Raw genomic sequence first — 135,406 nt, forward strand, 5'->3', positions numbered from 1 at the left:
GTAAGATTTGGTGCTGCATGATTAATATAGTTGCAGACCCTCTTCCCTCTCATTCCTACCAACATCATGGGTTGAGCATGTCCAGACTAAACAACTTCCCATGTTGGCTGCCTTTATATAAACTGCACCTAAATGTTGATATACTTGCTTTTCTGGGGGGGATAACATGTTCCAATGCTGAAGAGCAGGACACAAAGCCAGGAAATCCTGTTTGGATTTCAAAAGAAAAGAAAGAAACTTTAGTATATAGGAGAACAAAAACCTAAACCATTAAACATGAAGACTCACCTGAAGAAAACCTTAAACAACATGTTGAACAAGACAAAACAGAAGCAACACAACTCAGATAAAACTGGTCAAAAACAGCAATCTAGTGACTGCTGTTGAGAGAAGATTTGTGCTGTAACTCATCTGAGGCTGCAGCTGACTTTATATTGGTGCTCTACCTGCTCTAATTACACTCATAAACCTCACCTGGGACCCAGTCAGATCGTGCTGCATTCAATTCAGCTCTGAAAATGAACACTTCTGACATTTAAAAAGGTTTGTTGCAACATGTGAGGAATGAACATGGGATGTTTTACAGAAGGTGAATTACGCTTGGTCAGATACGGTGTTAAACATCTGGACCAAAGTCCTGCAGATCACTGTGGGCCCCTAATCTCTGGCTGGGGAGTGTGAGGGGAGTGACAGAGATTTGGTCTGAAGGACTCCAGCTTATAACCTCGGTTCTAATACGTCACAAAGTCGTCACAGCCATGAAATTGGGGTCCAACACATGACTTGTCCACTTCACTAGTGGGAGCTGCTAGTTGGGTTTCAAGGGGAAAAAACTGAGCTCAGCGTGACATAAGACTGGAGTCTTAGTAAGTTAACCTGCTGAGTTCTGGAAATAACTCTAAAATAATGTTGACTCCTTGGCAGGAATAAGGAGCTCTGCAGCTCTCTCATCCAGAGGATCTAGAAGCATGGATGTGTTTGGAACATAGCAGAGGGTGTATTCTTCCTAAAGTCACGCTAACTGCCTTCTGCGCACTCTGAGATGTTTAAAGCTCAGATTAATATCTGAGCTGAGATGTAGAAACGTGAGACAACATGATGCAGAGCTGCTCTTTTATTAAGTGATATGGAGGAGATCTTAGATTTATTTCAGATGAACTTGATTAAACAGGACATAACGGAGGTTAAATGTTTAAAGCACCTTGTGCCATCATTTTGTTCATATCTGGAAGTGTTTCTCAAATTTGTCTTGATGATTTCTGTGGATTTCCATCATTCCTCCTGAAAACTTGTTGCCTTGTGAGAACAACCAAAGACTCCCACAGACTCCCTGTGACACAGCAAACTTCCAACATGGGAAATGTGACATTTGAGCACTTTATAGTCTGTAGGCGACTGTTTTCTGTTCTTTGTACTGTGGAGGCTTTAGCAGCCATCAGTGAGGTGGAACTGTACTGAAAATACACTGAAGTTAAAGTTACATTTTTAACTCATTTAAAAGGGAAAATGTGTCTATTTGAATAATGCTCTTTTTTAATATGGGTCTAAGTTTCTGAGAAAGTCTTTTTTACTGTAAAATGTTGACTGTCACACCTGAACTTCATATTTATTTATGAAAATGAGAATATTTATATCCCCAGGTTGTTTTAATTCTGAAAACTAACATTTGTTACAGTAGTTCACATCATCTGTCCTCATAATTACTTTCATAAAATCCAACAAAGACCAGACTTTATCATGTTCATATTTAAACTGCAACCTGCAGGTTAACAATGTGAGTGACTTAAAGTGTGGAAACAAGTCCACAGAAGTTTTTCTTTTAATTATGTCAGTATATGTCGACTATGTGCAAGTAGTCCCCACAGGCAGTGTCCTTGCTGTAGGGACGACCAGGTAAGACATCTGATTCTCACATATAGAGGGAACATTTGATGTTGCATTATGCCCAGTATTAATCAGACATGTTTGTTCATGTTCCAGACAGGATAGTGAATGCTTTTGTGCACAGTCCACTGTGTGGTTGTACAGCTCACGACTTAACTGAATATATTCCAACACCTGGCTCGTCTTCTTGCATCCAAATGTAGAACAAAACAGATGTTTGATCTGTAAAATCTGATGTAATGAACAGAATCCATTAGAGTTGTTGGATTTATTCATTTATTCTAACCCTCCCCGGGCTCTGGGGAGGATTCATCCCTCCATCAGACCTGTTGCCACTGATTTTCAGTCCACTTCTTGTCATTTGGCACAGCTCAGCCTTTTCTCTCCTCCTTAAGAACGGCTTCTTGACAGCCACCCTTCCATGAAGACCATTTCTGATGAGGCTTCTTTGAACAGCTGAAAGTCCAGATGCATCTCAGGGAATCACCTGGTTTCTGCAAAAATGCTATTTCATGCACGGCAAACTGTTATTTTATAGATGCAACCAAAGAAATGGGAACATACCCGAATTTTAGCTTGAGCAGCTACTGATGATGCAGCCCTTTTGGCCACCTGGTACCTGCTTCAGGTCAACCTCCTGAACAACCCAACACAAAAGGCCTTTTTCTTCTGCTTTAATTTTTCCCTACATGCTAATATTCACAAGCAGGTCCTATGCTACTGTCCTGATAGGCAATGATGACCTTCTGGCCACACCTCTGCTATTGAGGCCGAGAGGCTCCTTTCAGTTTCCATGACCCAACCTCAATGGTAATGTATTTAATAAAAATAGTCAGCTTTGTGTTTAACATGTCACGGACAGGGTCCTCAACTCGATGTTTGCCCCCCACCACCTGATCCAACTTACGTCCAGGTAGTGAGTAAGTGACAATATTGAGCCTATAAATTTTGTTCCCAAGTCACTTAAAGTAGCTGCCACATCTATTGATTTGTGTAGCACAAGCTTCATTACAAGTATTCAAAGGACAAGACCTTTGCAGCCACAGAAGATAGTTATGAAGCCATCCTCAGCCATGGACTTGCAGAAACTACTGTCCAGGTTTCACATGGCCCCAGCATCTGATGGGTCTGCCCTTACCCGGAGCTGTAGGGTGAGGATTGCTACAGAGTGTAAAGGTTTCCCCCTCAGCACAATATGCAGCAGTGGAATCTTCTGATAGAGCTCAAGGCCACACCTTTACCCACTGCTGTCAGAGAGCTGCAGTTGGCTTTTCAGCCAGTTTTAGTTGGTAATACATTCCAAGTTGAAGCCGTCAAGACCTTCACAAGCTCACCTTTGATCAGATACTGTCCTTAAGTTAATGCCAACACCTTATTTATAGGATTAAGTCATGTCAACCTGTCAGGCCCTCAACTATCCCCTCCAACCCACAACTGGATGACCCAGAGACAGCTAGGAGCCATTTGATGGAGCAACAAGGTATTCAAGTTAAAGCCATTTATTCAAGCGGCAGCAGCAGCGATGCCTCTAGAATATGCAGATCTGCAAGACAAAGAAAGTCAGTCACCTACCAGCAGCTACAGAGAGCACACATGCAGAGTACAATGAGCCTCACCAGAAAGATCCTCAGAAGCCGCTCTGAACTTGAACCTTGTGCTGAGATGTTTTGCCGTGGTCTGGCTCAGATTCTGTTGGGCTGTAGCGGAACTGGCTGAACAGCACACGCTTCTGGTTGTAGCGGGACCGAGATTTGTAAGCGTAGACTTGATCCTCGTCGGTCACAGGAGTGAAGACTGGCTCGTCCTCGCCGCTGGTGTCAGATGAAAGGCTCCAGCTCCCATCTTCAAACTGGTAATTGCTGCCAGGAGCTCCAGACTGACCTCCCTGAGCGCCATGCTGCTGTGCTGCAGAACCACTGGTTCCAGCTGCTTTCTGATACGTTGGCTTAGATAGAGCTTGTCCATAAACTGAATACATGGGTGAGGAAACGGAAAATAAAGATCAGCCTTCCATTTACACACACCCCCCCCGAGTCAATTTAAACTGCTTTTAGTTGCAGAGCTTTGATTGGGATCAGCTTACCGCTTTGTGCAGGAATGCAGGTGATGCTTCCAATCAGCACACAAGAAATCCACAAAACCCTGCAGAAACAGGGACATCTCATATGAAGTTCTGAGTACATTTAGAGACCAGTGGGGTCCAACCCCCACCTCCCCTTAACATGCCCACTCCTGTTGAGCTTAACTGCATATTCATAGTGTAATGCTGCGACCAAATGAGGTTCTGCTTGCCTCAGACATTTAAGGCAGCAGAGGTTCAGTGCCACCACTTAGAAGCACTGGAACAGACTAGAAGTTACTCACCTCATTCTGGTGCAATATAATTAAAGCTTGCCTGGGACCTGCTGCTGCCAAACTGCACTAACACAAAGTTCAGAGCCCTGTGACACTAACCTGAAGCTGCAGGAGCTGCTTTCATATGATCCTCAGTGCAGAGGGAACTGATTGCTCAGCAGTAACAGCTGCTGCTGAAAGCTGCAAGGCTGCAGTTAACTGGCAACAATGGACTAACATATGGAGCATCTCAGTGTTATGTCAATAAATAGATAATAATCAGGAACTCTTGTGAGTATTATGTATTTTATTTACATATATAAATATTAAATTATAAAAATAAATGATCAAATATTCTGAACTGCTGATATTCGTGATAATAATAACAATAACAATGGTAGCTGCTCTCAATACGTGAAATCTCTCTCATAGATCATTATTAGTAGGCTAATTGATAAATAAACATCCTGCTGCTGAATATGTGTTTAAAAAATAAATAAATCAGAAGGAAACCTGCAGAAGAAAGTCTTCTAACAGCTGTCTCTCTGTGTTTATTGGCATACAGCACGGTTAGTGAGATCCAGATCCATGTGGGCACTCAGGACGGATTTAAATAGCGACTCTGAATGGAGGGTAAACCCGCACTGAAGGCCCAGTGAGCCAAAGCACGGCCGCCACTGAAAAATATATTTGAAACCTGTCAATATGCTAACTTTGCGTGTTTACCTCTATAACTGATGTTCTATGTAAAACAGAGCACATGGTCAATTAGCTTTTTAAAAATCTTTATTTTAAAGAAAACGATCAAAACAAGAGTTTTTCTGGAAGATTTAAATAAGTTCTGAATATGCATTGAAGAGAGGTTACATTTGAGTCTATTTTCTTTGTAAAAAACTTAAAACAAAAACCTGAAGTCTGCACACTGAGGAAAACTGGTTTTGAGGATATTTATGAAATTTCCTCCTAATAACCAACTTGGGTCGGTGTCCCCAGTGGAACATTTTATTTGTAGTCTGCAGGTTTCATGTTTTCAGCTGGAGATGGATGCTTTTTGTTCTGTATGTTACATATTTTTATCTTGATCAGGACATTCAGAACGCTTGCATGCACAGGTAAGTCCAGCTTCAGTTCCAGGTGTACTCGTCCATTTAACTGGACCACCATGTTGTCCCAGCGTACATGCACGGGATAGACTGTGTAGGAAACCTTCATGACATTCTGCTGCCTCTAACTTTCTCTGTGGGACATCACGCTGCATGTAAGTGCAGCTGAAATCGCTGCCAACATGTTGTCTTTAAGTCATCTGAAGGGGGATTTTCTCACATGAGGCTGCGGTTACAAAATCCGGATTTTATTAGAGCAGAGCGACAGTCTGGACATGCTTTAAGTGACCACGAGTTGACACCTAGTCTTAATGGGCTGATTTTCAGTTTAGCCGTCTGACAGAAGAAACAGAAAAATATGTGGATGAGAGCAGCTTTATTGGGAATTTGGCTGGAAATATACACTCATTCTTTCCTGTTTTTACTAAAAGATGCAGAAATGTTAAACTCTGTAACATGTGTTCAGTGCACCAACCCATGCCAACTCAGTTAGCATACATACAGTTATAGGAATAGTTTACTGAATGTCCCATCTTGTAGACAGCCTCAGTGTTGCATTTCCAGTCCAGTCTGCTGTCCAGGTGAACCCTCAGGTATCTGTAATCCTCAACCACCTCTTCACCGAGGATGGAGACGCTGTTCAGCTGACTGCTGCTCCTCCTAAAATCCACAATCAGCTCTTTTGTTTGTATTCAGATGAGGTGATAGTTTATTTTCCTATAGATGGGATAGTTTCATGTAGATGTGCTGAGGTGTGACAGGGAAGCTGTTGGTACATGGAGGATGTGAGGTCTGTAGCAGGAGGCAGCAGCATGCTGAGTTTGTCTGAACTCTTCCATCTGTCTGATCCCACATTATCCCAAAGCCTGTGAGCTTTTCCATTCCTGACCACACATCCCTCACACTGTTCTGCTGCAGATAGTTTCCCACCGACTTGCTCTCTTCCTTTTTTCTTCAGACTCCTGCTTAACTCCCTGTTTCCCTCCATGAAGGCCTTCTTCTTTATGCTCAGTGGCTGCAACACAAGTTCACATCAACCAGGCGTTTGTTCAGAAAACAGCGTCACAGCTTTGGACTCAGGAAGTGTTTCAGATGTCAGCTGTCACTCATACACACTCTCATATGGACCGAGCCTATCAGCGCCCGAGCTCACAATGGAGCTCGGCCAATCACCGTGACGATATACTAGCTTATCAGCGCCCGAGCTCACAATGGAGCTCGGCCAATCACCGTGACGATATACTAGCTTATCAGCGCCCGAGCTCACAATGGAGCTCGGCCAATCACCGTGACGATATACTAGCTTATCAGCGCCCGTGCTCACAATGGAGCTCGGCCAATCAAGGTGAAGCCCTAACTTGGAGTTGACCTCCCCTCCCCTCCCGCTCCCCCTCCTCCAACAAAACCAACAAAAAAACAAATTAAAGATTTTGTTATCATTAGGTTAGAGGATTATAAAATTTAGCCGTTATAGAAGAGGGATTTTTCATTGAACCGTTGTCTCTGCCGACTTAAACAGTCTTACAGTAAGTATCAAGTTATATTGTTTCTTATATATCCTTCCATTCAAACAAACGTTGTATTAATATAGCTAAACAGCTACCTTTTAATTTAAAATGTCAATAGACAGATAGATAGATAGATAGATAAGTAATTGACTGTAATTATTGTTGGTATAGAAATATTATTGATATTGATTTTTTTTTTTTAATGCTTTCATGTCCTTGCAGCTGGTGGATGTGAGCTACACCACCCTGGTTAAGTGGCATAATCATAATCAAAGGGTGAAAAGACATTTCTTTTCTCATGTTTCTATGCATGAAATCTGCACGCTATCTTTTAACTTATCTAGACTCTTGCTTGTCTTTAAATTCATTTAAATGATTTTATTTGTTTCTCTTTATATTCTTTGTATTTGTAATGCTTCTTGCACTCCCTGCTGCAATGCTTTTATTTTATGTAAAGCACTTTGAACTGTTTGTACATGAAATGTGCCATATAAATAAATTTGATTTGATTTTGATTTGATGAAAAGGCAGGAAACGGCTGTGGTGCAACAAGGGCTGAAACTTCCTAGCCGGTTTTCTGTAGCTGCGGACCCACTTCTCCCCGCCAATATATGTCCCCATTATGCCATACCACATTCAGAACCAACACATATGTACAGTTTACCACCTAACACTGTGGGACAAGCCGAATTAAAAAGAAAGCTAAAATTTACAGATGATACAAATCCACCAGGACAGTGGCAGCTTCTCCCTGCTCCACCCAAAAGGCCTCAGGTGACAATTGCTTCAGTGGCCTCACAGGTTCGTGTTATCCCCACTACTCTACAGACATAGAGTTTTTGGACGTTCTCTGCCACTCCTCCACATGCTCCTGCTCTGGCTCCTGTTTTGGTCCCTCCTCTGGCTCCTGCTCTGGCTCCTGTTTTGGTCCCTCCTCTGGCTCCTGCTCTGGCTCCTGTTTTGGTCCCTCCTCTGGCTCCTGCTCTGGCTCCTGTTTTGGTTCCTCCTCTGGCTCCTGCTCTGGCTCCTGTTTTGGTTCCTCCTCTGGCTCCTCCTCTGGCTCCTGCTCTGGCTCCTGTTTTGGTCCCTCCTCTGGCTCCTGCTCTGGCTCCTGTTTTGGTTCCTCCTCTGGCTCCTCCTCTGGCTCCTGCTCTGGCTCCTGTTTTGGTCCCTCCTCTGGCTCCTGCTCTGGCTCCTGCTCTGGCTCCTGCTCTGGCTCCTGTTTTGGTCCCTCCTCTGGCTCCTGCTCTGGCTCCTGTTTTGGTTCCTCCTCTGTCCCCTGCTCCTGCTCCCATAGCAGGCTCCACTAATAGAGCACCCCGAAAACTGACCCGCAAAGTTTTGCACAACACGTGCAAAAAATGCGGGCAGTTCAGAATTGCTGCAACAGGACACAACCAATATAGAGGGCAAATTTACTGTCCCTCTGGTGAAACTCTAACTAAAGAGCAGTGGCTGGAAGAAATTAAAAAGAAGCCACAAGTGTGTACTCATTTATACTGTTTTAACATTTACAAACTTTTTTAAATTGTATATAGTTACTGCTGTTTCAGACCTCTCAATCTTTTAATTTATTTCACAGAGGGTTATTTTTTTTAGTGATGATACTACATGTGTTTTATATACTACAATCTAACTTTAAAATGTATAAATTTGTGGAGTAAATGCTAAGATTGTTCACAGTTTTTAGTTTTTTTAGGTTAAAAAATTGTTTAATTCACTGTTTTTGTTGTTGACAAATAAATATTTGGTTCTTTAAAAACAGATAAGGTCTATGATCTTTCACTGTGAATAAATATGAGCTGCTATTGATTCTGAAATATTAGTAATAATTTTATGCATAAACTAGGAACAATTTATCACTCACTTCACTCAGAAAATGCTTTAGGAAATATACATACTTTATATACTTTATACATACTTTAAAACAATACTATAGTTTGAGCCGTTTCATTAAAACATAATATGCGACTGGTGGGATCGAACTCGCGACTCTGGGATCAGCCGCTTTCTTCTTCCTCTTTCTTTCCCCCTCCCTTCTCCCCCCTTCTTCCCCCTTCTCTCCTTTCTTCCCCCCCCTTAACAGACTATTGTTGCCCAGCTTTGGCGCAGTTGGTAGAGCATCAGACTTTTAATCTGAGGGTCCTGGGTTCAAGTCCCTGTTCAGGTGTAGTAAATATAATCTCCCACTTAACCTGTACTTCCCTCTATGCCTGCACTCTGTTTCTACTCTGACAGAGCCTGGCTGATGCTTTTCCTTCTATGTAGCTTATTGTTAGCTTTGCTGTTAGCTGCATCGTTATATCCTCATTTGTAACTTATATAAACTGTAGAATAATTCTATATAAACTATAGAAATCACCTTAAATACACCAGCTGCAGAGTGTTGATCACATTCACTGAAACTACAACAGGTTAAGAGCATTTATCATGAATAGTTCTGCTTTATATCAGGGCTTCTTTTCACTTAGATTTCACTATTTGGACAATCTGTAATGAATGAACACCCAGAACAGAAGACAAGACATTACAGAGATAAATCAACGTTGGTGCAGTTTAAACAACAAGGGCATTGTTTGCTTCATGTAAGTGGCAATAAAACAAAACACTTCATCAGAAAAATCAGAAATATATTTTGTAAAGGCCTCAAGAGACATAGATGTTGGAGGAAGTTGCGTAAACTGTGATGATGTCACAAGTTCAGTCGCAGTGGTGCTTCCAGCTTCTCTGGAGTTTGGTGTGTTCCACATAAGGAGCAGTATTCTTTAGTATTTCAGCTTTAGACTGACAACATTTGTTGCTCAGTTTTCCTCTGAGCCACAGAGATGCTCAGCTTTCATTGTGTCCAATAACTGCAGCTTCTAAAGTGGATTTCATAGCCCTGCTGCATCTCTGACAGTTATCAGATCATTTGGGTGGAAACACAGACATCACAACCCTCTGAATCTGCTTTCAGTCCCACTTGAACAGTCTCTCACAGTTTCAGACACAAAATGTGTCTTTTAGTTTTAATCTCAGCTGATATCTCCAACAACTGTAGAGGGACTCATATCATTTCACAAGCTGGTGTGATAAACTTACAGAAACACCTGTTATGGTAAATTCGATGTCTGCTAACCTTTTGTGTCTTAGATGACACCTTGTTGTAAATCCAATATCTGCAGACCATTCGTCTTTTGATTAACACATAGACAATAATCATTTAAATGACCATTGTCTCCGGATTCTGCATCTCCCCAAAGTGCGAGACTTTCCCCCAGGGGGGGTGTGGCAAGGAGACAGTTTGAATAATACACACCTGAAAGAACAAAGCCCCTTCCTCCTGTATAAATGCTTTTGATTCCCCTTGTTCTGGTTCTTTTCTCACCATGAACGCTGACTGGTGAGGACTGACCTCTTTTGCAGAAGAAAATAAACACGTGGCCGGCCGGCAGAAACATTGAAAGTCTCTATTTCACTTCTCATCAGATGCAATAGGAAGGTAAGCAAAATCTTAATAGGGAGTTAAGACAAAATTTCCACGACAGTTTTGGCGTTGTCTCGGCAGGACTCACGCGCAATCGTTCGGGGCAAGACACGGGAAGCGATTGGCCGTCCTGGATTATATAATTCAGCCTCCGAACGTCTGTTTAGTTTTTAAGACGGGAGGGCTAACCGTGTAGTGTCCTAAATCGTTGCCGCTGAGATTGCATGAATATAGTTCAGCGAAAAACCATCTGGTGAGTACTGAAATATGGACTTCTAAATTATTATTTCAAATTTGGGTTTTAGCATTTCCATTTCTCATGATCTTAGCAGGTGGCAAAGTTTTTTACTGCTTGTGAACTTAAGAAAAACGAAGCAGAAGGGTGCATGTGTTTGTAAGCAGAAGGGTGAATGTGTTTGTTTGTAGTTTTTTGCTGCTTGTAAACTTTAAGAAAAACGAAGCAGGCGGGTCAGTCGTACGACGCTTCCTATTTGGAATGGGGGGCAGGGTCCCCGTTGAGGGAGCGCGGCCTCCGGGGAGGGCCACTTGTTGACGTTATGAGAAAGAAATGTGGGGGAAAAAGGTTAAAATATCTAAATGTTTGGGTTCCCAATAGGAGGTCCCTTAGTTTAAAAGACATATCAAAGTTAGAAGAAAAACTGAAGAAAAGGGAACGGGAAATAATAAGACAGAACAAAATTCAAAGAGATTGTTTACAAAGGTGGAGGGCAGAGACACGAGGTGAGAGATATACACAGATAAGATACAGATTCCATTTACATGCGAAGGAGTTGAAACCAATGGCGGCTGGATTCTAATCTCAACGCACCAACTCCTTCACACACCTCGTCTACCACACCCTGAACATGACTTTTGCTATCCAATGGAAATTGCAAACTTTAACATGCTTCTGAGTTTTGTTTCAGCCAAGAAAAGCAAACGACTTTAAGACACCAGAGGACCTGGAATGCATTCCTTATGTGCCACCTGAGGAATCATATGAGGAAGGCTGGTTAAAGGAGAGGTTTGACAAACTCGCATTGAAACACATTTATTGGACACAACATAAATGTGCTGCACTAGTCTCATTCAGGCCCACACATCCCACTAGAAGAACACACATCAGATAGTTGGGAAGATTTAAGCCCCGTTATGAAATCATGTAAGCGTGCAGCCGAGTAGCAAGAAAATCTGATCAATCTGGTTTATGTTTCTCACCTACACTGCAGTGGTACAAGACAAAAAAAAAAAAAAAAGAGAAAAAGTGATATCTATGTGCACACCCAAAGGAAAATCCAGCTGGTAACTAAAAGCACTTCTAAAAAACCTTTGTTGTTTGTCCAAAGAAGACACTGTACTCAAACAGCCTACTGTCGGTAAGTATGATGTTCTTCAAAGTTTGTGAAATTGTTGTCATTACTCCAAAATCAGACTTTAAACTTTGTAATTCAGTTAAACAAGAAGTCATCGATTCTTTGAGTCTCTTAAGACAGCAGGAGGCGTGTTGTTCAGGGGCTGCAAACAGCACACGAGGCCATACATTCACACGTCTGTTTCAAGAATACTGTGAAAGCCAATGAAGCGCTCAGACAGTCTTGAATCCTTTGTTTTCTCCCCAGACACTACTTCGTTACAATATGCTGATGACCTAAAGATTCGCATCCCACTTTGCAGGTCTATTCTGATGTAACTCTCCTGGTCCCACATGCTGTGTCCAGAATTTCTCTTGAACAAAAGACTTCCCAGCTCTTCACAGCATGATGGCTACAATACAACACAATGCTTTTAGATAATCTGATGACAAACCGATTTTTCCATCATGACAGAAATTTCAGGTTGCAAATGCCATGCTCACACTAACAACTCAGATCCGGTCTCTCTCTAGGAAATGCAGGCGCGAATGCCGCTGGCTGCAAACAGAGCGACACTCCAACACACTGATCCTTTATTTGTATAAATTCCTGTTACTATTCCCAACTTTCTTACAGCGATACAGTCCTTTGCCACACCACAGGAAAAGACGGTGTGGAGACATTGCAGTGCCACACAAAAGGAAGCTGTGTGGTGGGGACCTGACAATAAACCGTGCTGCCTAAACATTTCTTTCCTCACTTTGCATAACTGACACATGGGTTGAACCATGTGTCAAAAGGGGGGAATAATGCTATAACCCAACACTCTTTTCACTAAAGGATTTTCAGATTTTCTTCAAGTTTTGTCAATCATGAATGGAACACCTGATGATAGATTTAATAATTGCTTAGTAATAGATCGACGTGTGGTCGAACTGAATTAAAGTATTCCCAGCAAAATACCAAAAAGGCTCTGCTAACAGAGATTATTCCCAGCTCACTTTGTCAATTCTGCAATAACCCAAATTAATACATTTCTTGCTATTTAACCTCAAACAACATTGTGTATAACACCCTGCCAGAAAATGACACTCTAAAATCAAATTAGCGTAGTGTTGTGAGGAAACAGGACTGCCATGGACAAAAGCCTATTGTCCTTATGCATATTAGAATAAAGAAAACATCTAACATACACATAAGACCTTTTGCAATTCTTTTACACACGGAGTTTGTAACCAGGCCACTCCATTCCACTCACACAAGGAAATATGTTACAATATTGCAAAACTTAATCTGTCTCTCTGTGTCAGCAGGTAAAATCACCATCAGCTTCCACTTCACGCCATGACTTCCAGCCTGACGACTGAGTGGGGGTGGAGGGCCTGAGAAGGAAACACCGGCATTCCAAATGGTAACGAGATCCAATCCAGGGCCTTCTGATGATGCATACCGCTGTGACGATGGCAGAGAACGACGCGGGTTCACGCCAACCACTGAAGGAAGATCCCCGAGCCAACGGAGGAGCCAAGCTGCCAACCGGAACGACAAGGAGGAACACACGCCGAGGAGGAACAACACGAGGACGAATGGTGCAAGGACGCACAGACGCCAAGGAAGATGGATGACATCAGGAACGAACGGTGCAAGGACGCACAGACGCCAGAGAGGACGACGCAAGGAATCAACTCAATAAACGCCAACTAGACGTGTTTCAACAAACTACACCATGGCACGCATTGGTGTGGAATTAAATATCCAAGCTCGGATATGTACAAACAACTCAGTTATAGTCAATGGGCCACCCGACCCACATGGCTCCCAAATTTAACATGCTGTTAGATTTTAAGACGGTCAAGCGGACCTCTGGAACTGAAGACAACCATTCTGATGAATAGGAGAACATTACCAAAATCATCAAACATATGCAAGATGCCATTCAACCCCCACCAGTAGTGAATGACTTTCTAGGCTAAAATCTTAGAGCCAAGGATGGCCAGCACGGTTTTTAATAATTAATTTTCATTTTGCTCTGCATCTTAATTCCATGCGTGTTAAAATGGCTGTTTGATGTGCTCATAATCAAATCAAATCAAATCAAGCTTTATTTATATAGCACCTTTCATACTAAAGAAAAAAGCAACACAAAGTGCTTTACATAATAAAATCAGTAATAAAATCAATTCAATTCATAAACTCACACACAACATCACACCGACAACCACACTGCACACATACTACCCCCCCACCACCCCCAACATGAGCAACATCAACAACAATTAACAATTAACATTAAAATCAACATTAAAAGCAACATTAAAATCTGGCTTGACGCTGAAGCGAGGAAACGGTATCTTGGAGATCTGTCCACACCGGGAGCCAGCCCACCAATGACCACAGAGGCCACCACCACGGGGAACCGCCCGGATCAGGGCAGGCCGGCATCCACACCACAGCCAGGGCTGCAGTGCAGGATCCCCCAGCCACCCCGAACCAGGGCGGTCCCCACAGTAATGACCCCACAGACCGAGCGGGCATAGTCCCCGGTGTGGAAGATCCCCGTGAGGAAAAACACTGGATAAATAAGTATATAGTAAAATAATTTAACAAAAAATAATAATATATAAAAATAACAAATAAATAAATAAATGAAATAAAATTCAGCTGTAAGCTAAACTAAAAAGGTAGGTCTTGAGCCTCTTTTTAAAAACTTCAACAGTCTCTGCAGCCCTGAGGTTCTCTGGCAGACGAGGTCCATAATAGTGGAACGACCTCTCACCATAAGTTTTTGTTCGAACCTTAGAAACAACTAAAAGGCCGGTACCAGAGGACCTCAGGGTCCGCGAGGGCTCATAATTTAAAAGCAGATCAGATAGATAAGAAGGCCCAAGACCATTAAGACATTTATAAACAACTAAAAGAACCTTAAAATCAACCCTGAAACGCACGGGGAGCCAATGCAACGATTTTAAAACTGGTGTAATGTGTTCCCGCCCTCTGGTCTTGGTCAGCACACGTGCAGCTGAATTCTGTATTAATTGTAGGTAATGAATACTTTTTTTGGGAAGACCAGAGAGCAGGGCATTACAATAATCTATTCTACTAGAAATAAAAGCATGCATCAGCACCTCCGTGCTGGCAAGAGAGAGAAATGGGCGGACTCTGGTAATATTTTTAAGATGATAAAATCCTGTCTTTGTTACATTTCTAATATGTTGGATAAAATCCAGCTCAGAGTCAAAAAGAACACCCAGATTTTTTACATGTTGAGAAGATTTTAAATTTTGTAGTTTGGGTAAAATTATCTCTCTCTTGTCTTCAGGACCAATAATTAAAACTTCAGTCTTGCCCTGGTTGAGCTGTAAGAAATTCTCTGCCGTCCATGACTTTATATCTAAAATACAGTTTAAAAGAACGTTAACTGGTTCTAGGTCATCAGGAGACACGGCGATGTAAAGCTGTGTATCATCAGCATAGCTGTGAAAACTAATGCCATGTCTCCTGACGACATCCCCAAGTGGCAACATGTACAGATTAAAAAGCAATGGGCCTAAAATTGATCCTTGGGGAACCCCACACTTGATTTTATGGATTCTTGAGGAGCATGTATCCATACTTATAAAAAACTGTCGATCCGTGAGATAGGAATAAAACCATTTAAGAACAGTGCCAGAGACACCCACCAGGCTTCTAAGTCTGTTTAATAAAATGTGCTGATCTACTGTATCAAAAGCTGCACTAAGATCCAGCAGCACCAGGACTGAAAGCTTCTGTGAGTCCATGTTACACCTGAGATCATTTACAATCTTTAAAAGGGCTGTCTCTGTACTGTGGTTCTTCCTAAAACCAGACTGATGTTTCTCAAAAATATTGTGTTTGTTTAAAAACTCATTTAATTGGATAAAAACAACTTTTTCTATAATTTTACTTAAAAACGGTAAGTTGGATACAGGTCGGTAATTATCAAGAATCTTGTGATCTAAATTGCTCTTCTTCAGAAGGGGCCTCACCACTGCAGTTTTACAGGCAGATGGGAAAACACCCGTCTGAAAGGGCAATTTACAATATTTAAAAGCTCACACTCGAAGAAACCATAAAATGTCTTTAAAAGAGATGTGGGAATGGGATCTAAAAGGCAGGTTGTTGGGTTTTGTTGGGAGAAAACTCGACCAAGCATCTTGGCATCAACCAGGACAAAACTATCCAGTGTTTCCTCGGGTAAAAACAATTCTTCAGAAATGTTAAAATCAACATTTTGTTGAGATAAAAGGCTGGATCTAATAGCATTGATCTTACTTCTGAAGTGGTCTGCAAAGTCCTCACATGCAGTGTCTGATGCTGGGATGGAGGACTTGTTAAAATCTGTGTTTATTAAAAGATCGAATGTTTTGAAAAGGAATTTAGGATTATTTTTGTTCTGTGTAATAAGATTTGAAAAATGGAGGGTTCTTGCCTGTTTTACTGCACTATTGTAATTTTTTTGTTGTTCCTGAAAAATCTGTAAGTGAATGGTTAATTTTGTTTTCCTCCATTTTCTTTCCGCTCTCCTGCAGTTCCTTTTCATTTGTTTGATTCTCTCATTTCTCCACGGTGGTATGGTTTTAACTTTTACGGATTTTGTTTTAAGTGGAGCTGCAGCACCAATGGCTGACTTCAGTTTGCTGTTAAAATAATCAACAATAAAATCACACGATGCAGGTAAAAACTGTGCAGGGGTATGATGTAAAATGTCAATAAAATCTGCAGCCACTTCAGAAGTAATACACCGCTTCCTCACGGTTCTCACCGGGGCCTCCTGTTGGATAAAACTGGTGACATTAAAAAACACACAGTAGTGGTCTGACACAGCGAGGTCATCAACAGAGGACACACCAGTGGACAGGCCATAGGTTATGACCAAATCTAGGGTGTGTCCTCTGTTGTGAGTAGGCTGTGTGACGTGTTGTTTAAAATCCATGCTGTTCAATAGGTTTAAAAACTCATTTGCATAAAAATCACAACTGTTGTCAATATGCAAGTTAAAATCACCAGTTATTAAAATTTTGCTGTATTTTGAGTGTATAAATGTTAAAAAGTCAGAAAACTCATGAATAAAACAGGAAGGAGGCTTAGGTGGTCTGTAGACTGTGACACAGAAGACAGATGGGTTGCTGAAAACAAAGGAATGATGCTCAAAAGAAGAATAATTATTTAAAAGAACTGTCTTTGTTAAAACTGAGCTTCGAGTTTTAACTTAACTTGTTAAGTTACTTGATTTACTACTCCACGTATGTTCATGTGTATGCCAATAAGGCCGACCAAAATTCAACCTCTGTTCACATTCCTGACACCAAATCAGAGTCTGATGATAACATTTTGTAAATGTTTATTTTTATTTTTTATTTTCTTTGTTTGGCTTTATGTTGGTTTGGTTTGGTTTGTTTGTTTGTTTTTATATTCCCATTATTACTTTTTCTCTTGTAGACAACCGCCAGGATGATATATTTTTCAATCTGTGTGAATTAGTGATAATCAGATACTTAAGTTATAACTATTTTTTTATTTTTGTTTCCTCTTTCATTTTTTTTAATCCTTTTCTATTTTTAATTGTTTTTATCGTCTTCCCTTATTTTTTTTTTTTAAGGTTGTTTTGCTTTCTGTTAGTGATTGGTTAATACCAATTGAAAGAAGTGATTGATTTTAATTTTTGTTCCCTTTCATTTTTTTTAATTCTTTTTATTTTTTATTTTTAAGGTTGTTTTCTATCAAATGATTAATTTAATCACAAGAGGGGAGTGTTATGGTAAATTCGATGTTCATTTTTTTTAATTCTTTTTTTTTTTTCTTTAAGGTTGTTTTGTTTTCTATTAGTGATTAGGTCTACTCAATTGAAAGAAAGTGGTTGATTTCTAATTTTTATCTTTTTAAAATTCTATTTCAATATTGTTTTCCTTTAGTTTTACATTATTTCATTTTATTCTTTTTTTATTTTTTTTATGGTTGTCTCCTATTAGTGATTAATTAATAATCAAAAGGGACAAGTGTTATGGTAAATTCGATGTCTGCTAACCTTTTGTCTCTTAGATGACACCTTGTTGTAAATCCAATATTTGCAGACCATTTGTCTTTTGATTAACACATAGACAATAATCATTTAAATGACCATTGTCTCCGGATTCTGCATCTCCCTAAAGTGCGAGACTTTCCCCCAGGGGGTGTGGCAAGGAGACAGTTGAAGAAATACACACCTGAAAGAACAAAGCCCCTTCCTCCTGTATAAATGCTTTTGATTCCCTTTGTGCTGGGTCTTTCTTCACCATGAACGCTGACTGGTGAGGACTGATCTCTTTTGCAGAAGAAAATAAACACGTGGCCGGCCGGCAGAAACATTGAAAGTCTCTATTTCACTTCTCATCAGATGCAATAGGAAGGTAAGCAAAATCTTAATAGGGAGTTAAGACAAAATTTCCACGACAATGGCAACAAGTGAAGTATCTCAGCGCTGTTCTCGGTATGACAGAACTCTCGCAGGAATACGTCAGACAGAGCCGTGATTTCCGGTTGTAATTTGTATTTATAGCCTCATAGGTTGGACTCACACTCGACATGAGAAGGTTCAACATGCTTCGTCATATTCTCTGGATCAGCCCAAAACAATGTGTGTGTGTTGAATCTGTCCTTGCTTTCCCAGGCTTTCCCAATTGTTTTGTCTTTCTACTCCTTGATCACTTTAGGTCATCATGGAAAAGTACTGAGACTTATTTCATTCATAATGTCTAAGAACAAAGCCAATTTTTACAATTTGATGAAACAAAAAAGAGGGCAGATGTGTTGTTGATCACATGAACTTCTGCACAGATTGATCTCTGGAGACACAGCTCCTTCCTCTGACTCATTTTGAAAGAGTGACCATTTCTAACAAACAAACAAAAAAGCTTTTTCTTTATCGTCATAACTTAGGTCTGTCTCAGGAGTTGAATTCCTTCATGAAAATGATGATTTGTAACCGTTGAATGTCAAAGATGAACATACATGTATGTCGTTGTCGTGGCCGAGAGGTTAAGGCGATGGATTTGAAATCCATTGGGGTCTCCCCGCGTAGGTTGAAATCCTGCCAACAACGATAACATTATTGACTCAGGGTTGCGAAAAGTTAACCTGGAAAGAAGCACAAGTTCCTTAGACCATTTGATTAAACAAAAAAAAGGCCAGATCACATGTTGATCACATGAACTCCTGCACAGATTGAGCTCTGAAGACACAGCTTCTTCCTCTGACCCATTTTGAAAGATTGACCATTTCTAACAAACAAACAAAAAAGCTTTTTCTTGATCGCCATAACTTAGGTCTGTCTCAGGAGTTGAAGTCCTTCATGAAGATGATGATTTGTAACCGTTGAATGTCAAAGATGAACATACATGTATGTCGTTGTCGTGGCCGAGAGGTTAAGGCGATGGATTTGAAATCCATTGCGGTCTCCCCGCGTAGGTTCGAGTCCTGCCGACAACGACAACATTATTGACTCAGGGTTGCTTAAAGTTAACCTGGAAAGAAGCACAAGTTCCTTGGACCATTTGATTAAACAAAAAAAAGGCCAGATCACATGTTGATCACATGAACTCCTGCACAGATTGATCTCTGAAGACACAGCTTCTTCCTCTGACCCATTTTGAAAGATTGACCATTTCTAACAAACAAACAAAAAAGCTTTTTCTTGATCGCCATAACTTAGGTCTGTCTCAGGAGTTGAAGTCCTTCATGAAGATGATGATTTGTAACCGTTGAATGTCAAAGATGAACATACATGTATGTCGTTGTCGTGGCCGAGAGGTTAAGGCGATGGATTAGAAATCCATTGGGGTCTCCCCGCGTAGGTTCAAATCCTGCCGACAACGATAACATTATTGACTCAGGGTTGCTTAAAGTTAACCTGGAAAGAAGCACAAGTTCCTTGGACCATTTGATTAAACAAAAAAAAAGGCCAGATCACATGTTGATCACATGAACTCTTGCACAGATTGATCTCTGAAGACACAGCTTCTTCCTCTGACCCATTTTGAAAGATTGACCATTTCTAACAAACAAACAAATAAGCTTTTTCTTGATCGCCATAACTTAGGTCTGTCTAAGGAGTTGAAGTCCTTCATGAAGATGATGATTTGTAACCGTTGAATGTCAAAGATGAACATACATGTATGTCGTTGTCGTGGCCGAGAGGTTAAGGCGATGGATTTGAAATCCATTGGGGTCTCCCCGCGTAGGTTCGAGTCCTGCCGACAACGATAACATTATTGACTCAGGGTTGCTTAAAGTTAACCTGGAAAGAAGCACAAGTTCCTTGGACCATTTGATTAAACAAAAAAAAGGCCAGATCACATGTTGATCACATGAACTCCTGCACAGATTGATCTCTGAAGACACAGCTTCTTCCTCTGACCCATTTTGAAAGATTGACCATTTCTAACAAACAAACAAAAAAGCTTTTTCTTGATCGCCATAACTTAGGTCTGTCTCAGGAGTTGAAGTCCTTCATGAAGATGATGATTTGTAACCGTTGAATGTCAAATTAGAACATACATGTATGTCGTTGTCGTGGCCGAGAGGTTAAGGCGATGGATTTGAAATCCATTGGGGTCTCCCCGCGTAGGTTCGAGTCCTGCCGACAACGATAACATTATTGACTCAGGGTTGCTTAAAGTTAACCTGGAAAGAAGCACAAGTTCCTTGGACCATTTGATTAAACAAAAAAAAGGCCAGATCACATGTTGATCACATGAACTCCTGCACAGATTGATCTCTGAAGACACAGCTTCTTCCTCTGACCCATTTTGAAAGATTGACCATTTCTAACAAACAAACAAAAAAGCTTTTTCTTGATCGCCATAACTTAGGTCTGTCTCAGGAGTTGAAGTCCTTCATGAAGATGATGATTTGTAACCGTTGAATGTCAAAGATGAACATACATGGATGTCGTTGTTGTGGCCGAGAGGTTAAGGCGATGGATTTGAAATCCATTGGAGTCTCCCCGCGTAGGTTCGAGTCCTGCAGACAACGATAACATTATTGACTCAGGGTTGCTTAAAGTTAACCTGGAAAGAAGCACAAGTTCCTTGGACCATTTGATTAAACAAAAAAAAGGCCAGATCACATGTTGATCACATGAACTCCTGCACAGATTGATCTCTGAAGACACAGCTTCTTCCTCTGACCCATTTTGAAAGATTGACCATTTCTAACAAACAAACAAAAAAGCTTTTTCTTGATCGCCATAACTTAGGTCTGTCTCAGGAGTTGAAGTCCTTCATGAAGATGATGATTTGTAACCGTTGAATGTCAAAGATGAACATACATGTATGTCGTTGTCGTGGCCGAGAGGTTAAGGCGATGGATTAGAAATCCATTGGGGTCTCCCCGCGTAGGTTCAAATCCTGCCGACAACGATAACATTATTGACTCAGGGTTGCTTAAAGTTAACCTGGAAAGAAGCACAAGTTCCTTGGACCATTTGATTAAACAAAAAAAAAGGCCAGATCACATGTTGATCACATGAACTCTTGCACAGATTGATCTCTGAAGACACAGCTTCTTCCTCTGACCCATTTTGAAAGATTGACCATTTCTAACAAACAAACAAATAAGCTTTTTCTTGATCGCCATAACTTAGGTCTGTCTCAGGAGTTGAAGTCCTTCATGAAGATGATGATTTGTAACCGTTGAATGTCAAAGATGAACATACATGTATGTCGTTGTCGTGGCCGAGAGGTTAAGGCGATGGATTTGAAATCCATTGGGGTCTCCCCGCGTAGGTTCGAGTCCTGCCGACAACGATAACATTATTGACTCAGGGTTGCTTAAAGTTAACCTGGAAAGAAGCACAAGTTCCTTGGACCATTTGATTAAACAAAAAAAAGGCCAGATCACATGTTGATCACATGAACTCCTGCACAGATTGATCTCTGAAGACACAGCTTCTTCCTCTGACCCATTTTGAAAGATTGACCATTTCTAACAAACAAACAAAAAAGCTTTTTCTTGATCGCCATAACTTAGGTCTGTCTCAGGAGTTGAAGTCCTTCATGAAGATGATGATTTGTAACCGTTGAATGTCAAATTAGAACATACATGTATGTCGTTGTCGTGGCCGAGAGGTTAAGGCGATGGATTTGAAATCCATTGGGGTCTCCCCGCGTAGGTTCGAGTCCTGCCGACAACGATAACATTATTGACTCAGGGTTGCTTAAAGTTAACCTGGAAAGAAGCACAAGTTCCTTGGACCATTTGATTAAACAAAAAAAAGGCCAGATCACATGTTGATCACATGAACTCCTGCACAGATTGATCTCTGAAGACACAGCTTCTTCCTCTGACCCATTTTGAAAGATTGACCATTTCTAACAAACAAACAAATAAGCTTTTTCTTGATCGCCATAACTTAGGTCTGTCTCAGGAGTTGAAGTCCTTCATGAAGATGATGATTTGTAACCGTTGAATGTCAAAGATGAACATACATGTATGTCGTTGTCGTGGCCGAGAGGTTAAGGCGATGGATTAGAAATCCATTGGGGTCTCCCCGCGTAGGTTCGAGTCCTGCCGACAACGATAACATTATTGACTCAGGGTTGCTTAAAGTTAACCTGGAAAGAAGCACAAGTTCCTTGGACCATTTGATTAAACAAAAAAAAGGCCAGATCACATGTTGATCACATGAACTCCTGCACAGATTGATCTCTGAAGACACAGCTTCTTCCTCTGACCCATTTTGAAAGATTGACCATTTCTAACAAACAAACAAAAAAGCTTTTTCTTGATCGCCATAACTTAGGTCTGTCTCAGGAGTTGAAGTCCTTCATGAAGATGATGATTTGTAACCGTTGAATGTCAAAGATGAACATACATGTATGTCGTTGTCGTGGCCGAGAGGTTAAGGCGATGGATTAGAAATCCATTGGGGTCTCCCCGCGTAGGTTCAAATCCTGCCGACAACGATAACATTATTGACTCAGGGTTGCTTAAAGTTAACCTGGAAAGAAGCACAAGTTCCTTGGACCATTTGATTAAACAAAAAAAAGGCCAGATCACATGTTGATCACATGAACTCTTGCACAGATTGATCTCTGAAGACACAGCTTCTTCCTCTGACCCATTTTGAAAGATTGACCATTTCTAACAAACAAACAAATAAGCTTTTTCTTGATCGCCATAACTTAGGTCTGTCTCAGGAGTTGAAGTCCTTCATGAAGATGATGATTTGTAACCGTTGAATGTCAAATTAGAACATACATGTATGTCGTTGTCGTGGCCGAGAGGTTAAGGCAATGGATTTGAAATCCATTGGGGTCTCCCCGCGTAGGTTCGAGTCCTGCCGACAACGATAACATTATTGACTCAGGGTTGCTTAAAGTTAACCTGGAAAGAAGCACAAGTTCCTTGGACCATTTGATTAAACAAAAAAAAGGCCAGATCACATGTTGATCACATGAACTCCTGCACAGATTGATCTCTGAAGACACAGCTTCTTCCTCTGACCCATTTTGAAAGATTGACCATTTCTAACAAACAAACAAAAAAGCTTTTTCTTGATCGCCATAACTTAGGTCTGTCTCAGGAGTTGAAGTCCTTCATGAAGATGATGATTTGTAACCGTTGAATGTCAAATTAGAACATACATGTATGTCGTTGTCGTGGCCGAGAGGTTAAGGCGATGGATTTGAAATCCATTGGGGTCTCCCAGCGTAGGTTCGAGTCCTGCCGACAACGATAACATTATTGACTCAGGGTTGCTTAAAGTTAACCTGGAAAGAAGCACAAGTTCCTTGGACCATTTGATTAAACAAAAAAAAGGCCAGATCACATGTTGATCACATGAACTCCTGCACAGATTGATCTCTGAAGACACAGCTTCTTCCTCTGACCCATTTTGAAAGATTGACCATTTCTAACAAACAAACAAAAAAGCTTTTTCTTGATCGCCATAACTTAGGTCTGTCTCAGGAGTTGAAGTCCTTCATGAAGATGATGATTTGTAACCGTTGAATGTCAAAGATGAACATACATGTATGTCGTTGTTGTGGCCGAGAGGTTAAGGCGATGGATTTGAAATCCATTGGAATCTCCCCGCGTAGGTTCAAGTCCTGCAGTCAACGATAACATTATTGACTCAGGGTTGCTTAAAGTTAACCTGGAAAGAAGCACAAGTTCCTTGGACCATTTGATTAAACAAAAAAAAGGCCAGATCACATGTTGATCACATGAACTCCTGCACAGATTGATCTCTGAAGACACAGCTTCTTCCTCTAACCCATTTTGAAAGATTGACCATTTCTAACAAACAAACAAAAAAGCTTTTTCTTGATCGCCATAACTTAGGTCTGTCTCAGGAGTTGAAGTCCTTCATGAAGATGATGATTTGTAACCGTTGAATGTCAAATTAGAACATACATGTATGTCGTTGTCGTGGCCGAGAGGTTAAGGCGATGGATTAGAAATCCATTGGGGTCTCCCCGCGTAGGTTGAAATCCTGCCAACAACGATAACATTATTGACTCAGGGTTAATTAAAGTTAACCTGGAAAGAAGCACAAGTTCCTTGGACCATTTGATTAAACAAAAAAAAGGCCAGATCACATGTTGATCACATGAACTCTTGCACAGATTGATCTCTGAAGACACAGCTCCTTCCTCTGACCCATTGTGAAAGATTGACCATTTCTAACAAACAAACAAAAAAGCTTTTTCTTGATCGCCATAACTTAGGTCTGTCTCAGGAGTTGAAGTCCTTCATGAAGATGATGATTTGTAACCGTTGAATGTCAAAGATGAACATACATGTATGTCGTTGTCGTGGCTGAGAGGTTAAGGCGATGGATTTGAAATCCATTGGAGTCTCCCCGCGTAGGTTCGAGTCCTGCCAACAACGATAACATTATTGACTCAGGGTTGCTTAAAGTTAACCTGGAAAGAAGCACAAGTTCCTTGGACCATTTGATTAAACAAAAAAAAGGCCAGATCACATGTTGATCACATGAACTCCTGCACAGATTGATTTCTGAAGACACAGCTCCTTCCTCTGACCCATTTTGAAAGATTGACCATTTCTAACAAACAAACAAATAAGCTTTTTCTTGATCGCCATAACTTAGGTCTGTCTCAGGAGTTGAAGTCCTTCATGAAAATGATGAGTTGTAACCGTTGAACGTCAAAGGTGAACACAAGTGTATGTCGTTGTCGTGGCCGAGAGGTTAAGGCGATGGATTTGAAATCCATTGGGGTCTCCCCGCGTAGGTTCGAATCCTGCTGACAACGATAACATTATTGACTCAGGGTTGCTTAAAGTTAACCTGGAAAGAAGCACAAGTTCCTTGGACCATTTGATTAAACAAAAAAAAGGCCAGATCACATGTTGATCACATGAACTCTTGCACAGATTGATCTCTGAAGACACAGCTTCTTCCTCTGACCCATTTTGAAACATTGACCATTTCTAACAAACAAACAAAAAAGCTTTTTCTTGATCGCCATAACTTAGGTCTGTCTCAGGAGTTGAAGTCCTTCATGAAGATGATGATTTGTAACCGTTGAATGTCAAAGATGAACATAAATGTATGTCGTTGTCGTGGCCGAGAGGTTAAGGCGATGGATTTGAAATCCATTGGGGTCTCCCAGCGTAGGTTCGAGTCCTGCCGACAACGATAACATTATTGACTCAGGGTTGCTTAAAGTTAACCTGGAAAGAAGCACAAGTTCCTTGGACCATTTGATTAAACAAAAAAAAGGCCAGATCACATGTTGATCACATGAACTCCTGCACAGATTGATCTCTGAAGACACAGCTTCTTCCTCTGACCCATTTTGAAAGATTGACCATTTCTAACAAACAAACAAAAAAGCTTTTTCTTGATCGCCATAACTTAGGTCTGTCTCAGGAGTTGAAGTCCTTCATGAAGATGATGATTTGTAACCGTTGAATGTCAAAGATGAACATACATGTATGTCGTTGTTGTGGCCGAGAGGCTAAGGCGATGGATTTGAAATCCATTGGAGTCTCCCCGCGTAGGTTCGAGTCCTGCAGACAACGATAACATTATTGACTCAGGGTTGCTTAAAGTTAACCTGGAAAGAAGCACAAGTTCCTTGGACCATTTGATTAAACAAAAAAAAGGCCAGATCACATGTTGATCACATGAACTCCTGCACAGATTGATCTCTGAAGACACAGCTTCTTCCTCTGACCCATTTTGAAAGATTGACCATTTCTAACAAACAAACAAATAAGCTTTTTCTTGATCGCCATAACTTAGGTCTGTCTCAGGAGTTGAAGTCCTTCATGAAGATGATGATTTGTAACCGTTGAATGTCAAAGATGAACATACATGTATGTCGTTGTCGTGGCCGAGAGGTTAAGGCGATGGATTAGAAATCCATTGGGGTCTCCCCGCGTAGGTTCGAGTCCTGCCGACAACGATAACATTATTGACTCAGGGTTGCTTAAAGTTAACCTGGAAAGAAGCACAAGTTCCTTGGACCATTTGATTAAACAAAAAAAAGGCCAGATCACATGTTGATCACATGAACTCCTGCACAGATTGATCTCTGAAGACACAGCTTCTTCCTCTGACCCATTTTGAAAGATTGACCATTTCTAACAAACAAACAAATAAGCTTTTTCTTGATCGCCATAACTTAGGTCTGTCTCAGGAGTTGAAGTCCTTCATGAAGATGATGATTTGTAACCGTTGAATGTCAAAGATGAACATACATGTATGTCGTTGTCGTGGCCGAGAGGTTAAGGCGATGGATTAGAAATCCATTGGGGTCTCCCCGCGTAGGTTCGAGTCCTGCCGACAACGATAACATTATTGACTCAGGGTTGCTTAAAGTTAACCTGGAAAGAAGCACAAGTTCCTTGGACCATTTGATTAAACAAAAAAAAGGCCAGATCACATGTTGATCACATGAACTCCTGCACAGATTGATCTCTGAAGACACAGCTTCTTCCTCTAACCCATTTTGAAAGATTGACCATTTCTAACAAACAAACAAAAAAGCTTTTTCTTGATCGCCATAACTTAGGTCTGTCTCAGGAGTTGAAGTCCTTCATGAAGATGATGATTTGTAACCGTTGAATGTCAAAGATGAACATACATGTATGTCGTTGTCGTGGCCGAGAGGTTAAGGCGATGGATTAGAAATCCATTGGGGTCTCCCCGCGTAGGTTGAAATCCTGCCAACAACGATAACATTATTGACTCAGGGTTGCTTAAAGTTAACCTGGAAAGAAGCACAAGTTCCTTGGACCATTTGATTAAACAAAAAAAAGGCCAGATCACATGTTGATCACATGAACTCTTGCACAGATTGATCTCTGAAGACACAGCTCCTTCCTCTGACCCATTGTGAAAGATTGACCATTTCTAACAAACAAACAAAAAAGCTTTTTCTTGATCGCCATAACTTAGGTCTGTCTCAGGAGTTGAAGTCCTTCATGAAGATGATGATTTGTAACCGTTGAATGTCAAAGATGAACATACATGTATGTCGTTGTTGTGGCCGAGAGGCTAAGGCGATGGATTTGAAATCCATTGGAGTCTCCCCGCGTAGGTTCGAGTCCTGCAGACAACGATAACATTATTGACTCAGGGTTGCTTAAAGTTAACCTGGAAAGAAGCACAAGTTCCTTGGACCATTTGATTAAACAAAAAAAAAGGCCAGATCACATGTTGATCACATGAACTCCTGCACAGATTGATCTCTGAAGACACAGCTTCTTCCTCTGACCCATTTTGAAAGATTGACCATTTCTAACAAACAAACAAAAAAGCTTTTTCTTGATCGCCATAGCTTAGGTCTGTCTCAGGAGTTGAAGTCCTTCATGAAGATGATGATTTGTAACCGTTGAATGTCAAATTAGAACATACATGTATGTCGTTGTCGTGGCCGAGAGGTTAAGGCGATGGATTTGAAATCCATTGGGGTCTCCCCGCGTAGGTTCGAGTCCTGCCGACAACGATAACATTATTGACTCAGGGTTGCTTAAAGTTAACCTGGAAAGAAGCACAAGTTCCTTGGACCATTTGATTAAACAAAAAAAAGGCCAGATCACATGTTGATCACATGAACTCCTGCACAGATTGATCTCTGAAGACACAGCTTCTTCCTCTGACCCATTTTGAAAGATTGACCATTTCTAACAAACAAACAAATAAGCTTTTTCTTGATCGCCATAACTTAGGTCTGTCTCAGGAGTTGAAGTCCTTCATGAAGATGATGATTTGTAACCGTTGAATGTCAAAGATGAACATACATGTATGTCGTTGTCGTGGCCGAGAGGTTAAGGCGATGGATTAGAAATCCATTGGGGTCTCCCCGCGTCGGTTCAAATCCTGCCGACAACGATAACATTATTGACTCAGGGTTGCTTAAAGTTAACCTGGAAAGAAGCACAAGTTCCTTGGACCATTTGATTAAACAAAAAAAAGGCCAGATCACATGTTGATCACATGAACTCTTGCACAGATTGATCTCTGAAGACACAGCTTCTTCCTCTGACCCATTTTGAAAGATTGACCATTTCTAACAAACAAACAAATAAGCTTTTTCTTGATCGCCATAACTTAGGTCTGTCTCAGGAGTTGAAGTCCTTCATGAAGATGATGATTTGTAACCGTTGAATGTCAAAGATGAACATACATGTATGTCGTTGTCGTGGCCGAGAGGTTAAGGCGATGGATTTGAAATCCATTGCGGTCTCCCCGCGTAGGTTCGAGTCCTGCCGACAACGACAACATTATTGACTCAGGGTTGCTTAAAGTTAACCTGGAAAGAAGCACAAGTTCCTTGGACCATTTGATTAAACAAAAAAAAGGCCAGATCACATGTTGATCACATGAACTCCTGCACAGATTGATCTCTGAAGACACAGCTTCTTCCTCTGACCCATTTTGAAAGATTGACCATTTCTAACAAACAAACAAAAAAGCTTTTTCTTGATCGCCATAACTTAGGTCTGTCTCAGGAGTTGAAGTCCTTCATGAAGATGATGATTTGTAACCGTTGAATGTCAAAGATGAACATACATGTATGTCGTTGTCGTGGCCGAGAGGTTAAGGCGATGGATTAGAAATCCATTGGGGTCTCCCCGCGTAGGTTCAAATCCTGCCGACAACGATAACATTATTGACTCAGGGTTGCTTAAAGTTAACCTGGAAAGAAGCACAAGTTCCTTGGACCATTTGATTAAACAAAAAAAAAGGCCAGATCACATGTTGATCACATGAACTCTTGCACAGATTGATCTCTGAAGACACAGCTTCTTCCTCTGACCCATTTTGAAAGATTGACCATTTCTAACAAACAAACAAATAAGCTTTTTCTTGATCGCCATAACTTAGGTCTGTCTCAGGAGTTGAAGTCCTTCATGAAGATGATGATTTGTAACCGTTGAATGTCAAAGATGAACATACATGTATGTCGTTGTCGTGGCCGAGAGGTTAAGGCGATGGATTTGAAATCCATTGGGGTCTCCCCGCGTAGGTTCGAGTCCTGCCGACAACGATAACATTATTGACTCAGGGTTGCTTAAAGTTAACCTGGAAAGAAGCACAAGTTCCTTGGACCATTTGATTAAACAAAAAAAAGGCCAGATCACATGTTGATCACATGAACTCCTGCACAGATTGATCTCTGAAGACACAGCTTCTTCCTCTGACCCATTTTGAAAGATTGACCATTTCTAACAAACAAACAAAAAAGCTTTTTCTTGATCGCCATAACTTAGGTCTGTCTCAGGAGTTGAAGTCCTTCATGAAGATGATGATTTGTAACCGTTGAATGTCAAATTAGAACATACATGTATGTCGTTGTCGTGGCCGAGAGGTTAAGGCGATGGATTTGAAATCCATTGGGGTCTCCCCGCGTAGGTTCGAGTCCTGCCGACAACGATAACATTATTGACTCAGGGTTGCTTAAAGTTAACCTGGAAAGAAGCACAAGTTCCTTGGACCATTTGATTAAACAAAAAAAAGGCCAGATCACATGTTGATCACATGAACTCCTGCACAGATTGATCTCTGAAGACACAGCTTCTTCCTCTGACCCATTTTGAAAGATTGACCATTTCTAACAAACAAACAAAAAAGCTTTTTCTTGATCGCCATAACTTAGGTCTGTCTCAGGAGTTGAAGTCCTTCATGAAGATGATGATTTGTAACCGTTGAATGTCAAAGATGAACATACATGGATGTCGTTGTTGTGGCCGAGAGGTTAAGGCGATGGATTTGAAATCCATTGGAGTCTCCCCGCGTAGGTTCGAGTCCTGCAGACAACGATAACATTATTGACTCAGGGTTGCTTAAAGTTAACCTGGAAAGAAGCACAAGTTCCTTGGACCATTTGATTAAACAAAAAAAAGGCCAGATCACATGTTGATCACATGAACTCCTGCACAGATTGATCTCTGAAGACACAGCTTCTTCCTCTGACCCATTTTGAAAGATTGACCATTTCTAACAAACAAACAAAAAAGCTTTTTCTTGATCGCCATAACTTAGGTCTGTCTCAGGAGTTGAAGTCCTTCATGAAGATGATGATTTGTAACCGTTGAATGTCAAAGATGAACATACATGTATGTCGTTGTCGTGGCCGAGAGGTTAAGGCGATGGATTAGAAATCCATTGGGGTCTCCCCGCGTAGGTTCAAATCCTGCCGACAACGATAACATTATTGACTCAGGGTTGCTTAAAGTTAACCTGGAAAGAAGCACAAGTTCCTTGGACCATTTGATTAAACAAAAAAAAAGGCCAGATCACATGTTGATCACATGAACTCTTGCACAGATTGATCTCTGAAGACACAGCTTCTTCCTCTGACCCATTTTGAAAGATTGACCATTTCTAACAAACAAACAAATAAGCTTTTTCTTGATCGCCATAACTTAGGTCTGTCTCAGGAGTTGAAGTCCTTCATGAAGATGATGATTTGTAACCGTTGAATGTCAAAGATGAACATACATGTATGTCGTTGTCGTGGCCGAGAGGTTAAGGCGATGGATTTGAAATCCATTGGGGTCTCCCCGCGTAGGTTCGAGTCCTGCCGACAACGATAACATTATTGACTCAGGGTTGCTTAAAGTTAACCTGGAAAGAAGCACAAGTTCCTTGGACCATTTGATTAAACAAAAAAAAGGCCAGATCACATGTTGATCACATGAACTCCTGCACAGATTGATCTCTGAAGACACAGCTTCTTCCTCTGACCCATTTTGAAAGATTGACCATTTCTAACAAACAAACAAAAAAGCTTTTTCTTGATCGCCATAACTTAGGTCTGTCTCAGGAGTTGAAGTCCTTCATGAAGATGATGATTTGTAACCGTTGAATGTCAAATTAGAACATACATGTATGTCGTTGTCGTGGCCGAGAGGTTAAGGCGATGGATTTGAAATCCATTGGGGTCTCCCCGCGTAGGTTCGAGTCCTGCCGACAACGATAACATTATTGACTCAGGGTTGCTTAAAGTTAACCTGGAAAGAAGCACAAGTTCCTTGGACCATTTGATTAAACAAAAAAAAGGCCAGATCACATGTTGATCACATGAACTCCTGCACAGATTGATCTCTGAAGACACAGCTTCTTCCTCTGACCCATTTTGAAAGATTGACCATTTCTAACAAACAAACAAATAAGCTTTTTCTTGATCGCCATAACTTAGGTCTGTCTCAGGAGTTGAAGTCCTTCATGAAGATGATGATTTGTAACCGTTGAATGTCAAAGATGAACATACATGTATGTCGTTGTCGTGGCCGAGAGGTTAAGGCGATGGATTAGAAATCCATTGGGGTCTCCCCGCGTAGGTTCGAGTCCTGCCGACAACGATAACATTATTGACTCAGGGTTGCTTAAAGTTAACCTGGAAAGAAGCACAAGTTCCTTGGACCATTTGATTAAACAAAAAAAAGGCCAGATCACATGTTGATCACATGAACTCCTGCACAGATTGATCTCTGAAGACACAGCTTCTTCCTCTGACCCATTTTGAAAGATTGACCATTTCTAACAAACAAACAAAAAAGCTTTTTCTTGATCGCCATAACTTAGGTCTGTCTCAGGAGTTGAAGTCCTTCATGAAGATGATGATTTGTAACCGTTGAATGTCAAAGATGAACATACATGTATGTCGTTGTCGTGGCCGAGAGGTTAAGGCGATGGATTAGAAATCCATTGGGGTCTCCCCGCGTAGGTTCAAATCCTGCCGACAACGATAACATTATTGACTCAGGGTTGCTTAAAGTTAACCTGGAAAGAAGCACAAGTTCCTTGGACCATTTGATTAAACAAAAAAAAGGCCAGATCACATGTTGATCACATGAACTCTTGCACAGATTGATCTCTGAAGACACAGCTTCTTCCTCTGACCCATTTTGAAAGATTGACCATTTCTAACAAACAAACAAATAAGCTTTTTCTTGATCGCCATAACTTAGGTCTGTCTCAGGAGTTGAAGTCCTTCATGAAGATGATGATTTGTAACCGTTGAATGTCAAATTAGAACATACATGTATGTCGTTGTCGTGGCCGAGAGGTTAAGGCAATGGATTTGAAATCCATTGGGGTCTCCCCGCGTAGGTTCGAGTCCTGCCGACAACGATAACATTATTGACTCAGGGTTGCTTAAAGTTAACCTGGAAAGAAGCACAAGTTCCTTGGACCATTTGATTAAACAAAAAAAAGGCCAGATCACATGTTGATCACATGAACTCTTGCACAGATTGATCTCTGAAGACACAGCTTCTTCCTCTGACCCATTTTGAAAGATTGACCATTTCTAACAAACAAACAAAAAAGCTTTTTCTTGATCGCCATAACTTAGGTCTGTCTCAGGAGTTGAAGTCCTTCATGAAGATGATGATTTGTAACCGTTGAATGTCAAATTAGAACATACATGTATGTCGTTGTCGTGGCCGAGAGGTTAAGGCGATGGATTTGAAATCCATTGGGGTCTCCCAGCGTAGGTTCGAGTCCTGCCGACAACGATAACATTATTGACTCAGGGTTGCTTAAAGTTAACCTGGAAAGAAGCACAAGTTCCTTGGACCATTTGATTAAACAAAAAAAAGGCCAGATCACATGTTGATCACATGAACTCCTGCACAGATTGATCTCTGAAGACACAACTTCTTCCTCTGACCCATTTTGAAAGATTGACCATTTCTAACAAACAAACAAAAAAGCTTTTTCTTGATCGCCATAACTTAGGTCTGTCTCAGGAGTTGAAGTCCTTCATGAAGATGATGATTTGTAACCGTTGAATGTCAAAGATGAACATACATGTATGTCGTTGTTGTGGCCGAGAGGTTAAGGCGATGGATTTGAAATCCATTGGAATCTCCCCGCGTAGGTTCAAGTCCTGCAGTCAACGATAACATTATTGACTCAGGGTTGCTTAAAGTTAACCTGGAAAGAAGCACAAGTTCCTTGGACCATTTGATTAAACAAAAAAAAGGCCAGATCACATGTTGATCACATGAACTCCTGCACAGATTGATCTCTGAAGACACAGCTTCTTCCTCTAACCCATTTTGAAAGATTGACCATTTCTAACAAACAAACAAAAAAGCTTTTTCTTGATCGCCATAACTTAGGTCTGTCTCAGGAGTTGAAGTCCTTCATGAAGATGATGATTTGTAACCGTTGAATGTCAAAGATGAACATACATGTATGTCGTTGTCGTGGCCGAGAGGTTAAGGCGATGGATTAGAAATCCATTGGGGTCTCCCCGCGTAGGTTGAAATCCTGCCAACAACGATAACATTATTGACTCAGGGTTAATTAAAGTTAACCTGGAAAGAAGCACAAGTTCCTTGGACCATTTGATTAAACAAAAAAAAGGCCAGATCACATGTTGATCACATGAACTCTTGCACAGATTGATCTCTGAAGACACAGCTCCTTCCTCTGACCCATTGTGAAAGATTGACCATTTCTAACAAACAAACAAAAAAGCTTTTTCTTGATCGCCATAACTTAGGTCTGTCTCAGGAGTTGAAGTCCTTCATGAAGATGATGATTTGTAACCGTTGAATGTCAAAGATGAACATACATGTATGTCGTTGTTGTGGCTGAGAGGTTAAGGCGATGGATTTGAAATCCATTGGAGTCTCCCCGCGTAGGTTCGAGTCCTGCCAACAACGATAACATTATTGACTCAGGGTTGCTTAAAGTTAACCTGGAAAGAAGCACAAGTTCCTTGGACCATTTGATTAAACAAAAAAAAGGCCAGATCACATGTTGATCACATGAACTCCTGCACAGATTGATTTCTGAAGACACAGCTCCTTCCTCTGACCCATTTTGAAAGATTGACCATTTCTAACAAACAAACAAATAAGCTTTTTCTTGATCGCCATAACTTAGGTCTGTCTCAGGAGTTGAAGTCCTTCATGAAAATGATGAGTTGTAACCGTTGAACGTCAAAGGTGAACACAAGTGTATGTCGTTGTCGTGGCCGAGAGGTTAAGGCGATGGATTTGAAATCCATTGGGGTCTCCCCGCGTAGGTTCGAATCCTGCTGACAACGATAACATTATTGACTCAGGGTTGCTTAAAGTTAACCTGGAAAGAAGCACAAGTTCCTTGGACCATTTGATTAAACAAAAAAAAGGCCAGATCACATGTTGATCACATGAACTCTTGCACAGATTGATCTCTGAAGACACAGCTTCTTCCTCTGACCCATTTTGAAACATTGACCATTTCTAACAAACAAACAAAAAAGCTTTTTCTTGATCGCCATAACTTAGGTCTGTCTCAGGAGTTGAAGTCCTTCATGAAGATGATGATTTGTAACCGTTGAATGTCAAAGATGAACATAAATGTATGTCGTTGTCGTGGCCGAGAGGTTAAGGCGATGGATTTGAAATCCATTGGGGTCTCCCAGCGTAGGTTCGAGTCCTGCTGACAACGATAACATTATTGACTCAGGGTTGCTTAAAGTTAACCTGGAAAGAAGCACAAGTTCCTTGGACCATTTGATTAAACAAAAAAAAGGCCAGATCACATGTTGATCACATGAACTCCTGCACAGATTGATCTCTGAAGACACAGCTTCTTCCTCTGACCCATTTTGAAAGATTGACCATTTCTAACAAACAAACAAAAAAGCTTTTTCTTGATCGCCATAACTTAGGTCTGTCTCAGGAGTTGAAGTCCTTCATGAAGATGATGATTTGTAACCGTTGAATGTCAAAGATGAACATACATGTATGTCGTTGTTGTGGCCGAGAGGCTAAGGCGATGGATTTGAAATCCATTGGAGTCTCCCCGCGTAGGTTCGAGTCCTGCAGACAACGATAACATTATTGACTCAGGGTTGCTTAAAGTTAACCTGGAAAGAAGCACAAGTTCCTTGGACCATTTGATTAAACAAAAAAAAGGCCAGATCACATGTTGATCACATGAACTCCTGCACAGATTGATCTCTGAAGACACAGCTTCTTCCTCTGACCCATTTTGAAAGATTGACCATTTCTAACAAACAAACAAATAAGCTTTTTCTTGATCGCCATAACTTAGGTCTGTCTCAGGAGTTGAAGTCCTTCATGAAGATGATGATTTGTAACCGTTGAATGTCAAAGATGAACATACATGTATGTCGTTGTCGTGGCCGAGAGGTTAAGGCGATGGATTAGAAATCCATTGGGGTCTCCCCGCGTAGGTTCGAGTCCTGCCGACAACGATAACATTATTGACTCAGGGTTGCTTAAAGTTAACCTGGAAAGAAGCACAAGTTCCTTGGACCATTTGATTAAACAAAAAAAAGGCCAGATCACATGTTGATCACATGAACTCCTGCACAGATTGATCTCTGAAGACACAGCTTCTTCCTCTGACCCATTTTGAAAGATTGACCATTTCTAACAAACAAACAAATAAGCTTTTTCTTGATCGCCATAACTTAGGTCTGTCTCAGGAGTTGAAGTCCTTCATGAAGATGATGATTTGTAACCGTTGAATGTCAAAGATGAACATACATGTATGTCGTTGTCGTGGCCGAGAGGTTAAGGCGATGGATTAGAAATCCATTGGGGTCTCCCCGCGTAGGTTCGAGTCCTGCCGACAACGATAACATTATTGACTCAGGGTTGCTTAAAGTTAACCTGGAAAGAAGCACAAGTTCCTTGGACCATTTGATTAAACAAAAAAAAGGCCAGATCACATGTTGATCACATGAACTCCTGCACAGATTGATCTCTGAAGACACAGCTTCTTCCTCTAACCCATTTTGAAAGATTGACCATTTCTAACAAACAAACAAAAAAGCTTTTTCTTGATCGCCATAACTTAGGTCTGTCTCAGGAGTTGAAGTCCTTCATGAAGATGATGATTTGTAACCGTTGAATGTCAAAGATGAACATACATGTATGTCGTTGTCGTGGCCGAGAGGTTAAGGCGATGGATTAGAAATCCATTGGGGTCTCCCCGCGTAGGTTGAAATCCTGCCAACAACGATAACATTATTGACTCAGGGTTGCTTAAAGTTAACCTGGAAAGAAGCACAAGTTCCTTGGACCATTTGATTAAACAAAAAAAAGGCCAGATCACATGTTGATCACATGAACTCTTGCACAGATTGATCTCTGAAGACACAGCTCCTTCCTCTGACCCATTGTGAAAGATTGACCATTTCTAACAAACAAACAAAAAAGCTTTTTCTTGATCGCCATAACTTAGGTCTGTCTCAGGAGTTGAAGTCCTTCATGAAGATGATGATTTGTAACCGTTGAATGTCAAAGATGAACATACATGTATGTCGTTGTTGTGGCCGAGAGGCTAAGGCGATGGATTTGAAATCCATTGGAGTCTCCCCGCGTAGGTTCGAGTCCTGCAGACAACGATAACATTATTGACTCAGGGTTGCTTAAAGTTAACCTGGAAAGAAGCACAAGTTCCTTGGACCATTTGATTAAACAAAAAAAAGGCCAGATCACATGTTGATCACATGAACTCCTGCACAGATTGATCTCTGAAGACACAGCTTCTTCCTCTGACCCATTTTGAAAGATTGACCATTTCTAACAAACAAACAAAAAAGCTTTTTCTTGATCGCCATAGCTTAGGTCTGTCTCAGGAGTTGAAGTCCTTCATGAAGATGATGATTTGTAACCGTTGAATGTCAAATTAGAACATACATGTATGTCGTTGTCGTGGCCGAGAGGTTAAGGCGATGGATTTGAAATCCATTGGGGTCTCCCCGCGTAGGTTCGAGTCCTGCCGACAACGATAACATTATTGACTCAGGGTTGCTTAAAGTTAACCTGGAAAGAAGCACAAGTTCCTTGGACCATTTGATTAAACAAAAAAAAGGCCAGATCACATGTTGATCACATGAACTCCTGCACAGATTGATCTCTGAAGACACAGCTTCTTCCTCTGACCCATTTTGAAAGATTGACCATTTCTAACAAACAAACAAATAAGCTTTTTCTTGATCGCCATAACTTAGGTCTGTCTCAGGAGTTGAAGTCCTTCATGAAGATGATGATTTGTAACCGTTGAATGTCAAAGATGAACATACATGTATGTCGTTGTCGTGGCCGAGAGGTTAAGGCGATGGATTAGAAATCCATTGGGGTCTCCCCGCGTCGGTTCAAATCCTGCCGACAACGATAACATTATTGACTCAGGGTTGCTTAAAGTTAACCTGGAAAGAAGCACAAGTTCCTTGGACCATTTGATTAAACAAAAAAAAGGCCAGATCACATGTTGATCACATGAACTCTTGCACAGATTGATCTCTGAAGACACAGCTTCTTCCTCTGACCCATTTTGAAAGATTGACCATTTCTAACAAACAAACAAATAAGCTTTTTCTTGATCGCCATAACTTAGGTCTGTCTCAGGAGTTGAAGTCCTTCATGAAGATGATGATTTGTAACCGTTGAATGTCAAAGATGAACATACATGTATGTCGTTGTCGTGGCCGAGAGGTTAAGGCGATGGATTTGAAATCCATTGGGGTCTCCCCGCGTAGGTTCGAGTCCTGCCGACAACGATAACATTATTGACTCAGGGTTGCTTAAAGTTAACCTGGAAAGAAGCACAAGTTCCTTGGACCATTTGATTAAACAAAAAAAAGGCCAGATCACATGTTGATCACATGAACTCCTGCACAGATTGATCTCTGAAGACACAGCTTCTTCCTCTGACCCATTTTGAAAGATTGACCATTTCTAACAAACAAACAAAAAAGCTTTTTCTTGATCGCCATAACTTAGGTCTGTCTCAGGAGTTGAAGTCCTTCATGAAGATGATGATTTGTAACCGTTGAATGTCAAAGATGAACATACATGTATGTCGTTGTTGTGGCCGAGAGGTTAAGGCGATGGATTTGAAATCCATTGGAGTCTCCCCGCGTAGGTTCGAGTCCTGCAGACAACGATAACATTATTGACTCAGGGTTGCTTAAAGTTAACCTGGAAAGAAGCACAAGTTCCTTGGACCATTTGATTAAACAAAAAAAAGGCCAGATCACATGTTGATCACATGAACTCCTGCACAGATTGATCTCTGAAGACACAGCTTCTTCCTCTGACCCATTTTGAAAGATTGACCATTTCTAACAAACAAACAAAAAAGCTTTTTCTTGATCGCCATAACTTAGGTCTGTCTCAGGAGTTGAAGTCCTTCATGAAGATGATGATTTGTAACCGTTGAATGTCAAATTAGAACATACATGTATGTCGTTGTCGTGGCCGAGAGGTTAAGGCGATGGATTTGAAATCCATTGGGGTCTCCCCGCGTAGGTTTGAGTCCTGCCGACAACGATAACATTATTGACTCAGGGTTGCTTAAAGTTAACCTGGAAAGAAGCACAAGTTCCTTGGACCATTTGATTAAACAAAAAAAAGGCCAGATCACATGTTGATCACATGAACTCTTGCACAGATTGATCTCTGAAGACACAGCTTCTTCCTCTGACCCATTTTGAAAGATTGACCATTTCTAACAAACAAACAAAAAAGCTTTTTCTTGATCGCCATAACTTAGGTCTGTCTCAGGAGTTGAAGTCCTTCATGAAGATGATGATTTGTAACCGTTGAATGTCAAAGATGAACATACATGTATGTCGTTGTTGTGGCCGAGAGGTTAAGGCGATGGATTTGAAATCCATTGGAGTCTCCCCGCGTAGGTTCAAGTCCTGCAGTCAACGATAACATTATTGACTCAGGGTTGCTTAAAGTTAACCTGGAAAGAAGCACAAGTTCCTTGGACCATTTGATTAAACAAAAAAAAGGCCAGATCACATGTTGATCACATGAACTCCTGCACAGATTGATCTCTGAAGACACAGCTTCTTCCTCTAACCCATTTTGAAAGATTGACCATTTCTAACAAACAAACAAAAAAGCTTTTTCTTGATCGCCATAACTTAGGTCTGTCTCAGGAGTTGAAGTCCTTCATGAAGATGATGATTTGTAACTGTTGAATGTCAAAGAGGAACATACATGTATGTCGTTGTCGTGGCCGAGAGGTTAAGGCGATGGATTAGAAATCCATTGGGGTCTCCCCGCGTAGGTTGAAATCCTGCCAACAACGATAACATTATTGACTCAGGGTTGCTTAAAGTTAACCTGGAAAGAAGCACAAGTTCCTTGGACCATTTGATTAAACAAAAAAAAGGCCAGATCACATGTTGATCACATGAACTCTTGCACAGATTGATCTCTGAAGACACAGCTCCTTCCTCTGACCCATTGTGAAAGATTGACCATTTCTAACAAACAAACAAAAAAGCTTTTTCTTGATCGCCATAACTTAGGTCTGTCTCAGGAGTTGAAGTCCTTCATGAAGATGATGATTTGTAACCGTTGAATGTCAAAGATGAACATACATGTATGTCGTTGTTGTGGCCGAGAGGTTAAGGCGATGGATTTGAAATCCATTGGAGTCTCCCCGCGTAGGTTCGAGTCCTGCAGTCAACGATAACATTATTGACTCAGGGTTGCTTAAAGTTAACCTGGAAAGAAGCACAAGTTCCTTGGACCATTTGATTAAACAAAAAAAAGGCCAGATCACATGTTGATCACATGAACTCCTGCACAGATTGATCTCTGAAGACACAGCTTCTTCCTCTAACCCATTTTGAAAGATTGACCATTTCTAACAAACAAACAAAAAAGCTTTTTCTTGATCGCCATAACTTAGGTCTGTCTCAGGAGTTGAAGTCCTTCATGAAGATGATGATTTGTAACTGTTGAATGTCAAAGATGAACATACATGTATGTCGTTGTCGTGGCCGAGAGGTTAAGGCGATGGATTAGAAATCCATTGGGGTCTCCCCGCGTAGGTTGAAATCCTGCCAACAACGATAACATTATTGACTCAGGGTTGCTTAAAGTTAACCTGGAAAGAAGCACAAGTTCCTTGGACCATTTGATTAAACAAAAAAAAGGCCAGATCACATGTTGATCACATGAACTCTTGCACAGATTGATCTCTGAAGACACAGCTCCTTCCTCTGACCCATTGTGAAAGATTGACCATTTCTAATAAACAAACAAAAAAGCTTTTTCTTGATCGCCATAACTTAGGTCTGTCTCAGGAGTTGAAGTCCTTCATGAAGATGATGATTTGTAACCGTTGAATGTCAAAGATGAACATACATGTATGTCGTTGTCGTGGCCGAGAGGTTAAGGCGATGGATTAGAAATCCATTGGGGTCTCCCCGCGTAGATTGAAATCCTGCCAACAACGATAACATTATTGACTCAGGGTTGCTTAAAGTTAACCTGGAAAGAAGCACAAGTTCCTTGGACCATTTGATTAAACAAAAAAAAGGCCAGATCACATGTTGATCACATGAACTCTTGCACAGATTGATCTCTGAAGACACAGCTTCTTCCTCTGACCCATTTTGAAACATTGACCATTTCTAACAAACAAACAAAAAAGCTTTTTCTTGATCGCCATAACTTAGGTCTGTCTCAGGAGTTGAAGTCCTTCATCAATATGATGATTTGTAACCGTTGAATGTCAAAGATGAACATAAATGTATGTCGTTGTCGTGGCCGAGAGGTTAAGGCGATGGATTTGAAATCCATTGGGGTCTCCCCGCGTAGGTTCGAGTCCTGCCGACAATGATAACATTATTGACTCAGGGTTGCTTAAAGTTAACCTGGAAAGAAGCACAAGTTCCTTGGACCATTTGATTAAACAAAAAAAAGGCCAGATCACATGTTGATCACATGAACTCTTGCACAGATTGATCTCTGAAGACACAGCTTCTTCCTCTGACCCATTTTGAAAGATTGACCATTTCTAACAAACAAACAAAAAAGCTTTTTCTTGATCGCCATAACTTAGGTCTGTCTCAGGAGTTGAAGTCCTTCATGAAGATGATGATTTGTAACCGTTGAATGTCAAAGATGAACATACATGTATGTCGTTGTTGTGGCCGAGAGGTTAAGGCGATGGATTTGAAATCCATTGGAGTCTCCCCGCGTAGGTTCGAGTCCTGCAGTCAACGATAACATTATTGACTCAGGGTTGCTTAAAGTTAACCTGGAAAGAAGCACAAGTTCCTTGGACCATTTGATTAAACAAAAAAAAGGCCAGATCACATGTTGATCACATGAACTCCTGCACAGATTGATCTCTGAAGACACAGCTTCTTCCTCTAACCCATTTTGAAAGATTGACCATTTCTAACAAACAAACAAAAAAGCTTTTTCTTGATCGCCATAACTTAGGTCTGTCTCAGGAGTTGAAGTCCTTCATGAAGATGATGATTTGTAACCGTTGAATGTCAAAGATGAACATACATGTATGTCGTTGTCGTGGCCGAGAGGTTAAGGCGATGGATTAGAAATCCATTGGGGTCTCCCCGCGTAGGTTGAAATCCTGCCAACAACGATAACATTATTGACTCAGGGTTGCTTAAAGTTAACCTGGAAAGAAGCACAAGTTCCTTGGACCATTTGATTAAACAAAAAAAAGGCCAGATCACATGTTGATCACATGAACTCTTGCACAGATTGATCTCTGAAGACACAGCTCCTTCCTCTGACCCATTGTGAAAGATTGACCATTTCTAACAAACAAACAAAAAAGCTTTTTCTTGATCGCCATAACTTAGGTCTGTCTCAGGAGTTGAAGTCCTTCATGAAGATGATGATTTGTAACCGTTGAATGTCAAAGATGAACATACATGTATGTCGTTGTCGTGGCTGAGAGGTTAAGGCGATGGATTTGAAATCCATTGGAGTCTCCCCGCGTAGGTTCGAGTCCTGCCGACAACGATAACATTATTGACTCAGGGTTGCTTAAAGTTAACCTGGAAAGAAGCACAAGTTCCTTGGACCATTTGATTAAACAAAAAAAAGGCCAGATCACATGTTGATCACATGAACTCTTGCACAGATTGATCTCTGAAGACACAGCTTCTTCCTCTGACCCATTTTGAAACATTGACCATTTCTAACAAACAAACAAAAAAGCTTTTTCTTGATCGCCATAACTTAGGTCTGTCTCAGGAGTTGAAGTCCTTCATGAAGATGATGATTTGTAACCGTTGAATGTCAAAGATGAACATAAATGTATGTCGTTGTCGTGGCCGAGAGGTTAAGGCGATGGATTTGAAATCCATTGGGGTCTCCCCGCGTAGGTTCGAGTCCTGCCGACAACGATAACATTATTGACTCAGGGTTGCTTAAAGTTAACCTGGAAAGAAGCACAAGTTCCTTGGACCATTTGATTAAACAAAAAAAAGGCCAGATCACATGTTGATCACATGAACTCCTGCACAGATTGATCTCTGAAGACACAGCTTCTTCCTCTGACCCATTTTGAAAGATTGACCATTTCTAACAAACAAACAAAAAAGCTTTTTCTTGATCGCCATAACTTAGGTCTGTCTCAGGAGTTGAAGTCCTTCATGAAGATGATGATTTGTAACCGTTGAATGTCAAAGATGAACATACATGTATGTCGTTGTCGTGGCCGAGAGGTTAAGGCGATGGATTAGAAATCCATTGGGGTCTCCCCGCGTAGGTTGAAATCCTGCCAACAACGATAACATTATTGACTCAGGGTTGCTTAAAGTTAACCTGGAAAGAAGCACAAGTTCCTTGGACCATTTGATTAAACAAAAAAAAGGCCAGATCACATGTTGATCACATGAACTCTTGCACAGATTGATCTCTGAAGACACAGCTCCTTCCTCTGACCCATTGTGAAAGATTGACCATTTCTAACAAACAAACAAAAAAGCTTTTTCTTGATCGCCATAACTTAGGTCTGTCTCAGGAGTTGAAGTCCTTCATGAAGATGATGATTTGTAACCGTTGAATGTCAAAGATGAACATACATGTATGTCGTTGTCGTGGCTGAGAGGTTAAGGCGATGGATTTGAAATCCATTGGAGTCTCCCCGCGTAGGTTCGAGTCCTGCCGACAACGATAACATTATTGACTCAGGGTTGCTTAAAGTTAACCTGGAAAGAAGCACAAGTTCCTTGGACCATTTGATTAAACAAAAAAAAGGCCAGATCACATGTTGATCACATGAACTCCTGCACAGATTGATTTCTGAAGACACAGCTCCTTCCTCTGACCCATTTTGAAAGATTGACCATTTCTAACAAACAAACAAATAAGCTTTTTCTTGATCGCCATAACTTAGGTCTGTCTCAGGAGTTGAAGTCCTTCATGAAAATGATGAGTTGTAACCGTTGAACGTCAAAGGTGAACACAAGTGTATGTCGTTGTCGTGGCCGAGAGGTTAAGGCGATGGATTTGAAATCCATTGGGGTCTCCCCGCGTAGGTTCGAATCCTGCTGACAACGATAACATTATTGACTCAGGGTTGCTTAAAGTTAACCTGGAAAGAAGCACAAGTTCCTTGGACCATTTGATTAAACAAAAAAAAGGCCAGATCACATGTTGATCACATGAACTCTTGCACAGATTGATCTCTGAAGACACAGCTTCTTCCTCTGACCCATTTTGAAACATTGACCATTTCTAACAAACAAACAAAAAAGCTTTTTCTTGATCGCCATAACTTAGGTCTGTCTCAGGAGTTGAAGTCCTTCATGAAGATGATGATTTGTAACCGTTGAATGTCAAAGATGAACATACATGTATGTCGTTGTCGTGGCCGAGAGGTTAAGGCGATGGATTTGAAATCCATTGGGGTCTCCCCGCGTAGGTTCGAGTCCTGCCGACAACGATAACATTATTGACTCAGGGTTGCTTAAAGTTAACCTGGAAAGAAGCACAAGTTCCTTGGACCATTTGATTAAACAAAAAAAAGGCCAGATCACATGTTGATCACATGAACTCCTGCACAGATTGATCTCTGAAGACACAGCTTCTTCCTCTGACCCATTTTGAAAGATTGACCATTTCTAACAAACAAACAAAAAAGCTTTTTCTTGATCGCCATAACTTAGGTCTGTCTCAGGAGTTGAAGTCCTTCATGAAGATGATGATTTGTAACCGTTGAATGTCAAAGATGAACATACATGTATGTCGTTGTCGTGGCCGAGAGGTTAAGGCGATGGATTAGAAATCCATTGGGGTCTCCCCGCGTAGGTTGAAATCCTGCCAACAACGATAACATTATTGACTCAGGGTTGCTTAAAGTTAACCTGGAAAGAAGCACAAGTTCCTTGGACCATTTGATTAAACAAAAAAAAGGCCAGATCACATGTTGATCACATGAACTCTTGCACAGATTGATCTCTGAAGACACAGCTTCTTCCTCTGACCCATTTTGAAACATTGACCATTTCTAACAAACAAACAAAAAAGCTTTTTCTTGATCGCCATAACTTAGGTCTGTCTCAGGAGTTGAAGTCCTTCATGAAGATGATGATTTGTAACCGTTGAATGTCAAAGATGAACATAAATGTATGTCGTTGTCGTGGCCGAGAGGTTAAGGCGATGGATTTGAAATCCATTGGGGTCTCCCCGCGTAGGTTCGAGTCCTGCCGACAACGATAACATTATTGACTCAGGGTTGCTTAAAGTTAACCTGGAAAGAAGCACAAGTTCCTTGGACCATTTGATTAAACAAAAAAAAGGCCAGATCACATGTTGATCACATGAACTCCTGCACAGATTGATCTCTGAAGACACAGCTTCTTCCTCTGACCCATTTTGAAAGATTGACCATTTCTAACAAACAAACAAAAAAGCTTTTTCTTGATCGCCATAACTTAGGTCTGTCTCAGGAGTTGAAGTCCTTCATGAAGATGATGATTTGTAACCGTTGAATGTCAAAGATGAACATACATGTATGTCGTTGTCGTGGCCGAGAGGTTAAGGCGATGGATTAGAAATCCATTGGGGTCTCCCCGCGCAGGTTGATTCCTGCTGACAACGATAACATTATTGACTCAGGGTTGCGAAAAGTTAACCTGGAAAGAAGCACAAGTTCCTTAGACCATTTGATGAAACAAAACAGAGGGCAGACGTGTCGTTGATCACATGAACTTCTGCACAGATTGATCTCTGAAGACACAACTCCTTCCTCTGACCCATTTTGAAAGATTGACCATTTCTAACAAACAAACAAAAAAGCTTTTTCTTGATCGCCATAACTTAGGTCTGTCTCAGGAGTTGAAGTCCTTCATGAAAATGATGATTTGTAACCGTTGAATGTCAAAGATGAACATACATGTATGTCGTTGTCTTGGCCGAGAGGTTAAGGCGATGGATTAGAAATCCATTGGGGTCTCCCCGCGTAGGTTGAAATCCTGCCGACAACGATAACATTATTGACTCAGGGTTGCGAAAAGTTAACCTGGAAAGAAGCACAAGTTCCTTGGACCATTTGATTAAACAAAACAAAGGCCAGATCACATGTTGATCAAATGAACTCTTGCACAGATTGATTTCTGAAGACACAGCTCCTTCCTCTGACCCATTTTGAAAGATTGACCATTTCTAACAAACAAACAAAAAAGCTTTTTCTTGATCGCCATAACTTAGGTCTGTCTCAGGAGTTGAAGTCCTTCATGAAAATGATGATTTGTAACCGTTGAATGTAAAAGGTGAACACGAGTGTATGTCGTTGTCGTGGCCGAGAGGTTAAGGCGATGGATTAGAAATCCATTGGGGTCTCCCCGCGTAGTTTCGAATCCTGCTGACAACGATAACATTATTGACTCAGGGTTGCTTAAAGTTAACCTGGAAAGAACCACAAGTTCCTTGGACCATTTGATTAAACAAAACAAATCCCAAATCACATGTTGATCACATGAACTTCTGCAAAGATTGATCTCTGAATACACAACTCCTTCCTCTTACCCATTTTGAAAGATTGACCATTTCTTACAAACAAACAAAAAAAGGTGATGGATTAGAAATCCATTGGGGTCTCCCCGAGCAGGTTGATTCCTGCTGACAACGATAACATTATTGACTCAGGGTTGCGAAAAGTTAACCTAGAAAGAAGCACAAGTTCCTTAGACCATTTGATGAAACAAAACAGAGGGCAGACGTGTCTTTGATCACATGAACTCTTGCACAGATTGATCTCTGAAGACACAGCTTCTTCCTCTGACCCATTTTGAAAGACTGACCATTTCTAACAAACAAACAAATAAGCTTTTTCTTGATCGCCATAACTTAGGTCTGTCTCAGGAGTTGAAGTCCTTCATGAAAATGATGAGTTGTAACCGTTGAACGTCAAAGGTGAACACAAGTGCATGTCGTTGTCGTGGCCGAGAGGTTAAGGCGATGGATTTGAAATCCATTGGGGTCTCCCCGCGTAGGTTCGAATCCTGCCAACAACGATAACATTATTGACTCAGGGTTGCTTAAAGTTAACCTGGAAAGAAGCACAAGTTCCTTGGACCATTTGATTAAACAAAAAAAAGGCCAGATCACATGTTGATCACATGAACTCTTGCACAGATTGATCTCTGAAGACACAGCTTCTTCCTCTGACCCATTTTGAAACATTGACCATTTCTAACAAACAAACAAAAAAGCTTTTTCTTGATCGCCATAACTTAGGTCTGTCTCAGGAGTTGAAGTCCTTCATGAAGATGATGATTTGTAACCGTTGAATGTCAAAGATGAACATAAATGTATGTCGTTGTCGTGGCCGAGAGGTTAAGGCGATGGATTTGAAATCCATTGGGGTCTCCCCGCGTAGGTTCGAGTCCTGCCGACAACGATAACATTATTGACTCAGGGTTGCTTAAAGTTAACCTGGAAAGAAGCACAAGTTCCTTGGACCATTTGATTAAACAAAAAAAAGGCCAGATCACATGTTGATCACATGAACTCTTGCACAGATTGATCTCTGAAGACACAGCTTCTTCCTCTGACCCATTTTGAAACATTGACCATTTCTAACAAACAAACAAAAAAGCTTTTTCTTGATCGCCATAACTTAGGTCTGTCTCAGGAGTTGAAGTCCTTCATGAAGATGATGATTTGTAACCGTTGAATGTCAAAGATGAACATAAATGTATGTCGTTGTCGTGGCCGAGAGGTTAAGGCGATGGATTTGAAATCCATTGGGGTCTCCCCGCGTAGGTTCGAGTCCTGCCGACAACGATAACATTATTGACTCAGGGTTGCTTAAAGTTAACCTGGAAAGAAGCACAAGTTCCTTGGACCATTTGATTAAACAAAAAAAAGGCCAGATCACATGTTGATCACATGAACTCCTGCACAGATTGATCTCTGAAGACACAACTCCTTCCTCTGACCCATTTTGAAAGATTGACCATTTCTAACAAACAAACAAAAAAGCTTTTTCTTGATCGCCATAACTTAGGTCTGTCTCAGGAGTTGAAGTCCTTCATGAAAATGATGATTTGTAACCGTTGAATGTCAAAGATGAACATACATGTATGTCGTTGTCTTGGCCGAGAGGTTAAGGCGATGGATTAGAAATCCATTGGGGTCTCCCCGCGTAGGTTGAAATCCTGCCGACAACGATAACATTATTGACTCAGGGTTGCGAAAAGTTAACCTGGAAAGAAGCACAAGTTCCTTGGACCATTTGATTAAACAAAACAAAGGCCAGATCACATGTTGATCAAATGAACTCTTGCACAGATTGATTTCTGAAGACACAGCTCCTTCCTCTGACCCATTTTGAAAGATTGACCATTTCTAACAAACAAACAAAAAAGCTTTTTCTTGATCGCCATAACTTAGGTCTGTCTCAGGAGTTGAAGTCCTTCATGAAAATGATGATTTGTAACCGTTGAATGTAAAAGGTGAACACGAGTGTATGTCGTTGTCGTGGCCGAGAGGTTAAGGCGATGGATTAGAAATCCATTGGGGTCTCCCCGCGTAGTTTCGAATCCTGCTGACAACGATAACATTATTGACTCAGGGTTGCTTAAAGTTAACCTGGAAAGAACCACAAGTTCCTTGGACCATTTGATTAAACAAAACAAATCCCAAATCACATGTTGATCACATGAACTTCTGCACAGATTGATCTCTGAAGACACAACTCCTTCCTCTGACCCATTTTGAAAGATTGACCATTTCTAACAAACAAACAAAAAAGCTTTTTCTTGATCGCCATAACTTAGGTCTGTCTCAGGAGTTGAAGTCCTTCATGAAAATGATGATTTGTAACCGTTGAATGTCAAAGATGAACATACATGTATGTCGTTGTCTTGGCCGAGAGGTTAAGGCGATGGATTAGAAATCCATTGGGGTCTCCCCGCGTAGGTTGAAATCCTGCCGACAACGATAACATTATTGACTCAGGGTTGCGAAAAGTTAACCTGGAAAGAAGCACAAGTTCCTTGGACCATTTGATTAAACAAAACAAAGGCCAGATCACATGTTGATCAAATGAACTCTTGCACAGATTGATTTCTGAAGACACAGCTCCTTCCTCTGACCCATTTTGAAAGATTGACCATTTCTAACAAACAAACAAAAAAGCTTTTTCTTGATCGCCATAACTTAGGTCTGTCTCAGGAGTTGAAGTCCTTCATGAAAATGATGATTTGTAACCGTTGAATGTAAAAGGTGAACACGAGTGTATGTCGTTGTCGTGGCCGAGAGGTTAAGGCGATGGATTAGAAATCCATTGGGGTCTCCCCGCGTAGTTTCGAATCCTGCTGACAACGATAACATTATTGACTCAGGGTTGCTTAAAGTTAACCTGGAAAGAACCACAAGTTCCTTGGACCATTTGATTAAACAAAACAAATCCCAAATCACATGTTGATCACATGAACTTCTGCACAGATTGATCTCTGAATACACAACTCCTTCCTCTTACCCATTTTGAAAGATTGACCATTTCTTACAAACAAACAAAAAAAGGTGATGGATTAGAAATCCATTGGGGTCTCCCCGAGCAGGTTGATTCCTGCTGACAACGATAACATTATTGACTCAGGGTTGCGAAAAGTTAACCTAGAAAGAAGCACAAGTTCCTTAGACCATTTGATGAAACAAAACAGAGGGCAGACGTGTCTTTGATCACATGAACTCTTGCACAGATTGATCTCTGAAGACACAGCTTCTTCCTCTGACCCATTTTGAAAGACTGACCATTTCTAACAAACAAACAAATAAGCTTTTTCTTGATCGCCATAACTTAGGTCTGTCTCAGGAGTTGAAGTCCTTCATGAAAATGATGAGTTGTAACCGTTGAACGTCAAAGGTGAACACAAGTGCATGTCGTTGTCGTGGCCGAGAGGTTAAGGCGATGGATTTGAAATCCATTGGGGTCTCCCCGCGTAGGTTCGAATCCTGCCAACAACGATAACATTATTGACTCAGGGTTGCTTAAAGTTAACCTGGAAAGAAGCACAAGTTCCTTGGACCATTTGATTAAACAAAAAAAAGGCCAGATCACATGTTGATCACATGAACTCTTGCACAGATTGATCTCTGAAGACACAGCTTCTTCCTCTGACCCATTTTGAAACATTGACCATTTCTAACAAACAAACAAAAAAGCTTTTTCTTGATCGCCATAACTTAGGTCTGTCTCAGGAGTTGAAGTCCTTCATGAAGATGATGATTTGTAACCGTTGAATGTCAAAGATGAACATAAATGTATGTCGTTGTCGTGGCCGAGAGGTTAAGGCGATGGATTTGAAATCCATTGGGGTCTCCCCGCGTAGGTTCGAGTCCTGCCGACAACGATAACATTATTGACTCAGGGTTGCTTAAAGTTAACCTGGAAAGAAGCACAAGTTCCTTGGACCATTTGATTAAACAAAAAAAAGGCCAGATCACATGTTGATCACATGAACTCTTGCACAGATTGATCTCTGAAGACACAGCTTCTTCCTCTGACCCATTTTGAAACATTGACCATTTCTAACAAACAAACAAAAAAGCTTTTTCTTGATCGCCATAACTTAGGTCTGTCTCAGGAGTTGAAGTCCTTCATGAAGATGATGATTTGTAACCGTTGAATGTCAAAGATGAACATAAATGTATGTCGTTGTCGTGGCCGAGAGGTTAAGGCGATGGATTTGAAATCCATTGGGGTCTCCCCGCGTAGGTTCGAGTCCTGCCGACAACGATAACATTATTGACTCAGGGTTGCTTAAAGTTAACCTGGAAAGAAGCACAAGTTCCTTGGACCATTTGATTAAACAAAAAAAAGGCCAGATCACATGTTGATCACATGAACTCCTGCACAGATTGATCTCTGAAGACACAGCTTCTTCCTCTGACCCATTTTGAAAGATTGACCATTTCTAACAAACAAACAAAAAAGCTTTTTCTTGATCGCCATAACTTAGGTCTGTCTCAGGAGTTGAAGTCCTTCATGAAGATGATGATTTGTAACCGTTGAATGTCAAAGATGAACATACATGTATGTCGTTGTCGTGGCCGAGAGGTTAAGGCGATGGATTAGAAATCCATTGGGGTCTCCCCGCGTAGGTTGAAATCCTGCCAACAACGATAACATTATTGACTCAGGGTTGCTTAAAGTTAACCTGGAAAGAAGCACAAGTTCCTTGGACCATTTGATTAAACAAAAAAAAGGCCAGATCACATGTTGATCACATGAACTCCTGCACAGATTGATTTCTGAAGACACAGCTTCTTCCTCTGACCCATTGTGAAAGATTGACCATTTCTAACAAACAAACAAAAAAGCTTTTTCTTGATCGCCATAACTTAGGTCTGTCTCAGGAGTTGAAGTCCTTCATGAAGATTATGATTTGTAACCGTTGAATGTCAAAGGTGAACACAAGTGTATGTCGTTGTCGTGGCCGAGAGGTTAAGGCGATGGATTAGAAATCCATTGGGGTCTCCCCGCGCAGGTTGATTCCTGCTGACAACGATAACATTATTGACTCAGGGTTGCGAAAAGTTAACCTGGAAAGAAGCACAAGTTCCTTAGACCATTTGATGAAACAAAACAGAGGGCAGACGTGTCGTTGATCACATGAACTTCTGCACAGATTGATCTCTGAAGACACAACTCCTTCCTCTGACCCATTTTGAAAGATTGACCATTTCTAACAAACAAACAAAAAAGCTTTTTCTTGATCGCCATAACTTAGGTCTGTCTCAGGAGTTGAAGTCCTTCATGAAAATGATGATTTGTAACCGTTGAATGTCAAAGATGAACATACATGTATGTCGTTGTCTTGGCCGAGAGGTTAAGGCGATGGATTAGAAATCCATTGGGGTCTCCCCGCGTAGGTTGAAATCCTGCCGACAACGATAACATTATTGACTCAGGGTTGCGAAAAGTTAACCTGGAAAGAAGCACAAGTTCCTTGGACCATTTGATTAAACAAAACAAAGGCCAGATCACATGTTGATCAAATGAACTCTTGCACAGATTGATTTCTGAAGACACAGCTCCTTCCTCTGACCCATTTTGAAAGATTGACCATTTCTAACAAACAAACAAAAAAGCTTTTTCTTGATCGCCATAACTTAGGTCTGTCTCAGGAGTTGAAGTCCTTCATGAAAATGATGATTTGTAACCGTTGAATGTAAAAGGTGAACACGAGTGTATGTCGTTGTCGTGGCCGAGAGGTTAAGGCGATGGATTAGAAATCCATTGGGGTCTCCCCGCGTAGTTTCGAATCCTGCTGACAACGATAACATTATTGACTCAGGGTTGCTTAAAGTTAACCTGGAAAGAACCACAAGTTCCTTGGACCATTTGATTAAACAAAACAAATCCCAAATCACATGTTGATCACATGAACTTCTGCACAGATTGATCTCTGAAGACACAACTCCTTCCTCTGACCCATTTTGAAAGATTGACCATTTCTTACAAACAAACAAAAAAAGGTGATGGATTAGAAATCCATTGGGGTCTCCCCGCGCAGGTTGATTCCTGCTGACAACGATAACATTATTGACTCAGGGTTGCGAAAAGTTAACCTAGAAAGAAGCACAAGTTCCTTAGACCATTTGATGAAACAAAACAGAGGGCAGACGTGTCTTTGATCACATGAACTCTTGCACAGATTGATCTCTGAAGACACAGCTTCTTCCTCTGACCCATTTTGAAAGACTGACCATTTCTAACAAACAAACAAATAAGCTTTTTCTTGATCGCCATAACTTAGGTCTGTCTCAGGAGTTGAAGTCCTTCATGAAAATGATGAGTTGTAACCGTTGAACGTCAAAGGTGAACACAAGTGTATGTCGTTGTCGTGGCCGAGAGGTTAAGGCGATGGATTTGAAATCCATTGGGGTCTCCCCGAGTAGGTTCGAATCCTGCTGACAACGATAACATTATTGACTCAGGGTTGCTTAAAGTTAACCTGGAAAGAAGCACAAGTTCCTTGGACCATTTGATTAAACAAAAAAAAGGCCAGATCACATGTTGATCACATGAACTCTTGCACAGATTGATCTCTGAAGACACAGCTTCTTCCTCTGACCCATTTTGAAACATTGACCATTTCTAACAAACAAACAAAAAAGCTTTTTCTTGATCGCCATAACTTAGGTCTGTCTCAGGAGTTGAAGTCCTTCATGAAGATGATGATTTGTAACCGTTGAATGTCAAAGGTGAACACAAGTGTATGTCGTTGTCGTGGCCGAGAGGTTAAGGCGATGGATTTGAAATCCATTGGGGTCTCCCCGCGTAGGTTCAAATCCTGCCGACAACGATAACTTTACTGACTCAGGGTTGCGAAAAGTTAACCTGGAAAGAAGCACAAGTTCCTTAGACTATTTGATGAAACAAAACAGAGGGCAGATGTGTCGTTGATCACATGAACTCTTGCACAGATTGATTTCTGAAGACACAGCTCCTTCCTCTGACCCATTTTGAAAGATTGACCATTTCTAACAAACAAACAAAAAAGCTTTTTCTTGATCGTGTTAAAATTGGCTTATTTAATAGACATGATCCCAGTAGTTTTCCATAAAAGACATGAGACATGACCTTTACTGAGACTGACCCAGACAGAACAGGGAACCCTGAGATCCAGGTGCGAAAGGCACACACATACATTATTTGGATTACTGAGAGACATTATTTGGGTTAGTACGATTCATATCCAATCACATTTGATCAACACGGGATCCACCGTGGGAAACTAGAAGAGATATATGCAAATTGTAACCGGAAATGAGGGGCTCTGTCTGACGGATTGCTGCGAGAGTTTTGTCATACTGAGACCAGCGCTGAAATACTGCTCTTGTTGCCATACCAATAAACACTTCATTTTCACTTGAATTACTTCGGTCCGTTCTTGAGCCTCCTACTAAAAGAACCGAATCTAATAAATGGTGCCGTGACCCGGATCTGTGCTCTGAGGTGTCTTATGCTCCTCATTATCATGGCTCACTGAGAAGATTTTTTTTCTGTGTTACTTTGTCCCACAAGTGCAGTGGACCGTGTTTGAATTGAAAATTGTAATTCCCCGAAAAAACATTCACAATCTGCGAGAAAACTTGAGGCTCTTGTTAATTCTCTCTCTGCTGTGCGTCTCTGCATTATCCCCGCTGCCTGACATTGCTGTTCTGCCTGTTCCTTACTGATTTTCGCTTGCTTTGCAAAAACTGTCAACATTATAAGCTTAGGCGGAACATTTGCAACGAATCCAAACATCCCCCTATTTTGCATCTCTGTGGCCCAATCCACAAACCTATCTGTTGCTCGTTTTTCCTCACTCATCGACACCTTTTTTTTCCGTCTTTCTAACGTGTCAACCAGCACCGACCCCAGCGAGCCGGATTTGCATTTTTTCCAGTCGTCAATCAATTTTTGTGACATATTCAAAAGTTATACATGTGTTATTCAAAGTAGCCTATATGGAAGACGTAATTGCCCAAATGCTGAAAGTAGTGAAGAAACTTCTACGCAGAACGCTGTGTTCTGTGCGCTCCACCTCTCGGGGTTACCCCACTTTTCAAAGCATCTGTTTATTCCAAAACTTTGGGTCACACCATAAAAATACTGATTTACCCGAACAAAGTGACCCGTATAGCACGCGCAGCCACAGAAAAAAAAATCTTCTCCAGTGAGCCATGATAATGAGGAGCATAAGACACCTCAGAGCACAGATCCGACTGAGAACCTCAGGAGCGAATCGCTTCTAAATGCTCCTCCCCCTTATGCTGAAGCTTGCATGCTATTGGATGCCACACAAAAGCAAATGCCTCAAACAATGCCCGTAGCTGCAGGCGATTTGAGTGACCCTAGTGTAAGGAGCAAAGTAGTAGTAATTAAAAATGGCTTACTGCAAACTGCACCCTTTCCAGGGGACTCGAACAGCCAAGCACAGGCAGCAGAATACCTAAATGTAACAGCGCAAAACAGTACACATTTAACCACCAGTACTATATTAGAATCACCCGCCTCCAGAGATTCAGATGACACATTCGGATCACTGGAGACGCGATCGTACGCAACACCCTCTGCAACACATGTTGATCCATTAGTGCGTGATTTGACAGCTTTGCTGCACAGACAAACACTTGGTGACGGAATGAATCAGACTAACCAATCAGGAAATTACAGCCTCCCCCGCAATCAAAGTAGTGGTAATATTCATGCATGCGCTGACATCCGTCGGGGTCGTCATCAAATGCCATTGATATCAGCACATAATGTAAATGGTCGTATTACTGTCACATACAGTCCATTCTCCCTGCAGGACGCTAAAATGATTAAATCTAATTTGCCGGACATTGATAAGGGCGGGGCTCCGTGGATTAAAGCATTCTTGGAGTCATGTGCTGGATTAACCCCAGCCTTGGGGGATTTCAGACGAGTATTTGCCTCATGTACGTCATTAGGCATGCTCACAGAAATCGAACTACTATGCCACACTGATTCGGCTCAAGACAGTACACCCCTGGAGGACCTAGTGCAGGGGTGGCCAACCCGCGGCTCCCGAGCCGCATGCGGCTCTTTGTCTGGTTTCATGCGGCTCTTACGTTCATACCAATTTTTTTTTTTTTTCCGCTTCGTTTGAGTTCAATACGGCAGCGGTCTCCAACCTTTTTTGCTCCATGGACCGGTTTAATGTCAGACAATATTTTCACGGACCGGCCTTTCAGGTGTGGCGGATAAATACTACAAAATAAAATAATACAACTAACACTAGTGATGGGTCATGTGCACAAGCATCGGCTCTGAGAGCCGGCTCTTTGTAGAGAATCAGAAGAGCTGGCTCGCATCAAGTGAGAGCCGACTCCAAGTTTTTTTCCATTCGCTGCTTAGGTTTCACTTTCAGTGCTCAGTCCCAGCTCTGGTTACACAGAGCTTTGTTATGATTGGCCAGCATGGGACCAGCACGCGGTATTCATGTGAGAATTAAGGAGTTTGGTTCTGGTTTTGGTTCTGTTCTGTGGATTTGTTTGAAATTTTTTGGTTCATTTGTCCAATAAAAAAGTGTAATTGAGGACATTATTAATGTTAGCTTGAGTTTGGTTCTGTTCTGTGGATTTGTTTGAAGTTTATTGTTAATTTGTGCAATAAAAAAGTTTAATTGAAATAAACAAATTTAAAAGTGGTTTTGTCACAGAATAAATGCAAAGAATTAGGCAATTATAAGGTCTCTCATAAAAACATTGAAAGCAAAAGGGTTTTCAACACATAAACCATGATTATTATTTTTTTTGCAAAGTTAAGGTAAAATATAGGCTACAAAAGATCCTAAATAAAGAGCCGAACTTCCCATCACTAACTAACACAGACTCTGTGGTATTTAGTAAATATAATAATAAACTTGAATCCACTGTGTACTTGTGTGTAACTTTATTAGCAGCGTCCTCCTGACGTAACATCCTCTCTGCCTCCTAACGCTCTCTGGTCGCTATGGTAACGCTTAAACATGCCTTCAAAATGCAGCTTTCTTTTTTTTAGTGGTCACAGCCTCTTCTTCCGTCTCCTCACTGGGAAGGAGCTTTCCAAACACGTCTGTTTTTGACTCATTTTGCTCGGTTCATGGGTTTAATATCAGCGTTGATGCGTCACGTGACCGAGACGAGAGCGAGTCAAGAACAGACGGATGGAACGGAGAGAATTCGGTCATTTTTCAAAAATAATGTGGCTCTTTGTGGTAACACAGTTAAAAATGCGGCTCTTAGTCTCTGACCGGTTGGCCACCCCTGACCTAGTGTATTTGTTATGGCCACAGGTACGAGAGAAGTTCCCTGTGCATATCAAATCGGCTGAATTATGTCGAATTCCACCTAATGAAAATGAAAAAGGTACAGCTTACCTATTGCGGGTGAGAGAGTTATGGCATGAGAGAACTGGGGAAGATCCAGCCATCAGTGATGCCATTGACATGTTATTTAGAGGAGCGGTGGAAGCTTCGTTATCTCTCAATATTCAAAATACGTTAAGAAAAGTTGTTGGATTAACAAATTTCACGTATGAATTGTGGTCAGCCCATGTCACTCAATACATTGATAATGAAATCGAAGAACGAGAACAAGAAAAAGCAGAGTTGGTTTCACTTCAGGCACAAGTGGCAAAATCACAGCTTAAAGATATGAGGGACCAGGTAAATCAAAATAAGGCTCAAATTAAACAGATGTCTCAGCAGACTCCTCCTCAGGCTGTACGACCACAATATCCATCTTCTTCGTGTGGGTCATACCAAGGACAGAACAAATCTCAGGTCAAAAATAATAGAAGAGGAACAACCCGACGACGTGCAATTAATAAAAGAAATGACATATGTTATCTCTGTCATCGATATGGCCATTGGGCTGCTGACTGTCGCGAGGCTCCCTACTCAGTGCAATCAGGGGATGGGACGCGACCATATGAGTATAATAACTACCCCCACAATGCTCCTGGGGAGGCAGTTACTTCTCAACAGGGCCCACGACAGGATATTTCATATGGTCTTATAATAGCAAAGAAAATGATCCTTATGTCATGGAAGAGTGTGAACACACCAACAGCTAAGATGTGGCTAGTTAACCTGGAAAGAAGCACAAGTTCATTAGACCATTTGATGAAACAAAACAGAGGGCAGACGTGTCGTTGATCACATGAACTCCTGCACAGATTGATCTCTGAAGACACAGCTCCATCCTCTCACATATTTCGAAGACTGACCATTTCTAACAAACAAAAAATAATCTTTTTCTTGATCGCCATAACTTAGGTCTGTCTCAGGAGTTGAAGTCCTTCATGAAAATGATGATTTGTAACCGTTGAATGTCAAAGATGAACATACATGTATGTCGTTGTCGTGGCCGAGAGGTTAAGGCAATGGATTTGAAATCCATTGGGGTCTCCCCGCGCAGGTTCGAGTCCTGCCGACAACGATAACATTATTGACTCAGGGTTACGAAAAGTTAACCTGGAAAGAACCACAAGTTCTTTGACCATTTGATGAAACAAAACAAAGGCATGATCACATGTTGATCACATGAACTCCTGCACAGATTGATCTCTGAAGACACAGCTTCTTCCTCTGACCCATTTTGAAAGATTGACCATTTCTAACAAACAAACAAAAAAGCTTTTTCTTGATTGCCATAACTTAGGTCTGTGTCAGGAGTTGAATTCCTTCATGAAAATGATGATTTGTAACCGTTGAATGTCAAAGATGAACATACATGTATGTCGTTGTCGTCACCGAGAGGTTAAGGCGATGGATTAGAAATCCATTGGGGTCTCCCCGCGCAGGTTCGAGTCCTGCCGACAATGATAACTTTACTGACTCAGGGTTGCTGAAAGTTAACCTGGAAAGAAGCACAAGTTCCTTAGACCATTTGATGAAATAAAACAGAGGGCAGACGTGTCTTTGATCACATGAACTCCTGCACAGATTGATCTCTGAAGAGACAGCTCCTTCCTCTGACCCATTTTGAAAGACTGACCATTTCTAACAAACAAACAAAAAAGCTTTTTCTTGATCGCCGTAACTTAGGTCTGTCTCAGGAGTTGAAGTCCTTCATGAAAATGATGATTTGTAACCGTTGAATGTCAAAGGTGAACACTAGTGTATGTAGTTGTCGTGGCCGAGAGGTTAAGGCGATGGATTAGAAATCCATTGGGGTCTCCCTGCGCAGGTTCAAATCCTGCCGACAACGATAACTTTACTGACTCAGGGTTGCTGAAAGTTAACCTGGAAAGAAGCACAAGTTCCTTAGACCATTTGATTAAACAAAACATGGGCCAGATTACATTTTGATCACATGAACTCCTGCACAGATTTATCTCTGAAGACACAGCTCCTTCCTCTGACCCATTTTGAAAGATTGACCATTTCTAACAAACAAACAAAAAAGCTTTTTCTTGATCGCCATAACTTAGGTCTGTCTCAGGAGTTGAAGTCCTTCATGAAAATGATGATTTGTAACCGTTGAATGTCAAAGGTGAACGCTAGTGTATGTAGTTGTCGTGGCCGAGAGGTTAAGGCAATGGATTAGAAATCCATTGGGGTCTCCCCGCGTAGGTTTGAGTCCTGCGGACAACGATAACATTATTGACTCAGGGTTGTGAAAAGTTAACCTGGAAAGAAGCACAAGTTCTTTGACCATTTGATGAAACAAAACAGAGGGCAGACGTGTCTTTGATCACATGAACTTCTGCACAGATTGATCTCTGAAGACACAGCTCCTTCCTCTGACCCATTTTGAAAGATTGACCATTTCTAACAAACAAACAAAAAAGCTTTTTCTTGATCGCCATATCTTAGGTCTATCTCAGGAGTTGAAGTCCTTCATGAAAATGATGATTTGTAACCGTTGAATGTCAAAGATGAACATACATGTATGTCGTTGTCGTGGCCGAGAGGTTAAGGCGATGGATTAGAAATCCATTGGGGTCTCCCCGCGTAGGTTCAAATCCTGCCGACAACGATAACATTATTGACTCAGGGTTGCTTAAAGTTAACCTGGAAAGAAGCAGAAGTTTCTTAGCCTGGAAAACCAGCGCCAACTGCTGGACGGCAAAATGTTTTGCCTGCGGGTGGGTCTGGCCTCGATCCACTTGTCATTTTGAAAATACTGCCCTGAATCTGGCAGATGGCAACTAAACCAATCACAACGCAGAGATGTGTTTTGAATCAACGCGGGCGGGCCAGAGGGTTCTGGTGCGGGGTTTTGAGGGAATGACGACAGAGCAGTGCGACGTTGGGCAGTGGAAGCGAACATAGACAAGCGAAAGCACAACAAGAAAGATGGCGGCGGCAATGGAACAGTGCTCGTCTGATTCAGCCTTGGCACACAGCCATTATAACGAACAGCCTTGCCACTCTGTATTAAGCCCCATTGTACCGGCTTTTTGGCTGCAGTTCCACCAGAATTCCACTGGGAGCGTCGGTGGAGACCAGAATGAATGGGGCCCTATGGAGCTAGATGCTACAAATGGTCAGTTTCACCTAAGTCTCCTCAAGAGCGCTCAGATTTGAATGTAGTTTCTGAGAGCTCAACATGGGTTTCAAGTAAAAAATCTACTGAACGAGTACATATATCGCTTTGATTTCTTACTGGTTGGCTTCTTGTTGTCCACAACGCGCTAGCATTGTGCTAATGACGGCTGGTCGACCCGCTATGTATGACGTCATATACACTTCAAATCCTTTTTTTAAGCAAATGAGTGGCTCTAAAAATCTAAAACTCAGCCATGGGTATTTTCTAAACACCCTCTTTCGAAAACAACATTCGAATTACTAGAGAAAAAATTATATCTTGAGATAAGGGCACGAAAGGGCGTATAGCTCCATAGGACTCCATTCATTCTGGTCTCCAAAATTGGGCGCCCCACGTGGAAAGAGGGTGGAACTGCAACCAAAATCGCCTCGTTGGAAACCGGAAATGCACCGTGAGTGGCGTATCTGTCCTATTATAGAATCTGTGCTTGGCATCAGTTTTGGAAGAGTCCCCTCCCACCAAAGCTTTCTGTCGCGCTTACTACGTCACAGTCATTTGCGCTGATTGGTCAGAGCGTTGGCCTATAGGCACAGACGCGGTTTGAAAGACAACGGGTTGTGCTCATCAACAATGTTCCGTTGTATCCATTGATCGGTGCCAGACTAAATTAGACATCCAATCCATTTAGGCTGGTTTATCAGGCTAGAAGTTTCTTAGACCATTTCATGAAACAAAACAGAGGGCAGACGTGTCGTTGATCACATGAACTCTTGCACATATTGATCTCTGAAGACACAGCTCCTTCCTCTGACCCATTTTGAAAGATTGACCATTTCTAACAAACAAACAAAAAAGCTTTTTCTTGATTGCCATAACTTAGGTCTGTGTCAGGAGTTGAATTCCTTCATGAAAATGATGATTTGTAACCGTTGAATGTCAAAGATGAACATACATGTATGTCGTTGTCGTCACCGAGAGGTTAAGGCGATGGATTAGAAATCCATTGGGGTCTCCCCGCGCAGGTTCGAGTCCTGCCGACAACGATAACTTTACTGACTCAGGGTTGCTGAAAGTTAACCTGGAAAGAAGCACAAGTTCCTTAGACCATTTGATGAAATAAAACAGAGGGCAGACGTGTCTTTGATCACATGAACTCCTGCACAGATTGATCTCTGAAGACACAGCTCCTTCCTCTGACCCATTTTGAAAGACTGACCATTTCTAACAAACAAACAAAAAAGCTTTTTCTTGATCGCCGCAACTTAGGTCTGTCTCAGGAGTTGAAGTCCTTCATGAAAATGATGATTTGTAACCGTTGCATGTCAAAGATGAACATACATGTATGTCGTTGTTGTGGCCGAGAGGTTAAGGCGATGGATTTGAAATCCATTGGGGTCTCCCCGCGTAGGTTCAAATCCTCCCGACAAAGACAACATTAGCCGCTTTCGGACTGTAGGAACCTTTGGCAGTTCTAATAACCTTTTAATCCGCGGTGCCGTTTTCTCCCGTGTTCGGACATACAGGAACTCGGAGCTTTCTCCCTTAGTTCCTATAACTATTTAGCTCCTTCTCCGAGGTCGGGTCTTTTCATAGTTCTATAGAACGAATCTAACGGAGGTGTGTGGTGGTCGGTAACTCCGCCCCATGTCATGCTATCACGGCTGAAATGTTTCCTCATATGACACAGACACAACCGGCGGGTGTTCAATAAGTTAAACTTACACTGGTCTCATTTGTCTGCAGCGCTCTGCTCTCCTTTCTTCCTTCATGAAATAAAAAAGTATTGTCTCCTGACTCTCTCTGTGAGCTTTTCCAGCCTCGATATTAGACGGCTGATGTGATTGTCCATGATTAATATCACCATCATGCAGATCATAAACACAGTGGCCTCCCCGCTCTCCATATTAGCTTCTTGGTGGTGTTTTTTTTACTCTCATTACTTTTACCGTTTTGTTTTGTGTTTGAATGTAGCGCTAAACGGCTAACGGCTAACGGCTAACACGTCACTGAAGCAGACGGCTGCGCGCGGCGCATCAGTCCCTATCAGGTCCCGACTCATGTGCGAATGCAGACTGAAACAGTTCCGCTGGAGAAGGATAGTTATCAGAACGAAATTCGAGGAGGGTAGTTCTGATAACTACTTTCTTAGAACGGTCTGTCCGAAAGCGGCTATTATTGACTCAGGGTTGCGAAAAGTTAACCTGGAAAGAAGCACAAGTTCCTTAGACCATTTGATGAAACAAAACAGAGGGCAGACGTGTCTTTGATCACATGAACTCCTGCACAGATTGATTTCTGAAGACACAGCTCCTTCCTCTGACCCATTTTGAAAGATTGACCATTTCTAACAAACAAACAAAAAAGCTTTTTCTTGATCGCCATAACTTAGGTCTGTCTCAGGAGTTGAAGTCCTTCATGAAAATGATGATTTGTAACCGTTGAATGTCAAAGGTGAACGCTAGTGTAAGTAGTTGTCGTGGCCGAGAGGTTAAGGCGATGGATTAGAAATCCATTGGGGTCTCCCCGCGCAGGTTCAAATCCTGCCGACAACGATAACATTATTGACTCAGGGTTGTGAAAAGTTAATCTGGAAAGAAGCACAAGTTCTTTGACCATTTGATGAAACAAAACAGAGGGCAGATCTGTCTTTGATCACATGAACTCCTGCACAGATTGATTTCTGAAGACACAGCTCCTTCCTCTGACCCATTTTGAAAGATTGACCATTTCTAACAAACAAACAAAAAAGCTTTTTCTTGATCGCCATATCTTAGGTCTATCTCAGGAGTTGAATTCCTTCATGAAAATGATGATTTGTAACCGTTGAATGTCAAAGATGAACATACATGTATGTCGTTGTCGTGGCCGAGAGGTTAAGGCGATGGATTAGAAATCCATTGGGGTCTCCCCGCGTAGGTTGGAGTCCTGCGGACAACGATAACATTATTGACTCAGTGTTGCGAAAAGTTAACCTGGAAAGAAGCACAAGTTCCTTAGACCATTTGATGAAACAAAACAGAGGGCAGATCTGTCTTTGATCACATGAACTCCTGCACAGATTGATTTCTGAAGACACAGCTCCTTCCTCTGACCCATTTTGAAAGATTGACCATTTCTAACAAACAAACAAAAAAGCTTTTTCTTGATCGCCATAACTTAGGTCTGTCTCAGGAGTTGAAGTCCTTCATGAAGATGATGTTTTTTAACGGTTGAATGTCAAAGATGAACATACATGTATGTCGTTGTCGTGGCCAAGAGGTTAAGGCGATGGATTACAAATCCATTGGGGTCCCCCCGCGTAGGTTGAAATCCTGCCGACAACGATAACATTATTGACTCAGGGTTGCGAAAAGTTAACCTGGAAAGAAGCACAAGTTCCTTAGACCATTTGATGAAAAAAAACATAGGGCAGATGTGTCTTTGATCACATGAACTCCTGCACAGATTGATCTCTGAAGACACAGCTCCTTCCTCTGACCCATTTTGAAAGATTGACCATTTCTAGCAAACAAACAAATAAGCTTTTTCTTGATTGCCATAACTTAGGTCTGTCTCAGGAGTTGAAGTCCTTCATGAAAATGATGATTTGTAACCGTTGAATGTCAAAGATGAACATACATGTATGTCGTTGTCGTGGCCGAGAGGTTAAGGCGATGGATTTGAAATCCATTGGGGTCTCCCAGCGCAGGTTCGAGTCCTGCGGACAAAGATAACATTATTGACTCAGGGTTGCTTAAAGTTAACCTGGAAAGAAGCACAAGTTCCTTGGACCATTTGATTAATCAAAACAAAGGCATGATCACATGTTGATCACATGAACATCTGCACAGATTGATCTCTGAAGACACAGCTTCTTCCTCTGACCCATTTTGAAAGATTGACCATTTCTAACAAACAAACAAAAAAGCTTTTTCTTGATCGCCATAACTTAGGTCTCTCTCAGGAGTTGAAGTCCTTCATGAAAATGATGATTTGTAACCGTTGTATGTCAAAGATGAACATACATGTATGTCGTTGTCGTGGCCGAGAGGTTAAGGTGATGGATTTGAAATCAATTGGGGTCTCCCTGCGTAGGTTCAAATCCTGCTGACAACGATAACTTTACTGACTCAGGGTTGCTGAAAGTTAACCTGGAAAGAAGCACAAGTTCCTTGGACCATTTGATTAAACAAAACAAAGGCCAGATCACATCTTGATCACATGAACTTCTGCACAGATTGATCTCTGAAGACACAGCTCCTTCCTCTGACCCATTTTGAAAGATTGACCATTTCTAGCAAACAAACAAAAAAGCTTTTTCTTGATCGCCATAACTTAGGTCTGTCTCAGGAGTTGAAGTCCTTCATGAAAATGATGATTTGTAACCGTTGAATGTCAAAGATGAACATACATGTATGTCGTTGTCGTGGCCGAGAGGTTAAGGCGATGGATTAGAAATCCATTGGGGTCTCCCCGCGTAGGTTCGAGTCCTGCCGACAACGATAACATTGACTCACGGTTGCGAAAAGTTAACCTGGAAAGAAGCACAAGTTCTTTGATCATTTGATGAATCAAAACAGAGGGCAGACGTGTCGTTGATCACATGAACTCTTGCACAGATTGATCTCTGAAGACACAGCTTCTTCCTCTGACCCATTTTGAAAGATTGACCATTTCTAACAAACAAACAAAAAAGCTTTTTCTTGATCGCCATAACTTAGGTCTGTCTCAGGAGTTGAAGTCCTTCATGAAGATGATGAGTTGTAACCGTTGAATGTCATAGGTGAACACAAGTGCATGTCGTTGTCGTGGCCGAGAGGTTAAGGCGATGGATTAGAAATCCATTGGGGTCTCCCCGCGTAGGTTGGAGTCCTGCGGACAACGATAACATTATTGACTCAGTGTTGCGAAAAGTTAACCTGGAAAGAAGCACAAGTTCCTTTGATCATTTGATGAAACAAAACAGAGGGCAGACGTGTCGTTGATCACATGAACTTCTGCACAGATTGATCTCTGAAGACACAGCTCCTTCCTCTGACCCATTTTGAAAGATTGACCATTTCTAACAAACAAACAAAAAAGCTTTTTCTTGATCGCCATATCTTAGGTCTATCTCAGGAGTTGAATTCCTTCATGAAAATGATGATTTGTAACCGTTGAATGTCAAAGATGAACATACATGTATGTCGTTGTCGTGGCCGAGAGGTTAAGGCGATGGATTAGAAATCCATTGGGGTCTCCCCGCGTAGGTTGGAGTCCTGCGGACAACGATAACATTATTGACTCAGTGTTGCGAAAAGTTAACCTGGAAAGAAGCACAAGTTCCTTAGACCATTTGATGAAACAAAACAGAGGGCAGATCTGTCTTTGATCACATGAACTCCTGCACAGATTGATTTCTGAAGACACAGCTCCTTCCTCTGACCCATTTTGAAAGATTGACCATTTCTAACAAACAAACAAAAAAGCTTTTTCTTGATCGCCATAACTTAGGTCTGTCTCAGGAGTTGAAGTCCTTCATGAAGATGATGTTTTTTAACGGTTGAATGTCAAAGATGAACATACATGTATGTCGTTGTCGTGGCCAAGAGGTTAAGGCGATGGATTACAAATCCATTGGGGTCCCCCCGCGTAGGTTGAAATCCTGCCGACAACGATAACATTATTGACTCAGGGTTGCGAAAAGTTAACCTGGAAAGAAGCACAAGTTCCTTAGACCATTTGATGAAAAAAAACATAGGGCAGATGTGTCTTTGATCACATGAACTCCTGCACAGATTGATCTCTGAAGACACAGCTCCTTCCTCTGACCCATTTTGAAAGATTGACCATTTCTAGCAAACAAACAAATAAGCTTTTTCTTGATTGCCATAACTTAGGTCTGTCTCAGGAGTTGAAGTCCTTCATGAAAATGATGATTTGTAACCGTTGAATGTCAAAGATGAACATACATGTATGTCGTTGTCGTGGCCGAGAGGTTAAGGCGATGGATTTGAAATCCATTGGGGTCTCCCAGCGCAGGTTCGAGTCCTGCGGACAAAGATAACATTATTGACTCAGGGTTGCTTAAAGTTAACCTGGAAAGAAGCACAAGTTCCTTGGACCATTTGATTAATCAAAACAAAGGCATGATCACATGTTGATCACATGAACATCTGCACAGATTGATCTCTGAAGACACAGCTTCTTCCTCTGACCCATTTTGAAAGATTGACCATTTCTAACAAACAAACAAAAAAGCTTTTTCTTGATCGCCATAACTTAGGTCTCTCTCAGGAGTTGAAGTCCTTCATGAAAATGATGATTTGTAACCGTTGTATGTCAAAGATGAACATACATGTATGTCGTTGTCGTGGCCGAGAGGTTAAGGTGATGGATTTGAAATCAATTGGGGTCTCCCTGCGTAGGTTCAAATCCTGCTGACAACGATAACTTTACTGACTCAGGGTTGCTGAAAGTTAACCTGGAAAGAAGCACAAGTTCCTTGGACCATTTGATTAAACAAAACAAAGGCCAGATCACATCTTGATCACATGAACTTCTGCACAGATTGATCTCTGAAGACACAGCTCCTTCCTCTGACCCATTTTGAAAGATTGACCATTTCTAGCAAACAAACAAAAAAGCTTTTTCTTGATCGCCATAACTTAGGTCTGTCTCAGGAGTTGAAGTCCTTCATGAAAATGATGATTTGTAACCGTTGAATGTCAAAGATGAACATACATGTATGTCGTTGTCGTGGCCGAGAGGTTAAGGCGATGGATTAGAAATCCATTGGGGTCTCCCCGCGTAGGTTCGAGTCCTGCCGACAACGATAACATTGACTCACGGTTGCGAAAAGTTAACCTGGAAAGAAGCACAAGTTCTTTGATCATTTGATGAATCAAAACAGAGGGCAGACGTGTCGTTGATCACATGAACTCTTGCACAGATTGATCTCTGAAGACACAGCTTCTTCCTCTGACCCATTTTGAAAGATTGACCATTTCTAACAAACAAACAAAAAAGCTTTTTCTTGATCGCCATAACTTAGGTCTGTCTCAGGAGTTGAAGTCCTTCATGAAGATGATGAGTTGTAACCGTTGAATGTCATAGGTGAACACAAGTGCATGTCGTTGTCGTGGCCGAGAGGTTAAGGCGATGGATTAGAAATCCATTGGGGTCTCCCCGCGTAGGTTGGAGTCCTGCGGACAACGATAACATTATTGACTCAGTGTTGCGAAAAGTTAACCTGGAAAGAAGCACAAGTTCCTTTGATCATTTGATGAAACAAAACAGAGGGCAGACGTGTCGTTGATCACATGAACTTCTGCACAGATTGATCTCTGAAGACACAGCTCCTTCCTCTGACCCATTTTGAAAGATTGACCATTTCTAACAAACAAACAAAAAAGCTTTTTCTTGATCGCCATATCTTAGGTCTATCTCAGGAGTTGAATTCCTTCATGAAAATGATGATTTGTAACCGTTGAATGTCAAAGATGAACATACATGTATGTCGTTGTCGTGGCCGAGAGGTTAAGGCGATGGATTAGAAATCCATTGGGGTGTCCCAGCGTAGGTTTGAGTCCTGCCGACAACGATAACATTATTGACTCAGGGTTGCGAAAAGTTAACCTGGAAAGAAGCACAAGTTCCTTTGATCATTTGATGAAACAAAACAGAGGGCAGACGTGTCGTTGATCACATGAACTTCTGCACAGATTGATCTCTGAAGACACAGCTCCTTCCTCTGACCCATTTTGAAAGACTGACCATTTCTAACAAACAAACAAAAAAGCTTTTTCTTGATCGCCATATCTTAGGTCTATCTCAGGAGTTGAATTCCTTCATGAAAATGATGATTTGTAACCGTTGAACGTCAAAGATGAACATACATGTATGTCGTTGTCGTGGCCGAGAGGTTAAGGCGATGGATTTGAAATCCATTGGGGTCTCCCCGCGTAGGTTCGAGTCCTGCCGACAACGATAACATTATTGACTCAGGGTTGCGAAAAGTTAACCTGGAAAGAAGCACAAGTTCCTTGGACCATTTGATTAAACAAAACAAAGGCATGATCACATGTTGATCACATGAACTCCTGCACAGATTGATCTCTGAAGAGACAGCTCCTTCCTCTGACCCCTTTTGAAAGATTGACCATTTCTAACAAACAAACAAAAAAGCTTTTTCTTGATCGCCATAACTTAGGTCTCTCTCAGGAGTTGAAGTCCTTCATGAAGATGATGATTTGTAACCGTTGCATGTCAAAGATGAACATACATGTATGTCGTTGTTGTGGCCGAGAGGTTAAGGCGATGGATTTGAAATCCATTGGGGTCTCCCTGCGTAGGTTCAAATCCTCCCGACAAAGACAACATTAGCCGCTTTCGGACTGTAGGAAGCTTTGGCAGTTCTAATAACCTTTTAATCCGCGGTGCCGTTTTCTCCCGTGTTCGGACATACAGGAACTCGGGGCTTTCTCCCTTAGTTCCTATAACTATTTAGCTCCTTCTCCGAGGTCGGGTCTTTTCATAGTTCTATAGAACGAATCTAACTGAGGTGTGTGGTGGTCGGTAACTACGCCCCATGTCATGCTATCACGGCTGAAATGTTTCCTCATATGACACAGACACAACCGGCGGGTGTTCAATAAGTTAAACTTACACTGGTCTCATTTGTCTGCAGCGCTCTGCTCTCCTTTCTTCCTTCATGAAATAAAAAAGTATTGTCTCCTGACTCTCTCTGTGAGCTTTTCCAGCCTCGATATTAGACGGCTGATGTGATTGTCCATGATTAATATCACCATCATGCAGATCATAAACACAGTGGCCTCCCCGCTCTCCATATTAGCTTCTTGGTGGTGTTTTTTTTACTCTCATTACTTTTACCGTTTTGTTTTGTGTTTGAATGTAGCGCTAAACGGCTAACGGCTAACGGCTAACACGTCACTGAAGCAGACGGCTGCGCGCGGCGCATCAGTCCCTATCAGGTCCCGACTCATGTGCGAATGCAGACTGAAACAGTTCCGCTGGAGAAGGATAGTTATCAGAACGAAATTCGAGGAGGGTAGTTCTGATAACTACTTTCTTAGAACGGTCTGTCCGAAAGCGGCTATTATTGACTCAGGGTTGCGAAAAGTTAACCTGGAAAGAAGCACAAGTTCCTTAGACCATTTGATGAAACAAAACAGAGGGCAGACGTGTCGTTGATCACATGAACTTCTGCACAGATTGATTTCTGAAGACACAGCTCCTTCCTCTGACCCATTTTGAAAGATTGACCATTTCTAACAAACAAACAAAAAAGCTTTTTCTTGATCGCCATAACTTAGGTCTGTCTCAGGAGTTGAAGTCCTTCATGAAGATGATGATTTGTAACGGTTGAATGTCAAAGATGAACATACATGTATGTCGTTGTCGTGGCCAAGAGGTTAAGGCGATGGATTAGAAATCCATTGGGGTCTCCCCGCGTAGGTTGAAATCCTGCCGACAACGATAACATTATTGACTCAGGGTTGCGAAAAGTTAACCTGGAAAGAAGCACAAGTTCCTTAGACCATTTGATGAAAAAAAACATAGGGCAGATGTGTCTTTGATCACATGAACTCCTGCACAGATTGATCTCTGAAGACACAGCTCCTTCCTCTGACCCATTTTGAAAGATTGACCATTTCTAGCAAACAAACAAAAAAGCTTTTTCTTTATTGCCATAACTTAGGTCTGTCTCAGGAGTTGAAGTCCTTCATGAAAATGATGATTTGTAACCGTTGAATGTCAAAGATGAACATACATGTATGTCGTTGTCGTGGCCGAGAGGTTAAGGCGATGGATTTGAAATCCATTGGGGTCTCCCAGCGCAGGTTCGAGTCCTGCGGACAAAGATAACATTATTGACTCAGGGTTGCTTAAAGTTAACCTGGAAAGAAGCACAAGTTCCTTGGACCATTTGATTAATCAAAACAAAGGCATGATCACATGTTGATCACATGAACATCTGCACAGATTGATCTCTGAAGACACAGCTCTTTCCTCTGACCCATTTTGAAAGATTGACCATTTCTAACAAACAAACAAAAAAGCTTTTTCTTGATCGCCATAACTTAGGTCTCTCTCAGGAGTTGAAGTCCTTCATGAAAATGATGATTTGTAACCGTTGTATGTCAAAGATGAACATACATGTATGTCGTTGTCGTGGCCGAGAGGTTAAGGTGATGGATTTGAAATCAATTGGGGTCTCCCTGCGTAGGTTCAAATCCTGCTGACAACGATAACTTTACTGACTCAGGGTTGCTGAAAGTTAACCTGGAAAGAAGCACAAGTTCTTTGATCATTTGATGAAACAAAACAGAGGGCAGACGTGTCGTTGATCACATGAACTTCTGCACAGATTGATCTCTGAAGACACAGCTCCTTCCTCTGACCCATTTTGAAAGACTGACCATTTCTAACGAACAAACAAAAAAGCTTTTTCTTGATCGCCATAACTTAGGTCTGTCTCAGGAGTTGAATTCCTTCATGAAAATGATGATTTGTAACCGTTGAACGTCAAAGATGAACATACATGTATGTCGTTGTCGTGGCCGAGAGGTTAAGGCGATGGATTAGAAATCCATTGGGGTCTCCCCGCGTAGGTTGGAGTCCTGCGGACAACGATAACATTATTGACTCAGTGTTGCGAAAAGTTAACCTGGAAAGAAGCACAAGTTCCTTAGACCATTTGATGAAATAAAACAAAGGCCAGACGTGTCTTTGATCACATGAACTCCTGCACAGATTGATCTCTGAAGACACAGCTCCTTCCTCTGACCCCTTTTGAAAGATTGACCATTTCTAACAAACAAACAAAAAAGCTTTTTCTTGATCGCCATAACTTAGGTCTCTCTCAGGAGTTGAAGTCCTTCATGAAGATGATGATTTGTAACCGTTGCATGTCAAAGATGAACATACATGTATGTCGTTGTTGTGGCCGAGAGGTTAAGGCGATGGATTTGAAATCCATTGGGGTCTCCCCGCGTAGGTTCAAATCCTCCCGACAAAGACAACATTAGCCGCTTTCGGACTGTAGGAACCTTTGGCAGTTCTAATAACCTTTTAATCCGCGGTGCCGTTTTCTCCCGTGTTCGGACATACAGGAACTCGGGGCTTTCTCCCTTAGTTCCTATAACTATTTAGCTCCTTCTCCGAGGTCGGGTCTTTTCATAGTTCTATAGAACGAATCTAACTGAGGTGTGTGGTGGTTGGTAACTACGCCCCATGTCATGCTATCACGGCTGAAATGTTTCCTCATATGACACAGACACAACCGGCGGGTGTTCAATAAGTTAAACTTACACTGGTCTCATTTGTCTGCAGCGCTCTGCTCTCCTTTCTTCCTTCATGAAATAAAAAAGTATTGTCTCCTGACTCTCTCTGTGAGCTTTTCCAGCCTCGATATTAGACGGCTGATGTGATTGTCCATGATTAATATCACCATCATGCAGATCATAAACACAGTGGCCTCCCCGCTCTCCATATTAGCTTCTTGGTGGTGTTTTTTTTACTCTCATTACTTTTACCGTTTTGTTTTGTGTTTGAATGTAGCGCTAAACGGCTAACGGCTAACGGCTAACACGTCACTGAAGCAGACGGCTGCGCGCGGCGCATCAGTCCCTATCAGGTCCCGACTCATGTGCGAATGCAGACTGAAACAGTTCCGCTGGAGAAGGATAGTTATCAGAACGAAATTCGAGGAGGGTAGTTCTGATAACTACTTTCTTAGAACTGTCTGTCCGAAAGCGGCTTTTATTGACTCAGGGTTGCGAAAAGTTAACCTGGAAAGAAGCACAAGTTCCTTAGACCATTTGATGAAACAAAACAGAGGGCAGACGTGTCGTTGATCACATGAACTTCTGCACAGATTGATTTCTGAAGACACAGCTCCTTCCTCTGACCCATTTTGAAAGATTGACCATTTCTAACAAACAAACAAAAAAGCTTTTTCTTGATCGCCATAACTTAGGTCTGTCTCAGGAGTTGAAGTCCTTCATGAAGATGATGATTTGTAACGGTTGAATGTCAAAGATGAACATACATGTATGTCGTTGTCGTGGCCAAGAGGTTAAGGTGATGGATTAGAAATCCATTGGGGTCTCCCCGCGTAGGTTGAAATCCTGCCGACAACGATAACATTATTGACTCAGGGTTGCGAAAAGTTAACCTGGAAAGAAGCACAAGTTCCTTAGACTATTTGATGAAACAAAACAGAGTGCAGAGGTGTCGTTGATCACATGAACTCTTGCACAGATTGATCTCTTAAGACACAGCTCAATCCTCTGACCCATTTTGAAAGATTGACCATTTCTAACAAACAAACAAAAAAGCTTTTTCTTGATCGCCATAAATTAGGTCTCTCTCAGGAGTTGAAGTCCTTCATGAAAATGATGATTTGTAACCGTTGAATGTCAAAGATGAACATACATGTATGTCGTTGTCGTGGCCGAGAGGTTAAGGCGATGGATTTGAAATCCATTGGGGTCTCCCAGCGCAGGTTCGAGTCCTGCGGACAAAGATAACATTATTGACTCAGGGTTGCTTAAAGTTAACCTGGAAAGAAGCACAAGTTCCTTGGACCATTTGATTAATCAAAACAAAGGCATGATCACATGTTGATCACATGAACATCTGCACAGATTGATCTCTGAAGACACAGCTCTTTCCTCTGACCCATTTTGAAAGATTGACCATTTCTAACAAACAAACAAAAAAGCTTTTTCTTGATCGCCATAACTTAGGTCTCTCTCAGGAGTTGAAGTCCTTCATGAAAATGATGATTTGTAACCGTTGTATGTCAAAGATGAACATACATGTATGTCGTTGTCGTGGCCGAGAGGTTAAGGTGATGGATTTGAAATCAATTGGGGTCTCCCTGCGTAGGTTCAAATCCTGCTGACAACGATAACTTTACTGACTCAGGGTTGCTGAAAGTTAACCTGGAAAGAAGCACAAGTTCCTTGGACCATTTGATTAAACAAAACAAAGGCCAGATCACATCTTGATCACATGAACTTCTGCACAGATTGATCTCTGAAGACACAACTCCTTCCTCTGACCCATTTTGAAAGATTGACCATTTCTAACAAACAAACAAAAAAGCTTTTTCTTGATCGCCATAACTTAGGTCTGTCTCAGGAGTTGAAGTCCTTCATGAAAATGATGATTTGTAACCGTTGAATGTCAAAGGTGAACACTAGTGTATGTAGTTGTCGTGGCAGAGAGGTTAAGGCGATGGATTAGAAATCCATTGGGGTCTCCCTGTGTAGGTTCAAATCCTGCTGACAACGATAACACTATTGACTCAGGGTTGCGAAAAGTTAACTTCAGACTTTTGCTGCACAACGCCTCTTGGTGTAAAATGCAGTGAAAGTTCCAGAATACCTGGTCTGGGTTAGCCTCTCGTACCTTTTCTCTCAACTTGACGACCACTCCGGCCTTTCTTCCTACCATGGAAGGTGCACCATCCGTAGCCACACTGACAGCGCGACTCCAGTCCACCTCCAGATTGTCAAGGGCCCCGACAGACACGTCGTTAGCTGTAGTCGTGTCTGTCATGGGTACCACGGAAACAAACTCCTCCGTGACATTCAAGGCAGCATCCACTCCGCGAATAAATATCGCCAACTGAGCCGTATCAGTCACATCAGTGCTCTCGTCAAGAGCAATGGAGAACGCGACGAAGGATTTAATCTTTTCTTTAAGTTGGCTATGCAAGTCGCTGGAGAGCTCTTCCACTCTCTCGGTCACTGTAGGTCGGGATAAGCTGATGTTCGCGAGAGCTTGTCGATTTTCTGGACACACTAGCTCGGCTGCCTTTATCATGCACGTCCTCACGAATTCGCCCTCAGAGAAAGGCTTGGAAGCTTTGGCTATCTCCCATGCGATGACATGGCTCGCCTTCACTGCCCATAAACATGAAATAAAATGTTAAGTTAGTATTGAGAATGAGGAGTCACGGTCGGCCATGTTGGCAGGAGACGCTGTTGGTTGCCAGGGGCAACGCCATCAGAACTTAACGGAGGCGCGCCGAGACAGAAATCCCCAATCGAAAACAGCTGCAGTTAACGTAAAAATAAGAATTTGAGAAGATATACAATTAAAACGAACCTTCATATGTCTCTCGGCATTTCGAGAAAGCCGCTTGCTGTTTTTGGAGGGATGAGGCTAGCTCGTTGAGCTTTTGTGTCCTACGTTGCCCTGTGTAGTCGCTTTACTTCTCCTGATGGGTCTCGTAATGTCGTCTGATGTTGTACTCCTTTGGCACAGCCACTTGTTGCGAACAAATTAAACACACTGGTTTACCCCTCACTTCCCAAAAGAAATACTTTTCTTTCCATTTCTCCTGAAAGATTCTACATTCAGAGTCAACCTTCCGCTTTTTAGACAACATCCTTCCTGACTGATGTCGCGCGACTCGTCAGTCAGTACCTTGGACAGTGCACGCGCTGCCGGTCTCTGTTGAAGCGCGTGCACTGGTCTCTGTCCAAGGTACTGAGACCGGCACGAGCGAGGGACAAACTGTTGGATTACGTGGAAATTAATTAAATGAATATTATACTTAAAACCATTAACACTCTGGGGTCTAATGCCCACCGGTGGGCATTTTTGACACATCTCCAAAAACACATCTGTAACTCTGTGAGTTTTTGTCATTCAAACATATAAGTGACACCATTAAAAACCTTGAAACTTCTAGTTTTCAAATATATATATTTTAAAAATAAATTATATAGCTGGCCCTTTTTAAAGAGAGTGAACAGAAATCTTTGGATTTTCTGTAGTCGCAGACTGCAGCAGCTTCCTAGGCCACACCCATCGCTATTCACATGTAAAGTACCAGGTGATTGAGTGGCTATTCACAGGTGAGAACACGCCCCATTCAGCCAGCATGTGGGGGAAGGCAGCAATGTCCTGCCAGTGACAGACAATTATCACATGGAGAGTGACAGGGGCGTGGGGGAAATCAGGGGTGTTACACACCCATCTAATTAGTATTCAACTCTCAGAGACACTACCTGGAGTTACAATTACTTTTTTAGAGTTTGTGTGAAAACAACAAAACATTTCTGACTGCACTTTTTACTTTTATGCAGCCAACACTTTTGTTTACAAGGTTCAACCTTCAAAAGTCTTGGCTAGATTTATTTATAGTGCGTTTTCTTGCACTGTTTGAAGACCTCTAAAACTTGTTTTTTTGTACAGTTGTGTTTCCCCTCAATTTAAATAAAACTTGTTTGTATTACATTCACTTCACTCTCATATTGTTTTTTGTTAGGCTTTTCCGAATACAACCATATGTGTCACTTTTGCATAGATGTTTACAGTTAGTTGAAATACTTGAAAATGTCAAGGTGATGACAACTGCCTCAAAGTCTCTGAAAAGGCCTTAGACACAAGGGGGTTAAGGATCAAAAAACAAAAGTAGATTTAAATTTGTTGATAATAGTATTATTTATTTTAAAAAAAAAAAAAACTTCTCAACCACTGATGTAACCGGGCCGGTTGTGATGTCCATTCGGGCCGGTTCCAGCCCGCGGGCTGTTACCATGGCATCAGTGCCATAGACCAATTCTAACTTGTTTAAAGAGGTAAAATATGTCTCCTTTAATACTCATAAAAGCTGCCATTTTCGCTCAGAAGCTAGGGATTCGCCAAAGTCCGTATCACACCATAGCATCAGAAAATCTTTTCAAAACCTGCAAAAATTGACTTTACATGTCCAGAATAGTAGATGAGGCTCCCCTCCTATCCATAATTATGAATATGTTGATGTTGCTATCATTAACGTGCAGTCATACATCTTCACACAAGGATGAAATAAATAAAGGAGGAGCAGGTAATGTTTCCGCCCAGTTTCGAAATGAGGACCTTTCGCGTGTGAGGCGAACGTGATAACCACTACACTACAGAAACTGAAGCCATGCCTATTCACTAGTGTTCCGGACGCCAAACAATGAGGTAAGTTTTCCCAAATTTTGTTGCCAGCGGAAAGAGTTTGTGGAGTTGCAACAAATTGAGTCAGAAGTGGGATTGTAACACACTCCTCTGGGAGAGCATGGATAAATAGAAGCATCGTAAATGAATATGCAAGAAGAAACCAAAAAAGATTCAACTAGCAACACAGAGGTGTGACGTCACATACCACAGATCCTCTCAGTTGGAATTGATCAATCGTGCAATCTGGTGTCATTTGACAACTGACTAGCCTACTCATCTCATCTTCTTTCCAGAACACAACCATGACAGCACACACCTGAAGGTTCCACCGAGATTTGAACTCGGATCACTGGATTCAGAGTCCAGAGTGCTGACCTTTACACCATGGAACCCCTTCCACAGTCAATTTACGCTCTCAGTCATGCAAATGCTTGACAATGAAATGGTTTTAGCAACGTGTTTCTTTGTCAATTTTTCAGTGATACTCTTACAACTTGTATTCTCAGAATTGGCACGACAGTCAAGCAACACATTCTGTATCTTTGCTGGTCAAAGGTTAGAATCCGCCTGTCAAGCGGAGGAACAGGGTTAGATTCCTTTACCGAAGGTTGCCATTTTCGCTCAGCAGCTAGGGATTCGCCAAAGTCCGTTTCACACCATAGCATGAGAAAATCTTTTGAAAACCTGCACAAATTGACTTTACATGTCAAGAATAGCAGATGAGGCTCCCCTCCTATCCATAATTATGAATATGTTGATGTTGCTATCATTAACGTGCAGTCATACATCTTCACACAAGGATGAAATAAATAAAGGAGGAGCAAGTAATGTTTCCGCCCAGTTTCGAACTGAGGACCTTTCGCGTGTGAGGCGAATGTGATAACCACTACACTACGGAAACTGAAGCCATGCCTATTCACTAGTGTTCTGGAAACCAAAGAATGAGGTAAGTTTTCCCAAATTTTGTTGCTCGCGGAAAGAGTTTGTGGAGTCGCAACAAATTGAGTCAGAAGTGGGATTGCAACACACTCCTCTGGGAGAGCATGGATAAATAGAAGCATCGTAAATGAATATGCAAGAGGAAACCAAAAAAAGATTCAACTAGCAACACAGAGGTGTGACGTCACATACCACAGATCCTCTCAGTTGGAATTGAGCACTCTGGTGTCATTTCACAAGTGACTTGCCTACTCAACTCATCTTCTTTCCAGAACACAACCATGACAGCACACACCTGAAGGTTCCACCGAGATTTGAACTCGTATCACTGGATTCAGAGTCCAGAGTGCTGACCTTTACACCATGGAACCCCTTCCACAGTCAATTTACGCTCTCAGTCATGCAAATGCTTGACAATTCGCTGGTCAAAGGTTAGAATCCGCCTGTGAAGCGGAGGAACAGGGTTTGATTCCTTGGTGGAAGGTTGCCGTGTGATTGCTGCTGCTTGTGCTTTTTTGTTTGTGTGTTTGTTCTCTGCTTGTCTGCTTACAGGTGCTCCTGGTGCCTCTAAGGCTGGATTCCCCACAAAAGCCTTGGATTGTCTTCAGTTTTGCTTTTACAGGTGTAGCAGCTGGTTGTCTGATTTTTCATTGTTTTCTATGTTTGTCTCTTCATATTTCTGTTCCTTTTTTCCCTTCTTTGCTCTCCCTCTCTCTCTGTCCCACGGTCCGGTTCGGCACTATCACACTATCACATCATGTTAAGTATTGTAACAAAAATAAATAAATAAATAAGGAGTTGATAGGCATCAAGGGGAGCTTTACATTCATAAAGCTTCCCTTGGTATAGCAAATGTGTTTGGCATAAACGGTATTCAGATTACAATTCTGCTGCCATAATGCTGGACAGGACAAGGGGTTTAAAAAAAAAAAAAGAAGTGAGTGCTCATCAAACACAGCTCCAAAGCAGTCCCCAGGTCAGAGCCAGCCTTCTTTAGCAGTTTGCTCAGTTTCTTTGAGTCGCTGGCTCTGATGCTGCTGCCACAGCAGATGGTGCTGAAGAAAGATGGCACTCTGCACCACAGACTCATAAGAGATATGCAACAGGTAAACTCCCAGGTGTTCCTCAGCCACCTCTTCTCCTGGGATGGAGACGCTGTTTGGCTTATTGGTGCTCCTCCTAAAATCAGCAGCTGAGGTGATTATTCCCACACCAGGCCACACAGTGGTTGCCCACCTCCCTGCCTCTTGTCCTTCCTTCCCTGGTTACCTGTCAGATTTTATTACTCATTTTAAAAGCTTTGAATAGTTGGACGGTTGCCTCTGTCTATGATCTGTGAACTCCTTACTCCCCTGATTGCTGCTCACACGGCCCACTGTTTAATATAACTGAGCTGTTCATTAGATGGAAATGAATCCCTGCATACTCCTAAAAATCACTTTATTTTGAGGCTTTTTCTTCTAATTAAAACCCCACTTTCATAATTACTCGGGACTCTTTGTAAAATGCAAATAAAACCAGAAAGATATGATCTTAGAACTGTTAAAAAGTTCTATCTAATTAGAAATAGTGCAAGTTCGGTGCCATCTGTTGGTTTCCTTAGCGAGGAAATAGTTTTTGAATTGCTCTGTATGAATGAATTGGATTCATTCTGAATTGAATGAATTGGATTATAATTACAATGAATTGAACTCCAATTGGCCTGAATTGGACTTTATTACTGAAGTGCCCTGAGATGACATTTGTTGTAATTGTAATAGTTTATTTTGGCAACATTTTAAACAAACTCACATTATTCTGTCTTGGGAAACACTGCTGGTGGAAAACATGATAGTGGCTGCTGAAAAACTGGCAGAAGTGGACCTTCCAACGTGACAGTGACAGGAAGTAATCAGCTGAAGTCGTCCAGAGATTAACAGAGAACACAAATCAACATTCTGGAATCCGGACTTCACTTCCATCCAGAATCTGTGGTTGGAACCACAGACCAGAAGAGACAGAACAGAAGCCTTCACAAAGCTGTGATGTCATCACTGTAGTGACATCACAAGCAATGTCATCTCTGATCTTGTTTGACATCACAAAGTTTATACAGGCCAGACATTTTCACTGCTTTTTCACAGTTGGTCAGGAGTTTATCTGAAGAAACACGTCCAGTTTCTGAAGCAGATTTGAAAGTCACAGCAAACGGTTTTCACATCACCTAAAAAACACTTAATTACTATCTTAAATAATCATTTTAACAAGCACTTAGAAACAACGCTTACTGTTTCCTTCCTTAAGAACGGCTTCCTGACAGCCACCCTTCCATGGAGCCCATCTCTGATGAGGCTCGGGCCAACAGCCGATGGATCAGCTGAAGGTCCAGATGCATCTCTCAGCTCCTGTGTCAGGTCTTTGCTGGATTTTTTCCTCTTTCTTAAGGACATCACTTTCAGATATTGTTCATCTTCTGTAGATAGTTTTTTAGGTCTGACACTTCTTCTTTTGTCCTCCACTTGTCCAGTTTCCTCAGATGTTTTAAGGACACACTGCAGAGCAAGACGCTGGAGCAGATTCTGGCAGGCGCTGACGCTCAGAACTGTGACAGCGACACAAAGGAAGCTCATTTAGAAACACCTCCTGGGACGTCTGAGGACAGCCCATCTGCACTTGTTCAAAACGTGGCAAAGAAAGCCCTCAAAGTGTGCCCCGTTAGCTCTAAAGCATTTGATTGTGTCAGAACACTGAACAGACACACACAGTGCCACACGGACGATCGGCCCTATCACTGCATCCACTGCAACAAGCATTTTAAACACATGCACGGCTGAAAAGACACCAGATTTACGCCATTTGCCAGAAGAGGAGCACCCGTTTCTTTTGGAGAAAAGAGTCAAGCGCAGAAGTGAGCGGCACCGACCACCAACAGGGGTCGTCGCTGAAGATACCCGTGTGGTGCTCAAACTGCGGCAAACACTTCCAGTACCCGTCCGCCCTGAAGGAGCACCAGGAGAACCTCGTGGAAATGAGGGACCTCATGAAATGTGACGACTGCGGGAAGGAATTCAAGAGCATGACGATGCTCAACGTGCACCAGAGGATTCACGAGCCGCTGTACTGAGTTCCATTCATCAGCCGCTTCAGTCAGATTGCCAAACACCTTATTGTCCTTTATGAAACACTTAGGTTGATCTGGTGATCAAGGCTTATTCACCATTACATTATTTAGGATGTTCCATGTGCGCTTCATATTATTTTGATTTATTTGTAACATTTTATCATAATGTTGCTTCTTTGCTTGCCTCAACATGTTGGTCAGCCTGTTTTTGTGCATCTCAGCGGTTTTCAGCAACCTCTGTTCTAGTTTTGATGAAGTCTCCATAAAGTTTATTTTTCTTCTTACATGCATTTTTTAATGCCTTTGTTATCCGAGGTTTCTCAGCATAACTATGCTTATGTGAACATAAACCTGTTGGACAGTGTTTATCACAGAGAGATAAATAACAGTTGAAGAATGAATTGTCTGCAGTGTTTACTTCATCTGTATGAAACTCATTCCACTCTTGTTTTAAAGCTCATTTCTGAAGCATTAATTGCTTTAACAGTCCTTACCCTTTCATATCTACGCTTTTCTGTTTTCTTCCTCTGTAGTTGATCATTAAATGTTGCAAATACAGCTAAATGATCACTTACATCACTTATTACCAAACCACTATTTATACCAGTGTCCAAGGAATGTGTAAAAATGTTGTCAGTTAATGTTGCACTATCTGTGGCTCCTCTGCTCGGCTTTGTGATCAGTGGATACAAGCCTCTACCGTATAACGCAGCCAAGAAATCACATGTTTGTTTAGGAGTATGTACCTTTAAGAGGTCCATGTTGAAATCACCACAGATCACAAGTGTTTTATTATCTGCTATAATTGTCTGTTCCAACGCTTCAGTCTTGTGCCTCTTGTTTAAAACTTAATAACAATTGCAGGCTTGGATTTGTTATCCTTTCATGCAAAAGTGCAGCAAGCTGATATCTGTTGATTTTCAAGATGAATGTTCTTACTTGCCTTGAAGTGAACCACTTGTTCATTTACATCCTCCACTCAACCTGATAGCCATTAAATACTGTGTCTTCTGAGCTGGTTTGGTGGTTCAACAACAAAACAAATGTAATGAAGTTTTAAAACTGCAGCGAAAGAGATGGAATAAATGGAGATCTGACACATTACGAACTACAGGACAGTTAGGATTATCTGTTGTTTGCATGGAAATAAAACAGGTTTTAAAGGTGTTGCAGCTAACATTCAGAAACACTTGGTGTAACTCCAGAGCACCAGAGCCTCTGGCCAAAAGAGAAACTAATATAAACTTATTTACTTGAAGAACTTCAGCAGCTCGTAAGGCCCTTTATCTGGAGAGTGGGTGGCTCTGGTCTTATCTGGCTCTTTGCTAGAGGCCTTTTAGGCCAGAGGATGTGAGCTCTTAGGATTACCATGACCTGGATGAGTGAGAATCTTCATCAACATGCTGTGTGTGCTGATGCTAACTGTAAAGATGTGAAGCTCAGACAGGAGAGCTGCTTGTTGTATGAGGACACAGTGTGTGTCTTATATGGAGGTGGAAGCCTGGCTCAAATATAGAAATCATTTCTTTGTATGTTACTGATTTAAATGTGTCCTCTCAGTGGCTGTGAAGTACTGTCAGTAATACTGAGCGGGACTCTGCATTGATGGAGATGTGTCTCCCTCTGGTGGCGAATAGAGGAACTGCATGATGTCAGTTTGATGAAGCATTCAACTAAAGGAGGAAGTGAAAGTCTTCCAGTGGTTCCTGCAGAATCCTGACTCTCTGCATGGTTTCCTGCCATGAAAAAGCTCCGTCTGCAGAAGACGAGCAGAACGGACCCAGCGGGCCTGATGCTGCAGATGTGCTGAACACCACAGATGCAATGGTTGGGACAAAGATGGTTGGAGAGAAGACACAGAGGAGTGAAGGCCAGCTGTAGAAAGAAAAGCACCTCCAGGTCTGCTGTCTGATGCTGATATCAGTGAAAATGGGCTTCTTCTTCTCCTGTCTGATGATGTGCTCAGTAATTTCAGTGATACATCCCTCAGGTTCAGGCTTGGTTGGTCTGGTGAACACCTTTACTTTCTCTCACAGCCTGCTGTGTTTTTCACTGACTGATTCCATCTGAGTTATGAAGGCAAAACAGGAAACTATGAAAAGATGAGAAAAACATCTGGATTGGACTGATGTGTGTGTGTCCCGTTACTTTAGAAAGCCTGAACTTATAAAGGTTCCTATGGTGGCCATGTGTTCTGATAGTGTTGTATGAGTTTTATAAACTCTGAGGTGTCAAACAGAAGCTGTGAACATTACAAGTGTCGCTGCTGCCTCCAGAACCACTTCCGCTACACCGGCTTCAGGAGCCAGTAGGAACTTTGTCCGTCTCTGACGTCATAAGTAATAACCAATGGGAGAGCAGCTGAGCGTTTGGAACAAGCCCCGCCCCCTCGCTGGCTGCTTCTGCCGGGGTGAAGCGCAGAGATAAATCCTCGTTCCCTCTGTTAAAGACACCTTTATGCCCACTGAATACAGTCTGAGGAGAACTCTGAAATGTTCCAGCTAACAGGAAAGTTGTCCACAAGAACAAACACAAGAGGCTCCATGTTTTTAAGTGTATACAGTAGAAAGTTTTCAGCCGTTTGGAGGAGCAGACAGGAGTCCAGCAGCTGAGGAGTGAACCCCAAAAACTGATTCAACACGCCTAAAAAGACAACATATAGAAACTCAAGTGTCCGCTACATTTGGGATGTTTCCTCTGCTGTACTGACACCTTCGCTCTCAGAGAAAAGCCCTCATTCCTCCTTTAGGCTCCCTGGACACCGCAGCTGTTGGTCTGTTTTCTCTGTGTGACTCTGGTGTTTAACATGTTAGTTAAAACATCAAAGCCACACATTAAAGCAATACTATGTAACATTTCTACCTTAAAATAGCAGCTTGAAAAAAATTGTGCGACTAGAATGAGTTTTAATATTACGATTGGCCTGTCTCCTATGCCCTTCGGGGGTCTGAGTTGGAAAAACTGCACTATGTAACTTTGCTGGAGCGGCCCGGTAGCGGCCCGGGAGCTGAGCGGAAGTTCTTTGACTTGCTTTCTGGCACACCTACCGCAAAAACAAATAGACCCCTCTCACGCTCCCAGGTACATTTGATTACTCTTACCTTCTCGGTCTACATAGCTTGCACCTTCTAACTCCTCGCCGGTTCGTCAACAAACGTGAAACGTGAAAGCGAAAGGGTGTTGTATTTACGACAGTGTAACCGTACATTACCTCCAAGCCTGTAGGGGGAGCTCCATAGTGGGCTTTTTGAGAAGTTACATTGTATTGCTTTAACGCGGACACTAAAAGATGGAGGCGGCGGTAGAACAACAGCAACAGGGTTCGGTAAAGTTTGACACATATTGACAGATTCGCACTTGCTGAATAAATACCTCCAAAATAAAGCGTCGTTCCAGATCAAATCACACCTCTCTCCATCAGATAAACATTTGAATCCAAATAAGCTGTCCTTGTATGGCGTGATCTTTGTGCCACCAGGTTGAGCGCGCAGTGACACTGATTTGAGGGCACAGATCTATCTGAAGGAACAATAATTTTAAGCGTGTGCGTATGAATCTCACACACGCTCGCTCATAGGTGCTCGGACACGCGCTCAACTCTGACAAACTGCTCGCTAGAAAGGCTCACTCTGCTCGCGCTCGGCTCTATCTCTCAGCTCGCTCGCGGCTCTGTCTCTGCGCTCGCAACTCTGTTAGTTGTATGTAAATGAGCCACACCACCAGCCAATCACTGCAGAGTCTGCAGACTCAACTGAACTTCTACCATCACCCTAAAGGAATTAAACTAGATGTTATATTTTTTTGTCAAACCAGTAACCATTACAGATTAAACCAATAACACAATTGATCAGTTTAAAGTTTAAAAAACCCACTGTGGGTCAGCTGCTATAGTTCATAACTTACTAGGTAAAAACAACCACTTCAATACTTCAAACATTTAATAATAATTTCCTAAGCTGGTGTAGTTTTATTTTTCTACCGTTTTAGATTTTGATCAAATCAAATTTATTTGTAGCACATTTCATGTACAAAACAATTCTTTACATAAAATAAAAGCATTGCAGCAGGGAGTGGAAGAAACATTAAAAATACATGAAAGAATATAAAGAGAAACAAATAAAAAAAGTTGATGTTAGGTTTCTTTCTCTAAAATATTTGTGACACCCTACAACAGTAATCAGTAGGCTAACTAGCTAGCACCCAACTACACCAGTTTTAACATGATTACTACAATTCTTCCTCCTTATTTTTTTAGTATCCATCACACAAATACCAGTCTGTGAGAACTACCAGTCTGTGATTGGTTCTGCCACATGTGGCTCATTTACATACAACTAACAGAGTTGCGAGCGCAGAGACAGAGCCGCGAGCGAGCAGAGAGATAGAGCCGAGCGCGAGCAGAGTGAGCCGTTTGAGCGAGCAGTTTGTCAGAGTTGAGCGCGTGTCCGAGCACCTATGAGCGAGCGTGTGTGAGAATCATACGCACACGCTTAAAATTATTGTTCCTTCAGATAGATCTGTGCCCTCAAATCAGTGTCACTGCGCGCTCAACCTGGTGGCACAAAGATCACGCCATACAGGAACAGGGAAAGGATGGATGAGATCTTTATGATATGATGGAGGTTGGAGCTTCAACAAGAAGATGAGAAAAGTCTTTATATTTCCACATTTATTTTCTTCACGGAGTTTCTGCATCATGAAACTGACATCATGCAGTTTATCTTTACACCACAAGAGGGCAAAAAAGTCTCCTTCCGTCCCAGTTCCAGCAGATATGAGTTACATTAGAGCTGAATTGAACATGGATCAGTAACATTTATTCAGTCCTGATCATCAGTGTTTGTCCAGTTATGGTAACGAAGACAAACTGGACACATGTGGCACCATTAAAGATGATTTACAGCCCTTAAATGAACTCTCTGTCTCCTCTGTAACTGATGAGTTCAACATGTTGAAGAGCTGTTTGAACCAACTCTGAACTCATTCATTCATTCATTCATTCATTCATTCATATCGTCTCACACTTTGATGGAAACGTGTCCCACAAAGAAAAGTGATCATTCATTTCTTTCGATCTAAAATAATCAGTGTTGGTAATCTGAGGCTCTTTTGTACAAATCTAACATGTTTTTAATCCTATAAATGATGTGATCATGTGACCGGCACTAAATCAGCTGTCTTCAGATCAGAGGTTATCGTTTTATTTGAATAAAATACTTTATAAAGAATCATTTCAGATGTAGAATATCTAAGTTACACAAAGAGCAGAGAGACCTCGATAAAATGACAAACTGACTTTTCAACAAAATCTCTTCTTCTTTAGTGGTGACTCAGAATGTGTCCAAAGCTTTGCTGGACTTTCTTTAAAAAGTGATCCCTCAGCTATATTCCATCAGCTATATTCCACATCTGCTGAATACAGAAAGTTTGGACGTGTCTGTGGCTGCTGCTGCTGTCCCAGCCATGATGTGTCCACACTGGGTGTTGTGTTCAGAAAGAGGCACGCACATGCACATGCACATGCTAAAACAAGGGCACAGATAGAAATGACCTTTGGCCAAATTAAATACAGGTTCGTTGCTTAAAGTTCTCAGGCACCATGGCTGACTTCTGACAGAACCATCTTAAATTAATAGTATACTTCATATTTTATACATTTTGTCTTGTGGACAATTTTCAGGCTCAAGTCTTTTCTTCGTTGAGTCCCTGCAGGTTCTAGTGCCTGAAAGGACTCAGTTTCTCCTGACACAGTGAGGGAGCTGTACAGGGACACATGTTTCCTTTGATCCTTATTGTTGTGACCTTTGAGTTAGAACTTCTTTTCATAATTTAGCATTGACACAGTAGCAGTTTAAGTCAGAGCAAGTGTAAGAAGGCTAAATGGACAGAGATGATTTATAACTTTCCACACGTTAGGTCATGGCACCCCACTGTGAATATAAATGTAAAAAACACATTTCTAACACGTTGCATGAACCGTACAATAATGACAAGTTTGAGTTCAAGTTGTGTTGAATTGTTTAATTATTATTACATGTTTCTCAAGCTGTGGAGAGAAAACAGAATTAAATACCGTTCACAACACGAAATTCTCCTTTATCTGAATTTATACACGTCCCTCTCCAGTTTCAAAATCTCTAGCTTGATCTTTTTTATTTTCAGTTTCTTTTGTTCCATATCTAGTTTGGCGCTCTCTTTATTGGACAAACACATTTCTTCAAAGGCTACTTACCACTGAAATATGTTCCTGTACTTTACCTTCACCTGCTGCCAGGTACGCTTTTGGCTGCTAAGATTGCTCCTGCTGAGATGTAACAGTGAAAAAATAATATGTGGGTCACACACACAGGATAACATGGTCACAAAGTATGATGATGCGTGTCGATTATTGGGTTATTAATAAAGTGAGCAGGGCCAGTGTATTTGTGCTGTACATCTCATACAGAGACAATTCAGCATGCTTTATGTAAACAAATTATAACACCAAGAGGTGAGCATAAATACATGAGGACAGTAAAATAAATGTCTAACAATTAACAATGGTATGAAACTTTCATAACTTATTTAGTTTGTCTGCAGGTGTTAGCCATGCCGTTTCTTCGCTTTATTGGTCGCAGCTGTATTACCATTTCTGGTGATGAACTTTTAAAATCCTCATACAGCTCCACAAGCATTATTTGTTCAGCTGCCGAAAAAATAAAAGCTCTTGTCTTGCTCTCCTTTTCTGCCATCTCTGTTTTTCCACCATCCACTCGTCAGGGCTTCTTACGTTCCTCGTACACTCGCACTTAGCCAGGCTATGTAAGCCTCGCTTGGATTAGCCTCACTGAGATGTAGCTGAGCTGGCTTCATGGAACGACTTGAGGCTTAATTGGGAGATGGTGTCAGTTCAAGCGACGCTTTCCGGCTACAGCCTGGCTTTCTTTAGCTACTTTCTAGGAATACCCCCCTTGAGTGCCTATGAAAGGTGCTTATAAATAAAATGTATTATTATTATTATTAATTCTGATGTGCGATGAGGCAGTTCTCCTGCAAGATTAAGCTCTTTTCCACCAGTACTTACTCACAACCACCTCAATGTGGGTGGGGTCATTATAGCAAGGAGGTCCAAAAGTCCTGTGATGTCAGTCTTATGTGACACAAACTTGACACAAATATTTAGGACATCGAGGCAAAGGTATACCTGCTGCTTGGTCTATGTCTTTGTGTCTAGCAATCCACCTCGTTGACGATCACAGAATACATCAAATCCAACCGTTGCTGTTGCCGGTTCTTGTTAAGGAGTGGCTTTCATGACTCATCCAGTGACATCACTCCCTGGCCAATCAGTGGCCTGCAGTCTGTAGATGTCACATTTTGGGCTCAACTCAACTCGACCCCGACCGAGTAGGTGCTAAAAATGTACCACCTGGTGCCAGGAGGTATTACCTCATGGAAAACCCTAACAGCTGAGTGGGATCCAGTCGAGTGGAGTAGGTAGAGGTTGAAAAGGGAGGAATGTGTTCTGATGTCATTCTATATCTCTGAAAGTTGACTTAGGCTTGTTTTATCTCGTCTTTTTTTTTCGAAAGGCATGTTTTGTAACATGCGATTAGCCCGGCTAGCTCAGTCGGTAGAGCATGAGACTCTTAATCTTAATCTTAAAAGCCACAGGTTCCTCTCTCAGTGACAGTCAGCCAGACTCCACCTGATCTGTACAAAGAAGAGAAGCAAACAGTCGAAATGAGCTACTTTTTTTGTACTTTACGTTCAACAGACACTGAGGGTGGGGGTATTTCTACATGCATTCACTTCTTTTATATTACATTTAGCAGACGCATTTACAAATTAGGATAATTAGGATATGATGACAGACAGTCATCATTGAAAAAAATAAACGTGCATAATCGGCCTCCTACAATGCAATCTATGCAATTTCCAAGTATAGAATTGAGTGTAGGAGCGAGTGAAATTAAAGAATTCCTGATTTCCATGTCTTTTTTTAAAATTTAAAGAAAATTTTTTTTTAATTTTAAAACATTTTTTTTATTTTCCCGGTTTGGAATGTCTCGCGGACCGGTACTGATTTAAGAGATCAGTATTTAACAACTTTGTTGCACAAAGGCTGGGTGGCCTCTCGCGGCCCAGTTTCCCTTTTTAAATAAACATTCCAGTCATTCGTATTGAATGTTGACAACGTGGTTGAACATCAAACATTTAGATGCAAACCTTGAAGACGTAGAACGTTTCAAACTGGATGTTTCAGCTGTTGTTTCGAAGCAAGTTCATCAACAGTTTCAAGTTCTCTGCTCGACTGATGTACTTAGAAGGTTTTGGATCAACATCAAATGAATCCCTGGAGTCAAAAGAACCACCACTTTTATTATGGGTTGTCCAACAGATAATGGTGAGAATATAGAGGGGGATGGCCACTATATAACGCTGTTTTCACGTAGTTGTTAGCTGCTCACTGGTGTGAACTGTGAGCCTGAACGAGTGTGTACAAGTATAGCAGATTTTCAGCTTCCCACATGAGAAGCCTGGACAGAAATGTTTGCTTTGATTTAAAAACCTCTTTACTCCATGACCCTTTCTCTTAGTGCAGAATTAGAACCCCAGAATGTTCTAATTTATTCGCTGAGCCCCCTGTGACATCACACAGAACCCCCCTTAATGTACAGAATACGGAACCCGTGGCAGTCGGATCCTTACCAGACCGGTGCAGAGTAACACCTGTTTCAGTAGTTTGTGAAAGCCTTTAACTAACTTCCACACTGTTGATATACAGCTTGCAGACAGCCATTGCATCTCTCAGTTTTGAATGAAGATGATGCCCTTCAGTGATGATGACATAACGTGAGTACAACCAACTGCTCGATGCTGTAAATTGTCTCTTTGGGTCTTAAAATTCTTTTGGGTCTATCATAAAGGAACATAAACTCGAGAGTGATATTACAGTTCTTAAATGGTGCGCCTATGACTCAGAGTTTACACCTAATAAGTTGGACTCTAGATTCAAAGATTGGATAGCTAAGGGTATAACAGCCTTATGCAGGGTAATGAAAGATGGAAAAATGCTCAGTTTTGAAACGCTTAAAAGGACACATTTAGAAGAAAAACAAGACTTCTATGGATATCTGCAGCTGCGGCACTACGTTGATACGAAGATGAAAAATGTAACAAAGACTGGCACATGTTTGATTGAACTGTTTACAAAAGCCTATAATTCAGAAACTATTGATAGAACTGTTTCATGTTTATATAAGAGTCTGTCGAATTTGAAATCACATTCAACTTCATATATTAAAACAAAATGGGAGAAGGAAGGAGGAATAATTATATCTGAAGAAGAATGGACAACAATATGGAGGTATCAATGGATGTGTACCAGCTCACAGAAGTGGAGGGAGTTTGGCTGGAAAAGCCTGATTAGGTGCTTTATTACACCCTCCCAGAAATCTCACTATGACAATAACTCCTCAGTCTGCTGGAGGAAGTGTGGAAATCAAAATGCAAACCATTATCACATCTTCTGGGACCGCCCGGTCATGAAGGACTATTGGAAAAAGATACACAACGCCCTACAGGACATCTTCAAATGTGAAATACCCCTCGACATTAAGACTATGTTTTTCAGACACACACCTGAGGGATGGCTGAAAAGAGATAAGCACCTCATAAATATCCTGCTAATGGCTTGCAAAAAGAATATCACCAGGAAATGGCTATCACAAGAGAGCCCAACTGTCAACATCTGGATGGACATCACAATGGACATATATAAAATGGAGAGAATAACAGCATTTGTTCACTTGAACTGGAGAAATTCACCTCATACTGGGAAAACTGGGTCAACTATGTCACGCCCCATAGGCCTGATTTTATTTTTACAGATCAATAACTATGCCATATAAAAAGGATCACTCCCCACTTTGTACATATTCTTGTGTTTTTGTTGTTGTTTGGTTCTTTTTTTTTTGTTATCGTTTAGACATAAAATAAAAATACCACTTTGGCATTTAGGACAGACAAGAGATGTAAGATGCATGCACATGTACCGGATGTGAATGTTTGTTTCTGAATGTCAATAAAAAAAGAATCATTCTTTTGGGTGGGCATTGATGACAGATAAGCCACAGAAATGTATCACTGCTGTAATGGACAACTGTCGGCCCGGTTAAAGTACATTACAATAATTTGTCTGAAATCACTAAATTCATGACATTTACCATTTATCATGATCTAAAATGTTCTATTGTCTTTCTGTTTCCAGCTGTTAGTCTGGGTCTTGAGGTCCGTCAGTCTCCCTCTGATCTCATCAGAAATCCTGGTGCCAAAATGCAGATTCTCTGCAGCCACAGTAAAAGTGACTACAGAGTGATGCTCTGCTACCAGCAGTCACCTGGAGACACAGCAATGAAACTCATTGGATATTTGAACTACAAAGCTGTCACAATGGAAGACAAATATAAAGATGGTTTCAGTCTCGCTGGAGATTTGGCTGGAGACGCAGCAAAGAATGGATCTGTGCACATCCCAGATGCAGGAGTGAATTACAGTGCAGTTTACTACTGTGCAGCACCAGAAGCACAATGACACAAATCCCCTCTGAACTCTACAAAAACTGCACACAAGTTTTTTTCTGCAGGCTCCCAAAGCAGCTGCTATGTGGTTGCCTTTCAGTTTGATGCATTCGCAGCACACTTCAGTAACTCTGTTTCTGTACACTTTAACTTGGTGTCTCACTTTAGCACGATTTATACATCCAGGAAGGCAATCTACAGCAGCAAGAATATGTGAAGCCACTCCCTCCTTCCACTTCATCAGTTACAGTGATGGTGTTTCTGCATCCTCTTCATTCCTCTTTAAACCTCACTCATCTCATTTCAGCTTTAACACAAGTATAGATGCTGAGACTTTTCTGACTGTATCAACATCTGCAAAACTCTGTGAAACATAGTTTTATGTGTTTTTTTTTCAAGGCTTTTAAACAAATCATCTGTGCTGTTAAAGGAGAAAATGTTCTGCCTTCCCATTTGTTGCTGCATGCCAGGTAATCATTTGAAAAAGTATTCCTTCTTTATCATGTGGATGTTTTTCTGATGCATTATCCTGATCTAAAGTTCTCTTTTGCTCTTGCTCCAGCTGTTAGTCTGGGTCTTGAGGTCCGTCAGTCTTCTTCTGATGTCATCGCAAATCCTGGTGATACAGTGCAGATTTTCTGCAGCCACAATAAAAGTGACTACTGGATAATGCTCTGGTGCCATCAGTCACCTGGAAACACAGCTATGAACCATTTGTTTTTAAAAGATAAAACAATGGAAGATCCATATAAAGAGCACTTCAACATCTGTGGAGATTTGAGCGGGGATACAGTGAAGAATAGTTCTCTTACAAACAAAGCAGCCCAACAAAAGCACAGTGCAGTTTACTACTGTGCTGCACCAGATGCACAATGACACAAATCCCCTCTGAACTCTACAAAAACTGCACACGACTTATCAACTTCAGTGGGTTTGAATTTTAAAAAATGAAAAAAACTGCTCTGGGACACCTGCTGAGGTGGTTTTATTATAATGGGGTGTGAGGGTATAAATGCTAGATCCTTTAGACAAACAGAATTTCTAATGTAATGAAGTTTGCCAAGGAAAAAGAAAAGGGAATTAAATCTTAGGTTTCATGTCATTTCCTTCATGGAAATAGTGAATAAACAGAAGTCTCCTTGTTGGTACCCTATGGCATCCAGAATCTGCAGATGAGCTGCCCCTCACCTCTGGAACGCTCCCACCAGACACACATCACATGTCTCACACTGTTGATTGTTGAAGTTGATTTACTGTTTGTTGGCCGCTCCGTTTGGAAATGTGATGTCACGTGTTTTTGACACGTTGCCATAAATCAAATGACTTCTTTCTTCTTCCTCTCCTCATCTTCCAGTTTGGAAGATCTCACTACACAAGGCAGCACTTTGGGTTTTAAAAAAGTGTAATGAGCCTTTTTCATGTTTTCTGAAAAAGCAAAAGTTTAAGAATGCAGGTAAATGATGGATAACTGCAGCAACAATGGGAGCCATCAGTCTGCTTTACAGCCACAGGAAGCCACTCCTCTCTTGACATCACATCGGTTGGCTCATAAAATCCCTCTCAGTTCAGTTAAAAGGAGAAACCCTGTCATGATTTCACTCCTGTGTTTCATTGCTGACGTCAGAGTGACTGCACTCATGTCAGACTTCTACAGGATCATCATATTTCTTATTTATCATTTCCTCACAGGTAGCGATTGTTTCATTGTGAATTAAGATGTCTTCTACACCAACGGTGAGTCATTCACAAACTTAACTTCACGGTGAAAAAAACTGGTGAATGTGCAGACTGTGAAACAAACAAAATAGACAAAAAGCTCAGAAGTTCTGTGACAAACCCCAAATAGTATATCTATATCTGTAGTATATCAGATAGTATATCTATATCTGTAGTATATCAGATAGTATATGTGCCTCTGTCTTTAAAGCACCATCAGCTCCGTCAACATGTCCAAAGACACTGACGAACTCCTGTACCGACCACACACAAACCCGCCTCCGTTTCACTTGTTTGAATATTTGTTAAGGACAGAAAAATGTTCATTCCAATATTTCAAAGTGTTACAAGTGTGCACGTCAATATCAGAACGGATCACATGGTGGAACTTCTCCATCAGCTGATTCATACTTCACACAGTCTAATCTTCCTGGTTCCACAGCTGTGTTCACTTCAGTTAAGCTCCTCCCACATAACAAACGTGGCCTCCTGTTGGTTCACAGGATCAGAGAAGGTCACACCTTGCAGTGACACACCTCCCTGCATCTCTTCATATCTGGGACTACACAGTGAGATACTGTAACTGAGAGCCTGAGTTCTACAGCATGACCTCTATCAGACATCGGCTCCTCAGCTTATTGGTGCTTGCTCACTGGATCAAAGGTAAAGTAGTATGTTATTAGCAGATTCATTTCAGCAGTTAGATGGTGTCTGCACCGGTGAAACCGTTAACTGGTAAAATGCTCATTTGTGGTAACTTTCTCTGTTGTACTCACAGGTCATGTTGATGGGAGTGATGTCTACCAGACTCCCATACTGTGGGAGCTGCAGGGTGAAAATGCAACAACACACTGTAACCACACAAAGGGTGGAGGCTATCACCAGATGTACTGGTACAGACAGCTGCCTTGAGAAACTATGAAACTTACCGTGTTCACAGCTACAGGTAAAACAGATCACGACTTTGGAGAATTCAGCAAAGACAAATGCTCAGCCACCAAGACTGAAGCTGAGAGAGGAACATTCACAGTAAAGAATCTGCAGCCAGAAGATAAAGGCTGGTATTTCTGTGCTGTGAGTCAACACAGTGATCCAAACACATGTGAACACTGAACAGAAACCTCTGCACACTGTTCCCATCTGTATTTATCTGCTCTCCTGTAGGGGGAGCTCAAGTACAAGCTGACAATGTCTCACAGTCATGTGACACTCCCATATGCAAGTCTTCATAGCTGTGCTGTGATGTCAGAGCTGCCATCACACACACTGACAGTGACTGTGGTCTCCAAGTTCAGTCTTCTCCCAACACAATAATGATCCCAGCTGCTCTGATCAAACTCTCTGCAGCTCTGCTCTGTATTGCAGGTACTTTATGCACATGATGATGCTGAGGACTGAAAGGAGAAGAAGTTCTCTTCTCGTTTAATTCATAATCAGAATTTCATCTTGTTCTTTTTCATTTGCACACAGAAGAGTTGTTGGAGCTTCTGTAACACAATGTGACTTTGACTCCTGCAGGTCTAACTGACGGGAGTGATATGAGCCAGACTCTTCTCCTGTGGAAGAACGAGGGTCAGTCTGCCACGATGAACTGCAGCCACACTAAGGATGCTACTTACTTCCTGATGTACTGGTACCAACAGCTGCCAGGGGAGGGGATGAGGCAGATAGTTTTCACCACTCCATCTCCTCCACATAGATATGAAAGCGGCTTCAGTGAGGACAAATTTCCTTGTTTGCTCCATGAAACTTGTTTGACAAAGGAAGCCTCCAGTTGGAGTTCCATCAGACGTACATTAAAACAAGACAAAACCAAATGTATAGTCTGGTATCAAGTGTAAGAGACAGAAAAAGTGGGAGGATTGTAAATTGGCTCCCCACACTGTGGAAAGATTTAAGAGTCTGGATTCATCATACAGTGAGGCAAGAATCCCACCCCAACCTCATGCACTTTCCACCATTTTCTCCAAAGAATGTGCATAAAGTTGAAGTGCATGTCCTACTGAGGAATCCACATGGATCTTCAAGAGTTTCCTACTATTTGGTTGACGGTCCTGGAAACGTGTCCAATAATTGAAGCAGTCAGTTAAGAATCACACCCCAACTTCAAAGCACTTTCCACCATTTTCCCCAAAGAATGTGCATAAAGTTGAAGTGCATGTCCTACTGAGGTATCCACACCACTATTTGAGATCATTTCTTATTATTTGGAAGACAGTCCAGGAAATGTCTTCAATCGCTGAAGGAGTCTGTTCAGAATCACACCCAAACTTAAAGGTAGGGTAGGAGATCCTGGATTTTGAGTCCAGCGAAGCTGCATTTTGAAAATACACACGTAAAAAGTCCCAACCCTTTTCTTCACTTTTCCCCCGAAGGCACGCCTCTAGAGTACATGAACGCGCACGAAGGTGCACGAGCGCTTTTCTGACAGCAAGCATCGATCGTTGCCGTATTTAGTATTTAGTATATGATAACTATACATTTAATAATGCTAGGTACAAGCCAAGCTGGCTCTAGTTTAGCTTCCTGCCAAGCTTCTGGACGTGTAATTTGTTCACGGAGCAGGGTACGCGCACAGGAGGGAGGAGCAGATTGCAGTTTGATAGACGGCATCAGTATCCAATCATTGTGAACGGTCCGTTCACAATGATTGGATACTGTTTTTCCTAGATTGTACGTTCTAGAGGCCACTAAAACTTTTCATATTTGTGTCAAAACTTTTAATTAATTGGTTGCAATGGGGATGTGAAGAGTATTTCAAGCAATATGTAAAAAAATGTTCCAGAAAAAGATCCCCTACCCTGCCTTTAACAGGACTTTCCACCATGTTCTCAAAAAAAAGTGGATAACGGTGAGCTTGCCGTTCAGCTCACACGAGGAAGATCTGCAGGTCATGAAACTACCCCAACAAGAAGCACTTACTATAATGAGGAACAGCTCAGTGTTTCTATTAGGGCACTTATCATGACAAAGTCTCGCTTCTGATAGAAAATAAGTGTCATTCTAATCGTGACCACAATATTGATCTTCTATTTCACTTGGACAATCACATGTCATCCCTAGATGTAATACACAGTTTGTATCAAAGGTTCAGATCTTGTACATTTTCACTACCAAGACAACCCCAAAGAGAAGCACTTTTGAGCACAAGAATCGGGAGTGACTCCTTTGAGGTGATCTGAGAGTGATTTGCCCTCAAAAATGAGGCTTCACATTTACTTAGTGGATGTGGTCTGTCCCAGAGTGTCGCACTCTTTCACTTCAAAGCCATCAAATTAGGTAGAAATTAAATAGAAATGCCTAGCAAATACATTTTTATCTATAGTTCATATTTTGTAGTAGGATCTTTGAATGAGAGCCGTCTGCAAGATTACCCCAACAAGTAGCACTTACTTTTTGAAGAAATGTAGTCAGTGCCTGTGTTAAGGTAATGTTGGGGACAAATTCAGGAAAGAACAGTCATGTCTTATTGAAGAAAATCTCACAAGCGAAACAACCCCAAAAGAGAAGCACTTATGAAATCAAGAACCATCAGTGTGTCTGTTTGAGGTGGTCTCCATGTGATACACTCATCTGCGAGCTTCAGTTACAGTCAATAGCATTTGTCGTATACAATCGCCCCAACCAGAAGCACTTCCTGAACTCAAACACAAGTCAGCACAGACAATGAATCAGATTTTTTTCTTACATGAATTTCTCCTCGGTCCAGTTGATGCTTTCTTGTGTCCTCCACGTTGCGTTTCACACTGGGTGAGTGTGTTGAACAGAGTTGCCCAGTTTATATGCTCAGTGTTTGTGGTTCCAACAAACTCCACCTTCCTTTTCCACAAGGTCTCTATGGTCCAGGCAATGGGCCATTAAACAACCATTCAAAGAATAATCGTTTTGGAATGAATGCAGACATGAGGGCAGTTAGGTGTTGATGAGTGATCAATCAGCTTTCTGCAGGTTTGCTCCATGAAACTTGTTTGACAAAGGAAGCTTCCAGTTGGAGTTCAATCACATGTACTTCAAAACAAGACAAAACCAAATGTATAGTCTGGTATCAAGTGTAAGAGACAGAAAAAGTGGGTGGATTGTAAATTGGCTCCCCACACTGTGGAAAGATTTAAGAGTCTGGATTCATCATACAGTGAGGCAAGAATCCCACCCCAACCTCATGCACTTTCCACCATTTTCTCCAAAGAATGTGCATAAAGTTGAAGTGCATGTCCTACTGAGGAATCCACATGGACCTTCAAGAGTTTCCTACTATTTGGTTGACAGTCCTGGAAACTTGTCCAATAATTGAAGCAGTCAGTTAGGAATCACACCCCAACTTCAAAGCACTTTCCACCATTTTCCCCAAAGAATGTGCATAAAGTTGAAGTGCATGTCCTACTGAGGTATCCACACCACTATTTGAGATCATTTCTTATTCTTTGGAAGACAGTCCAGGAAATGTCTTCAATCGCTGAAGGAGTCTGTTCAGAATCACACCAAACTTAACAGGACTTTCCACCATGTTCTCAAAAAAAAAGTGGATAACGGTGAGCTTGCCGTTCAGCTCACACGAGGAAGATCTGCAGGTCATGAAACTACCCCAACAAGAAGCACTTACTATAATGAGGAACAGCTCAGTGTTTCTATTAGGGCACTTATAGAAAGACAAAGTCTCGCTTCTGATAGAAAATAAGTGTCATTCTAATCGTGGCCACAATATTGATCTTCTATTTGACTTGGAAAATCACATGTAATCCCTAGAAGTAATCCAGTTTGTCTCAAAGGTTCAGATCTTGTACATTTTCACTACCAAGACAACCCCAAAGAGAAGCACTTTTGAGCACAAGAATCAGGAGTGACTCCTTTGAGGTGATCTGAGAGTGATTTGCAATAATGATATTGCATACCTTTTCGGGCGTATATAGAAGGGTTCCCCCCGCAGCCGAGAGACAGATCCACCTGCCCTTTAGGAGCCCTGTACACCTCTCCACAGTGGCAAGCGTACTATGCGCAGTGTTAAAGCGCCTCTCCTGTACGGCTCATAAGCCACTCATCATTTTCCCGAAAGAAATCCTGCCGGTCCCGGAACACTCTCTCGCGCCTGATGCGCGCGTTCAGGTCCTCTAACAAAGCCAGATCTGCCATCGTTTCGCCATTACCGCGCCGCTAGAATCACCTCTTAAATAGGCGGTTGAATAATGAGCCATCACTCTTCCAAGTTGTACTTGTTTAATTTTTTTATTTATTTAATTTGCGTTTATGTTTATATTAATGTTGAAGTAATAAAGAAATAAAACATGGGCCTTCTTTGAAGTGATAAGTCTGTAATTTTAACCTAGGGATTTGTTGTGACTCATGAGGCACGCACTAGTGACGCTGCTGTTTATGTATGCTATTGCAGTCACCGCAAGTCAAAATGGAAAAGTGCGGACACGGCCTCAGACCTGTCGTGGCGATTTCATCTTTCCTGCACTCACGATGTATTTGATAAATGCCAACCTTTCAGCAGAAAGAACGTACACACGACCTACACACGTTTTTCGTCTTACGCAAGTTTGATAAATGAGGGCCAATGTCAGCATTTGGATGTTTGGATCTCGGCATTTTATTAAAACATAAACATTTTTGATTGTTATTTGAGTGCCAACATTCACAGCTCGGCATTCAACATGTTAAGTTTTGCTTTACTGCCCAGCCCTGCACTATACACTGCATTTTCCATTGGGATAATGCACCATAAACAACACAGAAAACAAACTTACCCTGGCCAACACCAAAACACAATCATTCTGTAGACGTTTTACTCCGAGTTTGCTGATCCATCCGCTGTGGTAATAGTTGTATGCCTCCAAACTTTTGTGGGCCTTCATCTGTTGCTTGGTGTAGTAAGACGTCTGGAGAACCAGGTAGCTCGTTATATCCACAGCCTGTATATTCGGCAAATCGTTCCGGTCTTGTGAAAATTCGGACATTTTCATTAAGTATGGGTCACGCCCAATGTATTTCTCAACTAACGCCAAATACCTTTCCCAATATGCCGGCTCCAAACCACTACAATATTCATTCATCTCCATGTTGGTGCTGCTGTAGCAATTACAGCACCAAGCAAGTCTTCATTGCACAGGCATGTGGAAATAGTAGAAAACAATTCTAATGCATTAGCAAAAAACCTTCTATATCAGGAGTATTGATCAAGATTCTAGAAATAGAGACTCTTTTCTAGTAAGTTTAAAACCTTGCTCACTCAACTGATAATAGCTCCGCAAATGAGCACATTTCTTAATAGATTATATGTAGAAAATAATATTTTGCTATATGTATTGTGTGTATGTGGCCCCGAACCCATCCTCTGTTTGGACTCTTTGTTCATAATGGCCTAAAACTCTATGTGGTTCACAAGGCCTTGCTCCCCCATAAGTACCATCACAACACATAACACTGATTTATCAAAAATTATCACATAATTTCAAACCTAATGACACTCAAACATTGCATAAGGCAATTACATTACCAGCAGGCTCGTCCACCGTTCGCAGCGAATAGGAGCGAGAACCCGATGGCTGAACCGGGAAAAATTCTCCAATGGCCCCAGTTCCACTTGGCGACCGACCAATTCATTACCTTTCAAAGTCTAAGGTCCCGCTCCAAACAGCCGAGTCACCCCACTGGCAATGATCATACTAATGATTGGTTGATTTATACCCACAAAATGATTAGTCAGCTTAATGATTACATGAAATACAACAGATGAACAAATACAATTTTTTATGATGTCGTGTAGTCTCTTCTGGACCAATCCTGTCACTGCTTGGTGCTCGGTACTCCTCTTGGCTGAACGTCTGTTCAGCATTCTGATCCGGAACTAATCTTGGAAGGAGAGGTCACCAGTACGTCAAAGCATATCATATCCCGCAGGATGTCCGTCAGACTGCACCTCGACCTCCGGTTATCATTTGTATTTATAGCCTCATAGGTTGGACTCACACTCGACCGAGTATGATTGGACATGAGTAGGTCCAATATGCTTCGTCATATTCTCTGGATCAGCCCAAAACAATGTGTACGTGTGAATCTGCCCTTGCTTTCCCAATTGTTTTGTCTCCGTACTCCTGGATCACTTTAGGTCATCATGGAAAAGTACTGAGACTATTTTACTCATAATGTCTAAGAACAAAGCCAATTTTTACACTGGACAGGCACTTTGACCAACTAAGCCACAGCGCCACATGGTTCATAAAACTGATGAAAGACTAAAGAGCCTGAACTGGATCCATTTCAGGAAACAAGGTCCTGAGACTCTCCCAAAACTAACTGTGACTTCAAAATAATTGTTTTATCAAGTCTGACCAAAGAACAGACTCAAAATAACCATGATGCTCAATTAAAGGTCCATCATTTGATCAAGACCAACAATGCAAAGCATTCAGTAGAACCCTGCTAACTACCAGTTTCTCATGCTAAGTCATAGCCAGCTCTGAAGGCCCACAGGCACTGCTGGGATTTGAACCCAGGATCTCCTGTTTACTAGACAGGCACTTTGACCAACTAAGCCACAGCGCCGCATGGCTCATAAAACTGATGAAAGAATAAAGAGCAGGAACTGGAGCCACCTCAGGAAGTGGTTTTTGTGATTCTCTACCTCAAGAATAGTTAAAGCCATGAGTAGAAGTGCCTCAAATTGGTTCAAAACTTCATCATATTTTGCAGATATTGTTGGGTTTTCAACTCAGACCCTGGTGTTCATGAGGAAGTCACTTTCACCAGTTACAGCCAGATCTCATGAAGCGGTGTACTTATTACACGCCAAGTCATTTACTGTGTTTTTACAAGGCTTCTTTAATGCTTTTGCTTATTATTTTCCGCTACATATTTCAAGGAAATGACGTCCTGCCCTCAGCTTTTACTCTAACTCTGACTATTTCACGGTTTGTATGTTCATTTTGATGTTATGTAGTGTGACAGGAGGAGAACCTCCACCGTACTGTAGGCCTACCCTAACCATTTGACATGTTAAGTGAACGGAGGAAAATTACACTCTGAAAGTATAAAATAGGCATAAATGAGACTTTAAAAGGTGTGTGCTATTTATACGCACTTTCATTAAAGCTGCCGTCGGCAGGTTTTCAAAATTCCGAGTCTAAAGTCGGAAAATTCGAACTGATACAACTTTCAGGTCCCTCCCCCAACCTCTAACAAGCTCCGAATCGCCCCCCAAACCCCTCCCCCTCTGTGGACAAGGTTCTGCACGTGAGTTCACACCAGTGTGCGCGCACACAAGCTGGGGGTAGACTCATGCTCAGCATGGAAGACGTGGTTGGTGACTGTTCTGCTCACATAATAGATAAATAATAAACCTAACGTTGGTTAAAAACAGCCGGGAGCGCTCAATTTTTGCAAGCATGATTACAGGCTTCAGAGGGAGCTACAGAATTCGGGATTTTTCCTAAACAGCCTATTTAATATTCTAAAAAAAGTTGCCGACGACAGCTTTAAAGCGGCAGTCGGCAACTTTTTTTTAGTCATATTAGCTTGAACTGTCATGGGATTCTGGAAGTAGAATATTAAATAGGCTGTTTAGGAAAAATAACGAAATCTGTAGCTCCCTCTGAAGCCTGTAATCATGCTTGCAAAAACCGAGCGCTCCCGGCTGTTTTTAACCAATCACGTTAGGGTGGAGGAATCCTACCTGTCAATCACAGCTTGTGCACACGCTGCTGAGCGTGAGTCTGCCCCAGCTTGTGTGCGCTCACACTGGTGCAGGGCTCTCAAGTCTCACGCAATGAGCGTGAGACACACGCATTTCAACAAGTTCACACGCTCACACGCCACACATGCCATTTCTCACGCTGAGAAATGATCAACTTCGTCGCACAGAAATTCTAATGGCCGATACTATAAACGAGTCAATGGCAGGTTACTGTGCGCTCGTACAGCTCAGAACTACAGCTCTGGTACAGCTGTCTTGATTTAGCAACCCATCGGCAAATCACAAAATAGAATTTCTCAGCCAATCAGAAAACAGAATTTCTTGTTGCCGGGTCTGAAATAGCTTTCAGCCGCAAGCACGCGTCCCATGAATGCACAGCGGACATGGCCTATTATGCTCTGAATGCGTGCAGAAGTTGTAGACGAGCTGGAGGTGGAAGAGAACCGTCAGGATCTTCAGCAGGTCATATCTTCATTTATTTGAATCTTTTATTAGTTACTATAGTTTTCCTACTCCTTGTAAAAGACCAATACCTGCCGGTTAAAGTGTTCGTTGGCGTGGTAGACCTAAATATTCAGCACACACCCTTTGACATGAGCAACTTAATGAAAAATGAAAAATATGTAGGAGTGTAATTAGGCTTCCGTGGTTAATTCTTTTCAAAGGTGACTGGTATGAGCAGATTCCCAATAAGGCTATCTACAATTGCCAAACTGGTATTAGTTCTGCCGCACTGAAATGCTGATGCAGAGAGGGTTTTTTCCATGGTGGGGCTCAATAAAACCAAGACCAGGAACACGTTGGCTCTGAATGGAACTCTGTCATCCATCATGACTGAAAATGGCTGACATTGAGCCACAGTGCTTTAAATGGGAGCCCCCAATATCAGTCATCAAGCATCAAAATCTGCCACAAACACTTACAACAACACTCATAAACAAACACACACAGAGAGGGACTGCTCAAGGGGCCCATTTGGGGTTATGTTTGTTTTTCTTAATTTAATTTGTCTGTTTTTTTTGTTTGTTAAGACTTTGCATACCTAAAACAATTTATTTTCAAATATAGCAGAATTTAGTGTAAAAGTGAAGATTTGTGATTTTGGTATAAATAAAACAATTTCTTTGTTCTTTAAGTAGCTAGTTTATGGCGATGGGATACTGCAAGGGACCCCCCCCCCCCCCAAAAAAAAAAAAAAAACGAAAGAAACCCCCCCACGCACATGGCCCGGCCCCTGCCCCGCCCGAATCTCACTCCAAGCAAACTTGAGAGCCCTGCACTGGTGTGAACTCATGTGCACAACCTCGTCCACAGAGGGGGAGGGGTTTGGGGGGCAATTCGGAGCTTGTTAGAGGTTGAGGGAGGGACCTGAAAGTTGTGTCAGTTCAAATTTTCCGACCTTAGACTCGGAATTTTGAAAACTTGCCGACTGCAGCTTTAAGTGGACCAGTGAAAAGTCATAGCTTGCTCTGAAGGCCCACAGGCACTGCTGGGATATGAACCCGGGATCTCCTGTTTACTAGACAGGCACTTTGACCAACTAAGCCACAGCGCCTCATGGTTTGTAAAACTGATGAAGGAATAAAGAGATGGAGCTGGATCAATTTCAGGAAATGAGTTCCAGAGACTCTCCCAAAACTAACTGTGACTTCTAAAAAACTTTTTTATGAAGTCTGACCAAAGAACAGACTCATAATAACCATGATGCTCATTGAAAGGTCCATCATTGGATGAAGACCAACAATGCAAAGAATTCAGTAGAACTCTGCTAACAACAGATTCTCACACTAAGTCATAGTCAGCTCTGAAGGCCCACAGGCACTGCTGGGATTTGAACCCAGGATCTCCTGTTTACGAGACAGGCACTTTGACCAACTAAGCCACAGCGCCACATGGTTCATAAAACTGATGAAAGAATAAAGAGCAGGAACTGAAACCCAGTTCAGAAGTCTGGAAGTTTTGGAAGTCCTGAGGGGTGTTCCACAAAGCTGGATTCGCAGAAAGCCTGGCTTTTCTCGATAGTTCTGGCTAATCTAAGAGAGAGTTCCGCTCCACCAACGTGGCTCTTTTCTTTCAGTTGCTCTTTCCAGCTCTCTGCCTCTTTCAGAACTGACTGATATTCACTTTCTGCTGCTGCTGCTTTCAGAGTTCCACACAATCCTGCAGTGACTCGGTTGCACTGCTTGAGCTCCTGCTCACACTTTTGACGGAGATGCCGCTCACTCGTCAAACAGTTTTGCACCTTCTTTAGTTTTTCCTCAGTCATGGAGCAGCCGCTCTCTGCTGCCACTCTTCTGTCTTTTTCTCCTGTCAGAAAGAAATGTTTCTTCAGCAGCTTTGTCCTCAGAATATCCATCCCATGCTATAAATAGCTGATCTTGTCATTCTTCTGTCGGTCAGAGTTCTGTCATTTCTCTGATCCATAATCTCGGTCGGCAGCAGAGGCGTTAGAGGGAATCCCCTCGGTTTGTGAAACTGGAAACTTCCACTTGACTGGAGGAACTACGGAGGCCTGGAGATGATCCTGCAGGAGCTGGACATCCTCTGAGTGAGGAGTCCCAGCTGCAGCAGAGACCTGGGGTTGTTCTTTTTCCAACAGTTGCTGGGTTCCTCATAACTTTCCTTACTACCAAAAGTAATGGGACACGTGTAGAAACCCTCGGGCAAATCGCCGTCTGCCATGTCACACCACTGAAGTGGAGGAGATGGTTTCTTGGTTTGACTCATTTTGCTTGTTGTTTATGAGTACTTAAAATCACATTTTTTTAAGATAGTAAGTAAGCGTTGTTTCTAAGTGCTTGTTAAAATGATTATTTAAGATAGTAATTAAGTGTTTTTTAGGCGATGTGAAAACCGTTTGCTGTGACTTTCAAATCTGCTTCAAAAACTGGACGTGTTTCTTCAGATAAACTCCTGACCAACTGTGAAAAAGCAGTGAAAATGTCTGGCCTGTATAAACTTTGTGATGTCAAACAAGATCAGAGATGACATCGATTGTGATGTCACTACAGTGATGACATCACAACTTTGTGAAGGCTTCTGTTCTGTCTCTTCTGGTCTGTGGTTCCAACCACAGATTCTGGATGGAAGTGAAGTCCGGATTCCAGAATGTTGATTTGTGTTCTCTGTTAATCTCTGGACGACTTCAGCTGATTACTTCCTGTCACTGTCACGTTGGAAGGTCCACTTCTGCCAGTTTTTCAGCAGCCAGTATCATGTTTTCCACCAGCAGTGTTTCCCAAGACAGAATAATGTCAGTTTGTTTAAAATGTTGCCAAAATAAACTATTACAATTACAACAAATGTCATCTCAGGGCACTTCAGTAATAAAGTCCAATTCAGGCCAATTGGAGTTCAATTCATTGTAATTATAATCCAATTAATTCATACAGAGCAATTCAAAAACTATTTCCTCGCTAAGGAAACCAACAGATGGCACTGAACTTGCACTATTTCTAATTAGATAGAACTTTTTAATAGTTCTAAGATCATATCTTTCTGGTTTTATTTGCATTTTACAAAGAGTCCCGAGTAATTATGACAGTGGGGTTTTAATTTGAAGAAAAAGCCTGAAAATAAAGTGATTTTTAGGAGTATGCAGGGATTCATTTCCATCTAATGAACAGCTCAGTTATATTAAACAGTGGGCCGTGGAAGCAGCAATCAGGGGAGTAAGGAGTTCACAGATCATAGACAGAGGCAACCGTCCAACTATTCAAAGCTTTTAAAATGAGTAATAAAATCTGACAGGTAACCAGGGAAGGAAGTCCTTTAATCCTGGAAATATTCTCCAGGTGATAGTCGGCTGACTTCCTAACTGAGCTGATCTGGCTGCTGAAGCTCAGCTCTGAGTCCATAATAGCCGCTTTCGGACTGTAGGAACCTTTGGCAGTTCTAATAACCTTTTAATCCGCGGGGCCGTTTTCTCCCGTGTTCGGACATACAGGAACTCGGGGCTTTCTCCCTTAGTTCCTATAACTATTTAGCTCCTTCTCCGAGGTCGGGTCTTTTCATAGTTCTATAGAACTAATCTAACGAAGGTGTGTGGTGGTCGGTAGCTACGCCCCATGTCATGCTATCACGGCTGAGGTTACATGCTGCCATTCCGACATACCGACATTCCGACATTGACGTTCAATTGTCGGAATGGTGACATTTTTTTAAGAAATGAAACGTCCCGTCATTCCGAATTTCATTTTTTCTTTTGTCGGAATGGCGGTATGATTTTTTCTTTTCAACATACCACCACTCCGACACGCGATTTCAGCACCACACGCGTGGACAGCTCGCCATGCAATAATAGGGCTGCACATGCCCGAGAGAGAGACATTCCAACACGCAAGTCAAGCAAGACTGATCGCACCCACTCAGAAATTTACTGATGATGAGGGCTGACGAGGGGCTCGTTGTGTAGGCAATATTTCATTTGGCAGTGTAAAACGGATGCTATTTGTTTTTGTGACAATTTATTTTACCTTAAACCACTGAGAATGCTGTCAAAGTGAAGCGGAGATGCGCATCGCAAAGACAGCACAGCACCAGAAAACCAGCAAATGCAATGTTTAGCCTATGTTACCGTGGGAGTTAAGATATTACTGGGCATGTATTGTTGTAATGTTTTAAATACTTGAACGCAGTTTTTCTAGAGAAGATAATTGTTTTGTATATGGGATTATTCTCCATCGACTCTTCTGGGCTTTCACATGCGCGAGCCTACAACCAGCCGGTGAGTGACATGCTGTTTATAAAGTTGTTTTGTAACGTCCCCATGCCAGTAATGTGAGAACCATGCATATGGTTTTGATGGTAAGGCTTGTGACTTTATTGTCGGATGGGTTATAAACTGGTGTGACGTTTCTGCAGTGTGCAAGTTGTTGTTTTACGTGGAAGGGTTAGCGCTTGCCCCTTAGCCACCACGTATTAGCCTCGCATGACATGCTGTGCGGACAGAGCAATCTCCACACAGGGAGCGCAGATACGCACCTCTCTGTGTCCTACTATCATTATTTGACAACCTCTAGCAATGGAAACACGCTTCAAATGCCCCGGAGTTCCCCTTTAACACTAGACCAACAAGAGCTACATCTCAGACTCTACAGGCCTCAGTTAACTTGTTAAATGTGTGAGTGGGTCGGTGTGAAAACTCAACATCTAGGATGTTATTTCCAGCTTCTACGTTTAACTGAAATAGAAAATCTGAGAATTACGACAATTTGGGTAGAGCTATTTTACGACAGTAAAATATTTGGCAGTGACTAAGGCTGCGGCTACACGGAAACGTTTTTCACTGTAAACGATACTTTTTCTTATGGTTTCGCTGTCGCGGCCACACGGAGCCGGCGTTCCCACTACCCCAAAACGATAGTTTTTGAAAACGGGTTCCAGAGTGGGAAAGTTTGAAAACGGCCTCGTTTCGTTTCCATTGTTACAGCTAAAACGTTTTTGCGTCAGTCACACGTTGACGCTGGGAGCCAATTTTAACACTTCTCTATTGTCTCACAGCGTGGCGTGACACAGTGGCGTGTGTACTGCCTCGTTTCATCGTTTTCGTCTGGACAGCAGCGCGTTTCCGTGTGGTCGCAAGAATTTTCGAACCCGTTTTCAAAAAAAAACTTGTTTCGTTTTCGTGTAGCCGTAGCCTAAGTGCCTTTAGCACAGACAGGAGGGTGGAGGCGAGAGGAGACAATGGGGCTGATACCAGAGCAACCAGATGAGCCTCCAGCGTCCACCTGTCCTGATAGTCCCTCACAAGCAGCTGTCTGTTGTTAGCACGTTAAGCTTTGATTGGTCTGGGCTGGTCTGTGGCATTATTTATAAACCTTCACCCTTGCTGTTTCCTCTCATAGCTTGTTTTCACCATGACAGCTGCTGGGTTCTTCCTGAGGTATAAGCACAAGCTGTCTTTCACAGTTTTTGTTTGATTGATTGGAAACATTAGTTAATATTACATTCTTACTCTTTGTTGTACATGATTTCAGGGTTTCCCTCTTTGCCTTGTTGACTGCTGCTACATGGGGTTTTCCCACTAAAGGTGTGCTATCATCTGTTGTGGTAAAACATTACATGCTTGCTTGAATTAGCTTCTGCTAAACTTGTTCTCATGCACCCAGGTTCAAAATCAGCAGGCCAGAGCAGCAGCGGCACAAGAGCTGCAGGTAATTTTGGCTCTTACCAGGGAGCAGCCGCTGGCCGCCCGGTGACCGTGCCCTACACTGCTTCCAGTGACGTTTATATGGCGACACCTGTGCAAGCCTCTGGTCTAAGTCAACCTGTTCTTCAGGCAGACCCAAGATTCAGTGGCTATGGCTCATTTGTGCCAACGCAACTGGTTGTCCAAGCTCCCGGCCTTGTCCAAGCTCCCGACCTTGTCCAAGGTGCTCTTCAGGCAGACCCAAGATTCAGCAGCTCTGGCTCCGTTGTGCCCGTGCAAATGGCTGTGCAAGCTTCTGGTGTCCCACAGGCTGTTCAGACGGGTCCAGCATTGAGCAGCTTGAGCTCTGGCCTGCCTGCAACAGGATACTCTACTGTCACTTATGTGCCTGTTGATGTAGGATCTGACGCTGGCGCTCTGCAAACTGGAGCTGCCCAATCTGGACCACAAGGTAACTCTTCTTCTTGGAGAGTAGATGGCCCAAAATATGTTTGGAAGCCTAAAGGTGTCTGTGCGTTTTCATGTAGTCACTAGCAAATTTTGCCGAACTCTATTCTGAAGCTGAAACCTGCTGTGTTTGAATTGTAAAAAATTCAGAACATGTGTCTTAAAACAAAATAATGCTCAGTGGTGTAATGGCTCCCTTCTGCTTGGAGGAAAGGCCCTTCACTTTAAGCAGCCTTACTGGGGCACCAAAGAGAACCCGAGCATTGCACCTGTACTTTTCATTTGGCCTGCTCAAAATCTCTGGAGAGGGGGTTTAGCTTTTAACTTTACATCCTAGGAAACTGATGTTAACACTCTGTGCTATCAGAACTTCTGCTGTGAAAAGGACTAATTGTGAAATGTCTCCACACAGAAACCCAGTGGGCTATTGCTCCCTCAGTCTTTGAGGATGCGTCAGCCCAAGCCCTCAGCCTCACTGACGTTCTCCCTGCAGCCCCTCTGTCACCACCTGGCCCTGTCCTCCAGTCAGGGGAGACCTCCAGTGTCACCAAGGAAGCTGAACTCGGGAATTACCAGCAGCAGACGGAGGAATTCGGCTACCCGGATGACCGCCAAGGGTCTGGACCGGGCTCTGCAACCGTACTGGTGCCACGCTTTGGTGTGGGTGGATCTCCTAACTTTGACTACAGGCTTTTGTACGGCTTGTACCCCTCTGGAACCTACAGCACCTTCAGCCAGCAGCATGAGAAGGGCAAAGACTACTTTCAGGACGTCCACTACTTGAAGGAGCATATTACTGACAGCCATGGTTCTGGGCAGCAGAAAAAGTTCTTCCCAAGTGCCCGCTAGAGCTGTACATGATGTGCAGAGGGTATGTTGAGAGTGGTACCTGCAAATGTCTTTATCTCAATGCTCTAACTAATCTGGTTCTGTTTCAGATTGGAAAGCTGAATCCCAACGGCACAAGATTCTTTTTAGTCTTTGAATAAAATCTTGTCAAATGATCTCGCTTCAGAATGATTAAGGGAAACAATGTCCTGTGAACACCATCTGGGTTCAAGGCAAATGGCAGGCATCACCTGTCATATTTGACTCGGCCATTCTGCTTTCGGTTTCAAACATGGTATCTCAAAGCTCTGCATCTTGAGAGGAATTGCTATGGAAGTGTTAAATAGTTGCTCAATTGACTATAGCGATCAGCTACAGCATCCTTTACAGCCATTTCTCTACACCTGTACATGGCAGCCAGACACAACCCCTTCTATAGGTTGCTGAGAGCACGGTAGCCAACCTGAAGGCTTGCCAAACAAACGTTGTGCTTGAAATACTTGGCTGGATACTCAAATATTCTTCTGCAGTTGAGCCACAGCCAGTGCTGTCTTCAGCAGTCTTGTCAAATGATGACCTTGCCAAGGGTTTTTTTTTTTTTTGCTTAAGTTAACAGACTTAACTACTTGTATAGGTGGTTTATTCAAGTTGAAACATTTAACAATTTTTCATGTTATGCAAAGTCTATTTTCTTGAATATTTTCAAGATGTAACCTCATGTTGCTGGTGGTCGACTGATACGCTAACTGTAGCTCGTATACAACTGTCAAGGCTTCTAAATTTTTCCATCAACTGACCAAAATCTAATATTTCCAGGCGGGCCTTTATATATTATTGGGGGTTAAAATCACTTTCTTTGTGTCTGCAGTCAAGTTGGGCCCTGAACTTTCTGCCATAAACTTTCAGCAGTGACGCTTTACCAGAGAGTGTGACCTGTCCCTGACCCCGTCATGCAGTGTGCCGACTCAGGACAGATGGCGGCTGCGCAGATGTTTTTCAACATTCGAATATTAATTTTCACCTTTGTCTTTTTTTTTTTTTTTTTTTTTTTTTTTTAAAAAACCTATTCAAATGTAGAATATTCTGACAACCCTACACTCTACCACTCTACTATTGTGCTTTAATAGGCAACTTGTTGCCTTTCCACTCTGTAATGGCAGGTTGTGCCAGAACATGCCTATTGATGTTGCATCCTCTGAATCCAATAATAAAGAATTACAGTAGTCAAATCCTGCAGTAACAAATGCATGGAGCAGTTTTACTGCATCACTAAGACAGGATGTTCCTGATTTTAACAATATTACAAAGGTGAAAGAAGGCAGTCCTAGAAACCTGTTGTGCATTGAATGATAAATTCTGGTAAATAACTCCGAGGTTCCTCACTGGAACTATCTTACCATAAATTTACTTTACTCAATGTATCCAGTTTAGGGTAGTGGAAGCCTTTAGCCCAGTGATACTATTTTTTTCCACAAGAGCCACATTGGCAGAGCAAAATCAAGGAAAGAGCCACTTTTATGACAACATACTAAGTCCCCTTTTGCAAATATGCATTTCTACATATAAAACATCCCACAAAAGAAGCAACACAGCCAATACATTTTCAATTAAGACCGCATTTACCTGAATACTGGAATCCTTAATACTCAGTACTGGAAGCTGGCATGCATGTCCTTGACTTTCTTCATGTTGTATTTGTAGTTTGTTGCAATCATATTGAGACATTCAAGATGAGCATGGTTTAGTCCTTTTTTAATTAAAAACCGACCCATTGTGCCTGCATCTCGCTAATGGAGCCAGCATGCACTGCGGTCAAGTGTGACGGTGGTTTAAGCGGGCTGCGTTGCCAGGTTTAACAGAGCCCCCTTTAGGAAACACCATTAAGCCTTAATAAAAATACTTCATACTGTGCAGTATTCGCTGTATGTTATGACAAAATTTGTCATTGTTACCATATTGTTATAAGCTACTATGCGAGTGCGAGTCACCAATTAAAGCTTGAGGAGCCGCATAATGAGTATCTCTGCTTTAGCCTATCCCTGCTGCCAATTGAAAGAGTCAGGGTACACCCTGGACAGCTCTCCAGTCCACTCTGCAAAAGGTCTAATAATTTCCACACTTCCATTCACTGAGACTCTGCTAGAACTATTTGGAGACCTTTTCTAGAGGGCCGTATCAGAGAGCCTACTGTGGGAGAGTACTTTGAAAGTTTCATTGTGCCAACTATTGCTAGTTTAATAGCAAGTGAGCTGAATCTAAGGAGTTAAAAAATATTTTGCAAATTGATCATGTAGCTTTGCACTCGAGGGAATTTGAAAAGGCATCTTCCACATGTGGTAGAATCAGGAAAACAAAAGCAGGAGATATTTAAGTCTTGTGTAGGATGAAAACCAACATGGGAAGATGTGATGCCATGTTAAGGACCGAGTCTGTATGAAGCAGTGTCATAGCCCTCCAGCTGGTGTCCCAGGTGAGATGAACAAAGGCCGCACACACAGCGGGCAAGTCGAGACAGTTGGTTAAGAGAGATGTATGGCTCTGATGAGGCACACAGAAGACACCAAGTGGTGCCAAGCAGAGGGGCAAGGCTACGTAGTATAGGCTAAAGAGTCACATGCAATCAAAGCTTGGAAAAGGCCAGCGAGTGCAGATTTAACTGAAACACCTTCATGGTCCAAGTTCAAGCAGGGCCACCGTACTGAGCTTCAAGTTATTTTGGTCTGGGTTTGTGTAATGCAAGTCAACCATGAGAAGGAAACATGTAGTGGTGGAATTTAAAGCAGCAGTATTCAGTTTGCCCTTCAAAAGCAGAGTCAGCCTCTTTGTGTGGTCAAGACTCAAAGCTATGAAGTGAAAACAAACCTTGAGATCAAGTATTCAATACACAGACCTCATTTTATTGGTCAAGTTCATTTTGCCAGAGTTCAGCCACATGTTGGAATCTCCATGGAAGTGTCCATGAGAGTCACCTGCAGAAAACAGAAGGGCTCAGTATTGATACAGGAGTCTCAATACTTCAGACACGAGTCCAGCTTTACCTTAGTACAACTTCTGCCCTTTAGACCCAGTCTTGGCATCAGCGTGGTCAAAAGCATCCTGGGAGTATTTGGCGTACGAACTGGAGTCGCGGGCTCGTTGGTAGCCATTGCTGGACTGGACGACGTGGGATGAAGGGTATACAGTGCGCATCTCAGATGTGTCCTTAGGGACCTGGTCGGAGGTCCAGACAGACTGTGGGAAAGAACTGTCGATCTTCAAGTTCATTAGGGCAGCAAGGAAACGAGCAAAGTCTGCGTCCTGCGCAGTAAAGCCAGCATTAGACCCAGAGGAGCCGCTGCCGTAGCCAGACCCAGAGGAGCCGCTGCCGTAGCCAGACCCAGAGGAGCCGCCGCCGTAGCCAGACCCAGAGGAGCCGCTGCCAGACCCAGAGGAGACGCTGCCGTAGCCAGACCCAGAGGAGACGCTGCCGTAGCCAGACCCAGAGGAGACGCTGCCGTAGCCAGACCCAGAGGAGACGCTGCCGTAGCCAGAGCCAGAGGAGCCGCTGCCGTAGCCAGACCCAGAGGAGCCGCTGCCGTAGCCAGACCCAGAGGAGCCGACGCCGTAGCCAGAGACAGAGGACCCGACGCCGGAGCCAGAGACAGAGGACCCGACGCCGGAGCCAGACCCAGAGGACCCGACGCCGGAGCCAGACCCAGAGGACCCGACGCCGGAGCCAGACCCAGAGGACCCGACGCCGGAGCCAGACCCAGAGGAGCCGCTGCCGGAGCCAGACCCAGAGGAGCCGCTGCCGTACCCAGAGGTGCTACTACCAGAGCCAGAGGAGCCACTGTTTTGACCTGAGCCCAGAAATTAGTTGAAGCAAAGTATGACAGCATGGTTAGTCATGCTGTCAGTAGCCTCTGTATCACTGCCAATATGTTTAGTAACAAAAAACAAAGCTAAAGGACTATTTGAATATCAAGTGGGTCATTAAACCTGAAGTCTAATAGATTGTAAGATTTGGTGCTGCATGATTAATATAGTTGCAGACCCTCTTCCCTCTCATTCCTACCAACATCATGGGTTGAGCATGTCCAGACTAAACAACTTCCCATGTTGGCTGCCTTTATATAAACTGCACCTAAATGTTGATATACTTGCTTTTCTGGGGGGGATAACATGTTCCAATGCTGAAGACCAGGACACAAAGCCAGGAAATCCTGTTTGGATTTCAAAAGAAAAGAAAGAAACTTTAGTATATTGGAGAACAAAAATAAACCATTAAACATGAAGACTCACCTGAAGAAAACCTTAAACAACATGTTGAACAACACAAAACAGAAGCAACACAATTCAGATAAAACTGGTCAAAAACAGCAATCTAGTGACTGCTGTTGAGAGAAGATTTGTGCTGTAGCTCATCTGAGGCTGCAGCTGACTTTATATTGGTGCTCTACCTGCTCTAATTACACTCATAAACCTCACCTGGGACCCAGTCAGATCGTGCTGCATTCAATTCAGCTCTGAAAATGAACACCTCTGACATTTAAAAAGGTTTGTTGCAACATGTGAGGAATGAACATGGGATGTTTTAAAGAAGGTGAATTACGCTTGGTCAGATACGGTGTTAAACATCTGGACCAAAGTCCTGCAGATCACTGTGGGCCCCTAATCTCTGGCTGGGGAGTGTGAGGGGAGTGACAGAGATTTGGTCTGAAGGACTCCAGGTTATAACCTCGGTTCTAATACGTCACAAAGTCGTCACAGCCAAGAAATTGGGGTCCAACACATCACTTGTCCACTTCACTAGTGGGAGCTGCTAGTTGGGTTTCAAGGGGAAAAAAGTGAGCTCAGCGTGACATAAGACTGGAGTCTTAGTAAGTTAACCTGCTGAGTTCTGGAAATAACTCTAAAATAATGTTGACTCCTTGGCAGGAATAAGGAGCTCTGCAGCTCTCTCATCCAGAGGCTCTAGAAGCATGGATGTGTTTGGAACATAGCAGAGGGTGTATTCTTCCTAAAGTCACGCTAACTGCCTTCTGCGCACTCTGAGATGTTTAAAGCTCAGATTAATATCTGAGCTGAGATGTAGAAACGTGAGACAACATGATGCAAAGCTGCTCTTTTATTAAGTGATATGGAGGAGATCTTAGATTTATTTCAGATGAACTTGATTAAACAGGACATAACGGAGGTTAAATGTTTAAAGCACCTTGTGCCATCATTTTGTTCATATCTGTAACTGTTTCTCAAATTTGTCTTGATGATTTCTGTGGATTTCCATCATTCCTCCTGAAAACTTGTTGCCTTGTGAGAACAACCAAAGACTCCCACAGACTCCCTGTGACACAGCAAACTTCCAACATGGGAAATGTGACATTTGAGCACTTTATAGTCTGTAGGCGACTGTTTTCTGTTCTTTGTACTGTGGAGGCTTTACCAGCCATCAGTGAGGTGGAACTGTACTGAAAATACACTGAAGTTAAAGTTACATTTTTAACTCATTTAAAAGGGAAAATGTGTCTTTTTGAATAATGCTCTTTTTTAATATGGGTCTAAGTTTCTGAGAAAATCTTTTTTTACTGTAAAATGTTGACTGTCACACCTGAACTTCATATTTATTTATGAAAATGAGAATATTTATATCCCCAGGTTGTTTTAATTCTGAAAACTAACATTTGTTACAGTAGTTCACATCATCTGTCCTCATAATTACTTTCATAAAATCCAACAAAGACCAGACTTTATCATGTTCATATTTAAACTGCAACCTGCAGGTTAACAATGTGAGTGACTTAAAGTGTGGAAACAAGTCCACAGAAGTTTTTCTTTTAATTATATGTCAGTATATGTCGACTATGTGCAAGTAGTCCCCACAGGCAGTGTCCTTGCTGCAGGGACGACCAGGTAAGACATCTGATTCTCACATATAGATGGAACATTTGATGTTGCATTAGGCCCAGTATTAATCAGACATGTTTGTTCATGTTCCAGACAGGATAGTGAATGCTTTTGTGCACAGTCCACTGTGTGGCTGTACAGCTCACGACTTAACTGAATATATTCCAACACCTGGCTCGCCTTCTTGCATCCAAATGTAGAACAAAACAGATGTTTGATCTGTAAAATCTGATGTAATGAACAGAATCCATGAGACTTGTTTGATTTATTAATTTATTTAATACATTTATTCTAACCCTCCCTGGGCTCTGGGGAGGATTCATCCCTCCATCAGACCTGTTGCCACTGATTTTCAGTCCACTTCTCGTGTCCTTTGGCACAGCTCAGCCTTTTCTCCCCGTTTCCCTCCTTAAGAACGGCTTCTTGACAGCCACCCTTCCATGGATTCATTTCTGATGAGGCTTCATTGAACAGCTGAAGGTCCAGATGCATCTCTGGGAATCACCCATTTTCTGCAAAAATGCCATTTCATGCATGTCAAACTGTTATTTTATAGATGCAACCAGAGAAATGGGAACAGATGACAAATTCTTCCCATCCCTGAATTTTAGCTTGAGCAGCTACTGATGATGCAGCCCTTTTGGCCACCTGGTACCTGCTTCAGGTCAACCTCCTGAACAACCCATTACTCATGTTTTGTTTTAACAGATTTGAAAGCTTTCAAATCAACTCAATATTTTTAAGTGTAAAAATGTTTCACTAATTGAATTAAGTATTATGCAGTATTATTTTTTTCATGCAGCCTAATAGGAGGATCCAAAAAGAACTGTTAAGTTAAAAGCACATCTTCTGAAGTTGGAATATTTTTCCTTCAACAGGTTCCAGAGCTGTAACCTCATACCAGATGTTGAATTTAATTTGATTTCAATGTCATTTGTGAATGTAAGCTCCTCATTTTCAACAGTGGAGCTATCCAGGTTGAAAAAAGGTTGTCATTTTGGAGAAAGTCTAATCAACATAAATATTTCCACTAAACAATAAACGCAAATTAGCAACAGGTTTGATGGAAGAAAAGCCAGTAAAGCGCCTCTCAAACTCTGGTGCTCTCTGGCATCTTGCCTTGAACACAATTTTTTTTTATTAATTTACATTTACATAGGACAATTTATTTAATGATATGATCAACAATCATATCAAATCAGTCACCAAATCAGCCTTTTATCAACTTAAGAACATATCCAGAATTAAGGGTTTCACGTCCCAAACAGATCAGGAGAAGCTGATTCATGCTTTCATCTCCAGCAGACTCGACTACTGTAACGGTCTTCTGACTGGACTCCCCCAAAAGAGTCTCAAACAGCTGCAGCTCATTCAGAACGCTGCAGCCCGAGTTTTAACCAGAACAAAGAGATCACATCACATCACCCCAGTTCTCAAGTCTTTACATTAGCTCCCGGTCAGATACAGAATAGATTTTAAAGTTCTGCTACTCGTCTACAAATCACAGAATGGTTTAGGTCCAGAATACATGAATGACATGCTGGTAGAGTATAAACCCAGCAGAGCTCTGAGATCTGCTGACTCAGGTCAGATAGTGGAGCCCAAAGTTCAAACTAGACACGGTGAAGCAGCTTTTAGCTGTTATGCTGCACACAACTGGAACAAACTACCAGCAGAACTGAAATCAGCCCCAACTGTAAGCACTTTTAAATCCAGGTTAAAAACATTTCTCTTTCGGTGTGCTTATGGTTGAGTTTATATTTTTTATTTTTCCCCTCTTCTTTGATTGCTTTATTTTTATTCTATTTTTTTTTCTCTTTAAATTGCTTGTTGTTATGCTGCTTGATGCTGTTCTTTTAAATGCCTTGTCTTTATGTAAAGCACATTGAGTTGCCTGTGGTATGAAATGCGCTATATAAATAAAGATACCTTGCCTAATGTTACATAATTGTCACAGTAGGAGCTATAGTTAAAAAAATACTTAATGAAATAGTTTTGCCCTATTTGATAACCAATGTTTATTGTGAATGTCCAGACATATACTCATAAACAAAAAAGGTAATTAGCCCAATTTAGTCATTCATTAAACTTTAAGAAATTACAAAGGTAAAATAACACAGAACAAGTGAACACAGGGTGTATACAGGTATAAACAACTTAAATTTAAGAATTTTTATGACCTTTTAATACCACTTCTAAATGAAGGGGAGGGGCTGTGTGTGTGTGTGTGTGTGTGTGTGTGTGTGTGTGTGTGTGTGTGTGTGTGTGTGTGTGTGTGTGTGTGTGTGTGTAGGCTATATGAGAGAGATGCGTGACTGACAGAGAGACGGAGGGAGAGCAGGGAAAGGAAATGCAGCTTAACGAATACGAGTATTTCTTTAAATAGCGTTAAAAAAAAATAATAATAACGAAATGCAATATGTGTCGGCCGGTGTTTAATTTGTGGCGCACCGCCCCGAATTAGTCTATGTGGGAAACACTGAATATTTAAGACCCATGCAATCTGAATTTAAGACAATTTAATACTTTTTAAGGTCTTATTTTCAGGAAAATTGATTTACGACTTTTTAAGACTTTTTAAGGACCCGCGGCCACCCTGGAAAAACAATACAAAAGCCCTCGTATCTGTTTACTCTCTGTCGGCTCTACACCACAGCACACCCGTTGCTGGAGCAACCGACTGACAGCTTATCAACCCGACAGAGCAGAGATTATATTAAAAACATATTCAGTCCATTACAATATTATGTTATCAGGCTTGATGTTAGTTTTGCAATTATTAAATAGTTGTCTGAACACAGTGGTTGTTGATTAGCTAATTTCAATGCCTGCTCTACTGATGACCCATTTGTTTAGAGTTGCCTTGGATTTATAATTGGAACACAGATTAAAGTGTGAATGTTTTATTACTTGTACTTATTTTGCCACTGTAAAGTTTCACCAACACACAAACCATGACTTTTTGCAAAGTTTAGGTAAAATATAGGCTACAAAAGATCCTGAATAAAGAGCCGTCGGGGAGTCGAAAGAGCCGGCTCTCAGAAAAGAGCCGAACTTCCCATCACTACTTCTTACTACTGGATTCCATTGGGAGTGTTTCATGAAGTCCAATTTGAGTTTCTAAGGCAAAAATCCTTTCTTGTAGCGCACAAATTTCTTGTTGACATATCCGACAGCTATCAGAAGGCATGTTGAAAGGACTGTAGTCTCTGAATCATCAGATAAATTCTAAAAAGAATAAAATTGATTAAAAAAGTCTGGGTTCACTTAAAAGAAAACAATAAAATTATATCCCAGACTTGTGGAAAGAAGTAAAATGATTTAAAAGCAAACAAAGCGATAAGCAGCAGGAGGAAGCAGAGACACGTCTGCACTCTTCAGAAGCAGGAAGCAGGATAGCTAAAGCCATGAGTAGAAGTGCCTCCAGTTGGTTCAAAACTTCATCATATTTTGCAGATATTGTTGGGTTTTCAACTCAGACCCTGGTGTTCATGAGGAAGTCATTTTCACCAGTTACAGCCAGATCTCATGAAGCGGTGTACTTATTACACGCCAAGTCATTTACTGTGTTTTTACAAGGCTTTTTTATGCTTTTGCGTATTATTTTCCGCTACATATTTCAAGGAAATGACGTCCTGCCCTCAGCTTTTACTCTAACTCTGACTATTTCATGGTTTGTACGTTAATTTTGATGTTTAGCTAGCTCTGAAAGCCCACAGGCACTGCTGGGATTTGAACCCAGGATCTCCTGTTTACAAGACAGGCACTTTGACCAACTAAGCCACAGCGCCACATGGTTCATAAAACTGATGAAGGAATAAAGCAAACATTTTGCTTGTTGTTTGTAAGTACTTAAAATCAAAATGACTTTTTAAGATAGTAAGTAAGCGTTGTTTCTAAGTGCTTGTTAAAATGATTATTTAAGATAGTAATTAAGTGTTTTTTAGGCGATGTGAAAATCGTTTGCTGTGACTTTCAAATCTGCTTCAAAAACTGGACGTGTTTCTTCAGATAAACTCCTGACCAGCTGTGAAAAAGCAGTGAAAATGTCTGGCCTGTATAAACTTTGTGATGTCACACAAGATCAGAGATGACATCGATTGTGATGTCACTACAGTGATGACATCACAGCTTTGTGAAGGCTTCTGTTCTGTCTCTTCTGGTCTGTGGTTCCAACCACAGATTCTGGATGGAAGTGAAGTCCGGATTCCAGAATGTTGATTTGTGTTCTCTGTTAATCTCTGGACGACTTCAGCTGATTACTTCCTGTCACTGTCACGTTGGAAGGTCCACTTCTGCCAGTTTTTCAGCAGCCAGTATCATGTTTTCCACCAGCAGTGTTTCCCAAGACAGAATAATGTCAGTTTGTTTAAAATGTTGCCAAAATAAACTATTACAATTACAACAAATGTCATCTCAGGGCACTTCAGTAATAAAGTCCAATTCAGGCCAATTGGAGTTCAATTCATTGTAGAATAATCCAATTCATTCAATTCAGAATGAATCCAATTCATTCATACAGAGCAATTCAAAAACTATTTCCTCGCTAAGGAAACCAACAGATGGCACCGAACTTGCACTATTTCTAATTAGATAGAACTTTTTAATAGTTCTAAGATCATATCTTTCTGGTTTTATTTGCATTTTACAAAGAGTCCCGAGTAATTATGAAAGTGGGGTTTTAATTTGAAGAAAAAGCCTCAAAATAAAGTGAATTTTAGGAGTATGCAGGGATTCATTTCCATCTAATGAACAGGTCAGTTATATTAAACAGTGGGCCGTGTGAGCAGCAATCAGGGGAGTAAGGAGTTCACAGATCATAGACAGAGGCAACCGTCCAACTATTCAAAGCTTTTAAAATGAGTAATAAAATCTGACAGGTATCCAGGGAAGGAAGTCCTTTAATCCTGGAAATATTCTCCAGGTGATAGTCGGCTGACTTCCTAACTGAGCTGATCTGGCTGCTGAAGTTCAGCTCTGAGTCCATAATAACACCCAGATTCCTGCTTGGTTTGTGCTTTTTAACATCACAGCCTGAAGCTGAGCTCAGATTTTTAACAGCTGACATTGACCTCTGTTTTCTCTTTGTTTAGCTGCAGGAAGTTCTGGATCATCCGGTTGGTTATTTGTTGGAGGCTCTTTGCTGGGCCAGTTATTCCTCTGTGCCAGCAGCTGAGCACCAGTTCTGCCAAAACTAACAGGAAACATCATCCTGCACCGCTGGATTATCAACAAGTAACACTGACCAAGTCAGGAGATTAAAAAGGATGCAGAGGATAGTCAACCATCTCCTAAACACGGGACTTGTGTTTGACACCAGTCTTTGAACTGCTGTGAGACCGTTGTTTCCTTCATTCGTTTTTCAGCTTTTTTTCCAGAACTACTTGGTCGAAAGGTGTAAAACATTAAAAGTACTGGGTTAAAGTTAGAAAAGCATCATGTAGGAAATAAAATACACTTTTGGGGGAAAAACTTGGCCAATAAGACCAGGAGCTCCTGACCTGTCTCATACATTTCAGTAAGACCTCGGGAAATTGTACCAAAAAGGGCAAGAAGGTCACCTGTATGGCACACACCTGTGTGTGCCATACAGGTGATAAACTCTCAGAGGCCGCTGTCAGCTAACAGCTTGAGGAAAAGTTTGAAGGATCCTTAAACATGTAGGCATTCATGTTTCTGAGGACCTATTAAAGATCAAATTAAAATAGATGCATATTAAACATTTTGATACATAAAAAGTCAACATTGATGAAGACCACAGGCACCTTTTAAAAAGGAGTTGAATAACCTGAGCATTGTTTGGAACTAATAATCAAGACATGACAGATCTGTAAATGTCCACTCCAGCCTTTATTCCTCTGAAGGGTGACAGAATTCATTTCCAACATCAGCTTTTAGCTCTCCCTAATCTCTCATGTTCAGTGTTGGTAATAACGGCGTTACTAACGGCATTATTTTTTTCAGTAACAAGTGATCTAATTAATTACTTTTCCCATCATTGCAACGTCATTGCCTTTACTGAGAATGTGAAGTGCTGCGTTACTACAATTTGGTTGAATGAAGCCCAAGCTGTCAGGGTTTGGCCACACATCAGCTGCCTGGAGAGAGCAGGGGTGGGGATGATGTCACCGTTTCAAATGTGATAATGATTGGCTGGGTGGGCGGATGCCCTGCTCACGCTGTCTCACTGCACGCTCTGACTGCCAAACACAACAAGACAGCGACAATGGCGACGAGCCAGGGAAGTTCAAAGGTAGCATTCTCTAACTGGAAGTACCGGCACTACTTCTCACTCATTTTAATTAAAAGCAAGAATGTTTATGTAACATGCAAGCTATGCCCAGGAAAAAAAAGCTTTATCCACGTCTGCCTCAAGTAACTCACATTTGTTGCTGCTGCTAAGTGGCAGGCTGCAATCTATTGAGTTAAAATAAATACCAAATGTTCTAAAATACTGTATGTAGTGTTTTTATTTTTTAATCAGTTAATGTGAACATATTTTACGTTAAAGATGTTATAGAACATAATAGCGGATAGAACATGTAAAATAACGTCATAATTACTTTTACAATGAGGTAACTGAGTTACTAACTCAATTACGTTTTGGGAGAAGTAATTTGTAACTAATTACTTTGTTAAAGTAAGATGACCAACACTACTCGTGGTCGAGCCATAACACTAATTATCTGTCTTTGTGATGAAACTCTAGACCCAACTGCTGCTGCCATCCACTCCTGTAGTCTTGGCCAAGGAAAAGGTCTGAATAAACTCTGTTCTTCTCTTGTCTCATAAATATTCTGGTTCTCTGGACTTCGACTTGTAAACAATCAATTATCAGTCAGATTCCAGTTCCTGCTTCCAGCCTCTGCTTTATTCCCATTGTTGGGTGCTAGGCCGTCTTCCCACTTCCTTATTGTCTGGTGTGTCCCCGCCCTCTTGTGTCTGTGTGTGTGTGTGTGTGTGTGTGTGTGTGTGTGTGTGTGTCTGTGTGTGTGTGTGTGTGTGTCTGTGTCTGTGTGTGCGTGTGTGTGTGTGTGTGTGTGTGTGTGTGTGTGTGTGTGTGTGTCTGTGTGTGCGTGTGTGTGTGTGTGTGTGTGTGTGTGTGTGTCTGCCTGCCTGCCTGGGAGTCTGGAGCTGGGCTGGGCCTGCAATCTCCACACCTCACCTGGTTCTCATTTCCAATCAAGCCACCTCTCCAGCTGCAGTAAAGCCTGGTTCAGATCTCCACTCCTCGCCAGTTCATCTGTTCACCCACCGTGGTAACACCAGTTGGCTGCTACATCCGGCATACGTATGTTTTGTGTTGTTTCCTTAAAGGCCTACAGAAAGCTGACACTACACCCAATACGTAATGATAATACATACACAGAGGAACAATAATGATCATTGGACTTTACACCAAAACATTTCATAAACGCATGAAATTTGCGATTTTGAATTTGCCGCTTGGAAATCCTTCCTGGATTTACAGACTGGGGGCGGGGCTTCCATGCAACGTCACTTGTGCCATGATTTTTCCTGGCTGCCGCTATTAGTATGCTTGTTGAGTGGTGAAGGCAATAAAACGTTGGGTTCAGTGCAGTTTTTATTGCGATTAGAAGTACGAAGTGCTGTGGGTGCGTGTGTTGCCCTCAGCAGCAGCAGCTCACACCACCGGGGACAGAGGAAGCAGAGAGACCTGCGGTCGGAACTTGTGTCTGTGTCTCCCTGTCCGCCTGCCTCCTCTCTGGTGAAATCAGCCGGAGCCATCCCGCCGTGTTCAGCTCCCTGCGGTGCGGACACTCAGGGGGAATCCACCTGGCGGAGAGCGAACACACCGCGGGATGGTTGCCCTGAAATCAGCCGGCAGAGCGATCATCACGTTGGGGCTCTTGATGATCGCTCTGCCGAGATTTCCACACACTCTCCGCCAGGTGGATTCCTGTCCGCACCGCAGGGAGCTGAACACGGCGGGATGCGCTCCGGCTGATTTCACCAGAGAGGAGGCAGGCGGACAGGGAGACACAGACACAAGACCGCGGGTCTCTCTGCTTCCTCTGTCCCCGGTGGTGTGAGCTGCTGAGGGTAACACACGCTCAAAATTTGCCGTGAAGAAGCTGTCCAGGTCTGGCAAACTGCTGCTTCGCTACTAGAACTACTGGGGGTTGTTCCAGCAGCTGGCACTCGCGACGTCACACACCTGTTGTTCCAGTTTGCCAAATTCGAGTCAAATGTGGTGATAGTTTATTGGGCCTAATCAGGACTATCCAGGGGCCTAAAATTATTTTAAAATCATAAAAAAATTCCATGGTATATAAGGAATCGATCTGCTATTTCAGTTTTGTGCAAAAAAATCACCTTTCTGTAGGCCTTTAATTCTCTCTCCGTCTACATTAGACTCCCACCGGTCAAGGAATCCCATCGCTCGGCTCAGCCTCCCCGTCCGGCCCAGCTCTGGAAACTGCCTGCTCACTCGCCTGCTCCAGAACACCACTCTACCCATCTACAATAAAGACAATTATTCACTGGCATTCTCCCTCTTCTGGTCCTCTGTTCTGCCTTGTGGGTCAGAAATCCCATCCAACCCCTAACAATAATTCTTTACTCTAAACAACATGTATTTTTGTTTCAAACTAAAAAGGCAGGAACAGTCTTCCTGCAATATGATACATGATTAAATAAATGCTGTGCTGCATCTGGGAGTAATTTGCAGAACTAGCAAATAATTGCTGGACAAAATGTTGTCCTCAGTGTTCAGCCAGGTCACCTGTTTCAGTCCTATTCATGTTCAGATGGAAACAAAATGCTCTCTTTCTGCCCAACATCAGTGTTATTAATGAGCATCTTCCCTCCTCCACCTGATTGTTGCTTCAGAGCCAACATGACCAGTCTGCCTGATACCAAAGCAGGATGCCTCCCAGTCCCACACTGGCTGTTAGTTGGTCAGTTACCATTTTGACCTCCATCATGATCCCTACCTAATATGAGATAACTCCTCAGTGAGGACATGATGGAGGAAATGAGCTGATGATGGCTGATAGGAGTCAGGACTGAGAGTAAGACTGATGAAGTTTATTCATTTTAAAACAAATCCCAACAAGGTTACAAGCAGCTGTTAAACTCAGAGGTGAAGATGAAATCAGATCCTGTTGCTGCCCCTCCCTCCCACCTGCCCCGCCCCCATCAGGGGTGGAGCTCTGACTGATTCCAGGCAGCAGCTCACCTCTGTCTCAGTCTGAGGAGCGGAGCGTCTTCTTCAACACTTGGTTTGAACAAACTGTGAGTTTGAACTTTGCCTTCAGTAACTTTCCTGTTTGTTTCTGCTCTGTAATGTCTGGGTATAATGTTCACTTCTTATTTCAGAACAAACTTTGATCACTCTTGTGTTTGAAGGAAAATCTGCATGATTATCATTTACATTGTTATTGATTAGAAACACATTATCTATTTGTTTTATTCACAAAATAAATAACTTTGTGTTTTAATTTGTGGGAATAACTGTGGTTTCTTCCATTAAAGTCAGACACAGAAACTCACTGCTGTTTATCTTTAATGCCCTTAAAGACAGAAAGTAACAACCTGATGAAGGTGTGGTTTTGTTGTTGTGTAACAGGAGTCAGACAGGTTTTTCAAAGGTTTTCAAGGTTTTTAAATTCCATCACCTTGATCATAATGTTAGAGTACAGTCAGTACACGTCAGATCAGTTTTTCCCTTCTCAGTGTTACGTGTCTTGTCTTCACTGAATAAAAATGTCTCTTCATCCCACAAACAAACTTAAACTCTTAAAGTTTTAAATCTGCGCAATTGTACCGCTGAATTAGAGCTGCAAAAACACATCATTTATCTGTAGATTATCTGAAAATTAATAGATTATTTTTCAAAGGAAAAAAAGGTTTTCCATCTCATGGAGTTTTAATGAAACTTCTCTTTTTCACATATGGCAGAAAATTAAACATTTCAAACCATATGTCAACAAAAAACTGCTGAAATCGTCACCTTAAAAATGAAAAACATACCCGTAAATAACAAAACAGTTGTTGGTGGCGTCTGTCATCGAAATTCCTGTTTAATCAGCTGAGTGTGAATAGACAAGTGGCTGTTACTGGAGTTTTACAGTCTTTTTTAAAGTCTTCTTCTTGTTTAATTTTGACCTTTTCTTGCATGTATTCATTTAAAATATCTGTTTTATTTTATAGCATCATTTTTCTGAGACTCCTGAAACACAATTAATGACATTAAGGATTCAACCGAGACAGATATGAAACAGAGAATCAGCCAATCAAAGGAGCAGCTGATCTTTTTACAGCCCAAATGATGGAAAGGAGGATGTGAGTTGATGTGCAGATGAATGATTTGTGTTTCCTCTGCAGATGAAGGTAGAAAGTGTGTGTGAGCTGATGTGAATTCAGCAGCATGGATCAGTGTGAGGACACTAAAACCTCTCTGTGTGGGGAACATGAGAGCCAGAGCAAAGCTCAGAGGTGAGAGGACCATCTCTAACTGTCCATGACTCTTCTCCATGTCAGAGCTCAGCACTCACATCACCAAACCACCTTTATTCACAGGAACCAACCTGAACCTGAACCTGAACCTGAACCTGAACCTGAACCAGAACCTGAACCTGAACCAGAACCTGAACCTGAACCTGAACCTGAACCAGAACCTGAACCTGAACCTGAACCTGAACCTGAACCTGAACCTGAACCTGAACCTGAACCTGAACCTGAACCTGAACCCAGCTGTGTGTCCTTTAAGAGCGACCTGTCAAAGGATCAGATTATTAATTTCCAGCATGATGTTCCATCAGCCCAGCAGTGAGTAGCTGTCAGTATTCAGTGGAGGCTGCATCATGTTTCAGATGATAAGCAGTTTCCAGCTGAATTACCTGAGACTTGGATCAGTTCTTGATGTCTCTGATGAGACTAATTAGCTGCATCATGTGTGTAATGTGATGTTTTAGCTCAGTCCTGCAGCTCTTTATTAAAACAAAGGGAGAATATTGCTGAATATCTGTCCACTGATGTGGCTTTTTCACAGGATGCTGATTATGTAGTGAACAGGGTGGCTGATGTAGAAATATTACGTTCTCACACGTTGTGTTTAATGACGTCAGTTTAAAACAAACTTCTGAAAAAAACAAATCAAGCCAGTAATGTTAGTAACTGATCTGTTATTAATTCTCTCCTAATAAACTTGCTCATGTTATCTGGTGAAAAGATCTCATTTTTTAATCTGACACTGTATATTCCAGAAAAATCAAATCTTCCAAAGTCAGTGTTTTCCAGAGTGGTGCAGCTGTAGTTTGTTTCTGAAAGAGCAGAATGAATCTGATCACACAAACAGTACAGACTGAGTCAGAGAACCACACTGTAAGCTCAGAGCTGAAGTCTTCCTGTTTTCTCTGGTAAAATTACATCCAGCTTCCAGTTTCACACACCTGCTGAAGTCTGCCTGCAGAGTGGCAGAGCTGCCACAAGGGAGAGCTCTGACACTGTTCCACAGCAGCCACACTGACTCTCTGACAGGCCGTCTCACTGCAGACTCAAACACTATCACTGAATACTTTAGTTTGAAGAAAACATGTGTTTTTCTCTCAGGATCCATCAGAGACCTGAACCTGGACCTGAACCTGAACCCAGCTGTGTGTCCATGAAGAGCGACCGGTCAATGGCGCCGCCTCTTGCATTTAAATCAGACCAACATCCATCCTTTCAGAGGTGAGCTGAGTGTAAATGTTGTAACAGAGTAAAATGTAACAGAGTCAGTTTGAACAGTTTTTCCTCCAACATGTGTTTAATGTGAGCTCAGCTCTGCTTCACATCCATTTCTCTGTTCATATGTGAAGCGGAGTGTGTTGGACGTTTCCCACAAACACAGCAGTCAGAGAGGAAAGAATGATGTTGGAGGAGGTGTTTCTGAGTGTCTGTAGGACAGCAGCTGGTCCAGCAGGGGACGCCTTTGTGCTTTGGCTCTAACACAGTGTAGGTAGGAACTTCCACTCAGGTGGCAGGTGCTGCTGGATGGAGGAGGACAGACAGATTTATTTAGAATTAAAAAGCTGAACGTCTGAACCACATGGAGCTGATGGAGGTGTGGTGTGTTCCAGGTTCAGCAGAGGAACAGTCAGCAGGGTGCTGGTTAGATGCTTCAAGCTTTGAGAAGTTCAAATTAGTGAGCAACAGAACAAAAGCTTGTCCTGAAAGACTGAAAGAAACTTGGTAAACAGACAGGAACTCTGCTTCTTCCAGTTAACTAAACACAGCTTTGATGCTACAATGAAAGTTCGTCTCCTGTCTTTGGGAATAATCATCAGATGATGTTGTACAGTCATCGTCTGAGGCCTTCACACTGGGAGCTGCCCAGTACAACCAGTCTGATCCTAGCACACACTGGCTCTGGCTGCCTTGCTCCAGGGCACTTCAGCAGGGAGGGAAAGCTTTCTGAAGGGGTTGGTGAGAGCTGCTGGGGCCCAACCAAAGTGAGCTGAAAGCTCCAAGCAGCTGCAGACTGAGCTGTTGGTTCTCAGTGGGATCAGCAGGACCAGTAAAGCTTTCCCACTACAGGGAGTCCTCTGATCCACTGTTCACATCCACACATCCCTTCATGGAGCTTCACCTTGTGTTTGTCTCTGTGTGGACAGACAGAATGTGAGCTCATTCTTCATGATTCCTCCACAGAGTGGACCAGCAGAGCTCAGAGGGTCCCAGTGGTCCGTCTGCCCAGCAACATCAAACACAGCTGGACTCCATATTTATGGTCTGTACATGTACAACAACTACTTTCCCATCTGTTCTGTTTACAGTCCTCTCCATGCTGCACTTTGTAGACCAGTGGGTTGTCAGTGTGTCCAACATGGATCTGATGTTTGGCTCCATGGTTTCAGTCTGATTGGCTCATTCATATAGTTTTCTGTTCCAGCTGCTGGAGGACAACATGCTCACTTTTGTGAAGGAGGAGCTGAAGAAGATGCAGAAGGTTCTGAGTCCAGATTACCCAGAATGCTTAGAGAGTCAGAGGGAGGGTGAGGATGAAGAGCAGAGGAGCAGCAGAGAGGCGTTAGTGAAGATCACAGTTCAGTTCCTGAGGAGAATGAAGCAGGAGGAGCTGGCTGACCGTCTGCAGAGCAGTGAGAGGATTCCTCTAAAGATTTAACCTGCTGGATAAATGACACATTTACTGATGTCTCAGCACACAGAACAGCAGATGTTCAGATACTCATTCTTTACAGGGTTTACATGTTTATTCACTTATATTATTTCTTGTCTTCATTCAGAACTTTGTGGGCGTAAAGTTAAATGTGCTCTGAAGAAGAAGTTCCAGTGTGTGTTTGAGGGGATTCCTAAGGCAGGAAAGCCAACCCTTCTGAATCAGATCTACACAGAGCTCTACATCACAGAGGGAGGGACCGGAGAGGTCAATGATGAACATGAGGTCAGACAGATTGAAGCAGCATCCAGGAAAGCAGGCAGAGCAGAAACATCCATCAGACAAGAAGACATCTTTAAAGGCCCACCTGGAAGAGATGAACCAATCAGAACAGTGATGACAAAGGGAGTGGCTGGCATTGGGAAAACAGTCTTAACACAGAAGTTCACTCTGGACTGGGCTGAAGGCAAAGCCAACCAGGACATCCACTTCATGTTTCCATTCACTTTCAGAGAGCTGAATGTGCTGAGAGAGAGAAAGTTCAGCTTGGTGGAACTTGTTCATCACTTCTTTACTGAAACCAAAGAAGCAGGAATCTGCAGCTTTGAACAGTTCCAGGTTGTGTTCATCTTTGACGGTCTGGATGAGTGTCGACTTCCTCTGGACTTCCACAGCAAGGAGCCCCTGACTGATGCTACAGAGCCCACCTCAGTGGATGTGCTGCTGACAAACCTCATCAGGGGGAAGCTGCTTCCCTCTGCTCGCCTCTGGATAACCACACGACCTGCAGCAGCCAATCAGATCCCTTCTAGCTGTGTTGGCATGGTGACAGAGGTCAGAGGGTTCACTGACCCACAGAAGGAGGAGTACTTCAGGAAGAGATTCAGAGATGAGGAGCAGGCCAGCAGGATCATCTCCCACATGAAGACATCCCGAAGCCTCCACATCATGTGCCACATCCCAGTCTTCTGCTGGATCACTGCTACAGTTCTGGAGGATGTGTTTGAAACCAGAGAGGGAGCAGAGCTGCCCAACACCCTGACTGAGATGTACATCCACTTCCTGGTGGTTCAGGCCAAAGTGAAGAAGCTCAAGTATGATGGAGGAGCTGAGAGAGATCCACCCTGGAGTCCAGAGAGCAGGAAGATGATTGAGTCTCTGGGAAAACTGGCTTTTGAGCAGCTGCAGAAAGGAAACCTGATCTTCTATGAATCAGACCTGACAGAGTGTGGCATCGATATCTCAGCAGCCTCAATGTACTCAGGAGTGTTCACACAGATCTTTAGAGAGGAGAGAGGGCTGTACCAGGAGAAGGTGTTCTGCTTCATCCATCTGAGTGTTCAGGAGTTTCTGGCTGCTCTTCATGTCCATCTGACCTTCATCAACTCTGGAGTCAACCTGATGGAGCAGCAAACAACCTCCTGGAGGCCTAAATGGTTCAATAAACAAGGTCTAAAACATCTCCATCAGAGTGCTGTGAACAAGGCCTTAGAGAGTCCAAATGGACACCTGGACCTGTTCCTCCGCTTCCTCCTGGGTCTTTCCCTGCAGACCAATCAGAGACTCCTACGAGGCCTGCTGACACAGACAGGAAGTAGCTCACAGACCAATCAGGAAACAGTCGATTACATCAAGAAGAAGATCAGTGAGAATCTGTCTGCAGAGAGAAGCATCAATCTGTTCCACTGTCTGAATGAACTGAATGATCGTTCTCTGGTGGAGGAGATCCAACGTCACCTGAGTTCAGGAAGTCTCTCCACAGATAAACTGTCTCCTGCTCAGTGGTCAGCTCTGGTCTTCATCTTACTGTCATCAGGAAAAGATCTGGATGTGTTTGACCTGAAGAAATACTCTGCTTCAGAGGAGGCTCTTCTGAGGCTGCTGCCAGTGGTCAAAGCCTCCAACAAAGCTCTGTACGTACAACATAGATATATTTCTTTTGAAATACATTCATTACTTATTAACAGATAAAAAAACTCTATTTAGCTTCTTTTATTTGATGTTTTTACTTTATTTCCATTGACATATAAACAGAGGTGGGTAGTAACGAGTTACATTTACTTGAGTAAGTAAGTAAAAAATTATACTTCTAGGAGTAGTTTTAAATCTCTATACTTTTTACTTTTACTTGATTAGATTTGTGAAGAAGAAACTGTACTCTTACTCCGCTACATTAGGCTACAATGAGCTCGTTACTTTTCTGTCATTATTTTTTTCCCCCCGCGTACGCCTCATTTTAATGTTTTATTTTGACAGAGAGAGAGACTTCCGCCAAAAGCTCTATCAGGTGACTGTGTTTCACCAATCAAACGTAGCCGTGCAGTCTGGTCACATGACCATACTCGATATCAGCGGCGGGACGGGTTAGCTTTCAATTTACAGTCGTAGCAAACAAACAAAGAAACAGATGAAAAATGTCAGAATCAACGGTGGGAAATGAAGACGCAGACGAGGCCTCATACTGAAAGCATGTTTACCTTACAAAGAGTGAGAAACAGCAGCTACATTATGTGTCTTCTGTGTCAACCAAAACAAACGCACATTTCAGCAGAAACTCAACATCTAACTTGAGGAAACATGTAGCGGTAAGTTTCCTAAATTTGTTTCCCCCATGGAGATAGGTGAATGTTTGTTTTTTAGGTTACATATGAGTTACATGTTTTAAACATTTCCTATGTGTCTTTTATTTTTTATTGAAGTACTTGAATTTACCTGGATTATTTTAATTTAAGCTATTTGTAATTAATTAATTCATTTTAATTTATTTCATCAATTGGATGAACTCTAATTTGCCTAAAGATGATTATTTAGTATTTTTGTCTGTCTGATTGAATGCTTGGGTTAACAAATAAATCAGACGTTACTCAACAGTTACTCAGTACTTGAGTAGTTTTTTCACCAAGCACTTTTTTACTCTTACTCAAGTAATTATTTGGATGACAACTTTTTCAGATCGTGATTTATTTGAATGCCCACAATGCAACCGTACAGCCTTTTTGTACCCTGGTATAATACAACATAACCACAGGGTGGCAGTGTCAACACTGGTAACTTCCATAACATCTCCCTTTCTTTAGATTACGGTTCTGTTAATAAAGGGAAGTTCCTGAGTCCTCGCAATAACAATATAACTTATATAACAATATAATCTAATATAAAATATGGCAATTAATTAATGGCAAAACATCTTTAACATCAGTCAAAACTAATTGCAGTAATCACTACACTTCACCATTAACATTAACTCATCTTCCAAATCTCATCTCTGTTTTTTTTTGTTTTTTTTGTTTTTTTTTTCCAAATTACACCATCTTCAAATATAGCAATTAATTACTGGAAAAACATCTTTAACATCAGTCAAAACTAATTGCAGTAATCACTCATCTTCCAACTTTTTTTTTTTTTTTTTTTTTTTTGTGGTGCGTGCCGTGGTGGTGCGTGCATCCGTGAGTGTGTGCGCGTAGGGCAGTGGTAAGGGCAGCGATCCGCCTACACCCTAGTAGAGCCCGTGTTTTCATGTCATGTGTGAGTGTAGTGTTATGCAACACAAGTCACCAGTTCAGTCTTTGTGGTGGTCGCGAGATGCGCCCACTACGCGTGGAGACTGTGCGACTCGGTGTGCCATTATGCCTCTTTGGCGTCGGGCACAGCACAGGGCCGAGGTGTGCTTGGAGTTGGATTGCTTGGGGTGTGTGTCACGTTGGTACCCTCTGGTTCGTCCTGTTACGAGCCATGGCCGGTCTCAGCTGGGGTTGGGCTCTCAGCAACGCGTCCCTGTTCTAGCCGCGTCAGCTCCAGTCTGTTGGCTGGCTGCGCCTCCGCCGAGCGCTCTGCCATCCGAAGATCCACCCGATTGCGCCTGTAGAGCGTGCCTTTGACCTCCACGACGAATGACCGGGGGGCCACTTTCTGAACGCATTGTCCTAACTGCCACCTTCCGGTGCGGTCACCTGGCAGTGGTTTCATCCTGATCCGGTCTCCAGTGGTTAGCTCTGGGAGATCTCTGGCGGATTTGTCGTAGGTCGATTTCGCCATCCGCCGTTTCCACTGCAGTTTCTCGGCCACTCCGGCCACTACTTGTGGTTGCAGCAGGCTGTCTGCCACTGGCAGCGAGGTCTTGAGTCTGCGTGACATTAAGCGCTGAGCAGGGTTACTATCCATGCCTTCCGTGGGCGTGTTGCACCAGTGGAGAATGTCCCGTCTGCTTTTGCCCGCTTGCCGAGTGATTTCACTATCTTCACAGCTGACTCGGCCTTGCCGTTTGACTTTGGATGGTAAGGGGAGGATGTGACGTGAGTGAACCCCCAACTTGACGCAAACGTCTTGAATTGCTCACCGGTGAACTGGGGTCCGTTGTCAGTGATCACCTTGTCAGGCTGCCCATAGCGTGCGAATTGTGCCCTGCAGCGCGCGATGAGGGTGTTGGCGGATAGGTTAGGAAGCATATCAATTTCCCAATAATCCGAATAGTGGTCCACTATGATGAGGAATTCCTTGCCCGCGTAGGAGTAGATGTCCATACTCACGGTTTCCCAGGGGCGCGTGGGTATCTCATGTGACAGCATGGGTTCTCTCTGCTGATTCTTCGTGTCCTCATTGCATGAAGAACAGCGGGCTACGAAGTCTTTAATTTCGGCCCTCATGTTTGGCCAGAAGAGCGTGTCCCTGGCTCGCCTATAACATGCTTCACCACCTATGTGGCTTGTGTGTATGTGCTTGAGGAGTTCTGCTCTCAGTGCCTTTGGGATGACGACGCACTGCCCTCTGTATAGCACGCCATGTTGCACATTTAACTCGTCCCGGAAAGCCCAGTATTCCCGCACTGCCAACGGGGTGTCCTCCTTGAAGTCGGGCCAGCCGGTCATGACCACAGTCTTCAGCTCTTGGAGTGCGTCATCCGTATCTGTGTGTTGAACTATTTGCCGGAGTCTGAAATTGGTAACATTTAGATGCTGGGCTTGGTCGAGCTGTGCATACTCGGCTTGAGCGGCGAACACTGCATGACTCACAGGGGTTGTGTCGGGCCCTCGGTGCGGTAGAGTAGCACGGCTTAAGGTGTCGGAGACGTACATTTCTGGCCCGGGCTTGTACACCACGTCGAGGTTGTAACACTGGAGCTGCATCAACATCCCCTGTAGACGTTTCGGTGCGCTCAAGAGAGGCTTCTTGAAGATCGTGATTAGTGGCTTGTGGTCTGTCTCTGCGGTGACCGTGTCTCTGCCGTACAGGTATTGATGGAATCTGTGTCATGCAAAGACTATGCTCAGGCACTCTTTCTTAATTTGCGCGTAATTTTGCTCTGTTTGGCTCAAGGCTCTCGATGCAAACGCCACGGGCTGCCCTCCCTGCATCAGGCAGCATCCCAACCCATTCATGCTGGCGTCACTCTGGATAGTGACTGGCTTCGTCACGTCATAGTATCGCAGAACAGGTGTGTTTGAGACCAGCCGCTTTATTTCACTCACTGCATCTTCATGTTTGGCTAGCCAGTGCCATTCGGTGTCTTTGTCGAGGAGTCTCCGGAGTGGCTCACATACCTCAGAAAGCTTTGGCAGGAATTTTGCCAGGTAGGTCACAAACCCGATGAAGCGCTGCACGGCTTTAGCGTCAGTGGGGGGGTGGCATCTCCACCACCGCCTGTGTCTTCTCCAGATCGATCTTAAGCCCTTCGGAGGATAGGATGTGTCCGTGGAAATTGACCTCTCGCCGTTTGAACTGCAGCTTGCGTTCGCTCAATCTCAGCTTCACGGCTCTGCATCGCTCCATGAGCGCCTGTAGGTTGTTATTGTGGTCGCGTTCTGCCTCCGCCTCTGTGTCGCCACACCCAACCACCAGGATGTCATCGGCTATTGGTTCGATGCCAGCCAGACCTGCCAGTAACTCATGCTGTTTGCGTTGGTAAATCTCCGGTGCCACCGACACACCAAAAGGAAGCTTGAGCCACCTCATGCGGCCCCACGGCGTCCAGAAGGTCGTCAGTCGGCTGCTTTCCTCATCGAGCCTACACTGCAGGAAGGTGTTGCGGGCATCCACCAGCGTAAAGAGGCGGGCTTTGGGCAGTTTGTACAGTACAACCTCCAAGGTTGGCATTTGGTAATGAGACCTCAGTAATGCCCGGTTGAGTGGCTTAGGGTCGATACATAATCTTATTTTGTCGGGTTTAGCGACTGTCACCATGTTGCTTATCCATGAGGTGGGCTCACTCACCGGTGTGACGTTACCTGCTTTAATATACCTGTCCAGCTCACCTTTGACTCTCTCTCTCAACGCCGCCGGAACATTCCGAGGTGCGCATTGTACGGGGGTAACGTTCGGGTCCAGCTCAAAGTGTATCTCACCTGGGACTGACTCTATGGGGTCAGTGAAGACGTCGGCGTAGGTGGCAAGTAGCTGTTCTTTTGCGAGTGGCGTGCACTGGTCTGCCTCGACTTTATGTAGCTCGTCCGGAATGGTGAATGTCATCAAGCCGAGGCGCTGGCACGTAGCCCCAGAAAGGAGAGGCTCCTGCTGTGTCTCCACTATCTTGAAGACCAGGCTGTGCCGTCCTACTCTGATGACACAGTCTGTGTGAAATCTCCCCTGTGATCGCATTGTTTCTCCTGAATAAAGTTTCAGTCATTTAGTTGTGCTTGGTTGGAGTGCTGTGCCCGGTGACAGCTTCTCCTTAATGTTGTTACCCATGACATTACAGGTGGCACCGGTATCGAGCTGGCATGCTTGTCTTTTCTTGTTTAAACGTGAGTGCACGAACCACTTGAGCCCTTTTGAGTTCATGTTGCTGACACATTCTGAAGCTAAAAACATGTCGTCTGTATCTGTGTCGTTTTGCTCAGACTCTTCCATAACATTGATTTTCTTTGTTTTGCTAGCTTGGCACACTTTAGCGAAATGATTTGGGAAGCCGCACACACGGCATGTCTTACCGTAGGCTGGGCATTGTTCTCTGCCCCTCTTGTGGCTGTTCCCACAGTACCTGCAAGCCTGCATATCTCGCCCTCGTCTGTCTTGATATGAACGTCTATCATTGCGCTTGTCTGCAGCGTTCACACTGTCTATCAGTGTGTGTGGGCTCTCCATCCCTCTCATCCGGCTTTCGGTAAGCTCCGCCAGGCGGCATATTTCAATAGCCGTTGGTAGCATTAGCTCCTTTTTTTTATTTATTTTTTTTTATGTTTCAGATCGTGATTTATTTGAATGCCCTCAATGCAACCGTACAGCCTTTTTCTACCCTGGTATAATACAACATAACCACAGGGTGGCAGTGTCAACACTGGTAACTTCCATAACAACTACTTTTACTTGAGTCATATTATTCTAAAGTAACAACCCTTTTACTTGAGTACAATTTTTGGCTACTCTACCCACCTCTGCATATAAACAGAAACAAACAGGAAAAGATAATTCTTCCACTAATATAAATATAGTTTGATTGATTAATGGATCAAGTTATTTCCTTCCATCTCATTTCCTCCTCAGACTGAGTGACTGTAACCTCTCAGATGAAGGATGTGCAGCTCTGTCCTCAGTTCTCAGCTCCCAGTCCTCCAGCCTGACAGAACTGGACCTGAGTAACAACAACAAGCTGCAGGATTCAGGAGTGAAGCAGCTTTCTGCTGGACTGAAGAGTCCAAACTGCAGACTGGAAAAACTCAGGTAAGGATTCATGACCTTTTCAGCTGAGAGCTGATATAATTCTGGCTTAAATGGATTAAAAACAGCTTCCAGGTACCTTGATCAATGAAACAGGTTGATCTGTTCTGCCTTTTGATTATCTGGCTTAAATAACTCTGATAATGAAATATAACACACACATTTTAAAGACATACCAAAGTGCTCTTTTACTTTAACTCCTTTCCATTCCTGTAGATTTGTCCTAAAACACAGATCCATCACATACCCAAAGTAAACTACTTTACAGAAATATGAGCTGTTTTTCCCTCTAAATGTGAGCATCAAACTTCCTTTAAATGTGGACACACTGCATTGGAACAGAGTGATGATATCTGTATGGTTATTTGGTTTGAGGTGAACCTGACCCTTTGTGAATTAGACAGATGTGCAGCCTCTGGTTTGCTGCCATTTAACGGGCAACAAAGCCACATAATCCTTTAGTGAATCAGAAGCTGAATGTATTTCCCAAACACACAGAATCCTTCTAAGTGTTACTGGAAGTGAATAAGAAATGTTTGAACACACTGGGGAAAAAATCATGTCCAAGTGACTTTTATAAACAGATGCCTGAAGATGACTACAATCAGGATCTGCAAGTCCTACTGCTCACCAAGTCTGACTCCTAATATTAAAATGGAACAAAAAAGGATATTTTACAGCTTTTTATCAGACTAAATCTAGAAGCTCTCCAAAAGCAGCTCCCCACAGTCCACAGAAATGTTGCTGTTTTTATCAGATATTTCCTCTCCAGACTCCTCAGAGTCATGATGTCTGCATGTTTTCAGTATGTCAGGAAAATGAATAAGAATACTCAGGAATACTGTCTGAAGTTCAAAAGCAGAGGACATTAATTATCCTGCAGCAAGGGAACGTTTACATTCAGAAGCTGTGATGCAAATGTTCAGAGATGCAGAGTTCTCAGGAAGCTTTATAGGGCAGAGAAGACGGATGCTTGCGTCTATG

At 42.2% G+C, this 135,406-nt stretch overlaps 1 protein-coding gene and 91 non-coding genes across 92 annotated transcripts in view; 85 read left to right on the forward strand and 7 right to left on the reverse strand.

Annotated features, from left to right (window-relative positions):
- Window positions 1-18,664: 18,664 nt before the first annotated feature.
- Window positions 18,665-18,746, forward strand: trnas-uga (transfer RNA serine (anticodon UGA)). The gene has a single exon. It is a non-coding gene; the product is annotated as a tRNA-Ser (tRNA).
- A 304-nt stretch (window positions 18,747-19,050) lies between these two features.
- trnas-uga (transfer RNA serine (anticodon UGA)) lies at window positions 19,051-19,132 on the forward strand. Its single transcript has one exon. It is a non-coding gene; the product is annotated as a tRNA-Ser (tRNA).
- Window positions 19,133-19,436: 304 nt separating this feature from the next.
- On the forward strand, window positions 19,437-19,518 carry trnas-aga (transfer RNA serine (anticodon AGA)). Its single transcript has one exon. It is a non-coding gene; the product is annotated as a tRNA-Ser (tRNA).
- A 305-nt stretch (window positions 19,519-19,823) lies between these two features.
- Window positions 19,824-19,905, forward strand: trnas-uga (transfer RNA serine (anticodon UGA)). The gene has a single exon. It is a non-coding gene; the product is annotated as a tRNA-Ser (tRNA).
- Window positions 19,906-20,209: 304 nt separating this feature from the next.
- trnas-uga (transfer RNA serine (anticodon UGA)) lies at window positions 20,210-20,291 on the forward strand. Its single transcript has one exon. It is a non-coding gene; the product is annotated as a tRNA-Ser (tRNA).
- A 304-nt stretch (window positions 20,292-20,595) lies between these two features.
- On the forward strand, window positions 20,596-20,677 carry trnas-uga (transfer RNA serine (anticodon UGA)). The gene has a single exon. It is a non-coding gene; the product is annotated as a tRNA-Ser (tRNA).
- Window positions 20,678-20,981: 304 nt separating this feature from the next.
- trnas-aga (transfer RNA serine (anticodon AGA)) lies at window positions 20,982-21,063 on the forward strand. The gene has a single exon. It is a non-coding gene; the product is annotated as a tRNA-Ser (tRNA).
- Window positions 21,064-21,368: 305 nt separating this feature from the next.
- On the forward strand, window positions 21,369-21,450 carry trnas-uga (transfer RNA serine (anticodon UGA)). Its single transcript has one exon. It is a non-coding gene; the product is annotated as a tRNA-Ser (tRNA).
- Window positions 21,451-21,754: 304 nt separating this feature from the next.
- trnas-uga (transfer RNA serine (anticodon UGA)) lies at window positions 21,755-21,836 on the forward strand. Its single transcript has one exon. It is a non-coding gene; the product is annotated as a tRNA-Ser (tRNA).
- A 304-nt stretch (window positions 21,837-22,140) lies between these two features.
- Window positions 22,141-22,222, forward strand: trnas-aga (transfer RNA serine (anticodon AGA)). The gene has a single exon. It is a non-coding gene; the product is annotated as a tRNA-Ser (tRNA).
- A 304-nt stretch (window positions 22,223-22,526) lies between these two features.
- On the forward strand, window positions 22,527-22,608 carry trnas-aga (transfer RNA serine (anticodon AGA)). The gene has a single exon. It is a non-coding gene; the product is annotated as a tRNA-Ser (tRNA).
- Window positions 22,609-22,912: 304 nt separating this feature from the next.
- trnas-uga (transfer RNA serine (anticodon UGA)) lies at window positions 22,913-22,994 on the forward strand. Its single transcript has one exon. It is a non-coding gene; the product is annotated as a tRNA-Ser (tRNA).
- A 304-nt stretch (window positions 22,995-23,298) lies between these two features.
- Window positions 23,299-23,380, forward strand: trnas-uga (transfer RNA serine (anticodon UGA)). The gene has a single exon. It is a non-coding gene; the product is annotated as a tRNA-Ser (tRNA).
- A 1,076-nt stretch (window positions 23,381-24,456) lies between these two features.
- trnas-uga (transfer RNA serine (anticodon UGA)) lies at window positions 24,457-24,538 on the forward strand. Its single transcript has one exon. It is a non-coding gene; the product is annotated as a tRNA-Ser (tRNA).
- Window positions 24,539-24,842: 304 nt separating this feature from the next.
- trnas-uga (transfer RNA serine (anticodon UGA)) lies at window positions 24,843-24,924 on the forward strand. The gene has a single exon. It is a non-coding gene; the product is annotated as a tRNA-Ser (tRNA).
- Window positions 24,925-25,228: 304 nt separating this feature from the next.
- trnas-uga (transfer RNA serine (anticodon UGA)) lies at window positions 25,229-25,310 on the forward strand. The gene has a single exon. It is a non-coding gene; the product is annotated as a tRNA-Ser (tRNA).
- Window positions 25,311-25,614: 304 nt separating this feature from the next.
- On the forward strand, window positions 25,615-25,696 carry trnas-uga (transfer RNA serine (anticodon UGA)). Its single transcript has one exon. It is a non-coding gene; the product is annotated as a tRNA-Ser (tRNA).
- A 304-nt stretch (window positions 25,697-26,000) lies between these two features.
- trnas-aga (transfer RNA serine (anticodon AGA)) lies at window positions 26,001-26,082 on the forward strand. Its single transcript has one exon. It is a non-coding gene; the product is annotated as a tRNA-Ser (tRNA).
- Window positions 26,083-26,386: 304 nt separating this feature from the next.
- On the forward strand, window positions 26,387-26,468 carry trnas-aga (transfer RNA serine (anticodon AGA)). The gene has a single exon. It is a non-coding gene; the product is annotated as a tRNA-Ser (tRNA).
- A 690-nt stretch (window positions 26,469-27,158) lies between these two features.
- On the forward strand, window positions 27,159-27,240 carry trnas-uga (transfer RNA serine (anticodon UGA)). Its single transcript has one exon. It is a non-coding gene; the product is annotated as a tRNA-Ser (tRNA).
- A 305-nt stretch (window positions 27,241-27,545) lies between these two features.
- trnas-uga (transfer RNA serine (anticodon UGA)) lies at window positions 27,546-27,627 on the forward strand. The gene has a single exon. It is a non-coding gene; the product is annotated as a tRNA-Ser (tRNA).
- Window positions 27,628-27,931: 304 nt separating this feature from the next.
- Window positions 27,932-28,013, forward strand: trnas-aga (transfer RNA serine (anticodon AGA)). The gene has a single exon. It is a non-coding gene; the product is annotated as a tRNA-Ser (tRNA).
- Window positions 28,014-28,317: 304 nt separating this feature from the next.
- trnas-uga (transfer RNA serine (anticodon UGA)) lies at window positions 28,318-28,399 on the forward strand. Its single transcript has one exon. It is a non-coding gene; the product is annotated as a tRNA-Ser (tRNA).
- A 304-nt stretch (window positions 28,400-28,703) lies between these two features.
- Window positions 28,704-28,785, forward strand: trnas-aga (transfer RNA serine (anticodon AGA)). The gene has a single exon. It is a non-coding gene; the product is annotated as a tRNA-Ser (tRNA).
- Window positions 28,786-29,090: 305 nt separating this feature from the next.
- trnas-uga (transfer RNA serine (anticodon UGA)) lies at window positions 29,091-29,172 on the forward strand. The gene has a single exon. It is a non-coding gene; the product is annotated as a tRNA-Ser (tRNA).
- A 304-nt stretch (window positions 29,173-29,476) lies between these two features.
- trnas-uga (transfer RNA serine (anticodon UGA)) lies at window positions 29,477-29,558 on the forward strand. Its single transcript has one exon. It is a non-coding gene; the product is annotated as a tRNA-Ser (tRNA).
- Window positions 29,559-29,862: 304 nt separating this feature from the next.
- Window positions 29,863-29,944, forward strand: trnas-uga (transfer RNA serine (anticodon UGA)). The gene has a single exon. It is a non-coding gene; the product is annotated as a tRNA-Ser (tRNA).
- A 304-nt stretch (window positions 29,945-30,248) lies between these two features.
- Window positions 30,249-30,330, forward strand: trnas-aga (transfer RNA serine (anticodon AGA)). Its single transcript has one exon. It is a non-coding gene; the product is annotated as a tRNA-Ser (tRNA).
- A 305-nt stretch (window positions 30,331-30,635) lies between these two features.
- On the forward strand, window positions 30,636-30,717 carry trnas-uga (transfer RNA serine (anticodon UGA)). Its single transcript has one exon. It is a non-coding gene; the product is annotated as a tRNA-Ser (tRNA).
- Window positions 30,718-31,021: 304 nt separating this feature from the next.
- trnas-uga (transfer RNA serine (anticodon UGA)) lies at window positions 31,022-31,103 on the forward strand. The gene has a single exon. It is a non-coding gene; the product is annotated as a tRNA-Ser (tRNA).
- A 304-nt stretch (window positions 31,104-31,407) lies between these two features.
- Window positions 31,408-31,489, forward strand: trnas-aga (transfer RNA serine (anticodon AGA)). Its single transcript has one exon. It is a non-coding gene; the product is annotated as a tRNA-Ser (tRNA).
- A 304-nt stretch (window positions 31,490-31,793) lies between these two features.
- Window positions 31,794-31,875, forward strand: trnas-aga (transfer RNA serine (anticodon AGA)). Its single transcript has one exon. It is a non-coding gene; the product is annotated as a tRNA-Ser (tRNA).
- Window positions 31,876-32,179: 304 nt separating this feature from the next.
- Window positions 32,180-32,261, forward strand: trnas-uga (transfer RNA serine (anticodon UGA)). The gene has a single exon. It is a non-coding gene; the product is annotated as a tRNA-Ser (tRNA).
- Window positions 32,262-32,565: 304 nt separating this feature from the next.
- On the forward strand, window positions 32,566-32,647 carry trnas-uga (transfer RNA serine (anticodon UGA)). Its single transcript has one exon. It is a non-coding gene; the product is annotated as a tRNA-Ser (tRNA).
- A 1,076-nt stretch (window positions 32,648-33,723) lies between these two features.
- Window positions 33,724-33,805, forward strand: trnas-uga (transfer RNA serine (anticodon UGA)). Its single transcript has one exon. It is a non-coding gene; the product is annotated as a tRNA-Ser (tRNA).
- Window positions 33,806-34,109: 304 nt separating this feature from the next.
- trnas-uga (transfer RNA serine (anticodon UGA)) lies at window positions 34,110-34,191 on the forward strand. The gene has a single exon. It is a non-coding gene; the product is annotated as a tRNA-Ser (tRNA).
- Window positions 34,192-34,495: 304 nt separating this feature from the next.
- On the forward strand, window positions 34,496-34,577 carry trnas-uga (transfer RNA serine (anticodon UGA)). Its single transcript has one exon. It is a non-coding gene; the product is annotated as a tRNA-Ser (tRNA).
- A 304-nt stretch (window positions 34,578-34,881) lies between these two features.
- trnas-uga (transfer RNA serine (anticodon UGA)) lies at window positions 34,882-34,963 on the forward strand. The gene has a single exon. It is a non-coding gene; the product is annotated as a tRNA-Ser (tRNA).
- Window positions 34,964-35,267: 304 nt separating this feature from the next.
- Window positions 35,268-35,349, forward strand: trnas-aga (transfer RNA serine (anticodon AGA)). Its single transcript has one exon. It is a non-coding gene; the product is annotated as a tRNA-Ser (tRNA).
- Window positions 35,350-35,653: 304 nt separating this feature from the next.
- trnas-aga (transfer RNA serine (anticodon AGA)) lies at window positions 35,654-35,735 on the forward strand. Its single transcript has one exon. It is a non-coding gene; the product is annotated as a tRNA-Ser (tRNA).
- Window positions 35,736-36,425: 690 nt separating this feature from the next.
- trnas-uga (transfer RNA serine (anticodon UGA)) lies at window positions 36,426-36,507 on the forward strand. Its single transcript has one exon. It is a non-coding gene; the product is annotated as a tRNA-Ser (tRNA).
- Window positions 36,508-36,811: 304 nt separating this feature from the next.
- On the forward strand, window positions 36,812-36,893 carry trnas-uga (transfer RNA serine (anticodon UGA)). The gene has a single exon. It is a non-coding gene; the product is annotated as a tRNA-Ser (tRNA).
- Window positions 36,894-37,197: 304 nt separating this feature from the next.
- Window positions 37,198-37,279, forward strand: trnas-aga (transfer RNA serine (anticodon AGA)). The gene has a single exon. It is a non-coding gene; the product is annotated as a tRNA-Ser (tRNA).
- A 304-nt stretch (window positions 37,280-37,583) lies between these two features.
- Window positions 37,584-37,665, forward strand: trnas-uga (transfer RNA serine (anticodon UGA)). The gene has a single exon. It is a non-coding gene; the product is annotated as a tRNA-Ser (tRNA).
- A 304-nt stretch (window positions 37,666-37,969) lies between these two features.
- trnas-uga (transfer RNA serine (anticodon UGA)) lies at window positions 37,970-38,051 on the forward strand. Its single transcript has one exon. It is a non-coding gene; the product is annotated as a tRNA-Ser (tRNA).
- A 304-nt stretch (window positions 38,052-38,355) lies between these two features.
- trnas-uga (transfer RNA serine (anticodon UGA)) lies at window positions 38,356-38,437 on the forward strand. The gene has a single exon. It is a non-coding gene; the product is annotated as a tRNA-Ser (tRNA).
- Window positions 38,438-38,741: 304 nt separating this feature from the next.
- trnas-uga (transfer RNA serine (anticodon UGA)) lies at window positions 38,742-38,829 on the forward strand. Its single transcript has one exon. It is a non-coding gene; the product is annotated as a tRNA-Ser (tRNA).
- A 684-nt stretch (window positions 38,830-39,513) lies between these two features.
- On the forward strand, window positions 39,514-39,601 carry trnas-uga (transfer RNA serine (anticodon UGA)). The gene has a single exon. It is a non-coding gene; the product is annotated as a tRNA-Ser (tRNA).
- A 1,070-nt stretch (window positions 39,602-40,671) lies between these two features.
- trnas-uga (transfer RNA serine (anticodon UGA)) lies at window positions 40,672-40,753 on the forward strand. The gene has a single exon. It is a non-coding gene; the product is annotated as a tRNA-Ser (tRNA).
- A 304-nt stretch (window positions 40,754-41,057) lies between these two features.
- trnas-uga (transfer RNA serine (anticodon UGA)) lies at window positions 41,058-41,145 on the forward strand. Its single transcript has one exon. It is a non-coding gene; the product is annotated as a tRNA-Ser (tRNA).
- A 684-nt stretch (window positions 41,146-41,829) lies between these two features.
- Window positions 41,830-41,911, forward strand: trnas-uga (transfer RNA serine (anticodon UGA)). The gene has a single exon. It is a non-coding gene; the product is annotated as a tRNA-Ser (tRNA).
- A 304-nt stretch (window positions 41,912-42,215) lies between these two features.
- On the forward strand, window positions 42,216-42,297 carry trnas-uga (transfer RNA serine (anticodon UGA)). Its single transcript has one exon. It is a non-coding gene; the product is annotated as a tRNA-Ser (tRNA).
- Window positions 42,298-42,987: 690 nt separating this feature from the next.
- On the forward strand, window positions 42,988-43,069 carry trnas-uga (transfer RNA serine (anticodon UGA)). The gene has a single exon. It is a non-coding gene; the product is annotated as a tRNA-Ser (tRNA).
- Window positions 43,070-43,373: 304 nt separating this feature from the next.
- Window positions 43,374-43,455, forward strand: trnas-uga (transfer RNA serine (anticodon UGA)). Its single transcript has one exon. It is a non-coding gene; the product is annotated as a tRNA-Ser (tRNA).
- Window positions 43,456-43,759: 304 nt separating this feature from the next.
- Window positions 43,760-43,841, forward strand: trnas-uga (transfer RNA serine (anticodon UGA)). Its single transcript has one exon. It is a non-coding gene; the product is annotated as a tRNA-Ser (tRNA).
- Window positions 43,842-44,531: 690 nt separating this feature from the next.
- On the forward strand, window positions 44,532-44,613 carry trnas-uga (transfer RNA serine (anticodon UGA)). Its single transcript has one exon. It is a non-coding gene; the product is annotated as a tRNA-Ser (tRNA).
- A 1,718-nt stretch (window positions 44,614-46,331) lies between these two features.
- Window positions 46,332-46,413, forward strand: trnas-uga (transfer RNA serine (anticodon UGA)). Its single transcript has one exon. It is a non-coding gene; the product is annotated as a tRNA-Ser (tRNA).
- Window positions 46,414-46,717: 304 nt separating this feature from the next.
- On the forward strand, window positions 46,718-46,799 carry trnas-uga (transfer RNA serine (anticodon UGA)). Its single transcript has one exon. It is a non-coding gene; the product is annotated as a tRNA-Ser (tRNA).
- Window positions 46,800-47,103: 304 nt separating this feature from the next.
- trnas-uga (transfer RNA serine (anticodon UGA)) lies at window positions 47,104-47,185 on the forward strand. The gene has a single exon. It is a non-coding gene; the product is annotated as a tRNA-Ser (tRNA).
- Window positions 47,186-49,290: 2,105 nt separating this feature from the next.
- trnas-uga (transfer RNA serine (anticodon UGA)) lies at window positions 49,291-49,372 on the forward strand. Its single transcript has one exon. It is a non-coding gene; the product is annotated as a tRNA-Ser (tRNA).
- A 304-nt stretch (window positions 49,373-49,676) lies between these two features.
- trnas-uga (transfer RNA serine (anticodon UGA)) lies at window positions 49,677-49,758 on the forward strand. The gene has a single exon. It is a non-coding gene; the product is annotated as a tRNA-Ser (tRNA).
- A 304-nt stretch (window positions 49,759-50,062) lies between these two features.
- Window positions 50,063-50,144, forward strand: trnas-uga (transfer RNA serine (anticodon UGA)). The gene has a single exon. It is a non-coding gene; the product is annotated as a tRNA-Ser (tRNA).
- Window positions 50,145-52,248: 2,104 nt separating this feature from the next.
- On the forward strand, window positions 52,249-52,330 carry trnas-uga (transfer RNA serine (anticodon UGA)). Its single transcript has one exon. It is a non-coding gene; the product is annotated as a tRNA-Ser (tRNA).
- Window positions 52,331-52,634: 304 nt separating this feature from the next.
- trnas-uga (transfer RNA serine (anticodon UGA)) lies at window positions 52,635-52,716 on the forward strand. The gene has a single exon. It is a non-coding gene; the product is annotated as a tRNA-Ser (tRNA).
- Window positions 52,717-57,264: 4,548 nt separating this feature from the next.
- On the forward strand, window positions 57,265-57,346 carry trnas-uga (transfer RNA serine (anticodon UGA)). Its single transcript has one exon. It is a non-coding gene; the product is annotated as a tRNA-Ser (tRNA).
- Window positions 57,347-58,035: 689 nt separating this feature from the next.
- trnas-aga (transfer RNA serine (anticodon AGA)) lies at window positions 58,036-58,117 on the forward strand. The gene has a single exon. It is a non-coding gene; the product is annotated as a tRNA-Ser (tRNA).
- A 689-nt stretch (window positions 58,118-58,806) lies between these two features.
- trnas-aga (transfer RNA serine (anticodon AGA)) lies at window positions 58,807-58,888 on the forward strand. The gene has a single exon. It is a non-coding gene; the product is annotated as a tRNA-Ser (tRNA).
- Window positions 58,889-60,748: 1,860 nt separating this feature from the next.
- trnas-uga (transfer RNA serine (anticodon UGA)) lies at window positions 60,749-60,833 on the forward strand. Its single transcript has one exon. It is a non-coding gene; the product is annotated as a tRNA-Ser (tRNA).
- Window positions 60,834-61,871: 1,038 nt separating this feature from the next.
- trnas-aga (transfer RNA serine (anticodon AGA)) lies at window positions 61,872-61,953 on the forward strand. Its single transcript has one exon. It is a non-coding gene; the product is annotated as a tRNA-Ser (tRNA).
- A 689-nt stretch (window positions 61,954-62,642) lies between these two features.
- trnac-aca (transfer RNA cysteine (anticodon ACA)) lies at window positions 62,643-62,724 on the forward strand. The gene has a single exon. It is a non-coding gene; the product is annotated as a tRNA-Cys (tRNA).
- A 304-nt stretch (window positions 62,725-63,028) lies between these two features.
- trnas-uga (transfer RNA serine (anticodon UGA)) lies at window positions 63,029-63,110 on the forward strand. The gene has a single exon. It is a non-coding gene; the product is annotated as a tRNA-Ser (tRNA).
- Window positions 63,111-63,414: 304 nt separating this feature from the next.
- Window positions 63,415-63,496, forward strand: trnas-uga (transfer RNA serine (anticodon UGA)). The gene has a single exon. It is a non-coding gene; the product is annotated as a tRNA-Ser (tRNA).
- A 304-nt stretch (window positions 63,497-63,800) lies between these two features.
- On the forward strand, window positions 63,801-63,882 carry trnas-aga (transfer RNA serine (anticodon AGA)). Its single transcript has one exon. It is a non-coding gene; the product is annotated as a tRNA-Ser (tRNA).
- Window positions 63,883-64,954: 1,072 nt separating this feature from the next.
- Window positions 64,955-65,036, forward strand: trnac-aca (transfer RNA cysteine (anticodon ACA)). The gene has a single exon. It is a non-coding gene; the product is annotated as a tRNA-Cys (tRNA).
- Window positions 65,037-65,340: 304 nt separating this feature from the next.
- On the forward strand, window positions 65,341-65,422 carry trnas-uga (transfer RNA serine (anticodon UGA)). Its single transcript has one exon. It is a non-coding gene; the product is annotated as a tRNA-Ser (tRNA).
- A 304-nt stretch (window positions 65,423-65,726) lies between these two features.
- On the forward strand, window positions 65,727-65,808 carry trnas-uga (transfer RNA serine (anticodon UGA)). The gene has a single exon. It is a non-coding gene; the product is annotated as a tRNA-Ser (tRNA).
- A 304-nt stretch (window positions 65,809-66,112) lies between these two features.
- On the forward strand, window positions 66,113-66,194 carry trnas-aga (transfer RNA serine (anticodon AGA)). Its single transcript has one exon. It is a non-coding gene; the product is annotated as a tRNA-Ser (tRNA).
- A 1,072-nt stretch (window positions 66,195-67,266) lies between these two features.
- Window positions 67,267-67,348, forward strand: trnas-uga (transfer RNA serine (anticodon UGA)). Its single transcript has one exon. It is a non-coding gene; the product is annotated as a tRNA-Ser (tRNA).
- Window positions 67,349-67,652: 304 nt separating this feature from the next.
- On the forward strand, window positions 67,653-67,737 carry trnas-uga (transfer RNA serine (anticodon UGA)). Its single transcript has one exon. It is a non-coding gene; the product is annotated as a tRNA-Ser (tRNA).
- A 1,424-nt stretch (window positions 67,738-69,161) lies between these two features.
- Window positions 69,162-69,243, forward strand: trnas-uga (transfer RNA serine (anticodon UGA)). The gene has a single exon. It is a non-coding gene; the product is annotated as a tRNA-Ser (tRNA).
- A 304-nt stretch (window positions 69,244-69,547) lies between these two features.
- On the forward strand, window positions 69,548-69,629 carry trnas-uga (transfer RNA serine (anticodon UGA)). Its single transcript has one exon. It is a non-coding gene; the product is annotated as a tRNA-Ser (tRNA).
- Window positions 69,630-70,318: 689 nt separating this feature from the next.
- On the forward strand, window positions 70,319-70,403 carry trnas-uga (transfer RNA serine (anticodon UGA)). Its single transcript has one exon. It is a non-coding gene; the product is annotated as a tRNA-Ser (tRNA).
- A 1,424-nt stretch (window positions 70,404-71,827) lies between these two features.
- Window positions 71,828-71,909, forward strand: trnas-uga (transfer RNA serine (anticodon UGA)). The gene has a single exon. It is a non-coding gene; the product is annotated as a tRNA-Ser (tRNA).
- A 304-nt stretch (window positions 71,910-72,213) lies between these two features.
- On the forward strand, window positions 72,214-72,295 carry trnas-uga (transfer RNA serine (anticodon UGA)). Its single transcript has one exon. It is a non-coding gene; the product is annotated as a tRNA-Ser (tRNA).
- A 2,939-nt stretch (window positions 72,296-75,234) lies between these two features.
- On the reverse strand, window positions 75,235-75,307 carry trnav-cac (transfer RNA valine (anticodon CAC)). Its single transcript has one exon. It is a non-coding gene; the product is annotated as a tRNA-Val (tRNA).
- A 344-nt stretch (window positions 75,308-75,651) lies between these two features.
- On the reverse strand, window positions 75,652-75,723 carry trnaq-cug (transfer RNA glutamine (anticodon CUG)). The gene has a single exon. It is a non-coding gene; the product is annotated as a tRNA-Gln (tRNA).
- A 436-nt stretch (window positions 75,724-76,159) lies between these two features.
- On the reverse strand, window positions 76,160-76,232 carry trnav-cac (transfer RNA valine (anticodon CAC)). The gene has a single exon. It is a non-coding gene; the product is annotated as a tRNA-Val (tRNA).
- A 22,884-nt stretch (window positions 76,233-99,116) lies between these two features.
- trnat-agu (transfer RNA threonine (anticodon AGU)) lies at window positions 99,117-99,190 on the reverse strand. The gene has a single exon. It is a non-coding gene; the product is annotated as a tRNA-Thr (tRNA).
- A 2,628-nt stretch (window positions 99,191-101,818) lies between these two features.
- trnat-agu (transfer RNA threonine (anticodon AGU)) lies at window positions 101,819-101,892 on the reverse strand. The gene has a single exon. It is a non-coding gene; the product is annotated as a tRNA-Thr (tRNA).
- Window positions 101,893-102,153: 261 nt separating this feature from the next.
- On the reverse strand, window positions 102,154-102,227 carry trnat-cgu (transfer RNA threonine (anticodon CGU)). The gene has a single exon. It is a non-coding gene; the product is annotated as a tRNA-Thr (tRNA).
- A 15,136-nt stretch (window positions 102,228-117,363) lies between these two features.
- On the reverse strand, window positions 117,364-117,437 carry trnat-ugu (transfer RNA threonine (anticodon UGU)). Its single transcript has one exon. It is a non-coding gene; the product is annotated as a tRNA-Thr (tRNA).
- A 5,391-nt stretch (window positions 117,438-122,828) lies between these two features.
- Window positions 122,829-135,406, forward strand: part of LOC142391248 (uncharacterized) — a 38,584-nt gene continuing 26,006 nt past the window's right edge. Inside the window, exons 1-8 of the mRNA XM_075477017.1 lie at window positions 122,829-122,904; window positions 123,997-124,107; window positions 124,192-124,440; window positions 125,224-125,343; window positions 126,304-126,382; window positions 126,545-126,752; window positions 126,900-128,685; window positions 134,249-134,417. Of these exons, the coding sequence (XP_075333132.1) occupies window positions 124,040-124,107; window positions 124,192-124,440; window positions 125,224-125,343; window positions 126,304-126,382; window positions 126,545-126,752; window positions 126,900-128,685; window positions 134,249-134,417 (2,679 nt within the window). The 5' untranslated portion in view covers window positions 122,829-122,904; window positions 123,997-124,039. The remainder of the gene's footprint in view (window positions 122,905-123,996; window positions 124,108-124,191; window positions 124,441-125,223; window positions 125,344-126,303; window positions 126,383-126,544; window positions 126,753-126,899; window positions 128,686-134,248; window positions 134,418-135,406) is intronic.

The sequence above is a fragment of the Odontesthes bonariensis genome, chromosome 11 (genome assembly GCF_027942865.1).
Source record: "Odontesthes bonariensis isolate fOdoBon6 chromosome 11, fOdoBon6.hap1, whole genome shotgun sequence".
Classification (NCBI taxonomy): Eukaryota; Metazoa; Chordata; class Actinopteri; order Atheriniformes; family Atherinopsidae; genus Odontesthes; species Odontesthes bonariensis.